Here is a 109432-nt window from a genome sequence, read left to right as displayed (position 1 = left end):
GAGACACATTAAATAAATATGTAAATTACCCAAGACAGAATGGCTCAGCAGAAACGGAGGCTCCTTTAGTTGAACAGTTTTAGGGAAGGTATGTGTGCAAAGGTATCATGTCTGCTTAGAATAAATTTTGAGAAGAAATCAACTACAGGAAAGTCTAGAACAAAGGGTCTCTGGTGAGGTAGAGGAAAAAAAAGTGCAAAGGCCCGAGGAAAGAAATACTGTAGTTTCGGCTGCGAGTTAGTAAAGGAGAAGTTGTATTCTGACAATAACAGGAGACTGCTGGGGAGAATTGTGGAGGGGATAATAACTTGCATTTTAAAAGTCTCTGTGATCTGACGGGGAAAGGAGAACATTAGGAGGTAAGAGTTAAGCAAGGACATCAGCTGGGAAACCTTTCCTAGTGCAAGAGATGCTTGTGGCTTTTCCTCTGGGAAGTAAGGGAAAAGGAAAGCAAAACTATTCTTTGAAATAATCAATTACGGAATTGCCATATACTAAAGAAAAAACATTGTTTCATTTCTGATCCTTCAGGAAAGTTTTACAACAGAGGAGATCAGAGGGGCCATAGACAAGATTACTGCCAGTTTGTGGATTCATTTTTAGATGGCCGCACAGGACAACAGCCCGCCTCTGACCCACCAAAGAAGGTATGCTTTCCGACCATCCCAAGTAAAGGGTTTTGCAGATTAGCAAGGAAAGCAATCAGTTGACAAATGGCTACGGAACTGCTACTCTGTCACTAGGGGAAGAAGAAACTTGACTCTCAATTCAAGCTCATCTCTAGAAAAATTAGATATATAAATGTATTCTGAGAAAACTAAAATCTTTTCCAAGTTTCCAGCCCTCCTGTTATCCCAGTCAGTGTCCCTCACAGCTCCAGTCATTTGGGACATGCCTGAACATCTTCTTTGCTCCCCTAACAATTGTTTCTACCATACAAGGAAAAGATAGTAGTTTCCTTAAAATGATCTATATAAAAACAATTATAATAAGTCTGAGAAGTGAATATACTCAGCAAATTGCTAAAATACATATTAGCAGCAGGCTGTGTAAGTAGGACTGAAAATTTAACTCTTGTCTCAGCAGACCAGAATGGTGTACATTGTCCAGATCACTCAGGAAACACCTAATTATTTGAGGTTTTTAGTAACACGTTTTTTCCACGAACGCAAAAATACCAAGCCTCTTAAAAGATGCCTGTACAAGACACTTGGACATCAAGAGGCTGCTGAAACCACTCTTACAGTACTGACTTGCTAAGACAAATGCCAAGCTTTTAAGTCCTAGGGTCATTGTGTTTCTGGGTCAGTGTCAGATCCTCTATAATTACTAGTTTTCTCAATTGCTTTGCTTCATTCGGAGTCATCTTTACACTGAACAGCCTTATATCTGTGAATAGTGGGGGCAAAGATATGAAAGATCTAGTAAACTAAATAAACTCTTTTTTCCCTTAGGCTACTTCAGAGCCGTTTGTCAAGAACCTGTCCGATTTGGATAGGCGGTCATACCCAAATCAATTAAGTCCAGTGGTATGAATGTGGGACCACAATTCCTGGGAAATGGTAGCTGCAGCACAACTGTTTCCAAAGTGCTTCTGGTTCATTTTCACAAAAGGAAACAAAGAAACAAAGAACCGGTTGGAAATCCTATGGTGTTTGTCACTCTCACTCCAAGCTATTTGTTTACTGTGTATGAAAGTCTGCAGACTAACTGAGGGCAGCACTAGATGGTCATTGTTAGAAAAGATTTCTGAGACTATTTATCAGGTTTACAAAGCTATTTTAAGAAAGCAAGATATTATTAACATTAATAGTATAACATTTTTAGGGAAGCGGGCTCCCTATTCATATTTTAAGAGAACATTTGTATATTATTTATCACAACGTTGTTTTCAGATACTTTTATAACAAAATTAATGTCAAAAATCTTTAATATGCTTTATAGAAAGTATTTACTTTATTAATGTGTACATGTTGTTGGTGAGTTAATCCCATAAATCTCTACTTGGTTTAACTTACTGGATCAAATAATCTTCAGCATATATATGTGAGAGAAAGTGGTTCCAATATTTAAAATTATGTAAACTTCAATTTGTTAGCATCAGATGAACAGATTTTTTTAGTTTAAATAGTTACATATTCATGCTAACTTCTCCATAACCTACCAGCAAATTACTGAAAAGAAAAATCTATGTAATTTTATCTCAACCAAACAGCTGATAATCTGACATGTCAAATGATAAAATTTTTTTTATTCTGCACCCATAATATTACATCTAAAAATACTTTCTCAAACTCTTCCTTTTAACATTCTTTGAACGGTTCTATAGTTCTTTTCAAACTGTATGTAGATGTAACAAGAGAAGGCTGGGCCTGCTTGTTGGGGTTCTTGTGTGTGCAGTCAGCATGAAAAGACAATGCATGTGAGATGCAATTGTTCTAGAAGATATTATATATTTATACATTAAGGTCATGAATGAATGTATCAGAGGTTGCTTTGTGACACTGTTTACTCAACTTGTAACGAAACTCACTCATTTTCATGAAAAGGAGGGTACATATTTTTGGGAGGGAGCAAGAATATTATTGCCTGCCCTGAAAAGACTTTTCTCGAGGTGTATTTTCTATACACTTCAGTTTTATCAATGCTACATTTTGTACTTTCCAAGCAAATATATACTCTGCAATAAAAAGATGTAGGTTTTTAAAGTGATTTTTAAAATGTTCTGAATAGTTTGCCAATATGTAAATATACCTTTATCTGCATAAGGAAAATCAGAACATTAAGAGCTACCAAACCCCTACTGTGTTTACATTCTAAGTCAATCTAATATGTCATATACATTTTTTCCTGAATGGAAATCAATTTTATAAATTTTATTTGAAGACCATATACCAATAAGATGACTAGTTTCCTTATGTCTGAAATAATTAAAATACAAGACCATTATTGGATTCAATCACCTTTATTAGCCTGTCAATGTTACATTTATACATAATGTCTAGTCGTCTTCTCAAAGGGCTCTACTTTTAGTACATCATGTTAATAGTAAATAGCCAAGTGTGATGGCTAAACCTTAGCCTAGCTTTTTAATCTCCTCTGGGAACTAGAAAGCCAATCATTTTACACGCAATAGTGTTCCAAAATAACTAGGAAGCTGCTACAATTTTAAGCAGGGGAGGAAACAATGTTCATTTTGGTCTTTTTGTGTTTGTATTCCAGCAAATTAAATTTTCAATTAACAGCAACAGCGATATCATAAAAATTGTTCTGCTTTTTAAATTTTTGAACTTCAATACAGTACAAATTGAAACAAAATAGTATTGTAGTCTTTTGGGAGGCAATTAGCCATCAATAGTGTAGCTGAACCTCCTTATCGATAACCGGGTCCAGGTTGGGTATAGCCCTGACCAAAAGGAGGACGGTTACGTGCATAAGGGTTAGGCCCACTAGAAGGAGGGGTCATGGTACCTGCAGGAGATGGTGTAAAACCTGGTCTGGGTTGGTAAGCACCAGGTTGGCTTGGAGCCATTCCAGGCTGAGCACCAGGGGGCACAGTATAATTAGCAGGTTGAGATGTTTGGGTAGTGTACGTTTGTGCAGGATAAGTGCTCGTCTGGTACTGTTGTGGTTGAGCAGGCAGTTGTTGTGGTTGACCAGAAAAGGCAGGAGCCGGTGCCTGGGAAGTTGGTTGTTGGCTATATCCCTGGAACTGCTGAGGTTGTTGGGGTCCAGTCTGCTGGCTGTAACTAGCTGAAAAAGCAAAATAAATAACATATATGTCTTGGTTCTTTAGGTGAAAGTTTTCCAGAGAATTAGTCTTACTGCTATGGACCAAAAATGATTAAAAATTTAATAAATGTATTCACAAGCATTTACGTAGTGAGTCCAGCACAAAATATCAAGGCCAAGTAGTTATAAAAATTTTCCAGATAACTTTTAATCCTATATTCTAAAATTCAAGTTACTGTACACATCTTTTACAAGTGCTTTGAAACTAAATAACCCTTAAGCAAATTCCCATTTGCACATAATTCTTACAATAGATTCTCAAATAATAAGTGAAAGAATTATGCTTTCTAGGAAGACAAAAATCATAAAAGCAAAGTTCTAACTAATCAGGGCTGGAGGGAAGTCCTATTTAACAGTATTATATAAAAACATTAGAGACAGGGGCTTTAGAAATGAAACTGCTACAAATACGCCACATAAATGAAGTGTTTTGAAGTGTATTCACTATAATACCTATGAATAACCTAATTACTAAGTACCATTTTTACAGTTCTTAAAAATCTTTTATTTTGGCATCTGATACTTTGCCTTTACAACTCAAATTTTGACTTAGTATGGCATAACAAACAAAAAAACATATCACATTGCCCACAAAATCAACATCTATATTCATTATTTACTAGGATACAATTAAAAATAAAATCTGCTTCACTGAAAAACTTTTATTCTCTACCATGAAACACACCTGCAGCTACTTGCAATGAAACCTCTCCATTGACTGGAATCCTGTCAGCATTAAATACCAGATACATAAGACAATTATTAAAATATGTACAACCCTGCATTTAAGAAAAAAAAAAAGGATTGAATGAATTTGAGTATATTCTGAACTCACCTTGAACCTGGGCTCAAAATTTACTTATGAAAGAAACCTTTATGATATAGTCCATGAACATAACTGGAAAAGGTCAGAGGGAAAACTGGCAAACCAAAAGTGTCAGTGTCACTACCACCAGCACTAACAGGTCTCCATGCAGAGAAATTAGCTGGTTATTTCCATAGTTCTCAAAGTCAAGGGAACAGGACTAGTGGATCAGAAATAACAGTATATTTGAAAAGCACTAAATTTAACTCAGTGAAGACTCTGACTAAAACTTCTAAGAGAAAGCTTAGGAATCAAGTTTCTAAAACATCTTACTCATGATAACACCTGAATACTGAATTAAAATAATACTGAATTAAAATAATTTATGGAAGCATCTTAAATATCATGTAACTTCTCCTTTCTTCTATGCAAAGCTTTTAGAATTGTGTGTGTGTGACCCACCCAGAGGCCAGAAGAGGGCACAGGACTTGCTGTGATTTCGGTGGTCATAAGCTGCCATCACCGTGGACGCCAGAAAGCAAGCTCTGTTATTCTGGAAGACGGTGAGTGCTCCCAACTCGAGCCAACTCGTCAGCGCCCATAAAAATTTTCAAGTGTAGCTTTTTACTGTAAAATTTTGGGGAAGAAGTTTATACTGAAAATGACTAACCCATTTGAAGGGGAAACAACAAAACAACTGTCTTTTCACTCTGCAACTGGAATCTAAACTTTTTCTTTAAATTGAATCAGGAAGCACCTGGAGTCTTCTTTATTGCTCAGGAGAGGAAACAGTAGTAAGCGCTAACAAGGCCATTTCAGTAGCAGTCTACTGAGTCAATCATAACAGCAGTGCTTCTCTAGTACATCTACTTGTCTCCACTGCTGCACCCCCAAAACTCCCCAAAATGAATGTCAGGTGAATACTATCACAAATTGCAAGATAGTTTTTTTTAAAAAATTAATAAAACAAACAGCTACAGCTACAATCACCCCTAAAATATTGATCACTCTGCTCTACATTGGAGAATATAAAATGTTCTAAGTCAAGAGAACAAGGTTCTGTTCCAGTTCCCTCAATCAGTATCAGCATGTCTTGAGTGAGGAGGACAGGATCAGTGGTCTTCATCCTGGCTATACAATGACCTGTCATGCTTTTAAAATAACAAAGCCCAAGTCCCATCTCCAAGCGAGCCAAAGTCAAAAGGGTTCTCGGGTTAAGTCCTGAAGCACAACAAGGGACGAAAGGATCTCCTATATCAGATGATGACACCGTTTCTTCAGCTCTGGCAGCCTATTACTTCTATACTAATATAATTTGTGCCACAGACTTTATTTTTAATTTAAAAGAACAACACTAAAAAAAATGACATTTTGCTTCTGCATGTGTTGTTATATTGTTAATATATCCACAAATACTTAAGAGTACCCTAGAATTATTGAGTGATACAGATAAAGAAGAAAATCTTTTTGTCAATTTGAAGTTCTCTAATAGATTAGATTATTAATGGAAAACATTTTTATATTACTGATTATTACAGAATCACCTACATCACTTTTGCTCACTGAAAAAATTAAATGCTAATTTGATGAAACACAACAATTTAAATGTAAATAAGTACTGCGTCCCCTAATAAGTACTTATCACCTATTATGACAATGTAAGTATTATAAATCAAGTATTAATAAGAAAGAACTTAAAATTTAGTGAATATAGGAACAGATCAAAAGCTGCAAATTAACTCCCTTTAGCACCTGCTCACCTGAATACTGAATACCGTACTGTTGAGGAGGAGCCTGAGGCTGCTGTGCACCGTAGCCAGCCTGCTGCTGGTATTGTTGGTACATCTGACCTATGAAAGAAAATACAGACAGAAAACGAAGATTTAACTTGGAAGAGAAATATTTGTAGGGCACCTTTACATTTCCTCACAATTATAATATGTAAGCACACTGAGTAAGAATATACAATATATACGTTATACTTTAAATGTCTATGAAGACAAGAATGAGTAATTTAAGAAAAGTGACTGCTTATTCTGCAGTAGGTAAACTGCTAAGAATGTTACCTGGGAGCAAGGTTTTTTCTGATGTTACTCTAGTGACTACCACTTCATAAACTCCACAAAACACATTTTTAAAACTATATGCCATCAGGTAAGTAATCAGAGAAAAGGAACCAATACATTGCCATGTAATTTCACATTTCCTTATGTTAGCCATACCTATCTGAAGATTCATAGCACTTTTCTCATTACAAGTCATTTAATTTTTTAGCAGCTATCAAATTATTCAGAGGAAGAAAAGCACTGACTTTTGAGTAACATTGTTCTTTTATTTTCTTAAATTATTTTCAACATGGTCACTCACTGTGTAATATACTATACTGTATCATCTAGTGATGTTGGTGCCACCTTAGTTTGTATAAAGATGCTCTAAGGCAGTGTTTCTCAACTTGCAACCCCCAAAGACAGTAGGAAAACATGGATATTTACATTACAATTCATAACAGTAACAAAATTACAGTTATGAAGTAGGAACAAAATAATTTTATCACTGGAGGTCACTAAAACATGAGGAACTGTGTTAAAGGGTCAAAGCATTAGGAAGGTTGAGAACCACCACTCCATGGTGTTTACACAGGTCAAAGTTATCTAATGACACATTTCTCAGTAAGGAATGTTCTGCAGAATTCTGTGTTTTTCAGTGAGGCTCCTCATTTGCTGATCTGAGATCCTTCATACCAATCAGGCCATTTAAATACTAGGTTTTCAATTTCATGATTAATAAGCTATTTTGAAACTATTAGTTTAGTCCAATTTTCACTTTTTTGGGGGGGGATCGGTGAAAAGAAAAAAAAATCACAACCCGGAGATTAAATTACTTATTGAAGACACATAACTTGGAGAGAAAGAAAATTAACCTAAAATGCACTGCTAACCAAATAAGCAATCTAAAATTAAATTAATTTAAACTAAAATTATCCCTCATCATCTCTATTTAAAATCTTTCTAAGTGACAGAAAATATAGTTTTTGGAAGGCAGAGTATAAAGTCATTTCACCCCACCCATCTTTCACTTTGTGTTTATATTACCTAAATATTTTCATCCTTTTTTTCTAATTTTCAATAGTCAGAACCATATCCAATATATTATTTGGTTCTATGACACCAAATCACACCACGTCAATAGAACTATTTTACATTTCTGTAGACAACAGGGTTACCTATGTATATGGATTGTAGACAACGGGGTTACCTATGTACAGGGATTGCCATTACCAATAATGCCTCAATAAATACATCTGAACATGGCCCTTCCCACACACGGGCTCTGAAGGCTATTTTACCTTCAATCTGACCTGCTTGTGTCTGAGCTCCTGTATATGGAGGCTGCTGTGGTTGAACTGCCGGCGGGTGCGCTGCTGAGGAGGAAGAAGCAATACTGTCAGGAGTTCCAGAGCGGTCTTCTGCTGGAGCACTGGGTGGCCCTGGACGGTCATGAAAAGTCAGTTAATTATCCTGTTCAAGGCCTTTCACTAACAAGCACAGCTAAAAGTACAGGTTAATAATATTAAAAATAAAATCACTACACAACAATCACATCACCAAAAACACTAAATTTATGTGCTCTATATTTTTACTTTGTTTCAGTCTTTACGATCCAAAGCCAAAATAGAAAATCATTCTCTACAATGTGTGAAATGCAAAATTCCTGAGTCCTAACCACCCATGTCAAAATCAAAAACTCCCATCTACAGTAAGCTGAAAACAGTGCTTCTTTCTTAAGCAGGCCTCTGCTGTCTATAAAGTCAATGTAATCATCCTGTTTATATTCAGGAATCCAAACATTTACTTCTCACATGTTCCTATTTTACTTAAAATAACCCACCTCATAGTTTCATAAGATATCTAATGTTTTGGCCTCTACTTAGCACTATTCCTCCACTCTTTATGATTAATTACAATAGTCACATACTTAAAAGACATTCTTTAAAATCTAGTAACAAGCCTATTGTCTTACACTTTATTCCCTAGTCAATTTCTCTATGGCTTTTATTATGAGCCACACTGATTTCTACTTTGTTTTTCTATACAGGCTCCAGTTTCCTGAAGATTTTAAGAACTTTGGTCATGCTCTGGTTCTTTCTGCTTCCAAATGTCTCGGACTCTACTAACACGTGTTATCAAATTCTGCTAGAATAAGGAACACAGAAGCAAATACAGAAAATCTAGATTCTCTGTACAGCCCGAATACTATGACAGTCAAAGAGCATATTATTCTGAAGATAACTACAGATGGTTTACTCCTTTAAGCCATTTTAGCAATACAGAGGAGTGACTTAGAGTTTTTGGAGTTCAATTACTTAAATTGCAGTAACCTGCCCAAACCAGCAGTCACTATTAGTTCTGGCAATGCAACTTAAGTAATTGAACTCCTTACTTACTGATTTAAATCCTCACTATCATTTCCTGAAAGCAGTCTCTAACTGCTCTAGTGTTATGTCCTCAGAATTTATAATGGTTTAAATCCAGAAAGTCACCAAAGACCAAGTACTAAGGCTGATGAACTTTTGAGAAGTGTCTGAAACAAAAGTGCTTGGATCTCATACCTGGATTACCCCCACTGATAAACTGACAGTTGGGTGGGCTATTAGAAGGGAAAAAGGGAGAGGGTTCTTGAGAACAGGTACTTTAAGAATCTATCTTGTCTCTAGCCCCCCTTTATATGTTCATTTGTTTCTTGACCACCAAAAAGTAAACAGCCTTCTCTTATACACACTCAGCCCCTGTGGTGCTTTGCCTTGTTTCAGGAGCAAGCTAATGGAGCCAATGGATCATGAACTGGGATTTCTGGGACAAGAAAACCAAAATATATTCCTTTCCCCTAAGTCAGTGGTTTTCTACCTTCCTAATGCTGTGACCCTTTAAAATAGTTCCTCATGTTATGGTGACCTCCAATCATAAAGTTATTTTGTTGCTACTTCAGAAATGTAATTTTGCTACTATTAAGAATTGTAATGTAAATACTGATATACAGGGTATCTGCTATGCAACCCCAAAAGGGGTTGTAACCCACAGGTTGAGAACCACCGCCCCAAGTTATTTTCTCAGGTATTTTGCCACTCAAGACAAAGCTAATATACCACCATTTTAGGCATATGGTTTGTTGTTGTGGGACAGCGGTCTCTTATCCTGTCACTGTATTATTATTATTTTTTTTAAAAAATGCTGATTGACCAGTAGCCAGGCAGGAAGTATGGACAGGGAGACCAGGCAGGAAGTAAAGGCAGGGCAATGAGAACAGGAGAATCTGGGAAGAGGAAATCTCGGTCTGCAGTAGTGACCCAGTCATAGAGGAAGCAAGATATCGAGATGTGACTGCCTCACCGAAAAAGGTACCAAGCCACGTGGCTAACACAGGCAAGAATAATGGGCTAATACAAGCTATAAGAGTTAATAAGAAGCCTCAGATACTAGGACAATCAGTTTATAATTAATGTAGACCTCTGTGTGATTTCTTTGGGACTTAAAGACTAAGGGAACTGGGCAGGACAGAAACCTCAGTCAACAACTTGTCCCTTAACAATCATGTACTAATGAGATTACTCTAGGTTTTATAGTAATGGGAAAGCTGATTACCAGGTTAAAAATGTATGACTGACTGGTTTACCACCACTTTACTTGTTTATATGTGCGCATACACATACATACACACACACACACTTTCCCTTAGAAGATATTATGCTATTAATCCTAAAAAGACTCAGTGCTTGGCTCTTCTTTTCTCTTTTGTATGTAGCTTCCGACTGTCGTTCATGCTGTTTCTCTAACACGTCTCTTCAATTCTACATTACCGTGGTAGCCGTTTCCTCCCTAACCATATCACACATGAAAAATTAAAAAAGTACTCTGGTTGCTGTCCATGTGAAGACAACGAAGTGCACAAATCCACATGAAAATGGTCTTTAATTTAATAGAAATCACAACCATGATATTCTGGTCTGACCTATGACATCCATTTCCAGTTTCAAGGCTGCTCTTACACAGCACTGTCTGACATCTGAAGTAGCTGGAACTGCAGTTCTTATTTCAATCCTCTACGTGTTTTTCCGATGTATCATTTGTTTATCTTTTGTCAAGAACAGGTAACATATTCAACTTTCTCCTTAAAATCTAACACAATTATCTTCAATGAATAATCTCACAAAAGTTCCCAAGAAAATTAAAATGAACAGACCAAATAAATTCTCTATCTCCAACTGCTAAAAATGGCAAAGTAAATAGTCAGGTAAACCCTGCGCCAGGTAGCAAAAACTTTAATAAAACCAAAGAAAAGTTATTTAAAATAACTACTAGTCAATCAAATCTCACAGAAACCAGAAAAGAGTTTACCCCAGGAAAAACACAGTGAATTAAGAATTAAGACTTGACCTCTGTAGCTTCAATGGCAGAAAACCATCATGTTAACAACTTCATGGTTGGACAAGGAACTGGAAATGAAGGTGAAACTCCCTGTCACTGAAGAGGTAATTACTTGCAACAAAATAATTAATTATAAACTCTGCTCAAATCTTTAGCCACTCATCTGTTTCAGGAATGGAGGTAACTCCAAGGGAGCAAAGAAAGAAAAATAAAAGGTTAAAAATAATAATAATAAAAAAAAGTTACTATCCCCCAGTAGTTTAAGTCTGGAAGGGCAATCACAAAGTTCTCAAAAAAGACAATAAAAACATCAGAAAAGCACAAAAAGATACACTAATGAAAATGCCCGCTTTACAACTAAAAACTGCAAGATAGACAGAAACAAGAAAATCTGACGTATTTTATAAAACAGGAAAGCAGCTAATAAAAACATGAAGTGTTCTAACAATAAATGTGTGAGAAAGATCCCCAAAGAAAAACAGAAATAATGCTGACGAAATGATAACCAGAAACTAAAAGGAAAAATAAATCACAATATAAGTACTGCTTTAATACTAAAACCTTATTTGCATAAAGAAATTAGCCAGAAATCTGTTTAATTTTAATTTCCTAATTTCAGGAGACAGCAAAACCTATCAAATGCAACTTAAATCCTATTAAAAAACTGAGTTGTTGTTGTTTTTTTTTTTTAAAGAATCTGAAAATACTGCTGTTAATAAAATTTAGCTAAAACAAACAGTGGTTATTCATTAAGGTGGAAAAAGAGTGCTACAGACTGGAAAGGGTGAAAGAATTCTCTTAGGGGGTGCTGAAATCATGTATTTCCCCATTTTCTAGGAACTTAAATACGCTTAAAAATATAACTGGCTTAACCCTTAAGATGTAGTATTTCGCCGTATCCACAAAAGAAGGGAGATAAGGATACATAGGAAAAAGAATTGACCTACCTGAAACCTGGTCATCTGTTAATCCAAATGCTGACATGACATTTTTGTTGATTTCATCTTGGTTTTTCAAAGGATCAAAAGCTGACATACTTGCTGCCATAACCTGAGTAGACTGTTTTCCAGAAGAATCAGAAGCAGCAGGCTTCTCTTCCCTGCCATCCACAGCATCTGTAAGAATAAAGGAGTAAGCAAGTTTATCTCAAATACAATCAAAAAGGCATAAAATTGCATGTGTATAAATACTGTCAGTAATATCAGAGTGAGAATCTGTGAATACAGAACTATAGAATGTTTTCTTTCTTTATATGTATGTGTATGCTTCAGGAAAACTGGGTAAAAGGAAATACAAGATAAAGAACAGTTTTTCAAAAAGAATTGTCTCTCCCCACTCCCCCTCTTACAATTACTAGATTAAGGAGGATCAAGAGTTCTAAGCCAGCCTGAGCTGCACAGCAAGACTGTTTCAAAAACAAAAGAAAAGAAAAAAAAGAAAAGGAGAAAGAAAACTTATCATTATTATTAATTTTAAAGCTCCTTAACAAACACTATCATTTTTCATTTTACTTTTTTTGGAGTCAAGCTGGCTAATTTTTATATCAACTTGAGAAAAGGGAGCCTCAACTGAAAAACTGCCTCCCTAAGATTGGCCTGTAGGAAAGTCTGGTAGTCCTGGGTTCTAAAACAAAGTAGGCTGAGCAAGCTATAAGCAACAAGTCAGTAAGCAGCACTCCTCCATGGCCTCTGCACCTGCTCCTGCTTCTAGATTCCTGTTTGGTTTGAGTATCCTGCCTAGAAGTTCATCAATGGGCTATGATTTAGGATATGTAAGCCCAATAAATTCTTTCCTCCTCAAATTACTTTTGGTTACGGTGTTTCATCACAACGTTATAACACCAACTTGTGTGTGTGTGTGTGCGTGTGTGTGCGTGTGTGTGCGCATATTCACGAACATGCATGTGGCAGTCAGAAGACAATCTCCAGTGACATTTCCAGCTTGCTTTTTGAGATAGAATCTCTTACGGCCTGAACTCACCAATTGGCTATCTGTATATCCTGGCTAGTCAGTGATCCCTAGAACTGCCTGTTTCCTCCGCAACAGTCAGTGCTGGGTTAGGAACACATAGCATCGTATCAGGAAGTTTTCTGATTTTTTTTTGTAACACGGATTCTGGGGACTGAACACAGACACTACGTCAAATACTTTACCAACTGAGCTATTTACACAGCCCATATCCCAATGACTGCAAACATATGGAAGATACCCAGCAAACAGAGTTAACAAATGTCTTATTTTGTAAATCTTGCCTAAATTTAGGATCTCAACTCTTATGTTTTGTCTACTGCTCTACTATTAAAATAGAAACCAAGCCATTTAAAATTCCTTATCATCTATAAAACAACACAATTTTGCTATGTATCTTATTTATTAAAATACTCACATAAAAATGTGTTTAGAATGTTTTTCAAAATAATACACAAGGTGTCAAAGTTTAAATGACATGATTCTAACTTAAGGTAATTCTTCACAGTGAATTTGGATTCATTAGTGTTAGGTCTAGTTTGATAGATGCATTTGTACTATGCTCTTGTGTCTTTTATTCTATTGCTGTGAAGACAGACATCATGACCAAAGCAATTCTTAAAAAAGAAACTGTTTAGCTGGGGGCTTTTTTTTACAGTTTCAGAGGATTAGTGCATGATCTTCAACAGCAGGAGGCAGAGAGGCATGGCACTAGAGCAGTAGCTGAGAGCTTTTGAAACCTCGAGGCCCACTTACAGTGACACACTAACAAGGCCACACTTTCTAATCCTTACCAAACAGTTCTACTAACTGGTGACCGAGCATTCAAGTATGTGAGCCTATGGGGGCCATTCTCATTCGAACCTCCATACCTTGTGAACAGAAACACTTGAGAATAACCTGAATATTCATTAATAATAACCTGGGATTTAAGTAACATGACACCAAAAGCAAAGCTGATGTGGGATGTCCTTATGTACACTGAAAATATGTTACTTTTATTGGTTCATAAATAAAGCTTCTTTGGCCTTTGGGAGCGCAGAATATAGCTACGAGAGAAAAAAAAACAAGCTAAATACAGGGAGAAAGAAGGCAGGGTTGAGAGAGGCAGCAGCAGCAGTTGAGGGGAAAGATGTCAGAGCACTTATGGTAAGCCACAGGTCACATGGTGATACACAGATTAATAGAAATGGGTTAATTAAAATGTAAGAGCTAATTAATAATAAGCCTGAGCTAATAGGCCAAACAGTTTGTAACTAATATTAAGCCTCTGGGTGGTTATTTTAAAAGTGACTGGGGGACCAGGTGGCACAAAAAGCTTCAAAAGAGTAATCATTTCTAACCATTTACTTAATTAACAAAAAATTATTATTTCTTGCTATTAAGAAAACAATTTGAAAATATTGTAAATGGATACAAAGCTTACCTAAAGTTAAGATCTTTTAAACTGCATGTGTTCCTCAAACCCCAAGGCATTACATCCCAAGAGCAGCATTCCACACTAACCTTGCAAATAATCCCCTTCATGCTACTACTACTTCTTCTAATCTACTTCTCAAATAAGCCAAGTCCACCAGGAAATATAATATAGCAAAGTTCTATTTCTTAGACAGGAATGTAGGACACTTAGGCAACTGCTACATGATAATGGCTATACTGATTGAATCTTGTCTGTCCTTTATAATCTTTGACATGGTTATATAAATGCTATGTAAACTGATGCATGAATTCTTCTGGGAGAATGGTCTAAAAAGTTTTTATTCGATCCTTGATTTAAAATTGGGACTTTTAGTTTAGAAAGGCAAAGTTCATGGCTGGGGAGATAGCTCTGGAAATAGTACTTGCTTTATATATGGAAGAGGACCTGAGTTGGAAACCCCAGCATTCAAGTAACAAGCTGGCCAGGTCCTGTAAGCCCACTGTTCGCAAGACAGAAGGCCAAAACAAGCAGACTCCTGGAAGTTCACTGACCAGCTAGACTAGCCTAATTGGTGAAGTTCCAGACCAACTAGAGACTGTCATAAAGCAACAGGTGGAAGGTACCCAAAGAATGACACCCAAGGTTACTTCTGACCTCCATATGCACATGCACACACATGCTGCACCTGCATGCACATCCATCCATACATAAATATGTACACAAAAACAAACAAAAAAGAACAAAGTTCAGAATAAGCAAACTGATTTACTCTGAAACATATAAGCCTTCATCACAAGTGTGCAAGATCATAAAGTATTTTAGTAAGTTTCATCATAGTCTGAAAGAGGTAAGATTAGAAATTACTAACCATCAGCAAATATGAGCATTTACCGTTAATGTATATGGCTAGAACAAGACAAGAAGGAAATTATAGAAAATGGCTTATTTAAAACCTAATCAAATTATACAAAGTCAATCAAGGGGATAGGTCTCTAACTCAGTAGTACATGTAAGACCCTGGGTCTACTCCTCAAAGGAAGAAGGGACAAGGACCTAGAGAATCATGAAGAAATTAAGGGTATTCTGTCAATCATATTTTAATAAAACGCTGATTGGCCAGGCAGGCAGTATAGGCGGGAAAGCCAGACAGGAAGTAGGGGTGGAGCAAAGAGACTGGGAGTATTCTGGAAGCAGAAGCTCTCTCTCAGCCATTCCTGTACAGACCACCGAAGAGGCAGCATGTAACTTGCCCAGCAGAGAAAGGTACGGAGCCATTATGGCTAACATAGATGAGAATAATGGGTTAATATAAGTTATAAGAGTTAACAAGAAGCCTGACCTAATGAGCCAATCAGTTTATAACCTTATGGAGTCTTGTGTGTGATTTTCTTTGTTGCTTGCTGGCTGTTGGGGGTACTGGGAGGGACAGAAACCCCAACAAGCCAGCTCTCATACTACATTCCAAAATTATTGAATTCCCAAGTCTAAGACTTTTGAGAGAGTATAACATGCCACTTTTCCATAAATTCTCTTTATGACCCTTACAAATAGCTAGCCTGGCTTCATAAGAAGTTGCCACTTTGTATTTTAAAATTTTAAAATTATGAGTAATCATTTACAAAAACATTTTTAGTGAAATAGTTAAGAAACAAAAGTTGAAGAAAATAGTTGATTTTTTTAAAAAAAATCTTTAAATCTATGAAATAGTTTTAATTTCAAGCCATATCATAAAATACATTTTGGTGCATAAACTACATCAGCTCCAAATATGTCAATAAGCCTTAAATTATCTTTACTACTTATACATAGTACATGCCACCAGTAAATATAAGTTTTTCCTTTGCATATTTTTCAAAATTGTATTTAAAATAAACTCTAATTACTATTTTAAAGTACTAATCTAAAATTATTTTGTACTTGAAACTTAGGTTTTATGACATAAAAATCATAATAAAATCATTTCAATTCCCAAGATTCATTAGTTATCACACTACCAACAATTATTGTATGAACGCAAGTTTGAGACGAGTTGTAAAGGAGTCATCACAGCAGCACTACTGGCCGATGCCCCCACCTGTGCGCCTGTTCATTCTTATTCAGCACTAGGGACTGAATCCGGAGCACTGCACATGTCAGGCAAGTGCTCTGCCACCCAGTGACTTCCCCAGCCCCAGAGAGTGCTGTAAAAATGGGGTCCAGACCCTGTCCTGCTGTGGAATAATTCTGTACACTGTGAACATGTATTACTCCCATTGGCTAATAAAGTACTGACTGGCCAGCAGCGAAGCAGGAAACATTGTTGGGGAATATTATTTTAAGGTGTGTTGCTTTTGTTTAACTCTACAAAGCTGTGATTCTTTGCCTGTCTAAAACACCTAATGGTCTAATAAAGACAGCCAATAGCAAGGCAGGAGCAAGGATAGGCAGGGCTAGCAGGTAGAGAGTAGAAACAGAAGGAGAAACGAGGAAGAAGAGGAACAAGCAACAAGAGATCAGGGGAGGAGGACATCAGGGGCCAGAAACGCAGTCACCCAGCCAGTCACAGGATAGGAAGGAATGTAAGATATACAGAAGTGAAAAAAAGGAAAAAGCCCAGAGGCAAAAGGTAGTCGTGATAATTTAAGAAAAGCTGACAAGAAACAAGCCACGCTAAAGCTGGGCATTCATAAGTAAGAATAAATCTTCATATGTGATTTATTTGGGAGCTTGGCGATGGGCATCTCCAAAAGCCTAAAAAATAAAACATCTCACAACAACAACAACAACAACAACAACAACAAAAATAGGTGGGACAACCAAACTAAGGATGCTGGGAGGAAGAAAGGCAAAGTCAGAGAGTGATCAGGAGACGCAGGGAGAAGACGAGCATGCTGTACTGAGAAAAAGTATCAAACCACATGGCAGTGAGTAGACATGAAACACAGGTTAATTTAAATGTAAGAGTTAGCTAACAACAAGCCTGACTCATTGGCCAAGCATTTATAATTAATATTAAGACTGAGGGGTTATTTGAGAATGGCTGCTGGCACAAGAAAACTCCACCAACATCCTCCCATAGCTCTATGATCCAATCCAAGAAGTAGTATAATGCAGCTTCACAGTAATCCTAACAGTTGTGGGATGCTGAAATGTACAGAAGCAAGAGCAAGAATAAAATAAATTGAGCTTACCGTTTTCAGGAATACTGGTAGAGGGGCCTGGTTCTCCAGGTGGCTCTAAGCAATCCAATAAGCGATTCACTTTATTTCGAAGCTCTATCAGTTCTCGACGAAGGTATTTCACCTGACTTGATTCAAGGGGTCTTGGTTGGCCATTAACTAAAACAGAATCATTAATTTGCTTAAATTTTGGAGATAAAATTAGAATACATATGTCATTAAAGTAACACACACTAAAGAAAAACAAGCAGCAGAAACGAGAAGCAGTTCTACTTTCCTTCATTTATTCTAACTTGTCTGTGCATGTAGAATTTGCATGCTGGTGAGTGTTCCCATAGAGGCCAGAAGTTGGTGCTGAGTATTTTCCTCTATGGCTTTTTAACATGACTTCTGGAGACAGGTCTCTCTCTAAACAAACCACTCCTCACCAGCTGACAAGATTGGCTGGCCAGCAAGGCCCTGGGATCTACCTGTAACTTCCAAATTATATTTTGTAATATGTTATATTCTTGGAATAATACAAAAACACAGTACCCTATACATAAGTATTAGGACAAAATATGACTAACAAATGTTATCCAGCTTGCCTATATATGACTTAAGAAACAAACAGTTGCACTCAAAAGTAAGTTAGGTATGGTGACGCATTTGTTTAATCCTAACACTTGGAGGAAGCGACAGATGGAATCTTTGAGCTCAAGACCAGCATGGTTAACACAGGAATCTCAGGCCAGTCAAGCCTACATACAGAGACTTTGTCTCAAAAACAACAGTAATCCACTAACAAATTATGCAGAGCTTATGAATCAACATAATCCCTCAAACCCTCTGCTTACACAGGTACTAGGCAGAGCCACAAGTTAATTACTTAATAATCATCAGGATTCTTTTTTAAGGAAGGCAACATTATTACATTTAATTACCCATTCTCTCAAAATAGTGTCACAACTTGGAAAACATAAATTTAATTGTATTGCTTCCTCATTTCTAGATGTTCAAGATCCAGCCTCTTACCAGATGTTTTCAGATTTTGTCTACAACCAAATTGATCCTATTTGAACTATCACTTTCTGAGAAAATAGAGTTCTCCCATACTGATTCTCTGTAGCACAGGTTTCCCTGAGGCTCAAGGATAATTCCCCTGCCCCAGACTCCAAAGTTTTCTGATTGACAACTTATGTTGGAGAGGATGTGGGGTAAAGGGAACACTCCTCCATTGCTGGTGGGAGTGCAAACTGGTACAATCCCTTTGGATATCAGTATGGCAATTTCTCAGAAAATTAGGAAACAACTTTCCTCAAGACCCAGCAATACTACTTTTGGGTATATATACCCAAAGGATGCTCAATCATACCACAAGGACATGTGTTCAGCTATGTTCATAGCAACATTGTTTGTCATAGCCAGAACCTGGAAATAACCTAAATGCTCCTCAACCCAAATAATAGATAAGGAAAATGTAGTACATTTATACAATAGAGTACTACACAGCAAAAAAATAAATAAATAAATAAAAATGACATCTTGATATTTGCAGAAAAATGGGTGTATCTAAAAAATATTATATTGAGTGAGGTAACCCAGACCCAGAGAGACAACTATCATATGTACTCACTCATAAGAAGTGGTTTTTAGACATAAAGCAAAGAAAACCAATCAACAATTCGCAATCCCAGAGAACCTAGACAACAATGAGGCCCCTAAGAGAGATATGCATGGATGTAATCTATATGGGAAGCAGAAAAAGACAAGATCTCCTGAGTAAATTGGGCGTATGGGGACTGTGGGAGAGGGTTGAAGGGGAGAAGTGAGGAAGGGAGGGGAATAGAGAAAAATGTATAGTTCAATAAGACCAGTTATATACATATAATGATTGTTAATAAAGTTTCTGTATAGTATATTCTTTTAAGAACTGACTGTGTTTTGTCTAGTATGTATGAGCATGTGTGAGTACACGCATGTGCTTGTGCATACACACACACTTTTTAACCTCTTATCTGTCAAACTTCATGTAGGACAGACATTTAGTTAATTATATTTTAAAATTTTTTATTTCTAGCTCCCGTAAGAAACTACTTTTGTGTATGTGTGCATGGAAGCCAGAGTTTGATTATGCTGTCATCTACCACTTACTCTTAGCTGTAGTTTTGGAACAGGGTCTCTTACTAAAATTGGGGTTCACACTTTGGGTTATGCTTGCTGGCTTCAGAGTCCCTAAGTTGCCTTTCTCCACCCACTTAATGTTGGGATTACAGGAACATACCACATCTGGCTTTTTTGTGGGTGCTGGGGTTCCAAATTGGGGTCCCCATGCTTCTAGGGAAAGCACTTTACCCACTGAGCCATCTCTGCAGCCCCGACACTGCTTCTAACTGGTACATTGATCAGTTTATACATATTTTGTATTATTTACTTCTCTGTATCCTTCTTTATTCTCCTCACCTTCCAGCATGCTCACTTTATTACCTTTTGTCCCATTTACGAAGCATTTCAAAACTTTCAATAATCATTCTTAAAATATATACATACTTCAGTAAAACATTCTAAAGTTCACAATAAATTTCTTTCCAAACCAGTCCTTAAAATTTTTTATTCCTATCACACATTTCTTTACATAAAAGTATTGCTTATTATTTCTGCCGTACTTGTTTTCCTACTTCTAGATCTATTACTTTTTTGAAATTAATGTTTGATCTGTGCGTTTCACCCACTTGCTGAAGACAACATTAAAAATTCTAACAAGTTCTAAAAATTCTACTGGTTTAGCAATCTCTTTGAAAATGTTTTCACTTCTACTTTTGCTGGAGTTTAGCAGACTATAATTTTTTTCTTAATCATAGGACACATGTGATTTCTATTACCAGATTTAATTACTAAATAACACATCTAGTAAGGATTTTTATTTTTTCTTCCTCAAGACTTAATATGTCTCCTGAATCTAAAGCTTCATTTATCTTATATAATCTTGAATTTTTCTTTAGCAATGTTTTAATATATTTATACTCCATTTGACCCTTTAAATTCTTAATATAAAGTGTATGTTTCATTCTCATCATCTCCCATTCTCTAAGTCTGTAGGGTTATTATGTATGTACACTTCACTCTTTTAATTTTATTTTTCATTTCTAAAAAATTATCAAGCTATGTTTTTAAAACTAAATTATTTTTTCATACTTTCTTTTCCTTATACAATTATCCTTCTTTTAAGTTCTTAATAACTTTTGACACACATCAATTCTACTGACTGAAGTTTCCATCTTGCTTCGAGGTGTGTTCACTGCTTCTGGCTTACATGGACTACATTGTGTATCTTATGGATCGGAACACCAGTATACTCTGGTCATCTATGACTTAGGTTGAGATTAAAAAAATTTTGCTTTTCTTGTACTTTTTCCTTTTTTGGGTAATATGCAGGCTCTAAAGACTCAAAACTACACAGATAAATTAGATTTAAACAAAGTCCACCTAAGGACCGTGGTAATAAATTCTTAATGGATGATTCCCAAACCACCAACACCCCAGTGTATCCTTGATTTTTCCCGTATCAAGACAAGAGTTGTTTTCTACAATATTCTTTTTTTGAAAGTAGGGCCTACTGAAAGATCTAGAATCCTGGACCTACACTGCCACAAAGACATGAAATGGTAGTTCTTATATAATGCAAAGTAAAAACTTCACCATAGCTACCAAGAATACTCCAAGTTCAGGTTTTAATATTCAAGTATCTCCCATTCTGTCTCTCTCTCAGCCTCTCTCTTTCTGTTTGTCTGCCTCCCTCTGCCCCCAAATTTCACCTATTTTCTTTTAAATATTTATTTTATGTATGTGTGTCTGTATGCTATCTGTATGCCTCCTGGTATGGTACCCATGCAGACCAAAAAACGGTGTCAGATCCCCAGAGCTAGAATTACAGGTGACTGAGCTGCCCAACACAAATGCTAGGAATAGACATCAGGTCTTCTGGAAGAACAGCAAGCTCCCTTAACTGCTGAGTCATCAATCCAGACCCTTAGAAATCTCTACGTTACATCTTATTTCAAAAACAAAATAATCTTGTTGAATTAAACTTTTACCACTTTAATACATAGTTTCAAGTAATTCAATGTCTCCCAAGAATGTAAATATTTTTATTATGTAACTCTGAGTCATTAAAAGTAAAAAGCCAAAGCAAATAAAAATACATCAGGAAATAAATTCATTGTAAAGTTTGCCACTCACCAAACAATGTCAGTTTCAGTATTCTACTACACTGAATTGCAAAGGAAAGGTCAGAACTATCAAAAATTGTTATAAGATCTCCATCTGAAATTAAAAAGAAAAATAAATTCAGATTTGCAACAGTAGTTAACTAGATCATACAAAAAACTTATAAGCAAAAATTGAAACTACAGAGCACAATTAGAATCTCTCATAAGAATCAAGTATCATGTAAGAAAGATATTTTTAAAAAAATACTAAATCAACTTTGCCTACAAATTCTATAAATATTTATCATATAATCATGAGAAAACGTAGAAAAAGTTATGAAGGGTGTGGTGGTACACACCTTTAATCCCATCACTAGGGATTTGGGAGACAGAGTCAGGCAAATCTCTTAGTTGAGGATAGCCTGGTCTACACAGAGAAACTCTGTCTTGAAAATGAATCGAACATATCATTTCTTTGCTTAAGAGGTATAACAATATTACAAATTACTAGATTAGACTGAAAAATCTTTCCATTCTAAAACACTTAAATAGATTTACCAAATATGAAAACAAGATTCTCAAGGTTCAAATCCTTACTTTTAATAAAATGCACTACCACAAAACGAGGGGGATTATATAAATCAGTCACAGAGAGCTGCAAAACGGTTAACAGGGACCACTTCAGTAAACCAGAGTGAAATCTTCTAGATCACTTAAGATGATTTTCTACAGAAAAATATGTTCCTATGTAAATATATATAAAATAATGCATGCTGAAGAGTGAGATCATCTAGGGTACAAACAGTACACCTACTCTATCAACTGAAAGTTCTAAAAGCATTCACAAAGCTAAGGGAAGGATGAAGTGAGGTAGGGGAACCAGCTACAAGAGTTAATCAAGGGTGTCTTCAAAATACTGGCGATGAATTCTGTCCTGAAGCACTCTACTATACCAATTTTAAAGCTTGTTATGCATATTTATTTAGAACAAATACGCCAAAATCCAGGCATAAACTAGGTACTTTGTAATTGTTTTTAGATCTTTATAAGCAGATCCTTGTACATACATAAATATATACAGTACTCAATTCTCAGGGATTTTGATCATAAATACATCTTAAAGAAAATAATCTACAGATGGATGCAAAAAGAGCGAAACTTTCAATACCCAGTCTTATTCTTTTTTTTTTTTTTTAAATAGCAGTAACAGAATGAGTATTTCTGTTGGAATGCTATCTACGTTGATATCTTATGTAGTGGCCAATATGGACTATGAAACAACAATATGAGTAAATTAAATGATTTTTTAAAACACCACAAAAAAAAGGGAAGGATAGAGGAAGGCAAATAAATGTGGTAACTGCATATGGGGGACAGATTTCAATAAGGAAGATATCCCAAAGTGGGAACCAGAAACTACAACCAACACAACCACTCCTATTTTTACAGGATAATGAACTATGAATGTCTTTTACATATTTTAAACTGTCAAAAATGACATGAGTATGACAGAGGTGTTCTATGATCTGCAAAGCTACAGTATTTATTATCTGATCCTCCACAGTTTGCTGACTTTTCACCAACATGAGAGGGAGACAAGAGAAAGCCAGTCAATCGTAAGGTCAATTTACAATGTGCTAAGTGTTAGGCAAGAGTAGAGGTCTCAGGTTAAAATGATTACTAAAATACTGAGTTGTGCATGGTATTGGGTGAGGGTCATTGGTAAAGTGCTTGCCTAGAAGTCCCAGATTTGGTTCCCAGGTCAGTAAAAAAAAAAAAGATACAATTTAAAAAACAAATTGAGCTATAAATTCAAGAAAGAGAAGGAATTCACTCAATGAAGGAATATATCTGAATGGTATAGAGGTGAAACTATGTATTTATAAACGGAGGCAATTGTTCAAGAAAGTAGAAAGGCCAAAGGTGATTCTCAAACATTGGTTTGGGTACTCTCGGATCATACATACATCAAAAAGAATTTACACATGACCAGCGTTGCTGATCACCAGTTGATTTATAGTATGTAAGTTGCACAAAATAGGTGCCAAGAGAAGAATAATTTCCATTTGTAGTCTAGCAAAGCCATGTGACCCGGTTCTGATCCACACTTTGCATACAAATGGACAGCATCTCAAACTCTAGCAAGTAAAATCTCTTCCTACTCTGTTATCTGTATGCCGGAGGCTAATGCTCAGGGTAAGCCACAGGATGTGAGATAATACTTCTTGATTTCTTGAATGTTGAACCACTGAGAACATAAGGTCTCTAAAACAATAACCATCATGACTTAAAGCCAGTCGTCATAGAAATGCAGCTATGAGTGATGAAAAGACAATCCGGAAAAGCAGTGTTAGAGGTAAAAGGGTGATGCTGTTTCAGCAAGGACAGTACAAGCAGCAATGCTAAATGCTAAGCCCAAGATGAAACAGACTGAAGATAATGGTAACAGGTACAACTGACACTGGTAACCATCTAATAGGAAAATTTCAATAGTAATGCTAACAAAGAAGCCTGATTAAATAGTTAAATAGTCTGGCAAAAATTATCTCTGTAAAAAACATCCATGGTCAAATGAGTCTAAGAGCACTGCACACAACGAACTGACAATGCACATCAGCATAATGCACTAATGCACACTGAGAACTCCTGCAACAAAGAAACTCATCTAGACAGGCGTAGACAGCCTCGAGGCCATGTCAGTCTTGGACTACATAGTTAAGACCTTGCCAAAAGAAAAGAAAAAGAATAAAGAGACACAACTGCCTCTGTTTAAGCCAGCTTTCCCATATTTAGTTAGTAAAGAAATCCTCTCAAAAAACAAAACAAAACAAAAAAAGAAATCCTTTTCCGTCCAATACAGTGTGAGAATCCTTTCAACTTTGAATATACATGTGGAAATCTGAGCAGGAGGTGAAAGAAAATATTTGTAAAAATGTCATGTGAATATGTCAGACACGACCTTCCAATAATAAATTACATTTTTAATGAACAAAAGAATTGTATAAACTATGCAAACAGTAAATAAAAGTGGTCACTTATGGTGAATAGTTCACTGAAAATAATGGTAAAAGAACTTAATAGAACTATAATACTTAGACCTAAATCTAGCCTTAAATATGTTCTTACCTTCATCCTTATACTTTATTGTAACTTCATCATTACTCAGAAGTTTTCCTCTGAATACTCGCTGCATCATTAACACTAACTCATCATAAGTAATATCTTCATTATGAATGGGAATTCGGCGGATATCTTCTCCAAGTTGAGCTTTGATAATTAGCTTCCCACTTAGGTCCAACTGTCCATTCATGGTGGACTCCAGGATGCTCTATATACACACAACTCTAGGAAAAAAAAACTGAAAAAATAGTTTTGATGATTAAACAATGAAACAAGTTAAAAATACAAAGCATTAGAATGTTATCCCCTAAAAGTGCATAACAGCCGGGCAATAGTGGCACTAGCGGGAGGCAGAGGCAGGAAGGAATCAGAGTTGGAGGCCACCCTGGTCTACAAAGCTAGTTCCAGGACAGCCAGAGCTGTCACACAGAGAAACCCTGTTTTGCAGGAGGAGAGTGTGTGTGTGTGTGTGTGCTAATCTTGTTGTTAATATATGTTCTAAATGGTCTGGAAGTGTTTTATTACTAATGTAATTTCTATTATTATGTATAGTATTTTTTTTTTTACTCATATACTCAACTACTTAACAAACAATACCAATACCATCTATCTAAAAATAAATTCCTGATTTTCTACCCCAAGCTGCCTCTCCTAAAGCTTTCACATCTGTTAGTGGCAACTCCTTTCTTCTAGTAACACAACATAAAAAAGGCCTTGTGGTTTCCTTTATCTCACAACTTACATCTAAAGTGGCAGCAAAGCTGGTTGCTACCACCACCTTTAAAATGTTTTGGGAATCCAATCAATTCAGTATCTTCACTATCATCAACATAATCCAATTCAACATCTGTCTGACTTATTTTAGAATGCCTCCAACAGTCTGCTTACTTACCTCCATCCACGTTCACTGTATTTTCAACAAATAAATTTGTTCTGTAAAAAAAAAAAAAATCTAATGCCATTCTACTTGGAACCTTCCAATGAATTCCCACAGAAAAAGGAAAACTTGGTGTTCCCAGCCTCTGGCCTAGTATTTAGCCACATTTCTGACTTCTTTCTCTTACTTACATCTGCTACACCAGTGTTTAAGACTCCCCTCCCAACTCAAGGTTTTGTGCTTACTCTGCCCTTTGCCCTGAACTCTTTCACACCCCTCACTGAACCAGACTGCTCATTCCATGTCACCTGTTGGAGTTTTCACCTAACAATCTAAACAAAATGCCTCCTCACCACTGTCTTCTCACTTGTTTTATTTTCCTCACTGCACTAAACACTATGAAACATTATTTTTTATTATATAAAAGTTACTATTTTGTCTGCTACCTTCCTAGAGTCTAAAAGAGACCTTGTACACAATAGTTATTCAGACAGACAATGGCTACAAAATTGTAACTCTAACCTGGTAGAGGAGGCATGTATGAACATGGAATTACAATCTCCTATTTTTTCTAAATAGGATCTCTAGAGTACTTTTTCTAATTTCCTATTTTGGAAACTCAATGCGAAAGGACAAATGAGTAACATTCTCCTGAGCTTTCTAACAAAACTATCCACGATCAAGCTACACAACTCCATTAACCTGCCAACCTACATTCCCACCAATCAGAGTAGGTGTGTATAAGATTTGTTTTATTTTTAATTGTGTGCTGATGCTTCAGAAAGTCAGATTGTTGGGGATTGCCAGGACCTGAACCATAAGTGGTGTGAGCCCCCTGGTATGGGTACTGGAAACTGAACTCAGGTCCTCTGCAAGAGTCGTACATGCTCCTAACAGCTGAGACATCTCCCCAGCTATGCATTCTTTACTTTAAAAAGAAGAAAGAGAACTAGGTGCAGGGTGGGCAAGATCAGGATCTCAAGGCTGCCTCAACTGCAAAGTTATTCAAGATCAGTCCAAGCTACTGGTGATTGTCTCAAAAGACAGAAAAAGGGATACAGATCACTGGCAAAGTGCTTGCCTAGCACACATAAGGCTTTGGGTTCAATAAATACCGGGTACCACATAATTAAAAAACTTAAAAGTGACCGAATTAGCTACTTAATACTAGTTTGCTACAGAATTTTCCTTTCTTGGGTTTTATTTTCCTCTTACTACCTAACTTCAGGTATTCAGTATGTCTTCTGTCTTTATAAACTTAAACTCTAAACGCTAAGACCTTTAATAACTCAAATCACTACTGTAGAAGTGCATATTTAGGATCATATAATGGGTTAACATCCCTTTTTCTCAAGGCCCAGTAGTCCCTGAACATGCTTATCTATCCACACAGAACGTTCTTCCCATCAGCTCTTTCATCTGTTCCAAGTCAATGACCACTGAGAGCCATTTAAGCTGTCCTAAACCTCCTGCTGGCCATTTTGCTTTCAATCTTGAACTTTCACTACTGGCAGCTTTCTGTTTCCTTCTCTACAACTTACGGAATCTCCAACATCACACTTCTCTTGCAATTATTTTTGCCCTGTCCCTTTAATGTGGAAAAGCCCTCACTCACCAAATCACCAAACTATTCAACTTGGGAAGTTTTTAATCAATCCTAACTTACGTCATGACTATTAAATATAAATTTCCCAATATTCCTCACATAAATACTCCAGTTTTTTCATCTAACCATCCCTTAAGTGAATAACTCCCCTTCACTATCCTGTGAGAAGATTACATTTTTACTAGTAACTCTTTAATGAAATGGGGCAGTAACCTAAACACAACACTACAAGGTCAAGGTAGAACAGTGTGAACTGCACACCACAATCTAGATGCCATGCTTATCTTAATACAAAGAGCACACACAGTTTTTTAGTGGAGTTCTCATAAGAAGTGTAATGACCTGAAACCTCTATAGAATTAACTCTTCACTTGTTGGCCAAATTGGTTCTCTGCCTTTAAGAAATATTTACAGAACATCTACTATAGCCCAGGTATAGTTAACTTTAACAAGATGGTAAATACACCATGCTTTCACTGACAGCCTGAAAGGAAAGATCTTTCAATAAATCTGCATTTACTGCCTTCTATCTACAGGCCATATAAACCAGCAATTTCTATAAAGGACCGGTGCTTAGTTTCAGTAAAACACTAGTATATATTCCCAGAAGCACCTAAAATAGTACCTGACATACAAATGCTACTTAAGGATCTTTGTTTCTTGCACAGAGGGGCCAATGAGCAAAGACACTTGGAGAAGAAAGCTGGAACATTCTGTCAGTTCCAGATGTTTTGGCCACCTTCTTTAGGCCAAAGGGGACACCTCATAAGTCCCAGCACAAATATACTTGGTAATATGCCCTCTGATGGGGCTGGAAACACAGCTCCCAGAAACCTAAAATCTAACACTGAATATCCTTAACATCTGCCATGATGGCCTCGACTCACTTCTAGTATTCCCTACTGACTGCAAACTCCCTGTAGTCTTTGAGAAAGCTGTCCCCCACTGGTGTAGTGATCTCAGGTAAATACACAGACATCACAGTTATTTCCTGTCCCAAGAGAAAACCTCATCCACACATCCACAGTGTCAACTGTGGTACTGTTTTTCACTAATAAGGTAGAAATGAACATGAATTCGTTCCTAGAACTGCTGGCGAGATCCCAATGACATTTTTTTTTTTAAAAAAAAATCTATCTTGTTGCCATCTTACTACTTCTGAAGTTCAGAAGTGACTCAAACACTAACGTGCCCCTCCATCCAGTAAATTTTCTGATTACTGGGACAAACTGCTGTGCCCAAGGACATAAAGCCTGCCCCCTACAGTAGCAAGTATAGAACAGTCAAGCCCCAGGCTCCTCTTGCTTATATGCCCCCCCCAGGGTAACGCCTTCTAAAATTCAGAAGCTTCTATGGAACACACCCTCAAAGGAAAGCAGTTTTCTTTAAGGAAAAATAAACAGTCTTGATTATTCTAAAACTGCCTAGAGTCCTCAAAAATCTTTCTGACACGCCTGTGGCAAGAATGGTAACCATTTTCACCGGTAGCTATGCAAGCTCAAGTTCTCTACGTTGTACTTTCTTCACGTGAAAAAGCAGAGAAATGGCTAACTCTGTATCATCTTTGAGATCAGGCATCTACGATTCTTCCTACAGTGCCCAGCGACAAAACTTACAAAAGTTAGGAACTGTCATCCGTAAAACTGGGTAAGGCCTCAAGGGGACACTAAGCACGACAGTGTAGGACTGACCGGGGTTTCTTTTTGTGACCACGGTCTTGGCATTCCCTCGGGATCCACGCCAAACCACTCTAGGGGTTAGGTGCCAAATGCCCCGGGCCTCCTCGAACCCCTTTTTCTCTGCCTTGAACGACTCACTCAACTCTCCACCGCTCTGGAGGTGGAGGGACCAAACGCCTCAGACCTCCTCAACCCCCTTTCCTCTAATCGGGTAATTTGACCCTCTGCGGCCCCGAGAGACCAGGAACGGGTTATCAAGGGGCCCAAACGCCCGCCAGGCCGGGCCGGGCCAGGCCGGGTGCCCTCCCCTCCCCCTCCCAGCCGCCCCTCCCCCGCGCAGGGCCGCTCGCCGGCCTCCCCCGGCCTCACTCCCATCCTCTTCCCACGGTCCCCGGCCCCACCCTCCGGGCGCTGGGAGGTTCCAGAAGCCCACCAGCCGTGCCGGGTCCCCCGGCCTCCTCGGGGAGCGGCCGTACCCGCTTGCCGAGGCCGCTGTCACCGCCGACCCGGCCGCTGCGTGGCCGCCGCGGGCTCCTCACTGTCACTGGGAGGCTTCGGACCCCACTCGCCAGGCCGCCCTCCGCCAAGCCTCGCTGAGCTGAGCTGCGCGGGCCTGGCCAATCGCACACACCCAAGAAGCCTAGCGAGAGCCGCGCTCCCGTACGTGGCAGGTGGGAAGAGCAGGGGCGGGAGCAGAGGAAAAAAACCCAAAAACCCTGTCCCGTCGCCCCGCCTCGAAGCGGCCGGGCCAGCCCAGAACGCATGCGCGGCAGGGTGAGGCGCCCGGCCGGCGAGGACCCGGCTGTGTCGGGTGCGCGGCCCCACGTTCTCACTGGATGACCGGGTGTAGGAAGTGCGAGCCGGGGCGGGCACGCATGCGCGGGGGGGGGGGAATCACCAGCGCTTCCGGTTTTCCAGCCAGACAGTACTTCCTAACTCTCTCCGGTGGGCGGGGCGGGGCCGCTGTGCTGCGCTGGTTCCGAGGGAGCCTGGTTGGCAGTGGGCAGCTGCCCAAGGACGCTTTGGGTCTTTTTGTTAGTTTGTGGCTGTCGTAGTCAGCGAGCCAGCCGCATCTCGAGAAAGCGAACCCCTTTCCCGCCTTCTTCCTACAAATCCATTCATTCATTCACGGTCGGGCGCCTACGCTTGGCCCAGAGTGCGAGGAATTCTGATGAGTCAGTTCGCGAGCTAGGAGGTACCCGAACGTTTAGGAAGGCCACAGCGTGCCGAGGACACCCCTACGGGGGGGAAAGGACAAAATGTGGAATTAACACCAAGGGTTCAGGAAGGTTTGGGGAGGATAAAGGTTTGAGCATACCCTACAATTGCTTAAGTTCATTTTTTACCTAGGGCGTTTGCTTTAGGTGGATCAACCTCAGACTGATCCCTGAAGTTTGTAGAGTTTCCTTCAGAGTGTTTTTGCCACTATAACTGTTGTTTTTCACAGTTTCATATAATGTTGTTTCAGCAGTTGCCTTCAGGGATTGGGAAGCAGGGCACTGCTGAAGGGATAAAAGATTTCCCTATTTTCTCTAGGAACTGTTACTCAATGCTTCCTATTTAAAACCAAATAATACGGATTCAGAGAAGTGTGCTGCTGCAGGTAATAGCATTCTGCTGTCTTTCTGATGGCTTAGCGTTATTAAAGCCACATTTCTATGCATAGAGGTAAAATTCCTTCTGCCACTATCCTAGATTTAAGTCAGACTCTAGGACAAAAGGAGTGTCGCAGAGAAACCTGGCACATGAGAGCATGCATACCCACTAATGTTTTATTTTCAAGAGAAAAGCTGTAGAAGATTGAAAAGAAACATACATATGTAGTTAAACCTCAAAAACATTTTGAGTGCACAAAGAAAGTCTCAAAAAGTTATCCAGGCATGCCGAAAAGAGTTACCATAGTAGCAAAAGAGTTCAGGTTTTAGAAAAGACTGTTTACAAGATTGGCCCCTAGCTCGTGTCTGAACAATTAGAATTCAAGGAGACTTTCACTATTCTTTATTAAGAGCAGTGCATTGTGTCTAAAGTGTTTGAATAAAAGTGTTTCACGCTGAACACATCTGCTTGCATTCTGGGTGCCCGGGATTTCAGTACATGGCAACTAGTGGATGCCCACTGCCATCCAATAATCTCTTTAAACAACATGGCAAAGTACAGCAAAGTGGAGTGGAATAATCCAACACTGCTGTCTCTTACAAGATACTTCCATCAGATGATTTTTCACAGGTTTTGGGGATTTGTTGCTCAAATAATTAAGTGTGTCCAGAAAGAAAACTTAGATTCACACTCTGGTTTCATTCACACTTTTCCCCTACATGATTTGTTCCTTTGCTACCTTTCCTTCTTATCCTTTCTATAATGCCACATTTGTGGAACTTCAGAGTGGTCCTAGACATGTCATGGTTCCCTATACATCTATGTTAAAAACATACCATGATTATTGGTATATAATTTGAGTATACCCTTTTTTTAAATCTAAATGAAACACCGAGATCTCATTATCAGAATAAACTGGAGAGAAGAGGGCTGTAAATTTAACAGCTGACTCAGAGAGGACTTAGTTCTGCCTTTAGCACCGTGGTTTATGTGTTTTAAGGACAATATACAATCTATTACTTAACTGGGGGCAACATTTTGTTAAGAATAATTTCAGCCTACTTTATGGTCACAAATTTTAGTGGTGGTAGGAAATTCAGGTCTGGCTTGGCTTTCTTATTCCTTTACAGCGTCTTGTGCTCTTATCTCAAATCACATGACCTGTAACTGAGGTCCAGATTCTAGTCTGGGAGAACAGTTCCCTTCTTTGTTGCTGCCTAGTGAATGCTTGGTGGTGGTGGTGGGGCATCTTCGTTTATTATCACCAAGGTCCAGAAAGTCTCAATTGTGATGTTACAGCATCATGGTAACTTGTATCAAAGTCCAACAAATTGTAAAGATCCTGCTTCTGCTTCCACACGTAGCAAAGTGCCACTGGAGCACCAATGCAGACAGGAGCTGTACCATAGGTCTCTGAGAGTCTTGTAAGAGATAGCAGCATTGGGTCATACCACCCCGCTGTACACCACACACACACACACCGCATCTCCACCTAAGAGCTGATATTCAGAAACATGATCAATGGGCTAAAAACGAATTATAACTATGTACACTTCCTGGAATAATTAAAAAACCAGAACCTTAAAAGTTAATGCTAAATTTCTACATTGCCGTTGGCTTTGTAAAATAGGTCAACCATATTAGGAAACAGCTCAGCTGTTGTTGTTTGTTTTAATAAAGTGTTTTTAAATAAAGTTTAAAAATAAAGTTTCAATTACTCTGTGACCCGACAACACCATGCAATATTTTAAAAGAAAATAAAATGTTAGTTCAAAGACTTGTACAAAAATGACCTAAAATTTTGATTCATGATAGTCAAAACTAGATGAAATGTTTTTATCTTACATGAAGGAACAAGCACAAAAATTCTTAAGTAGATGAGAACTTCGGTGGATGAAGCTGATAGGAAAAATGTATTTGGATGGAAAGAAGGCTGATAAACAGAGCTGCTGCGGGCCTGCTATGTCCGCAAGGGGCACGGGTCTCCAGATGTTCACTGCAAGTTTACCTGGCAGTGCGGCAGTGTGTGTGAGGAGGTGGGCATCAGGACGTTGAAGAGGCAAGGCCTCATGATGGGCTCTTGGGTTCTGAGGGAAGCTAACCTCAGAAGGGATTCAAGTCTTCTTCTTCTGGAGACCTTTGAACTCTGCAAAGACTGGGTTGTTTAAGAACAAGCCCGTCCCCAGAATTGCTAAAGACATGTTAATAGCTTTCAACACATTTATCCAAGTTCTGAGAATTTATCTTAAGGAAATCATTTAAATGAAGGAAAAATTGTATCTGTGCCCATTTATTCATAGCTTTTCCTACAATGCTAAATATTGAAATCAACTAAATAGACAATAGGGAAACAAATTAGTGATTCAAGTTATATGCAATTATTATTATTATAAGGACTACATTAGTATGTAATGATAAGTAAAATCATATACAATTTCATTTACTGTTAAAGTTACAAGGGCTGTAAGGAAAATGGAAATGTAGATAATAGTTTTAAATTAAGACATTTCATATTTTGTTTTTATAAAAATATTTGTAAAGATGATTATTCAATACTTTAATAAGGTATAAAATACAAATTACATATCTAAGGTATAAAATATGACATTGACCTAGGCAAGCAACTACCACAATCTTGTTAACTTAGCCATCTCCTCACACCATATATGTGTGCAAAATCAACTGCTTGAACATTTGGGGAAAGCACTCCGTGATGTCATGAAGTCCACTACTATTAGCTATAGTGGCACTGCTGCAGTCCAGTAGAAAACCAAACTTACCCCGCCTGTGGCTGAAAGTTTGCGGTACACAACCCACCTTTCGTTCTACCACCCAATCCATGGTAGTAGTCTACTTTCACCCTGTGTGTGGCTGTAGTTTAGAGTCCACACAGACCTGAAAGTACATACAGTATTTCTGCAGCTGGGTTCTGTGGAGTAATCCATGGTGCTGCAAACAGCAATGCAGAGTCTCCCTTTCTTTCCAAAGGCTGAGCAATAATATCACACTGTATAAGCAATATATAAAATTTCAATTTATGATGTCATTCAACTTAAAAGTTTTTGCTTGTACTGGTGCAAAAAAATATGAATTTAATAGAAATGGAACTTCAAATTTGATCGTTTCTTGGGTAAGTGATATGTGGTATGACAGTTTCAAAATGTTGGGCATCACCTTATAAGCCACAGCTCCCAGTCAGCCACACAGTCATGACAGTAAGCAAATGGAACTGTCCAGTTTACCCTACAGTATTCAATAAACTATATCTTTATGTATAAAACCTTTATTATAAAACCAGCTCTGTGCTGATGTGTAACATGAGGGGCCTTGCTTGTTTGTTGGGGTTTTCTGTTCTGCCCGGCCCCCCAGCTATTTAGTCCCAAAGAAAATAACACAGAGATTTCTTTAGGTTATAATGCTGATTGGCCCATTAGGTCAGGCTTCTTACTGGCTAGCTCTCACATCTTGATTAACCCATTTTTCTGATCTATGTTAGCCATGTGGCTCAGTACCTTTTTCAGTGGGGCAGCTCACATCCTGCTGCTTCGGTGATCTGGGCAGGAGTGGGAGGAATCAACATCCTCCTCCACAGAATTCTCCTGCTCTCCTTGCATCATTTCCACTTCCTGTCTGGTTTTCCCACCTACATCTCCTGCCTGGCCAATCAGCGTTTATTTAAAACATGATTGACAGATTACAGACAATTCTCCCACACCACTGATGATTTTGTCCAAGTGTCCGTGAATGTACATGGTCTGGACATGTTCCTGTAGGCTGAGCTATAATACTTGCTATTCATTTTATTATGGTATTTTTAATTTACAATGAATTTACCTTGATTCAAACTCATAAGGTAAAGAACATCCTTTATCCAATCCAAAAAAAAAAAAGATTGTTAGGTAGTTTCATTAGCTTTACTGTCGTGAATAACACTCCATAAATATGGAAGTAGACATCTATCTATCTATCTATCTATCTATCTATCTATCTATCTATCTATCATCTATCTATCATCTATCTATCTATCATCTATCTATCTATCTATCTATCTATCTATCTATCTATCTATCTATCTATCTATCTATGCAGGTTTTGATTTGATTTTCTTAGGGTATATACCAAGGAGAGGGACTACTAGATCTTATAGTATTCTGTTTTTAATTTTTGAGGGATATTCCTGCCATTTTCAATCATGGCTGAACTAGTTTACATTCCCAACAATAGTGGTATAGATTCTCTGTCCACATCCTGCCAACCCTAGTTATCTCTCAGAACCCTTTTTAGAATTGCCAGTTTAGCTGGTGTGCATTCATATTCCACTGTGTCCTGATTTTCATTTCATTAATATTTCCACATGTTAGCTCTTAGGGAAAGATCTATCTAGGTCCTTTGTTGACTTGTTAATCAGTTTGTTTGGGGTGCTTTAAGCAAGTGTTTGATTTTACAATTCATGTGTTTATCAATGCCTTTTAAAATGGATACTGTTGAATTGGGTTGATTGTAACCCAGCTACCAGCAACTTTTTCATCATATTAGAACTCATCTCTGGAGACAGGAATGGGAATATGTCTTATGCATTACATTACATTGGTGAGCCTCCACAGACATTCCTAGTAGTTGACAAGCTGATGTATCAGCTGCTACTTTTTGATACCAACTTTTCAAGTGTTAAGTATGCCCAGTTCTTCTAAATGAAGCAATGAGTTTGAGAGGGATTACAATTTGCTACTGACAAGATCAAAAAAAAAAAAAAGCAAGATAGAAGAGGTAAGAGAAAAAACAAGATAGACTGACAACTGAACAGTGAACTTTGAACTGTCAGTTAAGATGCAGGCAAGAAAACACAAAGGTCAATCAATGATCTGTTTATCTTGACACTGAAAAAAAAAAAGCAACCAGGAACTGTTACCACACAAATGTAACCAGGAAACAGAAATTAGGAACTGTTCATACACAACAGCAACAGCATCTTTCTTATTACACATTTTATTTCCTTTAAATTCACACTTCACAGTTCCGTATTTACTCATACCCAACTCCCCCTATGGATTCTACTGATGGTCCGTCCAAACCCAGTTCAGACAGAGATGACTGATCAGACTTCGACTGGCTTATTTGGCAGCAGATATTTATGTCCTATCAGATGTAGTAGATTTTTAAATTGCTGTCAGCATCTCTTCTAAGATGTAACTGTCCGTTATGCATGGTGTTCAACAAGCTTCTGTCACCCAAATCATCCCCAATCTCTCCATTGGGTACTGGACAGATGCTACACCAGCATTCCTAACAAACGTACATGTCCTGGGTAGGACATGCCAGCTCTGGGCCTGCTGGTCTTTGATTCCCCTTGCCCACTATACTCTTCCAGAGGGCATCCTGCGCTCCACAGATCCTGTCTTTGCTGACTTTTTGCCGATTGCATCCAGTGTGAGATGTGCTGGGAAGCTGTGGGGTGGGAGGAGGTGACAGTCAAGGTTCTTCTCTGCCGTTTTGCTACAGAAAGCTGGCTGATCATCCCGAGCACACAGCACCGGGAAGAGGTGTTTACAGCTCCAGCTCACAGCTTCAGGTCTCTGGCTTAAAAGAAGAATCGTCTTCTCTCCTTACTTCTTTGCGGCTGTCTGCTGCAGGTCTCATTTTGTCTGTGCTTTCTAAGTGCCGTAAAATAAGTGGTCTGTCCTTGAGTCCCTCTATTTTAAGCCATTCTGCTTCCCACTGAAACAGTAAGTATAATTAAAGCCCAGTAGGATTTGGCTTGTGGTTTGCCACGAGGAATAAAATCCCTCTTCTTGTTAGATCTTAAGCTGTAGGGTTGGGAGTGCCATATTTGAGAATAGTGGTAAAGAAACACATGGAAACAGGAAGAGAGGAAAGAATCCTGAAACATTGTTATCATCCTTCCTTCTAACTAGACCTGGAGTTACTGTTACCATGCAGGACCTTGAGAGTTAAAATAGCTGTTTTTAATGTATAAGCCAGGACAATGAACAAAACCTGTGATTGCACCAGGCAAATGGAACATAGAAAAGTTATCTGAAGCCAACGTGGCCCTTGAACTTTACATTTATTAAGCCAGTAAATTCCCTTTAACCTTTAATCTAAATTTGAGTTTTATTTGTGTCACCAGACTTTAAGATTGCTGACTAGCACCCAAGGTAAAGGTTCAAACCAAAGGTTTCCTGACGGCAGGATTTCAGGGTTTCGTGTGAATTAGTCTCCACCATTGTATGTGGACCTTGCACATTTGAAGGAAATTATATGAATTATTTTTCCTGGAATTATACTCCCAAGATACTGAAAAAAACTCACAAAGAAACAACTGTAGCCATCAAGGAAAAGTGAAATCCTATCCTCAAGCTGAATATAGTTTTTGGTAATTTTTTCTCACATTTATAGACCTTAAGGGTTATTTTTATCTGATCAAATTTTGATCTGATCTTATTTATCTGATAAATAAGAAGGGTCAGTCATCTTATTGTGACTGACCCAGCTCCCTGTCCAGCCCATATCTAGGTGTAGCAGTATAATACCACTGAGAGTCCTGCCCTTCAGAACTGCCCTTCTAATGTACTTTCTTCTCTTTACTTTGTCTGCTCTCCCATAAAAGTCTCATTAATGCTACAGATCAAATAAGCTTGGCTTGGTTTGCCTAGGAGCCCAATTGGCATTTGCAACCGTTTCTGCAGAGAATACACATTCTTTGAGGAATGGTAAGAAAGATTTACACTTAAGAGCTCTGCCTGCTATTCCAGAGGACACAGGTTCAAATCCCAGCACCAGTGTGTCTGCTCACAGCTGTCTGTAACTCCACTCCCAGGGGGACCTGAGCCCTCTTCTGACTTCCACAAGCAATGCATGCACATGGTGAATAGGCAGGCATGCAGGCTAAAAAAAGTAGATATTTAAAAGTTAAATAAAATTAGAGAATGTAATCTTTAAGGAATGGCGAGAAGGCTTTGACAAGCTCACGTGAAATTTGTTAGTCTCTTAGTTCATACGCTCACACCAGCTGCCTGGTTTACAGCAAAGCAAAAAGCAACCATTCAGAGATGATATCTCCTAAGTCCAGTGGGGGTATTCCCACTCCAATGGAAGCTGTTCACAATTCAGTTGAAGTTCTAGGAATATCTAGAGCTTCTAAAAGCCATACATGTGATTGTCACTACATTTCTTTTTCATTTTCTGAGTCCCAGTACCACTACATCAATTACACACACACACACACACACACACACACACACACACACACACACACACCACACCACTTATTTATAAAGGGGTTTGTGTATGTAGTAAATAGTGAGAGACTTAGCAGTCTACTAAGACATAATGTTGCCTATTTATTACAGAACTAATTATTCTGGTCACAAAACTTTTATTTTTTAATTTTTTTCATTTATTTTACATCCCATCATAGCTTACCCTCCCCCCCCCCCATTTCCTTCCTCCACCTCCCCTATATCCCCAACCCAACCTCCTCCACATTTGATCAGAAAAGGGCAGGCCTCCCATGGGTGCCAACAATGCATGGCATATCAAGTTGAGGTAGGACTAAGCTCCTTTCCTTGTATTAAGATTGAGCAAGGCAACCCAACATTAGAAACAGGTTCCCAAAAGCCAGCCCGAGTGTTAGAAACATGCCCTACTCCCACTGCCTAGGAATTCCACATATGCAGAGAGCCTAGGCCAGTTACATGCAAACTGGCCACTGGTCCATAATCTGTGAGCTCCCATTAGCAGGCCAGTTGCTTCTGTGGGTTCCCTTGTGATGACCCTGACCCTCCTGGCTGATACAATCCTTCCTCCCTCTCCTCGACAGGATTCCCCAGGCTTAGCCCAGTGCTTGGCTGTGGATCTCTGTATCTGTTTCTATTAGTTACTGGATGAAAGCTCTGTGGTGACAATTAGGGTAGTCACCAATCTGTAACTACAGATCTGTAGTTACAGGAGACGGCCAGTTTAGGCTACCTATCAACTATTGCTTGGAGTCTTAGCTGGGGTCGTCCTTGTAGATTTGTGGGAGTTTCCCTTGCATTAGGTTTCTACCTGACCCTAAAATGTACCCCTTCAAGTCATTTCTTTTATTACTCTCCCCCCTCCATCCACACCTCAACCTGATTCCTGAGACCTCTTCTATTTCTCTTTCCCAGGGAAATCCACGTGTCCCCCTTGGGCCCTCCTTGTTACTTAGCCTCTCTGTGTCTGGATTGTAATATGGTTATCCTCTACTTTACAGCTAATATCCACTTAGGAGTGAGTATACACCACATTTATCTTTCTGGGTCTGGGTTTCCTCACTCAAGATGATTTTTTTTTCAAGTTCCATTCATTTGCTTTCAATTTGCTGATGTCATTGTTTTTAATAGTTGAGTAATATTTCATTGTGTTAATATACCACACTTTATCTATTCTTTGGTCGAAGATCATCTAGGTTGTTTCCAGGTTCTGGTTATTACAAATAATGCTACGAACAGAGTTGAGCAAGTGTCCTTGTGGTGTGGTTGAGCATCCTTTGGGTATGTGTTGAAGAGTGGAATAGCTGGGTCTTGAGGTAGAAGCTGCATTTTCATGGAGTCCCATTTTTCAATTGTTGATCTCACTCTCTGTGCTACTGTGTTCGACATCTTTTCATCTTCTCAATCCCAGTGTCTCTTCATCCATTGTGTGTGTGTGTGCTTATGTGTGTGCAGTTTATACAAGTGCTTGTGCAATATGTACAAGTTTGCTCTCCCACCAGCAGTGGAAGAGCATTCCACTTGCTCCACATCCTCTCCAGCATAAGCTGTCATTAGTGGTTTTGATCTTAGCTATTCTGACTGGTGTAAGATGGATCTCAGAGCAGTTTTGATTTGCATTCCCCTGATGGCTAAGGGTGTTGAACAATTCTTTGTTCCTCTGCCATTTCAGATTCTTCTATTGAGAATTCTCTGTTTAGATCTATATCCCATTTTTTTTTAACTTAAATTATTTGCCGATTTGATGTCTAGTTTCTTGAGTTCTTTATTTATTTTGAATATCAGTCCTCTGTCAGATGTGGGGTAGGTGAAGATCTTTTCCCATTCTATAGACTGCCATTTTGTCAAATTGACAGTGTCCTTTGCCTTACAGAAACTTCATTTTCAGGAGGTCCCACTTATTAATTGTTGATCTCAGTATCTATGCTAATGTTGTTCTACGTTTTTCCATTTCTCAGTCCCAAAGTCACTTCATCAATAATATATTTACCATATATACTGAACATATATTATATATGTGATATATTTGTATAACACATATAAATGATATATATGGTAAATATGGTATGTATATATGTATCAATTAAAAGGGTGTGTGTGTGTGTGTGTGTGTGTGTGTGTGTAGTAAATAACTAGAGGCTGAGGCTTAGCAGTCTCCTGAACAGTACCTCTAACCATTTCTTACAGAACTGATTACTCTGATCACAAAACAATTTTTAAAACAACAAAAAAATATTTTCCTAGAGGTAAAACTGGTTGCGAAATTCTTCATCTGCAAAAGTATAATGTACGCAAACAACTCCCTGTATTTATCAGTAGTCATTTTGTTCTAGAAGGTAATTTTTCTTCATGTCTTTTTTAATAAGTTGGGAAGGAATTTGTTGTAAGTTCTACATTACTGTCAAAGTATGTCAATGCAGACCTAATGACATAACAATGGCCATCTTGAATACTGTGTAGGATTCTTGATTTGATTCACGTAATAGGCTAGTGAAAACCACACAAAAAAAACACCCTACCAAATACACTATTCCTGTGGTAAGAAACAGCAAGTTTTAACGTGTCTTTAGGAAGACATTCTAGGAGAAGTAGAGAATGACATAAACAGACACAATTCTTAGGAGTTGGACAGAAAGACCATCATAGGGAACAGTCTTATTAGGCACTTGACTTTATTTGTCACTCTCAAGATAATGATGTTTCCTCGGACACTCCAGATGGCTCCAGTAGCCTAAATCGTTCATTCAGAGATGGTATGGACCTGAGCATATTGTACATCCTTACACGCAGTCTCAGCGGGATCCATGAAGCCGATGGCTTCACTCTGTCAAAGGATGATGACAGTGACTTCAACACCTTGGACGCTTCACTCTGAAATGCTTTGGTTCGAACAGTGTAGAGGATGAAGATTTGCAGTCCCTGAAGAGAGAAGAAAAGTTTAATACTGGACAGTACAGAACAGTAGACAGTACTGTACAGACTTCTGCATCACAGAATGGAGATGTTACTTCACTCTCCCAGCATGAGGAGGAATAGCTGCCCCACAACTGACGTCCACATTGCTGGTCATGTGCATGTCCTTCTCACATATACAGTAATGCATATTCAGAACGCCAGAGTTTCTGCCCTGGCTTGCCATTTCTGCTGTACATGTCTGCTCTTTCCCTAATCTTTGCAGCCTTCAGTTTCTAAAAGTGTAACGGTTGCCGGGGGATACCCATGTGTTCTTCAGTTCTAACATTCTGGGACTCCATTTCCTGGGTATTTAGTAACAGCTGGAATTTCATCGACTTAGTAATCCCTTGACAGCACAAATTTAAAACCCTCTACTCATTGCTTTCCTGTACTTTACATAAGGAGATGAGACAGTCATAAGAAATTAAGCCACAAAGGGCTGGGTAGTGTTTTCTACATGTCTTTAATTTGTCATTTACCAAATTGACTTCAGATACTTCTCATTTATTTCTCATAATTTGATTCTTCTCATTTAATTTTCATACCAGCACTATAAACTAAGGCACACAATCCCCAATTTATGGATATGAAAACTAAAATTCAGATTAAATAAACAATTTGCCCAAGATTATCCATCCACTCATAGTAGAGCTTGGAACTGAATTACTACAGCTTTCATTTCAATCTTCCTTCCTTATCCAGTGTATGATGATGTCTCTCACTTGTAACTGTAACAGAAAAGTACTACCTAGAATATTATAGCCTCTAGACAGCCTTTCTAATGCTATTTGTAACCTAGCTGATAATATTGCACCAATGCCCATTCCTTGATTTTGACAATGTACTGTATTAGAGAGGATATTGCCACTGGGAAGCACTGAATAAAGAATGTATGAAAACTGTGTGTTTTTCCTAGGTTTAATTGTGCATTAAGCTTACAGAAAATATTACTTTTGGATTACAAAGATGGGTCAGCAGTTAACAGAATTCACTGCTTTCCAGAGGATCTGGGTTTGGTTCCCAACACGCACATCATGGATCATAACCATCTATAATTCCAGTTCCAGGAGATTCAATACCCTTTTCTGGCCTCCATGGACACCAGGCATATATTTTGCGCACAGATATATGTCAGGTGAAACACTCACAAAATAATTTTTTTAAAAATCCTTAAGATGTTATTATTAGTACTAAAGGTTGGTGATGGGTACTTGGGCACTTTGCAGTATTTTGAAACTTCAAATAGTCTAAAATATATTCAAAATTGTTGTTTAAAGGAAGAAGAATAACAATGATGAAAGTTAATTAATTTTGCATCAGCTCAGACTTTTTTTCTATAAGCATGAAATTTATTAACTATGGAATTCCAAAGGGGGGAAGATCATCAATAATTAGATTTCAAACAAATTTGTGTAGTTCATGTGCCATATCTAAAGAGAAATTACCACCTAGAAAACTCTTCAATAATCCTTATTCACAATCTACTAAAATGACTAATCAAAGAAATACTATCACTGATGTCATTAATTAAAACAAAGAAGTCCAATAAGACAATCTCATAAGATACCATGGAAATATTTAAAATGGAGCGTTATGTATAATAAAATTCAGTTAACACAAATATCATATATAATTTAAGTATTTAAAATTTATTAGGAGAAAGTATTGCTGACGATGTGAATTGCATGGTAAATTTTAAAGTGTGCCAATAAAATTAGGAGTCAATAAACAATTACCCTATGCTAACAGTATTCTTTTCCTCAGGTCAGCTTAGCTTCACTGTGTTTGCCTAGCAAGTGAGAGGCCCTGAGTCAGATTCCCAGCATTGCAAAAAGAATTTGCTCTTGCACACATTACTTTGAAAGGGATGCAGGGATCAGCACACACTGTTTTACTCTGAAAAAGTTGAATCTTCTAGTCATCATTAACAAACAAGGATTGTATTAATAAACTTCAGAAATATAATTAAAGCTGGGTGGTGGTGGCGCATGCCTTAAACCCCAGCACTGGGGAGGCAGAGGCAGGTGGATCTCTGTAAGTTCGAGACCAGCCTGGGCTACAAGAGCTAGTTCCAGGACAGGCTCCAAAGCTACAGAGAAACCCTATCTCGAAAAACCAAACCAAATCAAACCAAACCAAACCAAAACAAAACAAAAACAAAAAAACCCTATAATTAAAATGGTCAAAATAATTAGAGAAAGGTATATGTAAAAGTGATAGTACATGTGACACAATATATAAAAACAAGGAGACTATGGTGATGTATGTAACAAAAGATGACAGAATAGGACGAATATCTTAGTCTCTTTCATGCAGACAAATCTTGATTTATTTATTGTGAATGTGTGGGTGCACGCACACCACATTGCATGTGTGGAGGCCAGAGGACAACCTTCTGGGAGTCAGTTCTGTCCACCATGTGGTTCCAGGGATTGCACTCAGGTCATTCAGCTTGGGCAGGCACATTTTACTTGCTGAACTATCCAATCAGCCTCTTTGTTTCTATAACAAGGTCTCATTATGTAGCCCAGGCTGTCCTCAACATCCAAGGTGTTAAGACTATGGGCCTATGCTACGACAGCTAATTAGTTTTCTCAACTATTTTTTTCTTTTTTTCCTTTTTTATTATTATTTTTATTGAGCTCTACATTTTTCTCTGCTTCTCTCCCTATCTCTCCCCTCGCCTTCAACCTTCTCCCATGGTCCCCATGCTCCCAATTTACTCAGGAGACCTTGTGTTTTTCTACTTCCCATGGAGATTAGATTTATGTATGTCTCTCTTATCGTCCTCATTGTTGTCTAGGTTCTCTAAGATTGTGATTTGTGGGTGGTTTTCTTTGCTTTATGTTTAAAAAAACCACTCATGAGTGAGTACATGTGATAATTGTCTTTCTGGGTTTGGGTTACTTCACTCAAAATGATGTTTTCTGGATCCAGCTATTTGCTCGAAAAATTCAAGATGTCATCAAATAGTTAAAAGTTATTTTTAACAAAATGAAAAGCCACGAGAAAACTATCCAGACCATCAAAATATGTGGGCGCAAAGTGTTAAGAAATGAGCTTAAACATAAAACTAAGTGTTGGGGAGACGGTCAGGGGGTATGGGTGCTGCTGTTCAAGTATGAGAACCTGAGTGTGGGCCACAGCACCAACATAAAAGCTAGGCATGGCCACACGTATGCCAGTAACCCCAGATGGGAGGGAGAGAAAGTGATCCCGAGACATGCTGGTTACCAGCCCAGCTCCAAATTCAGTGAGAGCCCCGAAATAAGAGGAATAAGGTGGAGCATGGTAGCACATGACATCCAAGGTTCTCTTATATCCTCAGCACACAGGTGCACATGCACACATTCATACACACTCACACATAAACTAAGGGAAAATGGCATTGATACACTTAGATAAATGAGATGAAACCTGTAAGAAAGATATTTTAGTTTCAGTTCAAGTTTATTATTTGCTGAGCCTGCTCTTGATAGGAATATAACAAAATGTGGATTTGCCCTACTACACTGCTTGTAATATGCAAGAAGCAATCAAAATACTACAAAGAAACAGTAAAACATGACCTGCCCTAAGGAAAACCAACAAGGAGTAGAGAGTGGCCGAAGCGACCAACACAGGCATTGGATTTAGCAGCTGATCTTTGGGTACTATTCCTGTAGAATGCGTCAGAAATGTGGTTATAACGGGGGAAAGCAGAGAATAAATCAGAGCAAAGCTTTTAAACTGAGTAAGTGTAACATCTGCAACCAAACATACTGACAGGGTAGCGACAGCCACAGAAAACTGAGCGAGTTTTAAAATAATCTAAAGTCTTCTAGTGTAACTATCAGCAGAGAGAGAGAGAGAGAGAGAGAGAGAGAGAGAGAGGAACAGTTTGCTGTGACCTGTGGGACAGCATCCAGTGACCTAATATCAAGGTAACTGGATTATCAGAAGGAGGAGAAGGAAGCAGAGCAGGAAAAAATAATGGTGAAAACCATAAAAGATTCTAATAGTTCAGCAATCCCGAGAAAAGTACGTGCAAAGAAAGTTAAGAACCATTTTCATACCACAGTTAAACTACCGAACATTAAAACAGAGAGAAAGCCCTGACCCAAGCAGAGAAAAATAACCCATTTGTATGCAGTAGAACAGTACAAATGGTTGAGGACATCCCATTAGGAAATGTATCGGTGTGTGAAATTGCTTCTCTAAAAAGGAACAAGAAAAGAAAAAAGAAAAAAGGGCCTCTGTCAACCTATTTTCATAAATAAAAAAAATATCCTTCAACAATGATAGCAAAATTGATGTTTTCAGTTCAAAGAAAATACTTTGCAATTGCATTAAATACATTTTGGTCACCAAAAGCCAAAAATTACAAGAAATATTAAGAAGTATCTTTAGGCTGAAGAGAAATGATAGCATATGATATTTAGATCTTCAGAAAGGAAGGAAGTGTTCTAGAAATGGTTGATATATGGCCAAATATAAGTTTTTACCCCTAATTACTTAAGATGTGTATGTCTATTTAAGGGAAAAATATTTCTTTTGGGGGTTTATTATGTATATACATGTGGGACATAAGGAAATTGCCATGTGTCCCCTCTACACAAGGATTAGAGAGGGCAGCAAACAGACTTCTATTGTTATAAGACTCTTAGATTTTATTGGGTGTTCCTTATGAAAGCTGTGAATGTATACTGCATCTGTGAACTTGTCTCCAATTGCAAAATCACATTACTGGAATGGGAATTAAAGTGGAGTCATAACAATAATAACTCATACTTAAAAGTGAGGAGGGAAAGAGGACCAGGGGGATAAAAACAAATGACCACAGAAGACAAATAGTAAAATGGCAACCTATATCAATTAGTATATTAGATCCAAATTAGCTACCCTCTCTGGTAAAGTGATGGATCTTGTCACAATAGACAAGAAGGTAAAGCTTATGTATTTGATGCCTGCATAATAGAGACTTAAAATTTAGAGATACAGAGGTTCATAGCAAACATGCTCACACATGCCACACGCACATATATGCATGCACACACACGTGATCATATAACCAGTTTATGTAACAAGACTAGGTAATAGATAAAGGGTACATTATGGCAAAAGATATTATCAGAAATAAAAGGATATCTTAGTGTAAGTGATAAAAGGGCTAGTTCCTCTAGAAAATAAAATAATCATGAATGTATATCATGAGGATGACTGTTAAGTCTTCACTTAACATGAATGAAGCAAAAACTGACAAAATGGAAAACAAGGGAACACACAGACTCAAAGTCCTTGGTGGGGATTTTTAGTACTCTTCACTAAACAGGGAAAGGAGCCAGATGACAATGCTGGTAAGGAAAGAGCCCCATTGAGCCTGCGCTCTTTAACTTTAATGGCATTTTAAATCTTCATACCCAGCAACTACGGAATAAGAAGGATTTTCTTTCCAAGGTGAATATTTTTCTTCTGGGCCTGTGAAATGACTCAGAGGGCAGGGTACCTGCCAACACGTGTGAGGCTCTAAGCTCGAGTCACAGGACCCACAAGGTAGAAGGGGAGAACCGACTTGCAAGCTGCCCTCTGACTTCTACACACATATATTCAACGGCATGCATGCCCCCATAGTACTTCTAATAAATGCAATTTAAAATTTGCAGAAAAGATAGCTCAAATCCTGGGCCTAAATCTAATCTTAACACACTTTTTTTAAAAAATATTTTATTTATTTATTATGTACACATTATTCTGTGTGTGTGTCTGCCTGCAGGCCAGAAGATCTCATTGCAGATGGTCGTGAGCCACCATGTGGTTGCTGGGAATTGAACTCAGGACCTTTGGAAGAGCAGGCAATGCTCTTAATCACTGAGCCATCTCTCCAGCTCCCCACATTTTTTTTTAAAGAAAACTTCGGTAAACCCACGGAGTTCCAAGTTCAAGGAATGACGACCATTGCCCATTCCAACCAAAGTAAACTCGTCGCGTGGAAGAAAGGAAAGGGCCTGTTCTGCCTCATGTAGTATCTTTTCTTTCACTCAGAGAAGAGGAATTGTGCACCAACCCTGTGGAGAGCTTACTCTGTGACTTCCAGGCCAGAAAAGAATACAGAAAGCTTTTGTTCCTCTCATGAGGTCAATGAATAATCGATCCCCCTAAAGGTAACTAAGCAATGGTCTTCAGAGAGGTTTACAGGAAGGAAACAGGGGTCCAGGATGATACTATGTATCATGTGCCGCGAGTTCTGCTACTTTCAGACCATCTATACCATACCTGAGTGGTGTTGAAAAGGCAGAAAATGTAGCTGAAAACAATCCTGATGTTATCATCATTGATTAGCATAGCATATGCCAAAATCCAGGTAACTCCAAAAACAACAGCAATAGATAATGTGCTAAGAATCTTCTTTAGGGACGAAACTTTTTTTGTGCTACATGAAAGAAAATGAGAAAGAGAACACGACTGATTAGGCTTTTGCTGGCTAATGTCCTCACTGCCAGTGTTTAGCGCTACCTATGTACCTTGTTCACTTAACAATGTTCTGTCATACCTTATGTCACCCTGACAAAGTGTGACTCGACTGTCTGTCTTAAAATACTTCAATGCCCACTTCAAAGCTCAGACAAATCATTCCTTTTGTACTGCACAGGAAATTTCATGAGGAAGCAACCGTGTTTTTTTTTTTTTTTTTTAAGAATGGGGCTCTGGCTGATTATTACTAAAAGGTCAGCTAGTGAAGAAATCCTTTCTGTTAGGGAGGCTGGGATGCCCAGAAACTTCTTGTGCCTTGGATTATATGGAAATAAGGTATTTAGAAGCAGCCTGATTCCCCCCTCTCATGGGAAGCCTGTCCCAGAATCTGGTCTTAACTATGTGACTTATTATGGCCAGGAGAGCAAGCCAGAGACTAGAAAGCAATCAATCACTCATGGAGTTTGCCGTCTTTTGCTGCTCTTGAGACCCCTGACGGTGTTGGTGACTGAGCAAGGAGCAGGCCTCTTCAGGACCAGACTCCCATGTTAGCATATTCTCACAAACATCCTTTTCTTCATGTTCAGTAAAAACTTTGTAGTACAAAAATACAAATTTATTTCTGTGTAGATCTATTATGTACAGATCTATTTCTGTCCATTCTTTTAATCTTCTACATATGTGCTCTGAGACATTGGGCTAACTATAGCCCAAATATGTGTCTGCTATCTTTTCAAATTATGACCCTAAATTGGGCCTCCTTGTGAATTGGCACCACCCCATGTAAATGTGTATAGGCCCTTGGATAAAATCCCCATGTTTAATTTGTTCAGGGAAATTGGAACTTATTCTCTTTCTCTCCTTGCTGATCATACTTCCTCCCATTCTCTCCCCCACCCCATTTCCATTGGGCTTTTTTTGGGTGGGGGTGTTCAAGAAAGGGTTTCTCCGTGAAACAGTGCTGGCTGTCCTGGAACTCACTCTGTAGACCAGGCTGGCCTCTTATTGTGTAGCAAGAGATATTCGAGATAACAATAAGAGCACTTACTGGGGCTAGAAAACTAACAGTAAGGGTGGGCCCTGGTAAGCCATGGAATGTGGTCTCTATGTCACTAAATGTACCATATTTTTAAAAGGCAGAATACATTTGTAAGTGAAATCTCCAAATTTCATATCCGTGCAATGAATTTTGAAGGGTTGGAAGCTACCATGTATGTAATTCAAGCACTGTCAGCAGTGATTCTTACATTGAAAACTCGGATGCCAGCATTTCCCTCCTTACAACCTTCTCATTTCTTCAAGTATTCAAATTTTTGCTTCCTGAATTTGGGGGATTTTCTTGACATTGTAGGGTTTAGTTTACGCTTGGGCCCACATGACACAGAAGTGTGGTCTATAATTCTGTATGGCACACTGGACTGCTGAGGTTAGCAGAGAAGCTGAGCAGATCCTGTTTCTCTGTCAAAGTTCATTGGGATATCACTCCTGAATACCACATGCCCATGCCTTGTGCAGACTTTGAAAACCTTTGCAGGGCTTTGGGATGTAGTGAGATGCTGTGTTACACCTACATTGGTCTCTGCTGGGATGCAGTGAGGTGCTGTGTTGTTACACCTACTTTAGTCTCTGCTGGGATGCAGTGAGGTGCTGGTTACACCTACATTAGTCTCTGCTGGGATGCAGTGAGGTGCTGGTTACACCTACATTAGTCTCTGCTGGGATGCAGTGAGGTGCTGGTTACACCTACATTAGTCTCTGCTGGGATGCAGTGAGGTGCTAGTTACACCTACATTAGTCTCTGCTGGGATGCAGTGAGGTGCTGTGTTACACCTACACTAGTCTTTGCTCACAACTTCCCACGCCAGGGACTCACCTCGTCAGGTTCTGGTTGTTCTTCCACAGCACTTTGACTGTGATTATGATGAATATAACAATATTAGTGATGAGGATAATGGTTACAGGGATGATGAATGACCACAAAAATGGACTTTTTACAAAATTATCACTCTCGGGAATGGCCAGCCAGCAGCTGTAGAGGAAAACAAATTATTTCAGCAGACCAAGAAAAGAGCCAATACCAATTCCTTTTGTTATTTAACATTATTGTCATTCACGGAACGGATGTCCCTGATAATAATATTCCTTGGTGTCTTACACATCTGAGGTCATTTACAATAATTCAGCCCATTAGAAAAGTTGTCTCTGTCACAATTTCCTATGAGTCAATATGCACCAGGTAAGTCACTGAGTCAGGCAGAACTGAACTATTTACTAGTGTTCTTGATGCTGCTTTCGTTATGGAGAGATGAAACCCCAGTCTTGGGGCATGCTAGGTAATAGCTCTTCTACTGAATTGTGATTTGAATCAGAAATGTTGCCAGAAGCTCAGGTATTGACCTCTTGGCTCCCAGTCTGTGGCACTGTTTAGGGAGGTTGTGGAACTTTAGAAGACAGTCTTGCAGGAGGAAGCAAATCAGTGGAGGTGGGCTTTAAGGTTTTATAGCCTGGCTTTACTTCCTGTTCTTTCTCTACTTCCTGTGTGTAGATGAAATGCCATGTGTGGCCCTGTTCTGTGACTTTCAGAGCGGCCTCTTGCTGTTGCTGCCATCCATGCCTTCTCAGCCAGAATGAACTGTTTCCCCGTGCAACATAAAGCAAAATAAACCTTTCTTCCCTAAGCAGAATTTTGTAAAGGCATTCTATCACAGTCACAGAAAAGGACGTAATACCTGTCCTCCTAAACCCACAGTCTTGCATTTAGATGCTGCTCCTGTCACATATGAGGGACCTAACTTTAGGCAAGCTATTACTATTGTTACAGCTTTGGATACGTAGCTTATCCTGGCTCCCAATATGAAAGGTACAAATGGCTGTACCATATTTCCAGTTCCAATATCCACCAGTGTTTTGGGAGTATCCTTACTGATTTAGGCTACACAAACACTAGCAAATACACAGTTTCTTTCATGTTTATTAAAACAAGTGACAACATTCAACTAATGCTTCTGGAGCTCACTTAGCATATCTTGGAGATCATTGGAGAATATAAAAAGAAACTTCGTTAATTTGGCATTGTATGTATTACTCTATTACTTTGATATTCCGTAACTTAAACAGTTTCCTATTGCTAGTGATTGGGGCATGTGTGTGAGTGTGTGAGTGTGTGTGTGTGTGTGTGTGTGTGTGTACTTGTATGTATAGGTACATGCCTATGGAGGCCAGAGGATAACCATATGACTGAATCAGTTAGGCTGACCCATGAGCCTTAGGGATCTACCTGCTCCAGCTTTCCAGGCATGGGGATTGCAAGTACCTGACACCACATCTGCCTTTTCTCCAGGAGCCTGGGACCAGCACTCGGCGCCTCATGTTTACACAGCAAACTGAAATGCTTTCCAACTGAAATGCTTCCCCAGTCCCTTGATAGATATTTAAAAATCTTAATACTCAAAAAGAGTTTTCAAAAGTTAACCCCATTGTGCTGTTTTGTTTTTATAGATTGTCTATCACGATCTTTGTTTTGATGAAGGAAGTTTGGATGGGTTTTGTTCTTTTCCTTTCTTATCTATGTTGAAAATTATGTGGCCACCTCATAATATTGTTGAAATAATTTATTCACTTAAAAACCTTTGGAGAAAACATACTATGACCAGGTGGTCTTTTAGATAGCAAGGACTTAACAGTAGAAAGGACTCCATAATTTAGTGAGTAAATATTTTAGTTTAGAGATGCAGATAAAACAAAAAATAAGACTGATAATAATATGTCAGGTAGTGATGAGCATTGAAGATAAAATATAATTGAAGATAAAATATAATATATATTATATATATTTCTAGACTCGTTGCTCACTATATATGTGTGTGTGTGTGTGTGTGTATGTGTGTGTATGTGTGTGTGTGTGTACAGGGGGAGGGTTTTAATTTAATAGAGTGGTTGGGGGAATCTCACAGAAAAGTACTACTTGAGCAAAGACCTGAAGCTGATGAGGAGGGAGAGTATTCTAAGCAGAGATGGCATCATGTCCTAAGGCCCTGAGGTATCTGCTTTAGAAACAGAGGTTAGTGTGGCTGGTAACACTTGAGTAAGTGAATGAGGTTTACGGAAAGATACAAACTATACTGCGGCTTATCGGGCACTTGCTTGCATTCTTGATGAGGTGGTGAGACATGAAATGATGCGCTTTAAGTTTAAAAAGTGTTACTCCAGATGCAGTGATGAGAGCATGACTTGAGCAAAAGTAGGGAATCCTCTGGAGCTTATTGTATTGTGACGGGCGTGCAATAAAAGAAATGTGCAAGGAACAGTCTGACTGAAGATTGTTTAAAAGTAAGGAGAAAGACCAGGATGATGGCACACACTCGAATTCTTAATCCTTGGAAGACAGGATTCTAGAGCATCCTTGGCTCTATTGGAACTTCAAGGCCTGTGGACCCTATCTCGATAAAGTAAAAAGAAATAGCTGAATGACAGTTTGACTGCTGAGTGGAGGAGGATTCGGGGTGGTATCATTATTCTGAGCAGTTTTTAGAGGAAAGACAAGGAGGCATTAGCAGACAGAACAGCAGACCATTTACAAAAATCACCAAGGACTGAAGAGATGGCTCAGGAGTTGAGGGCTAGTCTTACAGATGTCTGGGGTTTGATTCTCAACCACTACACTATACAGCCTCTATAACTCCAGCTCCAACAAATCCAAAGTATTATTCCAGCCTCTACATGTATCTATATACACAATAATGACTTGGTGTCCAAAAGACTGACTGGCATATACACAGACACACACATAGACTCTTTTTCTTAATTAAGCATTACAAATTAACCAGCAATCCCTGGCTTGAACCTGTGCAGGCTTCGTGCATGCTGCCACTAAGTCAGTTTTCTCTAGCGGAATCTCATGGATATATCAGCTGCACTCCCCAGGCAGGCCCCATGCCCGGGGTCAACAAATTCAGTGGGATTTTTTGAGAGCTTTGGTTTTGATTTTTTTTGTTTATTTTTCTTATTGGCCATTTGCTTTTTCTGCTTGATTTTCAGTTTCTGTAGTGTTTTTATGTGTGTTTCTTGTTTATTTTGTTTTGATTTCTTGTTGAGAGAAGGAGAGAGAATGAGAACACTATGTTGGATGGGTCGGCAGGAATGTTCTGGAAGGAGTTCGAAGAGGGAAAAGCATAATCAAAATATATTGTGGACATTTCTTTTTGGAAAAATATAACCAGAAGCCTAGTACATATTTGGTTTTCAATTTCTATTCCTTTCCTTACCTCTGGAGGCACAACGTTATGGTATATGACAAAGAAATTTTAAATTTAAGGTCCCTCTTGCACTAAAGCTATAAAAATAGAATTTTCCTTCCTGGTACATATTTTCCAGTACATGCCGGCATCTCAGTATGTGTCTCTTCCACGTCTTCCCATCCTTGGTTCACTAGAGATGCTTACAGTCATTTGGGTCAGTGCACACACAGCAAATGGTGCTTCTCCTAACTTGTATCTGTGAGCACTGCGGTGGGAGCTTTGTATTTAAACTGTAACTGTGATCCTCTGTAGTTGGTTGGTTTTTACTCTTTCTCAGCAGGGGGAGCTCGCCATCCAGTTCCCAGATACACCACACACAGGCTTATTCTTACTTGTAAATACCCAGCCTTAGATTGGCTTGTTGCTAGCTTTTCTTAAATTATCCCATCTATATGTTGCCTATGGGCTTTTCTTACTTCAGTATATCTTACTTTTACTTTTACTGCGTGGCTGGCTGTGTGGCTGGGTGACTGGCCTCTGGAGTCCTCCTCCTCCTCTCATTCCTTTATCCTTTATTCCTGAATCTCTCCTTCTATGTATTCTCTTTGCCTGCCAGCCCCACCTATCCTTTCTCCTGCCTAGCTATTGGCCATACAGCTCTTTATTAGACCAATCAGGTGTTTTAGACAGGCACAGTAACGCAGCTTTATGGAGTTAAACAAATGCAAGATAAAAGATTGCAACATATCTTTGCATCATTAAATAAATGTTCCACAGCGTAAACAAAAGTAACACATCTTAAATAAACATTCCACAATCTAATCCTCCATTCGCAGATGAAAGGAAAGGGATGATAGGCATCTTTAGGATAAACTTTGCACATCCTCAGCATTTTATTTAGAGACGGGCCCATTCTGTTAAAGGTGGACATGCCTGCTCGTTTATTAGTGCATTGCAGACTTGAACATCATCTCAGTTTTTATCACAGGCCATTCAGATTAGCAACATCATTTTCAACAGTTTAAAATGAATCTTCCAGTTCCCATGATTAATTTCAAGTCTCTCCCCATCAGAGAGTGGAATACAGCCCATCGGATGACGGTATAGAGAACTGGGGTAGTGCTTTAAGAAGAATGTGGCCTGCCCTACACCTGTTCCTTCACTAGACTTACACAGAGAAGCAACAGGTCAGGGCCTCGGGCCAGATAAATAGAACTGGGGTCAGTGAAGTAACACGTGAGACATCGAGGAGATGCTAGTGGAAGAATAACTCGGGGAGAGCACAGCAGCCCCTCTCCTTTCTCAGGAGATGAAGAAATGTGATGCTGACAGCACGTGTGTATGGCAGAGGCAGTAGGATGACCAGGATGATCTCATTACTAATCCTTTCCTCTCCTCCAACCGCCAATCAGCAGTGGCCTAGAGCCGTCCTCAGCATCTAACCCTGTGCTCAGCGAAGGCTCTGCTGTAAATTATTGATAGCCCAGTGCTAATATACTCAAGCAAACTGGCTTCTCTCCCAGCTTTCATAGAAATGGATCTAGCCGTTTGCCTGGGTTACAATAAGAAATTAATAATGGGCTGCAAGTAAGGTACCTCTCCTGTGATGTATTTGTGCCTCTTACTTCTAATAGTGAGATTTAAACTTTAAAACTCAAAATGATAATGAAATCTAATTAAACAGAAAGTCTAGGTTGAAAAATCTAGCCAGGCAGTCAGCCCTTCAGTCAGTCCTACAGCTGCCACACCAGGTAAATCTCCTGACACCATAGTCTTCCCTGGGGTCATCAAGTGCCCTTAGGACAATCTGGTTTCCAGGTGAGTTGGGGATAGGAATGGCAGGGTGTCACAAGAGAAGGATGGATGAACTACAGGGCAGCTGCTGTCTGGTGGGAGAAACACAAGGACAGTGTGGAGCCTCTGTTCAGCTCAACTCAACTTTCCTCTCCTTCCCACATAAAAAACCAAAACGGTTTCAATAAGAACAGTTAATTATCCATGCTGGTGGCCTAGCAAGAATCTGTGGTCCAGGAAACATCACCATGAAATAGTCATCACAGTTATGTTTAACATGAGGAGTTCATCTGCATGAGACATGGAGAGTGATTTGTGAGTTATTAAACGATTTCAGGGTTGATTGACATCCTGCAGAGCAACCCCTGAGCAAAATCACTCTAACTGCTAACCCCATACTAGAGGAAGGAACCAAGACACAGGGCTACTAAGGATCATAACTATTATTCTATATGATTTTCTCACTAAGAGAATTTTAATATGAGAAACGTCAGATTTATAAGATCAAATAGTGAATATTTCTTTTTCAGGAATTATCACAGTAAATTTCTGTGTCATCCTATCTAAAATATGGTGTATTCTTTGAGAACATAAAATACCCATTACAAAACAGGACATTTATAAAGTGAAACTTGGAGGCACTTGGAATTAATATCAACGAATTCATATTTTGTGTCAAAGAAGTTTAAAGAGATAAAACTTACATTTCCTCTTGCCGATAATCTAACTCCCAGTGTAAGTTGTCCCCACTCTGGGCATAAATAATCCCCACCGTTACACCCACGATTATAGCTGGGACTCCTAAGGGACAAAGACAGGCAAGGAGTTAATAGGGTGGAAATTAATTATAAAAGACTTCAGGTAAATTATACATCTACCTCTTAAGTTGCATGCTTTCTCCTCTTTGGACAATCTACTGACCAATGAGCAGAAGACGATTAAAAGTTGACAGATTTTTTTTTTAATCTGTTCTCTCTCTCTTTTTTTAAAGCGTTGTTTCTGTATACCAATCCTATCTGATTGTTCATTTCTTTCCTGTATCTCTGATCACAATGTTCATCACCAAATGTCTGAAGTCCTCTTTTACTTGAACAATTTAGAGTTTCATTGAGACAATTCTTCCTTTTGTCTTTGCTGGGACACAATATAGCTATCAAGAATTCTTTATTAACAAGACATTCTGATTACTTTCTGGGAAACACTCCCATTGCAGTATCTAGGAGATTAATTTCATATGTTCTAAATCTAGTATAACTTAATAAAAAGGATGTTTTTAAAAATTAACTTCTTTAATTTAGCTTACACTATGACTGGTACAGCAGTCTTGATCCCTCACTGGAGAATAAGCTACTAGACAGAAATAGTGTTTAGTGATTACTCCATTTTTCCCCTACCTTGAATTATTAGCCCTCCAATGGGTGTTTGTTTACATTAAACAATTGCAACAGTGTAACAAAGTGAAATGACTGAACTGGTGTTGATGCAAACACTTACCCCATCCAACTAATGAGATGATCGCAATGAAATGGGGAGGCAGGGGCTTCATGGTTCTGATCAGAAGGAAGTAGAGCTGCGTGGCGCTGAGTCCGTTCCAGGTGAACGTCACCAACAGAAAATAGTGGAGGAATGCAGCCACGGCTGTGCAGGAGGGGTTCGGGGTGTCGACCGTGTCTCGTGCAGGTATTTCATTGTCATTATCATTAGGGATGTTAGTATCACTTTTCACTAAGTTCTTATTGGAGTTTTCAATTCCAAACACAAAGAGGAGGTTAAAAATCAACATTGATGTACACAAACTGACCAACACCCAGGTTACTGAGGTTTTTCTGATTTTCCTAAAAGTAAAGAAAATAAAAAATTATGCGGAACTACGTGATAGGTGAAAGCAAATCAACTGAAAAAAAAAACCCATCAGGACTGCAAAGATGTCTCCACTGCTGAGGACCCAGTCAGTTCCCAGCAGTCAATGCTGTTTCCCCAGCTACTCCAGTTCCAGGGGAAATCTGATGCCCTCTTATGGCCTCTGTGGGTACTGCTTGCATGTAGTGCCTTTAAATATATGTAGGCAAAGCACTCACACATACCAAAAGATAGAAAATAAACCAAAAAATTCACAATCCTCAGAGAAACTATGAAGGAAAAGGTAAATGTGTTGCTCAATGTAAGTCCAGTTCAAGACCTGGTGGGCCTGCTGGTAAACCTTCCTTCTCTCACATCAGGAAAGAATTTCTACGAAGCAGAGAATTCGGCAGACACATTGAGGAACCGCTGCGTACCGATTAAGAAGAAAAGATTGCTAATCTCTGAAGTCAGTGGGCGGTGATCCCAAACTCCTAGTGTTTGTGCCCTTTAGTGTCCTTTTCCAGGGCTGTCCTTGCCTTGATTTAACTAACGGAATGTAACTAAAGTCCGGTGGCCAAGGCTGGCTTATCTGTTGAGTACCATGATGCTCGAGTCCTCCTTCCATACTTTTAGGACCCTGAACAAAGTTCAACTCAAAGAAAAAAAAAATGGAAGTCTAAGTCTGAAGATGCTAATATACTTATTTTATATCAATAAAGTCATTAAGTTTTTTAATTTTTAAAGTTTCTTTTAATTTTATTTGTTTGTTTACTTATTTTTAGGAAAGTTCCACAGAGTTCAGGTTGCTTTGAGTCCCAGCACAGACTCCTTGTCAGTTTTTTTGCTGTGCTCCTTGGAGTTCTTGCCCACCATGGGGGAAAACGCCACTATCCTGCTAAAGAACCCACCCAGACACGCCCTGGGTCTACATACATAGCGAAAGATCCTGCTGTTCTGATACCCTAGAGCAGTGGTTCTCAACCTGTGGGTTGTGACCCCTCAGAGATCACAAATCAGACATATCCTGCAAGTCAGATAGTTACATTACAATTAATAACAGTATCAAAATTACAGTTACGAAGTAATAATGAAATAGTTTTGTGGTTGGGAGTCACCACAGCTTGAGAAAGTGTATAAAAGGGTCGCAGCATTGGGAAGGTTGAGAACCAGTGTTCTAGAGGAATCTCCAGGGCATTCACCCCAGCTACTGTCTGGCGACCATCTCCTCCAGGAGCTTAGCTAGACCACACGGGCCCTAGTAAGTCCCAGACTCATGAGAGGTAATACATGGCTTGACATCCCTGAGCTTGGACAGCTGCAAACATACACAAAGGCTATGGGGAGAAGGGCCTTTACACAGCATTTTCTCCCTCAAAATAGGACATTACAAAAAAATGAATCCATGTAGTGACATTTCAAATGTAATAAATAAAGGCTGCCTGAAGGTCCGAGAGTAAAGCACTCCCCCTGGTTAGCCTTACAGACCAGATTATGGTATCACACACCTATAATCCCAGTAGCCACACTAGTTGCCATAGAAACTGGGCGGTACAGGCCTTTAATGATGGTGGTTCACGCCTTTCATCCCAGCCCTAGAGGGAAATACAAACTGGGGGAAGACAGCTCTCAGACACAGTCTCCTGAGATTCCAGGAGGCAGGATCGCCATTTCAGACTGAGGTCGAGGTAAGAGCCAGTGGCTGGCTGCTTTGCTTTTCAGATCTTCAGGTTGTACCTCAATTTCTGACCCTGAGTTTTTGTTAATCATGCTTCAAACCCATGTTTGAATGTAGAGAAAAGTCTCATGTTTGTAGCCAACATTTGTTTTTAAAATCACCTGTAAATTTTACATTAATGCCAAACATACTCTTAAAAGCTAAAAATACAATAGTTGTTTTTTTTTAAAACACTTTTTTTTTAAAAAAGAAACTGTTAAGCTATTTTGCTTATATTTTATTTAAAGAGCAAATCTCCAACAGTTTCGTAGCCCGTTTGTGGGACCCCTGGCAGTGGGACCAGGATCTATCCCTAGCGTATGATCTGGCTTTTTGAAGCCCATTCCATATAGTGGGATGCCTTGCTCGGCCTTGATGCTGCAGGGAGGAGTGTGTGTCTGACCTCAGCAGAATGTGCCAGGCTTTGTTGACACCCCATGGGAGGCTTTACCCTTTCTGAGGAGTGGATGAGGATGGGTTGGAGGGAGAGAAGGTAGCGGGAGGAGGGAAGGGAGGGAGAAGTGATTGGTATGTAAAATGAATAAAATAAAATAAAAATGAGTTAATTGCCCATAAACCCATAAAATTAGGCAAAAATGTTTTAAATTTGTTTCATATTGCTACTGGTGCTATTTTCTTTTTGAGTAGACTGGTGATTATTGCCTGTGACATCTACAGAACAGAGTCACATGTCTTTCCCCCAAGTTAGAATTCTCTTTCCACATAGCGCCTCGGAAGGACAAGAGTTCCAGGGTCATCCTTCGGGAAATTCGTGCTGATTGCATTTGAAGATGGAAATTCTGGGTGCAGAAGCTGCTCTGCAGAAGCCACCCCTTTCCTGTTCACCCAGTGTGCTTGCTCTGGAAGAAAAAGATTTTGCTCTGGTGTTATCTACAGACTGGCCATGCTTACCAGCAACTTTTAGAAGGTGATATGATCATGTTTGCCTTCCTGTCTGGGTGTGCAAGTGCGTGATGTGCAATGTGGCGTGGAAGAGGTATGTAGTGTATGCATGTGATATGTTGTGCTGAGGGCATGCATGCTCTGGCACATGGGTGTGTCCTGTATGAGCCAACACATGCACCTTCAGGCTGGCAAAGGAGGAATGATGGAAGACCTGATATTCTATCATATGTGCACTGTTTTCCTTCTTCTTTAATCATAGTTATAGCCTTGTGCCCTCTCCAGTGGCATTTGGCAGTCCTGTGGATCCTATGGCATATAGTTCTGTGCCAATGAAGACTATCCAGTGCCCTCTCATTCTTTCTAGGCTTTCTAGACTTATAGATTTCTTTAATGGTTGTCTCTCTAAATTTATCCTAGATTTTACAGTTCTACTATCTAGACATACTTTATTATCCTTACCCTGTAATTTAATGATCAAACCAACCCATTTTCTAGCCTGTATGGTTTCCTAATACTCCACATAACCACTGAGTCGTTAGATTTCTCCACTGACAGAACTCAGCCCATTAGATGTGTTAGTTGAGACTTTCTTGATCATGAATCTTTTTACATATTTTGAGATGTTTAGTAATAAAAACTGCAAAATGTCTTCAGAGAAATCATCATATATAAAAGTAACATGAGGGGCTAGTGCAAGGGCTCCGTGGCTACAAGCTCTTCCACCAAACCTCATAATCCGAGTTATACGCACCATAGAAGGGGAGCATGACTCCCATAAATTGTCCTCTGACCTCCACATACACGCAGTGGAATGCTCCCTCCAAAACTATATTTTTAAAATACAACAAAAGCTTACAATAGTTACTCTCTAATTTTGAACATAAAATATGACCTACATGTAGAACAATAAGTTTTCAAATAGCCTTATCCTTTGCTTAGAATATTGCTATATTCTTCATGTTATTATCATATGGGGATTTATCCAAGAACAAAGAAAAGTATTTCATTCAATATTTAAAATATCTACAAAATGTTTTTTATTATTTTGTAAGAATATGTATTCTCATGAATTTTAGTAGCAAGTATGATGACCAAATTGGGGTAGGAAATGTTATCAAAAGAAAATATATCTAATAACAAATGGAAGGGTAATGTTTTAGGTGGAAAAAAGCTAGTTGTACAGTAATTACAGATCATCCATAGTGAGCTGAGCAATTATCTGTCTAACTGTAGTGCTGGAAGGAATGCAAATGAATGGACAGATATGAGAGCTGTTGAATTTCCCCCATCAAACTGGGAGGTACACAGCACATACTTTCACTCCAACACGCTTATCACAGTCTACAACTATACATTTCACTTTGTACATACTTGTATAGTGTCTTGTTTACCCCTGAAAATTTAAGACAGGAACTTAACCTTGCTTATCGCTTGCTATTTAGCTTCTGACATGGTGTTTGGCAGGAGTAATAAATCGATTAATATCAAGAGATATTAATGAACCAATAAAAAACTCATTTAGTGTGAAGGGTGAAGGAAAAAGCAATTCTTCTCTTAAGAATGACAACTGAAGGGATGGAGCGGAGACACTGAAAGATGAGCCCAGTCGTTTTGCTGTCGTCAAAATGAGACAGACTTAAAGTGTGGTAGAAACACGGCAAAATGGGCTAAAGAGTTCGCTATGGCTTTTTATTACTGCATCGTCAGGTAACACAGGAAGCATTAAAGAGTATGAAGTCATCAATTCGATCTCACTCTAATAAGGATCCCTGTGGATCTCACCAGGATCACTGTGAGAGATAGTTGGAAAGCAGTTGGGCATTGAATATTCTCAAATTCACACTGTAAGAATAACCTGTTATTTACACACCGAGAAAGTGAACGGCGAAGATATAGAAATCTCTCAGTTACCCATTAAACAGCACTGAAACTTACAACCAATAACAGCAGGACCGCTACCACATACGCCTTGTGATGTCACCCTGAGAAAGAGCCAATGACATGGGATTTACTCTAAAAATCCTTAACCTCAGTCAAGCAGTGAGGAAAATGTCAAACAGATCCTAAATCAAAGAGCAGTCTTCAAAATAACTGTCCTGGACACTTCAAAGACTTTAGTGTTATAAATGACCAAAACAAACAAAAAAGAAAAAGGAATTGTTATAGGCTAAAGGTGAATAAAGTATCATGGTAGAAAATTAATTTAGAGAAATATACCCAGCTGTGATAGACTTCTGGGTGAACAGAGATGGTTGATTGCGGATTAGGTAATTTTAAATTTCATAGATTACATTTTCGGAGTGAGGATAGTGATACAATGCTCTGTAAGAGAATATAGAGTGTTGCTCTCTGGAGATGCACAACTGAAGAATTTAAAGATGATTGTCTCATGTGCAGTCTACTTACAAAATTTCTGGGGAAAAGTTAAAAAAAAACATAAAATGTTAAGAATTGACAACTGTCATTGAGGTTTACAAGGACATTCAGTTTCCTGTTTCTGCTTTGTTATACACTTTATTTGTTAAGTAAAACAATCTGGATTATAATAATTATAAATAACAATATCTATATAGTTAAATTGGCCACACATTTAAGATATAATTGAGAAGGAATTTAGTGCAGAAAATTGATTCTAGAGAAGTAGTGAATTCACCTTGGTGCAACTTGGGTGAGGGAGGAGAAGCAGACTAGCACGTTTGATAGATCAATTTATTTTATAGTTTTATAAAGTTTTCTAAAGGCCCAGTATGGCGCTTAGTCCTGGGGAGCCAGGATGAAAGACAAAGCAAAACATAGTGACAAAGGAGCCAAATGAGGCCCTTGACTTGGTAAACTGTCCTGCAGGCTCTAACCACAATGATAAAACCCCTCGGAGGATGCAAAATTAGATGTTCAGTGGAAAAATAAAGTGAAAAGAACTATGTTTATAAGTACTTATTTAAAATTTAAAATAAGGTTTTTAAAAAGCAAGCAGCTGAGAAACTCAATAACTTTAAATGTTTCACCATTCGAAAGCTTTATTTTAAAAATTACTTTCAAGATATTGTTCAGCAATGGTTTGTTCCTTTGCAATCCAATTTGTCAGACGTGTTCCTTTTCACATTAGTTTCGGGACCTATGCACTATGTGCTCATATTGGTTTTGCTGTCAAAACAGTTGTCTTACTTGAAATGTATGTTTACTGTGACTTTATCTCAGCCTCTTTGAGATTGTGCCTTCTAGTTTAGAGAAACTAAGTTCTGAGATGAGTGTACCCAGTAAATTACAGGATAGCAGTTTCTCCTGGGAAAAGCGCCCTTCCCCTCCCCTCTTACCTGGTGACAATCTGGAATATGATAGTTAGAGCCAGGCCAGCAATGGACAGGGCACAACCAATGTTGGACAATATGTCTAAGGATTTCGGGTACTGATAATCCTTTTTGAAAGTCTGAAAAAATAATGTGAACATAGATTTTTAAATAAACTGGCCTAAGCCCTTAAAATATTAATATAAGTCAGTATTGTAGAATTACACTGGCTAAAATAACAAACTAGATGCCAAATATACCTTCTTTTATATAAAGCCCCCTGTACAGGGAAACTTGACCATTGGCAGGCTTAAGGAAGGGAGAATGGGCCTATAGAAAAACATAAAGGAAAAAAAAAAACAACCAAAAAAAAAAAAAAGAAAAACATAAAGGACTGAAGAGCAATCTCTTTCCCACTTATCAGCAAGAACAGCAACTTGGACAGCTCCAGTGGAAAACATTCTCAGAAATCAAAGTGGCCTACATATGGCCAGGTATGTATTAAACGGTTCCTCTCCATATGAACCTCACTCTTAGTTCATCCCATGGGATGCACCCATTTCTCTTTCATACGTATGCACCCTTTCCATGCGTAAAAACACGGTGCTAACCTAAATTTGTCTATTTCTATCCCAAGACCACATTGCAAACAACAACAAACTGTAACTTATTTATTTATTTATTTATTTATTTATTTATTTATTTATTTACTGTGTAGCTTTGGAGCCTGTCCTGGAACTCTCTCTGTAGACCGTGCTGGCCTTGAACTCACAGAGGTCCGCTTGTCTCTCCCTCCAAGAGCTGCGATTAAAGGTGTGCATTTCTTTCTAACATGTTCCTTTTTACACCTACCACTTCATTCATTCCCTGCATTTCCCAATTTTATCTGAATTTATGATCTACATAAATTATATCTCCTATATAAATTGCACATTCTTACCATCAATACTGCGAAATTGGTTGTGTGGTTGCAGCGGCAACCAAGGAACCCTTCAGGGCTCTCAGTTTTTTGGCAGCCATGTGTGTCCCAGTCATTTGTAGAAACATTCCAGTAGACACAGGCATAAGAGTGAAGCTGGAATTCTCTTTTGTCATACTGTGAATTGATGACATATTCAATGCTTAATTGGACAGAAAAAAATCTAATAGGATAAGATAGTCCTAAGAGAAATAAGTGCATATTAAATAGCATTAATGTCTTCTCTGTAGACTGAAGGAAGAGCCAGGGCATAAGAAGTCAGGTGTGGTAGCATACAGCTAGAATCCAAGTACATATGAAGATGAGGCTGCAGGACTGCTCCAAATTCATGACCACCTAGAGCTATATAGTGATAGTTTGTTTCAAAAACAAACAAAACAACCAGCCAATCAAAGAAAGTGTATAACGATATAAATCAAATTAATTTACTTTCTACTTAGATTGTCAGAAATTTGGATAAGATTTAAATAATTTCTTTAAAAGGCTTTTCAGAGACTTTCTGTAGAGTTTTTCTTACTTTATACCATAGCTATTTTTTTAACTTATTAATTTTACATTAATATTTTACATCCTGACTGCAGCTTCCCCTCCCTCTTTTCCCACTCCCCCCCCCCCCCGCAGCACTCCTCCAACCCCCCATCTACCCCTCCTTACTATTACTTCAGATAAGGGCCCCCCCCCCCCCCCCCCCCACCACCAGGGGCTTAAGCAAAGCATGGCATATCAAGATGCCCTAAGACAATCACCTCCCCCTGTATTCAGGCTGGGAAAAGCAATCCAGCAAGAGGAATAGGCTCCCAAGAGGCAGCCAAAGCTTCTATTCCCATTGCCTCGAGTCCCACAAATAGACCAAGTTACACAACTGTCACATATATACAGAGGGCCTAGGTTAAAAACAAGGACATCAGGAAATTTGAAGGCAAATGGGTAGAACTAGAAAAAAAAATCACCCTGAGTGAGGTAACCTAGACCCAGAAAGACAAACATGGTATGTACACACTTGTAAGTGGATATTAGCTGTAAAGAATAACAGGTCACAATCCACAGACACAGAGAGGTTTCAAGGGGGGACACATGGATCTCCCAGGGATGGGGCAATACGAGATCTCATGGTTGGGGCAGGTAGGCATGGGAACTTGAGGAATCAAATCGGGGAGTGGGCAGAGAGGGGGAGGGCAGAGAGTGATGACTGGAAAAGGGGCTTGGGTCAGGTAAAAGGCTGATGAAAGGGAAACTCCCATGAGTCTACAGGGATGGCCCCAGCTAAGACTCCTGGTGGCAGTGGATACGTAGCATGAACTGGCCATCTCCTATGATAAGATTTGCGACCACGCTGAGTGACTGATGGAAACCGATTCAGAGACCCACGGCCAAACACTGGGCTGCACTCAGGAGTGCTGCTGAAGAGATGGAAGAGGGACTGTGGGACCAGAGACCTTAGGGACGTCAGAGGAAAACCAACAGAAAGGGGTAGTCTGGCTCATGGTAACTCTCACAGACTGAACCAACAACCAGGGAGCCTGCATGGAACCATAGAACTCTTTTATCTAAAATATCTCCAGTTTTGTAATTATCTCCAGATTTTTTTTAAAATTCCATTAAGGGGGAAACTTACCGCAGGATTAAATACCATTTCCACAGAAACATCTGGGACTTGATCACTTGAATTGATTTTGCCTGAGATAATTTTTTGACTAAAATCTGATGTAGCAGTGAAAGTTTTTGATTGGAAAAGTTTGTGGTTTTGGTACACTACAAAACCACATGAATTTTTATCTGTGGAGAAAAATACACATTAATATTCAACAAATGTACCTGGTAGTTATCAAAAATAAAATTTTCAAGTCATTGTGGAACTGCATGGTTGCTTCATCTTTGAGTAAGGTACAACAAAAAATAGTTCAGCAGCTGAACTTTTATTTGATTGCAATATAGTATGGTAATATTACAGTAGGGGTTGATTATAGTTGGTATAGGGTTGGGGGTTGGGGGAAATTTTATAGGCTCAGTGATATCTTTAAAAAAAGGCAAAATTGGATGGAATAATAAAAGCGAGTAATAGAGTGATTACTTGTGAGTTATTATTTATAGGCAATTACATTGGTATAGATTCTTGTATATTGATACAAAGTTAAATTATATTGAATATTATATCCATGCATGCTTCTACCTCTGCTTAAAACATTTTTATATATTGATATATATTTATCATATTGCAATGTACATTTCTACCTCTGATCAGGATACTTGCACATTGTTTACATTTTGAGGTCATTGTCCTCATTTGTTGCATAGTTTTTTATTGTATAATATTCTAATATGAAGTCTTAGTCTTTAAGTTAAATAGGTATTAAGGAGTATAGATCAATAGTCATCTATGTTTGTCATATTTATAGTTAGACTAATCAGGTTCTTTAGATACACAGAGATTATATTCTGCATAGATAGGTAATCTTCAACCACTTCAAAGAGCTGTAGAATATGGCATTTAAATAACTTAGGATTCTGTTGAAGTGAGACACAACTGCTCCTGGCAGCACCAATCTATTCCTGAGAAAATGTTGATAACCGAAAACACTCCACTTGGAGCTTGTTTTCTTCTTGGCAAAACTGGCCTTTGGGCAAAGAAATGCCCATGCCTCAATCACTGACAAAATACATGATATTTGGAAATGGATAAGCAGTACTGTGAAATCTTGCCAAGACAGGATAAGATGGCTTTGAAAAATTTCCTGTCTCTGAAAATGGTATGTCAATAATTCTAGGCCTTAGCCAAAGTTGGTTGCTTCAATGTTGCAAATGAGACTTTGGGTGATTGCTCAGGTAGCCAGTGGTCTCTGTCATTTGTTTCACATTTTGGAAGTTGCTTGATTGCATTTCCTGCTTACTCAAGTAATATTATTTCCCTTCTCAGATCTTTGGTGGAGTTGAAGACTAGATAGTTATAGTAACTTTCCTCTCATGACTTGGCCAAGTTATTTATTATAGAAGACTTAAACTAGTTAGGATAGGATAATTATTGAATATATTTATTCTTATTGTAGATAATTTTGTATTAGGCTTAGAACTCTCTTATTTAAACAAAACGGGGAGGTGCTATAGGAAGTCTTACAGCTGGTGGTTATCCGCCCACTGAGGCGTGGCCTCTTATTCTATATATGCCGATGTAGAGTATGCATCCGGCCTCTTTTCTGGCCTCTTTGTTCCGGTTGTGGGATTTGCTTTCTGATCTTTGTTCAAACAGAGGATTCTGATTTGTAAGTCTACCCCTAAATAAATAACCATCTATTTCTAAAAAAAAAAAGAATTTAGAAAAAAATTACTTTTCTTCATATCTATTTTTCTATCATCCCTTTCATTGAACATATATGTCTGTATATGTCTATATAAATAAAGTTTAAGTTTCCCACAATGAACAATGAATTTTCCTACAGTAATCTTTGAATTTTCCCACAACAACAACTCCACCTGGTTGCTATGACATCATGATGCTGATAGCACTACTACAAGACCTGTTTTGGGTACCAGCTGCTCAAGATGGTTCCGACTTGGTTAGCTGAAATGGTGCACTTTTTTTTTTTACAACATTCTAGCCAGAACTCCAAATAGAAACCCCAGAAAAACCCTACCAAATACTCAGAGACTATCTGCAATTATACCAGATAGTAATCTTGGAACTTAACCATCATTTTACTTTAACAGGATCCCATAAAAAGAACATCACCCTCATGGCAGCTGGAAATAATTTTAGAAGATGATGATCCCTCTCCCAACAAAGTTTGTCCTCAGGGTTAGGGATATCATATATATATATATATATATAATTATATTATATATATTATATAATATATATATCTCATTACTGTACACAGCCATTGTTTCATAACTACCTGCACAAGTCAAGCCATGAGAACTGTGTGTCTCTTTTGGGTTGGTCATCAGGACAGTCTCTAGGCCTTCTGATCTAGTAAATTTTAGGATCCCATCTAAATAAATACCTTAACCCATGTCCAAGAGGCAGGGATGCTTCACAGAGTTGAAGAGGAGTGTCAATAGACAGGCTTGTTGAATTTCCCTATTCTATTTATGAGCATTAGATCATATTCTTTGTCCAATCACATTTCCACATGTACATCTATGCTTCAATTATAGACAAATATGCAATTAAGGCTCCATGAAAACTCAAAGGATGGAGTTCAGAGAGCTTTGGAAGAGTAGAGCATGTGGAGGTTCCCAAGTGTGATACACTCCCAGAGAGGGTATAGAAACTCTGCACCCCTTCACTCAGACCTCATCCTGTTCTTATTTCAATATGTATCCTTTGTAATAAGCTAATCGATGTGTCTACCTGAGTTATATGAGTTGCTAAAGCAAATTAAACCCAAGAAGAAGATTATGAAAATCCTAGTTTATAACTGGTCAATCATAAGTGAAGACTAAATTCTCTGGAGCTTGTGATTGGCAGTGTGTGGGTGGGTGGGGGAGGGAGAAAGAGAATCTTGGCATACAGACCTATGTTGCAAGCCTGTGGTAGATATAATTAATATATGTAACCCATGGTTGACTAATTGCTAATTTTCCTTTGATAAATTTCTTCTTGAAGTTTACTTTTCTTATCTCCTATGTGGGGAGACAAATTTCTACCTATTCTTCCTCATTTATAAACATGTCACATTTTTGCAGTAAGATATGGGTAGACCTAGCCTTTGGTGTTTCCTCCATAAGCACAACACTGAACAAGAAATAGCAAAAGGTTACTGTCTGTCAAGATGGCTGTGCCTCCAAAAGCTTCCATGAGGTCTGCCTGACATTTGATGACAGCAGGGCATGTGTCTTAGGTCACGAGACAAATTTGAAGGAAGCTTTGTGGGAGGACTTGGCAAGGGCACCCCTCACCATCTCTGCTCCAACAATCATCAGCTATCTGAGAGGCTGGAGCGCTACTGTGAAAACTTGTTGTAGGAGGCTACTTGTTTGTTTCCTGGCTGCCCAGACTCCCAAAATAACCATACAGAAACTATATTATTTAAATCATTGCTTGGCCTATTAGCACTAACTTCTTATTGGCTAGCTTTTAAATCTTAATTTAACCCATTTCCATTATTTTATATTTTACCACAAGTCTCGTGGCCTACTGGCAAGGTTCCAGCATGTGTTTCGGTCATGGCTCCATGGTTTCTCTCTGCCTCTGCCTCCTTTCTCCCAGCATTCAGTTTAGTTTTCCCTGCCTAGCTATACTCTATCCTATCACAGGCCTAAGACAGTTTCTTTTTTAACCAAAGATATTCACAGAATACAGAGGGGGAAATCCCACACCAGAACATCAGAGAATAAAGCCGGCTGTTCATGAGGGCCCTGTAGTGTTGTAATCACGAAAGTTGTGCCTACCTGGCCATGGCACTGGTCAAACAGAACTAGCTGAGGAACAGTTCTTAACGTTTACACAGTTGCTAGGCACAGGAAGCATAGCAGAAGAAATAATAGAAAGTATACATCTTTTGGTGTGTGTGTGTGTGTGTGTGTGTGTGTGTGTGTAGAATACTCACACATCTGTATGTGAGTGCACACACCTGTGCAAACATGCAGGCCCGAAAAGGATACTAGGTGTCCTGCTCTATCTCTCTCTGCATTACTTCTTGAGACACGGTCTCCTAGTGAAACTGGAGCTGGTCTAATGGTTAACAAGTTCCAGAATTCCTCTTGTCCCCTCATCTCCTGGCTTTTTACATGGGTATTGGGGATCCAAACTCAGGTCCTCATGCACACAAAGAAAATGCTCTTACCCATTGATCCAGATCCCCAGCTCCCCAAAGTATATTTTAGCAGAAGAATTGCAAAGATTGTACTCTTTCTTTCTTAAGTGATTTGACAAAAATGACAGCCATGAAATGTGCCTATCCCACCATGTGACTTGAGAAGACAGGCAAGGCTCTGATGGCCTCTTGGTCACTGCTTCGTCAATTATTCTTCTCTACCTCTCCCAGGGAGGAAATGTATGGCTTTCTCACATCCTTCACAGCAAACTGTCCTCACCAATTTTTCCCCTCCCGGATACTGGATGACAAAATTAGTCCCATTTTTATTTTATTTTGTAGGAATAGCTATTTTAATCCTTCAAAACAAATTTATATTTATGATTTCTAAAAGTAAGACTAGACTTTTCCAACCCTTAGCACTTACATGTATTATAGTCTTCTAAGCCAAACACAGATGCTGGGGAAGAGAGTTAAGTTTTCTCAGGGATGCACTTCCTGACATGCTACCCAGTCACAAGTACTCAGCTGTAAACACACCTACATACAAGCAATACTAAATGGACTTTGTAGTTTGTGTATGCGTGCATGTGTGTGTGTGTGTGTGTGTACACACCATTACACACAAGTTAATAATTTGACAGAAAGCAGGGAGGGGACACAGGAGGAGTTGAAGGGAGATAAGAAAGGGTTGGAAGCCAATCATTTAAATACAGTACTAAAACATGAAAGTCTCAAAAAAACTTTTTAAATGTAAATAAAAATTAAAAAAGCAAAATACAGAGTTCCTGCTCACTCCTCCCCTCAGTGCTATATTATTTTGAGCATGTTACAAATCATAAGTTTTTACAAATACTTAGATTTATTAGAATAACGTGTTCACATCTTGTGTATTTTCAAGTCTCCACATGTTCAGCTATTCCTTTCCATGCCTCCTCCTTCTTCTATCCACTTTGGTAGATGCTTGTTTCATTGTCTTTCATGCAATTAATTTTCCACTTTGTTGACCAAACCTAGCATTTGTTAATTTATAATTTTATTCACTTATAACCTCATGCTTACTCATCCTTACTCCTACCTTTCTTTATTTTACTTTTATGCTTCTTCAGATGAGTGTAAGGGTCTTATAGAAACACAGGTTTGTATGCCTAGTGCTAATATTTCAATCTGTTACTCTCCAATGTGTTTTTAGAATGAAGAGAGATTCTCTCTCACATAAAATAGTGGAATTGATATTACTGTAATATATTTGAACCTAAAAACACTCAAACAAAATTATTAGGTATAAATCTAAGCAAGGATTAATCTCCCTTCATGGATTTCAAGTAAGTAATCCCTTGAATTTAAGTGTGTTTACAAAACAATGCAGAAAAAGGTTCGAGACATACTTTTCCCGGTTTTAAGCAAGATCTGAAGTTCAGTCTGTTCGTTTGGATTGAGTCTGTCTGCAGTTTTATCAATGGATGTTCCACCAGAAACTAGAGAACCACTCGATCCTACAAGAAAGGGGAAAGTAGACTTTTAAATACCCGCATTTTGGTGACCCAGGAACTGCTTGTGATTGACAATGGACTCTTCTTTACTGTTACAAGTGCAGGAGACCAACAGCTTACCTTTCTGTACGGAGAAAAGAACACTTGACCCTGCATCATCGCCTCGTGTAACTGACTGGATTGCTATGTTAGGTTCCACTATTGTTTCATCACCCAGAGAAAAGGAGTAAGACTCCATTTGCTCAATAAGCCTGCACAGAATGAAACATAACAACTCAACATTTTGTCATAAACTCAGAGATGTGTTGTTTTCCTCATTACTTTAGAAAAGGCGTGAGCACTAAACATGCAGTCATGGTGACATGCCAATTAACTATACACGTGTGCATTTGTGTGTGTGTTTATCTAATTATGTACCTGCTTTTCTTCATCAGAGTCTTATTTTATCTCAAGTACTTTTTAAAATGTTATGATGATTACCCCACAAGTTTTGTGCCACCATTGTATTAGCATGTTTTTGCAGGCAGGACAGCATTGTAGATCAGAGAGTTTGCGGCTGGTTTGATATTTAGGTTTCTCCTTTGGTAGTATGCAGACTAACTTCCTGGACCAAAGATGTTAGCACGTAGGTGTGAAGGCTCTATGTAGACACAAGCTCAACTTCTCCATGGTCAGTGAGTTTTGTAGATACTGTCTTCAGCAATGGAGCTTTGCCTTCAGTTTGTGGAGAGCAACCTATAGTATTGGCAATAGCCTGGATTGTTTAGGAATTCCCATAGTACCCCATTTGGGCAACAACTTAACTAGACATAACCTATTCCTGATAAAGGATGCTTCATTTGATGGTAAGAATTTGTAGGAGTAACCAACCATGACCTAATTTGACTTAAGGCCCACTCCACAAGATAGAACTCATATCCGACACTGCTTAGATGAGCAAGAACCTGAGACAAGATAGCTTAGGTTCCTAGGGTAAAATCAAATACTATAGCTTTAAAAGCAAACAGAAAGATATAACAATATTGTAACTCCTAATGACATTCTTCTGTAGTCATAGATCAGAACCTTTCTCAGCCATCATCAGAGAAGCTTTCCCCTACAGCAGATGAGAAGAAATGCAGAGACTCATAGCCAGACATGATGCAAAGGGAGAGACCTTGGAACACTCACTCAGCCCTAAGTGGGATGTCTCTGTCAAATCCCTCCTCTCAGGGTTCAGGGAATCCCACAGAAGATGAGGCAGGAAGAATGCCCTTTGAGTACACATTTTGGCTTTCAGTCAGTATGAGGCAGCCAATCTGAGGAGGCAGTCAGAGGACAGGATGCCCCTTTGGTCTGAGCATTGGTCGAGGTAAGAACTCTAGCGGCTGGCTGCTCTGCTTCTCTGATCCTTCAGCTTTCACCCTCTGATAGCTGATTCCGAGTTTTTATTATTAAGAATTTGTACTACAAGACAGTTTTACATCTCAAATTAGCCAACTAAGGTTATATTAACCTTCAATATAACAACAAGGATCCAGAGTTATAGATCAGCCTTTGCAACCAGTGTTCAAAAGGAGAGATGAAAACCTAATCCCGTTGGCTGCACCATATTACAGTCGCCAGCACAAACCCTAGCCAGAGCCTCAGAGCTCTGGCTACTTGGGCATTCTGCTCCTCCCAGTTTAGAAGAGGAGAGTGCACATTCTACGATGACGATGTGATGGGGTTGAAGCTGGGCTGGACGCAGTCTTTCTTCCCCACCGTTCTTCCCCCATTTACTTTCATCTTTTCTCATTTTCACTTTTCCCTCAAATGAACAGATTAGATGGGGAATTCAGAAGTGGAGGGACATACAAGGAAAGCTAGGAGTAACCGAAGAGAGAAGCAGAACTGAGATGGGTGCCTGAGCCCTGGCTCAGGAAGAGACCCTTGCTCCAAGGCCTAGCTCAAGACATGGGAGTTTGTTCACCCAGGCTTGCCCTGAGCAAATTTAATTTCCTTCCCTTGAAAGAGGGAGAAGAAAGGGAGATCATCATTGGAAGTTTAGGGGCACAGCTTCCCCTCAGTTTCTACGGGGGGTTGGTTTCAGCGCCTGTGGTTTACATGGTAGAAGGCAAACTGATAGAGCCCACTCAGAAAATGATGGGCTGGAAACAGAGAGTGAGGTGAGGGGATGTGGAGACTGGTTGCACAGCTTTGGGAAGATAATGAGTGAAATCTATGCCCTGGCAAAGCTGAAGCATGCATGGATAGCCTATATATGGTGGTTTTGTGGAACTCGTCCACACTGGGTTTCATGGTCTAAGTTGATGAGGACGACTTACCAGGTGTCATCCTCAAGATGACACCAGATCTCATTACAGGTGGTTGTGAGCCACCATGTGGTTGCTGGGAATTGAATTCGGGACCTTTGGTAGAGCAGGCAAAGCTCTTAGCCGCTAAGCCATAGTTCAGTGTAATCTATATTTTGAGGTTTATTTCTCCTCTAACCACCTTTGTTTGAAGCCATTAGGATGTTATACATAAATTATACAAGATTATCTTTTTATCCATATATGAGCCAGTAAATGCATAATTGTTTCTTAGCAAGGTATTGCCACCTATGTCATAACCTATAAAATTATCAGATAAATCCTACATTTTTTTCTTCTTTCTTACTAAGCACATCCACCCCCCCATCCCCACCCCTTCCTCTAGCAATAATCTGCTACCACAGATCCTTCTCTGACTGGTGGGGGAAAACTTTCTCTGTCTTTCATTTCTATTTTCACTGAACATAGACTTTGGAGCTCATGGATACCTCCTTCCGCACTTTAGAAAAAAAGAGGTACCCTCAGCCCCAGGAGAAGGATCCATCTTCCTCTGAAGTCATGAACTATACCAGTCCAACCATTGACATGACTTCTGCCCCATTTCTCAGAACTGTGATCTTTCGAGTTCACAGTCTCACCTGTACCCTTTCTACTCTGAGGGTGCAACCCCAAGTAGACGTTGGCTGTGCTCAGTTAGGAACTGAGAGTTACGTGGAAGAATTTCCCTTAGGGACATGTGGTCAGACAAATAATGTTTCTGTACAGAATGCTGATTGTCCACAATACCAAAAGACTTGATATAACCTAAAATCTACCAGAGGCTTGGTTAGGTAAAAGTTTACTTACCACTGTAATGGTCAAGTGTTAAAAAGTGTTTATGTATGTGGGCATGTATGTACACATGTGTGGAAAGTACAGGGGCATGTCATGAATGTGGAGGACCTGTGAGGGCACTTCCAGGAAGAATTAACCAAAGGGGGAAAGACTCTCTGTTAGAGTGGGCAGCCCCTCCCCCGAGGCAGCCCAGGTATGAAGAGGTTGGTGGCGAAGGGAGCGCTGCTTGCTTGTCTCCACCTTGCTGGCGAAGGCATCTGCTTTGCTGTAGCTGCCACCATTCTGTGTTGACATCAGAGCACAGCTTCTTAAGCCTTTCAGGTGAACCGAAGGCCAGCAGTTCTCCACGAATCCTCCAGGCCTTCAGGACTACCAAGGTACCAACCTCGCAAACTGAGCAGCTACTGGCTTCTCAGCCTCTGTAGTGTCTTATGTAAGTCAGTCCAATAAATACATGTCTGTAACACATATTCATTCTGTCAGCTCTGCTCCTCCAGTGAGCCCTAGTATACTCGTACGATGCAGTAATCTGAAATTATGGTGTACATGTATAGATACTCATATTTTTAAAATGTTCTAAGCTATCAAAGAATAGGTTAATATATTATGCAATTACTTGAGTGCATGAGAAAATATTTGGAGCATGTGCTAATGAATTAATAAAGGCTTCAAAAGAATTTATTCAAAAAATTAATAAAAGTTTTAAAGAATTACCCATTGTGTATTTTCTTATTTTTCTGAAAGAAGCACATGTAAATGTAAAGGGGGGGTTAAAAGTATATTTTAGTGAGGGCCTCTGTGAATAAAGAAGATTTTTAATATAAATATCGAATAAAAAGTAATCAGGAACATAGTCTTAATAAGAGGAAACAAAGGAGGGGAGTTAGATTCCTTTCTTTCTTTCTTTCTTTCTTTCTTTCTTCCTTCCTTCCTTCCTTCCTTCCTTCCTTCCTTCCTTCCTTTCTTTCTTCCTTTCTTTCTTTTTTTTTTTTTTGAAGTAGTTGTAGAAAAACTGGAAAGAGCTTATCAGACAGCTGAGGTGTGGGTTGGAGGCTGACAGTAGGCTGCATCTTATGCTCGGCTGCTTCCTGCAGCACTGTGCATTGAGAAGGGAATGGGAGGGGCACCTTTGTGCGAAGCAGCTGCTTTGACCACACCAGACCCAGGTGAAGGGAATAAGCTGCAATCTGAATTTTTTCTCCTAGGCCGTGACCCCCTGGAACCAAGAGGTAACACACATCACTCTATGTAGGAACAAGATAGCATGGGAAGTCCAAGATTTTCTCTTAATGCCCAAAGTGTCAGGCAGTTACTGCACCCAAGAGATGTAGACCCTCCATTTGTGTTTTAACCTGAAAAAGGTAAGTGATACTCCCCAAACTTTGTTCCAAACGGTTGCTTACGTGGAAAAGGACTTGTCTTCATCAATCATGGCGGCTTTTTGGAAAACTTCTTCACTGGCATCCAGAAGCTGACTCACTGTGGTTATAGCGATTCTTTTTGCCTGCGAGGGAGAAGGCACGTCACAGAAGACATGTGTCATGCATAACCATCACTATGATCATGAGGACTTATCGTGGTAGCAAAGAGCATGACTAGCATGATAATCCAAAGGAAAACACTATTAAATCGAAGTTCCAATTTATTTAACCTATGTAAAATAAAAGAAAGAGCCAAGATAAGAAATAAAAGCATAAATGAAGGTGGTGAAGCAGAGGTTTAGGATTTTGAATTTGAATTCATGATAAGATCATTTACAAAGCCCCTTTCAGCCATAAGAACAAAAGAAAAAGCGCTTGGGAAAAGTAGACTCAAATACCACTGCAGGCCTGCCTGTCCAGACATCAGAGCTCACAATACATAGCTCACATAGCATAACTTATCAGTTGTGCTTAACGTAACTATCAGTAAAGTTTTCTTTAGTTTCTTATAATTGAAAACTCTGGAGTGCATCAGAGAGATAGTGTCTTGGCATTTCATTTCTGTCTTTACTGACTAATTTTTCTATAAACTTTACAGTTGGAAGTACATATCTTTTGAATTATGTCTTCCATTACTTTATTACTTAAAATCTACTTCTCAAAGGACCTTTGGTAGTTAAAACAACTTTCAAAAGAAGATATATATATATATATGTATATATATATATATATATATATACATATATATATATATATTGAGTATACTTCTGGCTTTTATGTTTCAGAATTTAGCAGGTCATGACATTAGACATGTAAACTCGGTTTAAGATTCCTTAGGAAGCCAAATGTAGGGAGCAGCCAGGATGTCGCCTTGGCGAGATAGTGCCAGCAGTCCTACAGCCTTTGATGCTGCCATCCAGGTCAGTGTGCTTGGAGCCTTGTTTGCATTTCAGAGACTTGGTTTCCTGACCTGTCCTGTGGCCTTGGGCCCTAGCAGAATGGCATCAACCAATCAGCATTCAAGCCTCTCCACTGTTTAAAAGCAGCTGCCTCTGGGCTCTGCTTCCTCTCTGGCCTTTTCTTCCTCTCTGGCCTTTTCTCTCTCTCTGGCTTCCTCTCTCTAGGTTCTCTAGGTTCTCTCTGGCTTCCTCTCTCTAGGTTCTCTAGGTTCTCTCTGGCTTCCTCTCTCTCTAAGCTCTCTCTAATCTTTCTCTCGTAAGCTCTCTCTAAGCTCTCTCTCTAAGCTCTCTCTAAGCTCTCTCTCTGGCTTCCTGCTCTCTCTGTCCTTTCTCTCTCTTCCCTTCCCCCAATTTTCCTCAATCGAGTGCTCCGAATAAAGACGTGATAGGGAAGGAATTCTCGTTTTCGTGGCGTTCATTCCTGCTGGTCAGGAAGCGCGCCGCAGCCAAAGACCAACCTGCGAGTATGCTTGGCACAAAGAGCAAGCAGAGCTTAAGGTGCAATTCATAGCAAGGGTCTAGGAAAGCTATCTCTTTGGGAAAGAACATGTATATCAGAGTCTAACACAACTGTCAAACTGTATACAATAAAGCTAGAGACTTGTTCATTCCAGAATTTTCTGGGATATTTAACATAATAACAATCATGTCAGTTCCAGAGAATGATTAGAAAGGAGCCCTTGTTCAATTTCTTTGAGCATCTTCCAGAAGGTGTACTCTACCCAATGGTCTTAACTTAAATGCCATCCACATCATAGGCTAAGGAGGAGAATTTTGGATGTCCCTCCCCATTCTAAAACGTTTGGAGTCAAGCCCAAGGCCCTGCACGGACTAATGAAACACCATCAACAGACCACCACCCCAGCTTTCTCTTAAACTTTAAAATCTTGAGTTTTACCTGCTGCTCAGCCCTTCTGCTTTCATTGAAGATTTGTCCAACCACTCTAGTAGCAGACGTGATGTTCGCAGGAGTTAATATACTGGCATTAGCTGTTAAAATCTGGGCTTCTGAAGAAATGGTCTTAGATTCTGTGGTGATGTTGTCTATCTGTTTAAAAATGTTTTTTTTCAGAGTCTAATTTATACAAGTATTCTTAAACATTTTTCAAATGACTGCAGTTGAATGAGCTGAAATTTGGCTGAGTCTCAACCTCCTGAGCATCACACCCTCCCACTTTTTCTTGTTTACTTCTTTATTTGAATAAACAACACAGTTCACAAAGAGCAGGGATTTCATTTTCCACTACCGGCTTGGATTCTATCGAGCCTAACAAACTGCTATAGTCATGTTGTGTAGCTGGGGTCAACATGGATGGGTGGAATGAACTTAGTTTTACACTAGATGGCACCATCACTTCACAAATCAAGCCAGCACTCACTTGTAAGGAGTCAAGACAAATTCTATCAGCAGACAGAAAACAAAACAAAACAAACAACAAAGCAAAGACGGTTGACTTCACAGCTAAGTCTCTGTCACGTGCTTTCACTGTGCTCGGTGATTAAAGGTGTGATCATATACAACGCATAATGGGAAAGGGCTCTGTAAACTGTGCTCCCTCATAACAAAGACTAGGAGACGCTTAACCCAAGTTCACACAGCATGGAAGTTGCGGAGATGAGAGTCAAACACTGGTTTCTCAGATTCCAGAATCTGACCTCTTTCTTTCAGGGTGTGTGATAAACAGCTACCTGCACATCCTATTTCCCTTCCCCAACCCACCCACAATCTGCCCATCTGTGATTAGGGAGTTGGTGTGATTGGCTCCCTGTGGATTTTAAATCCAACAGTAGTAGCTTTGTCACAGCTTGGTAGTGGTCCCTGGCCAAAGCATTTCATCCCTCATAGCTGCACTATTTCTCACTTATATTTGTCTGTGGTGTTTATAGATTAAACATGAGTTAGAAAACTTGGCAGTATTCATTAAATGTTTTAAATGATAGGCAACTACCCAATTAACCAAAGGGTTTTTTTTTTGTTTGTTTGTTTTTTTTTTTTACTTTTTTCAGGGTGTTACAATTATACATAAGTGATTTACTCAGCACTAAAACACATTGAATTTTTATTTTGGTCTTTTCCCTTATGCTAAAGATTTGCAAATGTGCTGTAGCTCCTTGGTTCTGACAGACAGCAAATCACAGATTCTAGTCTTCCAAAAGATGGTGAGGATGAACAACTGACAACTTTAGAGTGTGTTACATTGGTCAATCATGGTGTCGAGTAGATTGGGTGAATTAAATACATCTTAAACTCACAGTGGGCGTATAGGTCTTAGCCCTATCTTCTATCCAGGATCGTCTGTATTTGATAGCAATAATGCTCACCAATTAGTGGTAGCAGCTATAATTACCTTTAGCATGGGAATGGTACTCAATTTGATAAAGAAGATGTAACATCCTGCACACAGAAGTACCTCCATCAAAGTTTACAGTGTCTTCCTCTTCTGTATGATCAATCGAGTTAGCACTTCCAAGCATGCTCGCTTGCCTAGATCGTCAGTCAATATAATTTAATATGAATGGTAACTCATCGAGCCATAAATTCTTCTTACTTTATTAGCTCATTGTACAGTCCAAAGACCAGTATCAATCTGGAGTTTGTCTGTGTCTAAGGTTCATTGGTCACATGGTTTTTCCATTCATTTTGATGGAGTAGACTACCTTTGGTTTCTGAAACTGGGGATCTACATTCACTCAAAACTTGAACAATCTACAAATATAAGGCCGTTTAAAATATTCTCTAGGTTACCATTTGTTGAAATGTTATGAAATAAAATGTCAACATTAAATGCATGTTGACTTTAAACAAATAAGAATGTTTTAACTTAATGGGTTTTCTTAGTTTCTAATTTGAGAGTTTGAAAAGCGTTGATTTGACCATCAGGCTTCTGAAGACGAAACAGAGTGGCCTAGACCCAGAGCGTCCCCTAATTGTCTGTCAGATGGGCTAGAAGACATACCTGCATTTCTAGTGTCTCCAGATTTTCTTCGCAGTTTCCTACCAATGCATCTCCCAATTTTATCTCTCCATACTCAGAAACATTGCACAGCCGAGTTGCTCTAGGAGTCCCCGCTTTAATAAAAGGGAAAAATGGAAAAAAAGTATGTAAAGACAGACACAGCAATCACTGCGCGCTTTCTCCGTGCCAGCGTGACTCCGCTGCTTCTCCCAGGATGAGCATCTGTTCACTCTTGATTATGGGTTTAGGTCAAGAATACAAGGCTGTTCTAATACCCAGAAATAGAAAAGTGAAGCAATCCCTGCAGCATTCTAGGCGGTTGTCTTGATTTTTGAAACTGGACTTTGTACAGAGACCGGTTACTATTCGCTTCCTTCTCTGCCTTCAAGAAAGATTTACATTCTAAATCGTAGGAATGAAAGGACTTTAATCGGACACAATGAAAATCTACTAGGCTGAGACTGGAGGCAATGTGAAAAATTCCTACAAACTATGAAATATATCAATCTTCTATCTCTATGTAAACCTGGACAGCTCCTCCAAGACCAAGAATTCCAGGGTATTGCAGCAGCTTCTAGATGTTTTATTGGCTCTCAATGAAGTAGTTCTTTGGGCAGTTTTATTTTTACAGGCTGTCACCTGAACGTTCCACCCCATGTCCCACCAGTAACTGATCATTATGTAATATCTAAAGACAAAATCATAATCAGTAGGGAAGCTTATCACAGGTGAATTTTTCCCTCAGGATTAGTACTGAAGCAGCTGCTTTTTGAGGAATGATAAGAAATATTGATATCAGAATTGCTTTACTAACACTTAAAATAGAAGGTTGGAGTTTTCATTAATTTACACGATGACTCCACCTCTACTGCCAGACAGAATGCAAAGTTTTAACACATACAGGATTTATATCTCTTCGGCAGCCACATGTCAAGTGTGTCTCTTCCATTATTCATAGAAATATGAATGTTTCTACTCAAACATCACTGAAGTGCATTGTAATCACTTGTTATATAAAATAAAACAAAAAGAGTTCTTAACATAAAATTAAGTGCATTTGTTAATAGTTGAAATATATATCTTTAAAATGATATGGAGTCGGTCTGAAATTCAAAGATAGGTATAATAAATATTTCATAACAGTTGCTCAAAAATCAAATAAATGTCAACTAAAAGATGATAATGTGACTCTTATTTATCCCTTGGTATTATATCAAACAGCTGTGATGACCTTCATGAATATATTACAGACACTTTTCCCAATTCATAGTACACAGTTATGCTTTGTAAGTTGTACCTGGTTTATAGAACATAAACAATGTAAGGTACCTATGACATAGAAAATGAAGACAACAGTCATTTATAGGCACCCTATATAGCGTGGTCTATAAAATATGCACAGTAAGAACAAATCTGCAGAAGCTCCCCTTTGGGTCTCTGAAATTTAAAGAAAAGGCTTGTGCTATCTTATTTTATGTCAACTTTACACAAGCTATGGTTATCTGAGAGAAGGGAACCTCATTTAAGAAAATGCTCCCATAAGATCTGGCTTAGGCAGGCTTGTATGATATTTTCTTAATTAGTAATTGATCAGGGAGGGCCCAGGCTGTAGTCGGAAGTGCCACCCTTGGGCTAAAGCCCTGAGTTCTATAAGAAAGCAAGCTGAGCAAACCACGAGGAACAAGCCAGCAAGCAGCAGTCCCCCATGGCCTCTGAGTCCATCCCTGTGCCTCGAAGTTCCTGCCCTCCCTGCTTTTGATAATGAACTGTTATATGGTACTGTGAGTGACATAGACTCTTTTCTTCCCAAGATGATTTTGATTATGGTGTTTTATCACAGCAATGGTAACCACAAGTGAGAAGGCTGGGAAGGGAAGGACATGTATTATATAGAGTAGTATGATCATGGATATGTGAGCAATCACTTAGATAAGGAAGGAAGGAAGGAATACAGGAAAGAGCAATTCCTATAGCATATTTAGAATTTCAGTGTAGTCTGGATATGCACAAAAGTGAGTATCAAAATAATGTGAAATTCTCATTGTTACTGCTCTATCAAAAAAATTTTTTTATAAATAATTTAAAAGTAACTGCATTCTTAGCACGAGGATTTATCTCTACTGCTTATTCTGGCTTTGAGGGAATGCATTCTCTTTGGATAGATACCTTGCTCAGCCTAAATAGAGTAGGGAGGGCTTTGAACCTTCCCCAAAACAATGTGTCTTACCCTCTCTGAGAAGTGAATGGGGGGCACAGTGGGGGTAAGTGAAGGGAGTGGGGGAAGCGAGGGAGTGGGAACTTGGATTGGTATTATAATAAAAAAGATAGTTTGTTTTCTTTTTTAAAAAAAGGAAAAAACGTGACTGCATTCTTGAGACATCCAGTTATGTAAGAAATGGGGGCACTGGCAACATTAATAGATGCAAATTAATGCAATCAAAGAATAGGTAAGATGTAGAAGGAGCAACGGTCTGCGTTCTCGCCTGGATCCTGGCCAGCTTACCCCCAAAATAATAACACGGAATCTGTATTCATTTAAACACTGTCTGGCCCATTGTCTCCGGCCCCTTATTGGCTAACTCTCACATATTAATTAACAAATTTCTAGTAATCTGTGTGTCACCACAAAGTGGTGGCTTACTGGGAAGATTCTAACCTACATCTATCTTGGGCCGGAGCTTCATGGCAACTGCTTCACTTCCCTTCTTCCCAGCATTCTGTTCTGTCTACTCCACTCACCTATGTTCTGACCTATCAGGTCAAACAGTTTCTTTATTAATTAACCAATGAAAGCAACACATAGAAAGAAGATCCACCTACATCAGTAAGATATTTAGATAAAATTACATGACTAGTAGACTTTAACTATTAGGAAGGAGCTCTATGGATGAATAAAGTCTACACTCAGAACATATTAGCCAATGTGGTGCTCATATAAGTCATCAATATTCTGGATCTCATCTGCAAACAATTAGAAACAGAATTCGTTGATTCTAGGAATGCCTCAATGCATAGAGGACTGTCGTAACCATGAGAATAGAAATGTGCCAAGATAAGGAACCAAGATGACCAAAGAAATAAAGGACTGCTGACAACAGACCCACTTGGAAATACATCATCTGAAAGAAGGCACAGAAGGAGTCTGGGATATGTATTGTCTCGAAAATAATGTAGAGAACCGATACCACTCCAGGTTTACAACAAGGAAGAAGTATTCACTTGAACAAATGCTATGGGACAGAGAAAGCTTGAGAAAATTTTCCAATTAAATAAGGATAAGGAAGAGTTCACAAACAACTGATCCATACTAAGGGGGAGAGATATGGGAGGGGGGTATGAGTCTATGCAGCTATATACTGAACTTCACACACTGACATTAAAGTGAGCCAAGCTTTCCTGGCTGTCTTGTCCAGAGACCTAACAGTAGCTAGGAGAATAATAGGTATGGCGGTCTAACAGTTCCTCTGCTTAAACAGAGATCCCGGGGGAAACACATACCGTTTGCAGTGCCCACACCACATGTTTCCAGAGAAGGTCCATATCTGCCCACTGCAATTCTGGCAAAGGTAAAATTCAGAGCAGTACTGTTTTCACAGAAATTAGCTGTAAAGAAAACAAATTTCTCTCATTACAGACTATGTATTTTAATTTTGAAATTTCAAACTAGGATGAAAGGTGAAGTTTAGAACCTTGGCAGTGTACTTTACAGAAGAATCATAGAGTCAACGGGCTGGTTTAGGAGTTTCCAGGCATTCTAGCTGATTAAATGTTTTCTGTTATAGTCAATACACTAGATAACAGGTTTAGCCGCAATGTACACCACACAGACTTGAGTTAGAGGGAAGGTATGAACTCTAACACACTAACAAGAGCTATGTATTGATTAGTTAGAATTTAAAGAATTGAAAAACTGCAATCTATGGTGACAAAGGACTTTATGAGGATTTAAATCAAAGTAAAAAACCCAAATCATGGGTGGGTTGGTTGCTTAGCTGCAAGGAATAGAGACAGTTAATGAGAGTGGCTGGAGGAACGCTGTGCTCCAAGCCGGAAGCATGAGATTGAAAAATGTTGGGAAATACACCTTGATCCAGAAACTCCTGAACTCGGATTCTTACATACTATTTAGTGAAGTCAAACCATAAATTTAATAACTCAATAGAAAGAAAGGCACCTAATTAATTAAACATATACTTAATATAAGCATGTGCTTAGATGGGAAGATTCATCCTGATTCAAAAAAATTATGTTAAGGAGCTGGAAAGATGGTTTAGCAGTTAAGAGCACTGGCTGCTTTCTTCCAGAGCTCCTGAGTTCAACTCCCAGTAACCACATGATGGCTCACAACCATCTATAATGAGATCTGGCGCCCTCTTCTGGCCTTCAGGCATACTTGCAGATGAAACACTGCATACATAATAAACAAGTAAATCTTTAAAAAAACATTAAAATAATTATGTTAAAACTCTGCCATTTGAAAGAGAGTCAAATGACATATAACCCCTGGAAAGTTCTGAAAAAACCATATTGCTAGTTGCCCTGGATTAAAGGCTGGAGTCTAAAAAAAAATTATACCTGTGAATTATAGAAAAAAATGACATTTGGAAAATGAATAAAATTGTCTTGACCATATAGAGCCTAAGAGGAAAACAGGACTTTGGTTGTTGAAAAGAAAAAAGTCCTCACACTTTTCATTTACAACATTCTTCATGTATTTATGTATATGTGCTTCTGTTTTTGACAGTTTTATACAATTACGTACTAACCTTTAGAATATTTTTCATCCCCACTTCCGTCTTGTATCCTCCATCCTCTAATATCCTTTTCTCCAACAAGTCCTCCTTCTATTTGCAAACCTTTGCGTTGTGTTTGAACCACTGACTTTAATTAGCATTTCTTGCACAGGGGTGTTGAGTGGGAGGCAACTTACTGGAGAAGGAGCAAACCACGCCTCCTCTCCCCCTTGACAGTAGTCCCTTAGGGAGGGGGTAGGACCTCATAAGAGCCTCCTCCATCCCTGATGAAATGTGGGCTGACCAATCCTACGCAGGTCTTATGAAGATACCCCTAGCTATAGAGGGTTCTTGAGTACACATCCTAGTGCTACTGTCTTTATGCTAACTGTGTCTATAGTCTTTAACCAAAGCTTCCAGAATGCTTGCCGTTGTCATTATTAACAAAGGTTCACCTATACATCATCATAGTATCAGCTGAGTACCTTACCAATTGTACACCTCAGCCCTGTCCACTCTTCAGTACAAATGCACCTGCTGTTCTGCCAGGTTCCACCATTCCTGCAGAACTGTACAGAGGTGCTCGGCACAGAAACAGATAGGTCTAAAAAAAAAACACACACACAGTAAACCACATCAGAATAGCATGGTAATTTGTCTATTAGTTTTCCTTTTAAAATCTGCAGTCACCCAATTTTTATATGCAGAACCAGATTGTCATTGCTGGAGCTATCCTTTATGATATCCTCAATAGTATGTGGCACTATGGAAACCAAAAAGATAAGATTTAAAAAGCAGACTTTCCAATGATACTTCTCTAAGAAAAAGGAAGTTATGCTAGCTTGCTAGTTAGATAGATGGTAGGTAGGTAGGTAGGTAGGTAGATAGATAGATAGATAGATAGACAGATAGACAGACAGACAGACAAGTTAGCAGCATGCAGATTTCCAAATATGATTTGAATAGTATTCTGGCTAATTTTATATCAACTTGACATAAACTAGAGTCATCTGACATGAAGGAACCCCAGTTAAGAAAATGCCTTCATAAGATTGGGGGTGTTGGCAACCCTGTAGTACTTCTTCCTAATTGATAGAGAAGGGCCCAGATCCTGTTGGTGGTGCTATCCCTTGGATGGTGGTCCTGGGTTCTACAAGAAAGGAAGTTTAGTAAGTCGTGAGTTGCAAGGCAGCAAGCAGCCCTCTGCCACAGCCTCTTCATCAGCCCCTGCCTCCAGGTTCCTGTCCTCACTTCTTTTGATGATGAACTGTTACATGGACCTGTGAGTGAAACAGACCCTTTCCTCCTCAAACTGCTTTTGGTCATGGTGTTTCATCGCAACTATAGAAACCACCAAGACAAATACAAAGGCAATAAGGAGGACAGAGGTCATATCACCAAGGAAGACTTTCCTAAACAGTCAATATTTGAGTTAGACTGTGTAATTAATTCAGATAAACATGGATAAAACTGGTGACCAATTTTGGAGGCATAGAAACAGCAACAGGAACAGGGGTGGGGTGCCCAGTAGGTAAAGTGCTTTCTATGCAAGCCTGAGTTCAGCCCCCAGAACCTGTGTGGAAAAGGTAGACAAGATAGTGCAGCATTCCAGTGCTGTAAAGGTAGAGTCCTGGGCCTCACTGCCCAGAAAGATGAGTTAAATCAAGGAGTTCCTGGCAAATGTGATACCCTGTCCCAAACATGGTGGATAGTAGTGAAGGAATGACGACACTAGAAGCTGACCTCTGACCTCTACAAGCATTCGTACATGTACTGAACTCACATGCATCTGCACACAGACACATAACCATGTATGCATACTCCAAAACAAAGTGCAGCATCACAAAGCATGGACAGTTCCCATGTGTCCCAGCAAAAGAGTAGAACTTAACACAACAGCAGTAGTCCTGTGAGGGGTATCAGCAGGACACAGACTAGATTGTGAAGAATATTATATGTGAAACTGAGGAGACTAAATTTGGAGGGAACACAGAGGGGTCTTAAAACAAAGGACAAAATGGTAGCCTACAGAGTGGGAAGAGATCTTCACCAACCCCACATTGGACAGAGGTCTGATCTCTGAAATATACAAAGAACTCAAGAAATTGGTCATCAAAAGAACAAATAATTCTATAAAAAATGGAGTACAGACCTAAACAGAGAACTCTCAACAGAGGAACTTAAAAAGGCTGAAAGAGACCTAAGGGAATGCTCAATATCCTTTGTCATCAGAGAAATGCAAATCAAAACAACTCTGAGATTCCATCTTACGCCTGTAAGAATGGCCAAGATCAAAAACACTGATGACAACTTATGCTGGAGAGGTTGTGGGATAAGGGAACACTCCTGCATTGCTGGTGGGAATGCAAGCTGGTACAGCCCCTTTGGATATCAGTATGGTGATTTCTAAGAAAATTAGGAAACAACCAACCTCAAGACACAGCAATACCACTTTTGGGTGTATTCCCAAAGGATGCTCAATCATATCACAAGGACATGTGCTCAACTATGTTCATATTAGCATTGTTTACCATAGCCAGAACCTGGGAACAAGCTAAATGCTCCTCAACCAAAGAATAGATAAGGAAAATGTAGTACATTTACACAATGGAGTACTACACAGCAGAAAAAATGACATCTTGAAATTTGCAGGCAAATGGATGGATCTAGAAAACATCATATTGAGTGAGGTAACGCAGATGCAGAGAGACAAATATAATATGTACTCACTCATAAGCGGCTTTTAGACATAAAGCAAAGAAAACCAGCCTACAATTCACAATCCCAGAGAACCTAGACAACAATGAGGACCCTAAGAGAGACATACATGGATCTAATGTACATGGGAAGTAGAAAAGGACAAGATTTTCTGAATAAATTGGGACCATGGGAGAGGGCAAAAGGGGAGAGGAGAAGGAGAGAAGGGAATGGAGAAAAATATACAGCTCAATAAAAACAATAAAAAATTTAAAACATATGAACAACTTTTAAAAGGCTCATAAGGGGCCATTATCTAATTCTAATTTTGTTACATTTGAAATGCTCTTTAATATAAACAACAATAAACACCATGTAAATATAAAACTTTAAAAACTATGTAAACATCACAGTGAAACAAACAGACAAAATAAGCAAAAAAAGGAGATGCATTATTAGGAAGTTTTCTAGTGTGATTCATCCAGTAATATGGGAAGTGGTTGGAGCTGACAGGCAGCAATGACAGCAAAACAGGAATCCAGCCCTCAGCAGTGGTACTAAGATGTCAGCATTCAGCACATTCAGGAAGCGGCAGAACTAATATGGTAGCCCTTGGCACATTCTGGAGGCAGTAGAGCTAAGATGGTAGCAGTCAGTACGTCTAGGAAGCACTCCTGAAATAGGAAACCTTGAGAAAACCTAATTTTCAGTTGGGGACGCTAGTGTCTCTAAGTTTGAAGAGTAGGCGGTGAAAAGTTACCAGTTCCAACAATGAGAGAGTGGGTTGAATCATGTTGAGCCTCCCACAGATGACAACTGTACAGTCTCAGCAAAATCTACAAATGCAGTACCACCAGCATTGTCGACAAAACCTGCTCGGGAGTACTGGAAAGCAGAGAGAAATATTCAGAAGTGAAAGGGAATTCTGTTTCTATAGTTTTCCCATGACAGGCATAACTGAGTCTAAGTGACAATAGTGGATGAAAACTCCAACCAAAAGCTGTAGTCTTAATAGGTTAAGGTGTGAGATGGCACCCACTGATGAAGGCAGAGCAATTGGAATCTAAGTGGGGTATCTAGCAACAGAGAGAGACAAGGAAAGACAGCTCCACATCTGTATATAAAGTCCCATTAAATATGGAGAAAGAAAATTTTTGAAAAAAAATAAAGAGACTTATAAGACCCTATGGATCTAATATGTATGTGTGAGTGTGTGTATGCATACGTGCATGTACGTGTGTGTATGTGTGAAACTGGAGTCACAAAACAGGAAAACAGGGCTGGAGAGATGGCTCAGAGTTTAAGAGCACTGGCTGTTCTTCCAGAGATCCTGAGTTCAATTCCCAACAACCACATGGTGGCTCACAACCATCTATAATGAGATCTGATGCCCTCATTAGGCCTGCAGGCAGAACTCTGTATACACAATAAATACATAAATCTTAAAAAAAGGAAAATAAAAAACCTTGAAACTTTTCAAATTTAGCTAAAATTTTTTAGTTTAAGAGATGCAAGAAACTCAGAAAATTACAGAAAAAATGGATATGCATATGACCAATCTGCAGAAATTCAAAAACTAAGAAAAATGCTGAAAGATATCTATTAACAGCTGACAGCTTTACTGATTAATTAGGAAGGCAAAAATATCAATATTACATAAATTCTCTGATAAAACAGAAACGAAACTACCCAAGTCATTTCATAATATAAAAGTAACTCTAAAACCAGGGCACAGTCATAATCAAATCAGAGCAAAACCAAATGCCAACTGGAAAAATAACTCAGTGTCCAATGTCTGGGGTCCAGTCCTGTTCTTCTGAGCTTCCTGAGGGCTTGGATAGCCATTTGCAGCACGAACTTAACTTAGGCTGGCTCCACTCCACAGCTGCCGCTGCTCTTGGGGGTTGTCCCATGGTACCAGTGTCTCCAAGATGTTGCGCTCTCTTGCAGCAACTGAGCTGCACTTCCACCAATAGCCTCTCCCAGGTTCTCTTCATGGTGTCAAGCCTCAACCTCTCCGCATGACCCCTTCAGTCCTGGGCCTTCAACTGCCACTGAGGCTTCACCTTCACCAAAGTCCTCTCCTGGCCTCTGATAGTGCCAAGCCTCAGCTCTTCATGACCCCTTTCATGCCTTTAAAGCCAGTACCACCTGAGGGATTCTTCTACAAGACTAAGTTCGGATACCAGCATGAGGTGCAACCTTGGCCACCTCTGGAACACAATTTCTGTTCGGACTCTCCTGACTATTTCACCTGGGCTCTTCTTACACACCACTAATTTCTCAGGTCCACTGTCCAGACTTGACTATCCCAGCAAAGTTTTCTCTTTAATGCTTCTGGAATCTTGTTAATCACAGCCGATTCTCCAGCCCCAGATAACTAGAACCACAGATTCTTAACTCAGAATATACAACAGCCTCTATAGAGTCTTTAAGGAAGTCCCAGATTTCTCTCTGGCACGTCACAACCTGGGCCTCCATCGCCTGCCTTTCTTTCAACCCTCTTTCCTTCCAAGCTCCCACAGAACAGCTCTCCAAGCTTTGAACACTCAATGGCTTTTCTAGTTTAAATATCCAAAGTCCTCCCACGGTCCCCCCAGAAACAGCATGGCCCGGCCTGTCACAGCAATACCCCACTATCCTGGTACCAATTTCTACCATAGTTAGGGTCGCCATTGCTGTGACAGAACACTATGACAAACTAACTAGGGGAGGAAAGGTTTATTGCACTCACAGCTCCATGAAACAATTTATTATCAAAAGCAGTGAGGGCAGCAACTCAGAGCAGGAACCTGGAGGCGGGAGCTGATGTAGACGCTACAGAGAAGTGCTGCTGTCTGGTCTGCTCCACATGGTTTACTCAACCTGCTTTCTTATAGAACCAGGACCACCTGTCCAGGGCTGTATGCCCCTACCATGGGGTGGGTCCACCTCCATCAATCGCTAATTAAGAAAATGCCCCACAGTGTAATATGAGGGGGCCGACTTGTTGGGGTTTCCCTCCCACCCGGTACCCCACAACCGGCATACCTCAAGGAAAATCACACACAAGACTCCATAAGATTATAAACTGATTGGCCCATTAGGTCAGGCTACTTATTAGTTCTTATAACTTATGTTACCCCATTATCCTTATCTACTTTAGCCAAACGGCTCAGTACCTTTCTCAGCTGGGCAGTTTGCATCTTTCCTCTCCGGTGGTCTGGGCAGAACTGGTGAGGGAGCTTCCTGCTTCCCAGAATATTCCTATTCTGATGGCCCTGCCTCTACTTCCTGTCTGTTTGACCCACCTATACTTCCTGCCTGGCCAATCAGCGTTTTATTAAAATACATGATTGACAGAATACAGACAATTCTCCTGCACCACTACAGGCGTGCCTACAGCCCTATCTTACGGAGGCATTTTTTCTCAGTTCAGGTTCTCACCTCTCAGATGACCACAGTCTATGTTAAGTTGACATCAAACTAGTGAGCATGCGCTTTTAAAGCAGTCACAAATCAAATCGAGCAACAAATAAAACAGATACCACAAGTAAGATTTATTCCAGGAATGAAAGGTTGGTTTAAAAATTAAAAATCAGTTGGCTAATTAATCATCTGACCATATGATAGAATAAACAGACAATTGTCAATACAGGGAGCAAAATATCTCACATACTAAAAGCAAAACCCCTAGCAAATGAATCCTAAGAAAAGAATTTCCTCAAACTCATAAAAACCATCCACAAAGAACCTACTTCTAATATATTACTTTAATACGTAATGTCTTCCTCTGAAGTTTCACAGAAAAAAAGTTCAATGTAATTGTGCTAACCACTACTAATGAAGATTATCTTCAGTGCTTATCAGAGTGGCAGATGGCAAAATGAAGAGGTATAAAGTTTAGAAAGGATATAGTCATATGTAAATCAAATCTGTTGAATCTCCCAAGGTGTATCCAAAACACATTAAAGTGATTAAGTCCATTAAAAAAGATTGTATGATGCAAAAATATTTATTATACATGTTAGCAATAAATAATTAGAAAATACTTTGCATTTAAATTATTATAAAATCATCAAACTATTGGAACTAAGAAGATATTGGTAAGACTTCATTATTAAGAGAAAATTTAAATACCTAAATAAATGAAGATATAAACAAAGAGGTGAAAGCCTCATTAGCCAAGCTGTCCTTTCTTCTCCAAATGACATTTAAAATCTAAATCAAAGGGGCTGGAAAGATGGCTCAGTGGTTTGATTAAAAGCACATACTGCTCTTTTATAGGACCCAAGTTTTCTTCTGAGCACCTATGTCAGACAGCTCACGACTGCCTTTAGCGCTCGGGGATCAAACACCCTATTCTCTTCTCTATGACCGTCTGCATACATGTGGTGGCACAATACAGTTATGTAAATACAAGGAGATATACACACAAGCACATAGATAAAAATATTTAAAACAATTTCTTTTCTGTAGGGATTTATGAACAGGTTTTAATTTTTTGGGAAATGGAAAAGGCAGAAAGAAAACAAGGTTTTAGAGATGAACATGTCTTAATACTTTCACTACCAGTTTTAGGTTGTAACATGGATAATGGTTGGGTAGAATTAATGTAAGGACAGAGGTATCAATAAAATAAAAAGTTCAAAAATAGATAAAACAAAGCCGATGATGTAGTTTGGTAGTAAACATTTGCCTAACGTGCAATGCTGGGACTTGGCCCCAGAATCACAAATAAATTAAAAAGACAAAAAGATAAATTAGAAGAGACCTGTTGATCTTTCACAGATTTGCTAAAACTAAGAACAGAGAAAGTTGTTGATTTTCTTTTTCTTTTTTTACAAGTGGAAATACTCTGGACTAAGTGAATATATCCCTCTTAAAACTCAATTTAATATGGATCACACACTGGAAACAAAGCTAAAACCATAACACTTTTACAGTAAAATGTAGAGGGTTGTATTTGCAACCATGGAGCATGCAACTTCTTTTGAAGGGCAAAATAGTATTAAATGTAAAATGAAGAAATGAATGACTAGGAAGAACTAACTTTCACCACAAGTTGACCTCCACATACACACGCGCACGTGCACACACACACTCAATAAAACTACAATGTGTAATTTAAAATTTTTTATATTGATGAACTTAAACAAATACATTTTTAGAATGACTAATAAAAGAAAAACTAGTAATTTAACAATATGAAAAGAAAGTCCAATGAACAGAAGTGGTATTTAAGCAAATTCATAAGGAAATACCGTAGAAAACGTTACCTTTGAAAATATATACACTGCATTTAATAAAATATTATATATATGATTATATAAATAATATATGAACTGCATTTAATCTAAATTAAAAACATCTGATCATTAAAATGTATTTTCAGAAAATAAAAATGATAGTCACAGACTTGAAGAAAATAATGTGTGTGTGTAAGAGAGAGTATGTGTAAATTAGAATTGCAAGTTAAGCTGGGTGGTGTGGCGTCCACCTTTAATCCTAGCACTTGGGAGGCAGAGGCAGGCGAGTCTTTGTGAGTTCAAAGCCAAACTGGTCTACAAGAGCTAGTTCCTGGACAGGCTCCAAAGCTACAGAGAAACCCTGTCTTGAAAAACCAAAAAAAAAAAAAAAAAAAAAAAAAAAGAATTGCAAGTTAAATGTTAAAATTGTAGTTTATAAAGAGTGCAAACCACACAGTTTTTATTTTTCATGGGCTGGAGCTGTAAAAGAGGTCATATAGACAGTCATTAGCACAAGGAAATGCTCTTTATTTAGTCATTAGAGAAACAAGCTTTCAGGGAACGGCACTTCACATCCCAGTAGCATAAATAAGTGAACCTCTGGAAAGAAATACAATTCATTCACAACCCATCCAAGAATAGCCAGGTGTTGTTTGAGAAAGAAGCATTATGCTCAGTTGAGAAAAGCTAATTTTCCAGCAAATGTTGCAGGACATCCAGAAACAAAGACATAAACAAATGGATCTAGATACAGATTTCCAGTTTTCAAAAGTTATTTGAAAGCAGATCATACACCCAGTGTAATTTGAATAAAACTAATAAAAGAAAATCTTCGTGGCCTGGGGAACAGTAATGAATTTTTAGATATTTTATGAAGATCACAGTTCACTGAAGTGTGTATGTGAGACTTCAAAACAATTCTGTGATGTTCTTTCTTCCTGTCATATTTTACAGTACAACCAGTGACATTTTCATTTTTATACAGGGCTTTTAAAAGCTGCTTATTCAATTATTCAAAAATTTAAATGACACATTATAGTTTTAATGTGTGGATGTGTGTATGTGGAGGTCACACTAAACTTTGTGGGGGAAACTAGTTCTTTCTATTCATTTATTTGTTCATATGGAGACTATTCCATTTGACTCAGCTTATATATTTTCAAAGGTAAAGTTTTCTATGATATTTGCTTATGATTTTGTTTAAATCCCATGTCTGTGTATTGGAGTGCCTTTCTTTCTTTATAATTGTTGAATTATTAGTTTTTCTTTATTAATCATTCTAAAATTTATTTGCTCAAGTTTATCATTGCAAATAATTCATTTGACTATTGTTTGCTTTCATTTCTTTGATTTTAATTCCATTAATTTAAAAAATATTATCACCAAGAATACTTGTTCCAGAATTTGCTGTTTCTTAATTTCTAAAGCATAAACGACTTCTGCCTAAGATGTTGATGTAGAGTCGGTCTCTATGTGAGCTGGTCACAAAGAGTCAGAATAAGTAAAGATGGATTTTTATCCCAAAAAAGAGAATAAAACATAATAAAAGGAATCTTCAGCAAATCTATGGAGGAAAATGAAAGGATCACATCAAATGCAGGTGTGGGGGTAGGGGCAGGTGAGGCAGGTGTTGTAGAGAACTAAGCTGAACGCGGTTTCGGTGCTGGCACAGGAGCAGACACAGAAGCTGTTTCCAGAAGGTAAGCTAGACAGAAGTCTAGAATCCCACCTTCCGCACAAGCCCACAGGAGGATCAGGAGTTCAAGGTCATCCCGGCCTAGGATAACCGAGTCTCAAATCCACCACAGCAGAACGTGTAGGTGATAAGAGTTATCTAATGTTTCTGTGGCATTGAGAACAGATACCGTCTAAACTACTTGTTATGGTTGATGTGACTCCTAAAGGTTTCAAGTGTCACACTCGTGGCTTCGGTCCAACTTCCTCATTACACAGTCTAGCACCTTACCTTCTGTCCCCATGGATACACCAAACCCTTAACCTCTAGAGTTTACAACAGCGCCTACTCATCGTTATGGTATCAACTCTTTGCAGTGTTTCGGTCTCCTGGGATTTCCCTTTAAGTACAGAAGCCTGTTGGTGTGTTTGAACATTTAGTTATGATTTGTATACATTTAATAAGCAAGAAGAAGCATCTATGCATGCCTAGTCATTCTGCCTTTTAATTACAAGTCTTCTAGTTAAGGAGTATACTGAATAAAGGTCATAGCTTGTATCTCTAGATCTTAGAACACTGTTAATGAATAGAAAGTTAATAAGTGTTTGCTGAATGGCTTCTCTGTCACTTGAGTTCTAGTTAAGGACATCTAGCTGAAGCCGGACTACCCGCTATCTGTTAGAATGGTATATTTAACTGTGTGTTCTACCTCATTCAGACTCTTAGCCTTTAAAGTACCTAAATCACACAAAAAGTCACCCAAAGTAGCACCAGCACCTTTCAGGCTCTATCACAGCTATAAAAGATAAACTCAAAAGGATGAAGTTGTTCATATAAATATTTTCACAGTTGTAGTTGCAAAAAGGAGACATTAGGCTGGCCATGTTTAGGAAAACATATTCTGTGGGTCAGAGAAAGAAAGAGAAAGAAGAGAGGAAGGAAGAATAGTGTATGCAAATAAAATAAAGTGGATCTTTTGTTAAGATAAAAGTTGCTCAGTATTAACTATATGGTTAACACTTTCAGTAAATATAATAAATGTTTTAATAAACTGTCTTTTACTAACGACGTAGCATAAACATTGAGAAGCAAATATTCTATGGAAGTTCCTGAAAGACTTTCTGTTTCTCTTTTAGGCTAGCCAATTTAACTTAATGATTAAACCTATTGTAGACTGTTGATGCAATAACTTGAGTCTCAATCCAAAGGTCCAATGTGGGTCAATAGTATCCAGTCAAGGTATAACTCAAGAAGTGGACAAAACTGTGCTTGGTACTAAATGACCCAAAACTTCATAAATTAGAAAATAGTTGCCCAGGTGTTCTGAGGGCTTAGAAGAAAAAAAATAAAGTCTTGAATCTTCAAATGCATTGACTCATTTGATTTTCAAAGTAGCCCCAAGAGGCAGAATTTATCATCATTCTTACAAGAGGGGGAGAAACTGAGGCACAGAAATATTGACGAATCGAATGTGCCCAGTCACTCAGTTACTAAGCAGCCATGTTGAGATTTGAAGTAAGACAGCTTTGCTTTAGGGCTCTCTTCCTACTCACTCACAAAAATAGTCCTAGCCACTGAATTCTGGAAGGATCTTTAACAGCTTATCACTAGAGTCTGACCCAGACTTGTGGTCTTATCCCTAAAAATCTAACACTGGAAAGCCCAGGAATAATCCATTAAGCCAAGAATCCAGCTTCTTAATGACTTTTGAAATGTGATCTGTAAACATCACTGATTTTTTTTTTTTTTTTGAGACAGGGATCCTCTGTGTAGCTTTGGGCCTGTCCTGGAACTAGCTCATGTAGACCAAGCTGGCCTCGAGCTCACAGAGATCCACCTGTCTCTGCCTCCTGAGTGCTGGGATTAAAGGTGTGCGCCACCACCACCTGGCTGCTGATTCTGAAATTCCGATAATCCTTATCATTGTCCCTCTGTCACTTGCACAGTAAAACTTATCCCTAGAGTTTTGTTGTGCAAGTGCAAGTTTATCTCCCTCCCTTTTCAGAGATAATTTTGTATTAAAAATATTTAGTGTGTGGACACGTGCAGAAACAGGAAGGGGGAAGAAGGAGTAGGAGAGGAATTTGTAAGTGAAGAATTGAAACTGGACACCACTCTCATCACCTCAACATACTTTCCTCCATTAACACTAAAATGGCCCTAGTGTTCCAGGATCCGTTGCAGGAGTTCATTTATTACTGTGTAGATGTATTCTGTGGGAAGTACTAAACTGAGTAAAGAATAGAAAGACAAGTGTGTGTGGGCAGGTTAGTTTCTGAGCAGCAATAAACTCACCGTGACTTTTCCTGATAACATACATTTTCTACTGAGTGAGAATTATGAGTGTCATAAAATATGACCTCGGGTTTGTGACTATATAAACCTTCTGAGGCCCTTGATAAGCCGAGGAACAAGTTTGTCCTGTGGTGGGGAAGAAAGGTTACGGCTGGTGTAGGAAAGGAACAGAAAGCAGGGAAATCTTAGAGGCAGAACTGAAAGATACAGTTAAATAAGGTGTCACCATTGTATATTGAGGTTGAGGTGCCTTCTTATTAATACAAATTAAAGAAAGCATCCTCTCACCACTGTGTTGTGAACATCTGGGTATATTTATGTTAGGATTAGCTCAAACTGGTAAATGTCAAAGGAGCAAAATGCAATGAAATCTACATTTCTATTTGACTTTCCTTATCAAGTGTGTTGGGACTCAGAGTCACACTGCTTCTTCCATTGCAAGCCCCTTGCTATTAGAAGCATGAAACCAACAGAGATAGATCTCTTACATCTACATTTATGAAAATACATTAGACATTTTTTTATGAACACACAATGTGCAAGGACTGGGATTCTGGAAGAACACAGATTTCCTCCAATAGAAGTGTACCCTGTGAGATTACTGGTCACATAGCTAAACAGAGGTTACATGTAATCGGAAAGATCTTAATGAAGCCTAGGGTCCAATGACCATATTTCACATGGCTTCAAACAGCAGCAGGAAACAAAAACATCTCTCTTTAAACATCCAAATTTGCATTTCTCTTACTATTTTGAAGGAAAGCATGTGGATTTGGTAGCTTTGTTGTGTGATTTCTGAATACAACTATCTGACAATTCTTCCTCCATGCAGTGGACTGAATGTCTCCTCTCAAATTTCATGTATTGAAATTGAATTTCCAATATAACAACATTAAATGTCAAAGTTTAAAAGGTGTTTCAGCAAGAAGACTCTTCAGAACCGAGAGACAGACCTGCACTAGACACCAAAGCTGGAGCTCACGTTTCTCCAGTCTCTCTGGTGCCCATATCTGTAGAAAAGAGATTTCTGCAGTGTATAAAATACCTGGTTGCAGTATTTTGTTATGGTCTCCCTAGAAGACTGAGTCTACCTTTTAGTTTTTGTAAGATTTATTTATCCCTCTCAGTAACTCAAATCTAGTTGCAGAAAATATGGTAGGTTTCTTATAAGGCCCCTCTCCTCTTCAACAAAATAAGCAAAGATGAAGAAATTGTCAGTTATGAGAACTGTGAAAAAAGTGTGTGTGAAAAGGGGGGAATGGGTAAGAACTTGTATTGGGTAGGTAGAGAAATTCCCATGGATTAAGCTGAAAGCCTACACCATCAAACGAGATGTTCTTGTGAAATGGGGGAAAGGCAACTGTAGGGAAACTGCCACTATAGGTGAGGACCCAAGTCTAGAACTCCTCTTGGGAATTGAAGAAGCTATTGATATTATTGGAAGTTTCATTTGTCCAAAGAAATGTTAAATGGATAAGAGTCGTGCATTAGGAAGTATAGAACACATGACAATAGAAAAAAACATCATTCTTCGTCAAGAATTCCATCGATGTCATGACAGACTACTCCAACCAAGCTGAAAGAAGCCTCAGTCACTCCTAAGCAGCACCATCCAATTGCCAAAACCAGGACCTTAATTGGTAGTGACCTTTGAACAAGAGGCACAGTTCAGAAACAGGAGTGGGACTTTGAAAAGCTCCATTTACTCATAGAAGGTCACTGGAATTCTATAGACCACGTCTTAAACCAATGGTTCACATTTTTTTTTTTAAAAAAACTTAACTCTTTGAATAATTAGAGTTGATTTGATTTGTGATGTTGGCAATTTTGAATTTGTCTTTCCATTGAGATTAGGCAGTGGCCTGGATAAAAACTGTAAGAAAATGGAGTTTCTTTTGCTGCTCCGTGCTAGAAGATCAAAACAGACAGACTATGATGCTGCAAAACCCAGTCTCCCAGATGATAGCAGAAGCATGGCAGGTACTGCACCAGCAGGGATGAGCCTCTGCATGCCTAGAGAGGACCGCGGAAGCATGGCAGGTACTGCACCAGCAGGGATGAGCCTCTGCATGCCTAGAGAGGACCGCGGAAGCATGGCAGGTACTGCACCAGCAGGGATGAGCCTCTGCATGCTTAGCATGGAGGTTTTTGGTTTTGTCTTCTGTTATTCACAAAGAAATTAACATTTTTGTTGTGAAAAATATATTATGTTTATATACAATGAATTTCTAATGTAGTAAATTAATTTAGACACAACTTGATGTATATGTGCATATACGTTTTTTTCTAAATAAGGTATTTATGGTTAGTCGGATGTGGGATCTTGCCTGTAAACCTAGCACTTGGGAGGCTGCAGCAGGAGGAGCACCACGAGTTGATGTCATCCTGGGATGAATATTGTGAGCTCCAGGACAGCTGGAACTATAAAGCGAGCTCTCAAAAATGAACAAAAGAAGGCATTCGCACTTACATTGGTTTCTCTGAGATATGCATGAACTCTGTCTCTAAAAATAAATTAATTAAGAACAATTTATAATTAAGTAAGGGACTAGAGAGGAAATCCTCCATAATGACATTAAATGAGATGGGTAGAAGGAAGTGAGCTGGCGGGGGGGAGGGGAGATGAAACACCCAGAAGTTAATGGGAAAGAATGGGATGAAATAGAACAGAATTAAGCAAAAATAGACATAACTAAAGCGCATTCCAAATAAAACTGACAAGGCAAGCAGCAACAGCAAACAGGCTTAGTCTTCAGCCTTTAAACAAGAAATAATAGTGATAACCCTCCGATTTTCCATTGATTTTTACCCCAAAACTGAAAGATAGCTCTTAAATGGAAAACCAACTGAAAAACAAACACCCAGGGCAAACCTAATCTTTCTGAGGCACTGGCACAATAGTCCTTTGAGAAACAGAGCTTTTATTGCCTTTTCTATTTCCTTCAGAGGCCTTAGACCTCCAGCAGTTAGGAAGTGTGCCCACACGGCTGAAGCTCTCCCTAAGCCTCTGACGATCACTCAGTTTCTGTCCTCTGCTCTGAGTTGTTCCTCGTGCTGGTTTTGTACTTTGTCCCTGCGATGGTTTGATTTAACTATGCCACTTAGAAGCCACAAGTTTTCCTTTAAAAATAGATGTTTTTCTGACTACAGCAAGAAGGAAGAAATTTCTCAAATACACATCCTTTAAATGAGAGATTACACATTTAATAAGTCTAACACTGAGAAAGACTCCTTATGGTTTTCTTCAAACGGAATTTAACTGTTTTACCAACCTTACAATTTTAATCGTATTCTTTTGTCACCCCCACTTTCTTACTATAGTTCTTTGAATGCTGCCGACACTGTGTTCTCTGAATCCGAGTCTTTCTGGGTGAACTAGAGACGGCTGCATTCCAGGCTACCTCTCCACCTGCACCCGGTATCGACTGTTTGCTATCAGCACAGGACTCTGCAGCCTGGCACCGTTGGGCAGCGGTTCCTGCCTTCTGTGCCAGCACACTGTCCCCCCTTACTAACTTGAGTCACATCCATCTCTTCAGTTTCACGTGTTCCACGCGCCAAGTTTCCATCCCTTTAGAGCAGTGAGTCTCAACCCTCCTGATGCTCCGACCCTTTAATCCAGTTCCTCATGTCGTGGCGACCGCAATCACAAAATTAAATTTCTTTATTGCAACTTCATAACTGATTTTGCTACTTTTATGAATTGTAATGTACATATCTGTGTTTTTCAGTGGTCTTAGGTGACCCCTGTGAAAATGTCGTTCAACTTACAAAGATGTTGCGACCCCCAGGTTGAGAACCACGGCTTTATCGTGCCTCTCCAGGGTCCAAGAGAGGCAGCATCAGAATCATTGACAGAGCACTTTTTAATTCCCAAGGGCTTTCTTTTACACCATCATTTTACACCCAAACACTCTAACATCTCTAAAGTTCCTTCTGGAGATGAATTTCTACATGGTTGTAGAGAGTTGCTACATAGTTATACACGGTTGCTTGGGAGTTTGTGCTCGTAACTATTTATTTACTTTTCTAGGATTTAGCTAAGTAAACCCAAATACAAATGGTAATAATTTCTATTATCACTCATTTTGTCAACTCAGGAATTAAAATAGCACAAAAAAAAACTATTCAAAACTCATTCTTCACCCTGCTTATTTGCCCACATACATAGTTTTATACATAGAGCTACCCACTAGCCATCAGCCAGCTGCTGTCTTACGCTTCAGAAGAGGCATTGTAGAAAGCCCCATTGCCTGGACAAGGTCCTCTCTAGCAGTGGTACATCAGATGACAGAGTCATAAGTTCAAGTCCCCTACCCACCCAGCATACATAACAGGATAACATTACCTCTGTTGATCCTTACTGCCAATCTCCAGATGCCCAGGCCCAAAACGACGCCCGTCAGCAGCCCACACACAATAGCCACCAGCACCCGGACATTGCAGGAATGACAGGAACTCATGTTGAACCCAACCACTGCACCACTCTGGATAAGTCAGCTGGTTTCTCCTTTTGTGAAGAAATTTAATCAGAGATGGTTATAAAACATGAAAAGAATTCTTCCTTTCAATGATCTGTTTGGCAGGTCTTCTCATGTTTGGAGAGTTTTGAAGTTAATTCAGCACAGTGTAGTTGGAATCACCGAATAGAAGGTGTGTTTTTGCTTGCAGTGTGCTCATTCTTCAACGAGAGAGATCAAGTGACCAGGGTTCTCAGAAAAGGAAACCAACTCAGGCAATAAAGAAAGGGAGGGATTAGCCTAGCGGGTCAAAGGGTGACTCTCCAGACAAGAAGGACCATGAAGGAAGGAGGCCAGCAAAGAGAAACCAAAGAGGAAGTCAGGAAGACAATGGACCCCTTTGGTTGTCTATAGCTCAGCCAGGTGCTTCAGGATATTTACAATCCTCCTGGAGTAATGAAGTATGTTATCAAATGGGACAATAAACCATAGTAGCCACATGTGATCTCACTGCTTGCATTTCCTTAAGGAGCCTACATGCTAACAGCTGCAAGTGGGGAGCATGCCGGCACAAGGAGGATTATGAAAAGCACTAAAACCTGGAATTACAACCCCTCTATTAAGGATTAATTTATGTGTTGGAGTCTTAACTCAAAGCCAATGCGGCCTTTGTTGAAGATAAGTTTGATGGGGAAGTAATTGGTTTAAATCGAGGTCAATAGAGTGGGCCTTTTTCTAACACAGTTATTGTCTTTAAACGAGAAGATTTGGATGGAGATGTGCACAGAAGGACAATGTATAAAGAGATACATGGATAAGACAACCAACTGCAAAGAAAGGCTACAGAGAAAGGGTTGGAGCAGAGCCTCCCTTCAGAGTCCTAGGAAAGAATCAACTACAATGACATCTTCATTTCAACAGTGGATTATGACCCCTATAGGGATCAAATGACCCTTTCACAGAGGGTCACATACCAGATACCCTACATATCAGATATTTACAGTATGATTCATAACAGTGACAAAATTAAAGTTTGGAGTAGCAATGAAAACAATTTTATGGTGGGGGGAGTCACCACAACACGGGGAACAATACATTTCCTTTAATTAAGCCACATAGTTTATAGTACTTTTTTATAACAATCTCAAGAAAGAAATCTTCTATTGGAACTATGAGCAAGCTTCTACCTCTATGCAGCTGCATCTGTGACTCTTGGGATTCGGTATTCCTCTCCCTGGCTCTCTCTAGTGCCAAATGAGGTCACTAATGAGTACTCATGTCATTGAAGCTCTGCTTCTGGTGGGTGAATCAATGCTCCAATGGGCCCTCCATTAATTTAGACCCAAGATGACTAAGTGCTGTCAACATGTCAGTACTGTCACAGGCAGGGGACAAGTCCTTAAAGCAATCATATTCTCTTGGGGTTTGATGTGGGATTCCCCTCTGTATGCTGTGATTTCCATTAATAAATAATAAAAAACTGCTTTGGGCCTATAGCAGAGATGTAGGAGAACAGAGCTAGGCAGGGGAAACTAAACTGAATGCTGGGAGAAAGGAGGTGGAGTAAGAGAGAAACCATATAGTCTTGCTGGAGACAGATGCTGGAACTTTGCCGGTAAGCCACTGCCACGTGGCAATACACAGATTAATAGAAATGGGTTAAATTACTATGTAAGAGTTAGCCAATCAGAAGATAGAGCTAATAGGCCAAGCAGTGTTTCAAATAATACAGTTTCAGTGTGGTTATTTTGGTTCTGGGCGTACTAGATGAATAAGTGGCCTCCTCCTACAGCGGTGAGAAACAAGGGAGTCATTTCTGACAAGACAGACCACAACTTTTAAAGATGACAAATGTAATTTCCACAGAATACTCTTCTGAGAGTATTAAATACAGATTTACAAAATAAATTTTACATCTAAACTGATTATCTGTTTACACATCAAAATTATGTATTATCTCCTAATTCTCAATAATACTTTCTAAAGTACAACTCTGGGGGAATATTAATATAAAGTCCTAATTTTACTGCATCCTAGAACTTCATGAAAACACATTAATATGTCACAAAATGTGTGGGAGCCCATGTGTGACTCAGTTTCTATTTGGAATCAATTCTGATTTAAAGAAGTCATGAGGTCAAGCTTGCCCACTCTGCCTTTTTCAATAACCTCGAGGACTGTGAGAGACTTCTGATTCAGCCCATGGAAAAGAGCATTTTGCCCATGAGAAAATACTCTTTATCTAGTAGAAAGAATACTGCTGACGCCAAACTTCAGGAACTTCAAGATAGATGGTGAGGCTACTTCTGAGCAGCAAGCAGATGTTATGGAGGAGGCTGCTCATTCAAGGACAGGAATGGTCTTGTGGTTGGATACTGACTGACTGTGTTATGCTTTGTTCTGCGTTTGTATATAAGCAATTTCTAAAATAAACTCTGGGCTGTCTGTTTTTGACATGACCAAACAGACCTCCCAATTCTATCCCGTGTCTTCTGTCTCAGTTTCTTTCATCTGACATTCCTTTGGCTTTAATGACCCTCATTCCAGGTAACCTAGCTGACTTTGTAGGAGTGGGCACCTACAAAAATGAAAGAATTTAGAGACTGCTACAGAAGAAAAAAAAATAAACGAATCCATGTTCATTATCTGCTTGTTGTGAATATGTTATAATACTTATTCTTACATGTCTATACTATCTACCAAAATGGCTAGAGTAAGGTACATAAAAAATTCTTCATTGCAATCCAAGAGATCTAAGACACAAGAAATTTAAAAATTCTTTATGCCCTTTTTGTGGTACACATAGTATGTTTGTATTTTCAATTGATATAACTTATATATTACCTTTTCAGTATTAAAAATAACAATGTTCCATAAGTAATTAACTAAGAAGATGAATTATCACCTATTAAAAGGAGGATACACTGAGCATATCACTAAGAAGATGAATTATCAACTATTAAATAGAGAATATGTTGAGTACAGCACTATACACATTTTGTGTCTTAGCCTCACTAGCCTCATAACACAGCGCTTTTTCCAGGGCATAAGCAAGGTGAGAGACGACTGCAAGATGAGCTCTGTGACTATGGAATATTGAGCAACACCAGCTCACACAAGGCTATATGGTGTTCTACATGGAATGTCTTGCAGTCTCCAGTGTGTGCAAATGCATTGTATAGTGCCAAGTTCCCAGTATTTCTTAACTACAGAACTCCCTTCTCAGGAAGGCCTTCTCAGAGATTCCATTCTTCAGAACATGCTATAGAAACCTTGCTTTGTGTGGAAAAGGGTGACAATTGCTGAAGAGGCTGACTACAGAAATGTATTGTGGAGCCCATGGTTACCCTACCAGGATGACAGGTTTTTTTTTCCTTGCATGGTTACACACACATTTTGAAGGGCAGGGAGCCCAAAGGCTGGAAAATTGATTTTGGTGGAGCATAGACACTTTTTTCTCCCAATTGGTGGATGCACAGGAACCCTGGGATGCTGCAATGATCATAGCTTCATATGGTCACCCTTATTTGCTAAGAACACCAGAAATTTGTGGGATGGAAAAAACCGTAGGCATACAAACTCAGACATTTGCATTCATATAAAAACATGAATAATTGTCATTAAATACACCAAAATGTATGAACAGTCACTCTTATGTTTTGGATATGAAGTATTTCTTCAACAAAGTTCATTTATTGTAAGGTTGGTCACCAGGTCTGTAGGTTCCAAAACTGTTAGGAGATAGAGGCTAGCCAGAAGAAGTAGGTCACAGGAACATATCTCGAGGATCTATAAAACAAGCAACAACAACAACAACAAAACTCCCAAGGACTCCTTCAGAAGTTGAGCCAAATCATATCTTTCCTCCTTTAATTTGTTTGCCAAAGATTCCCTCACACAGTCTCAAAAGTCACCAACACAATCACTATTTTATATGCACACAAGAAAGAAGACAAAGAAGACAAAAGATAAATGGAAAATGACTTATTGATTAACTTATCCTACTCAAAGCATACATTGTGGTGAATGTGTGGATAATAGTGAGACAGAGGGACAAGGTCTCTGTTGTTACACAGCCGCCACTTAGGGAGTTTTGGGTTGTGTTTATGCTGTTACTAATTTGTTTCATGGCCTCAAATAAATCACACAAAATCCAGGCCTCCACGTCTTCATATTTTAAATAGACATTAGACCTCTCATTCCTATGCATTTTAGTCATAAAGACTTGATCTGAATAAGAGAAAGGAAGGTGTTTATCATGTGTCAGAGGCCCTGTGACTCAGAGTGGGTGTCAACGATAAGTGGAGTAGTGTGAACATCTATAAAAGAGAAACTAGCTTAAACTGCCATGCCTGAACCAGGGTGAAGAGTCATTCATGTGCTGAGGACGAGTAAGCTAATACGGAAGGTCAGTGTCAATTAGCGGAGACAATCTCAAGAGGCTGGATTATACGGGTCATATTCCTACATGGTACGGCAGTCAAAATTCTGAGTGACCTAGCAAGGCACAATTTGCACCTTCCACACAGAAGGTGGTCACCGAGGCTTTGATAGTGAGATGAACTGACATCATCCAAAGGAACTGGTCAGGATATGCTAACGTCGTTCTGCTCCTTCTGTTGTAATTTAGGAGGTCACCTGGGGAAGAGGTGCTTTCTCAGTCTACGTGACAGAGCAGGCATAGGTGTGGATGTGACCAAAGTCACTCTCCCCGTTTCCTAGGAAACAGAATGTTAATGAACAACTTCCCCCTCAGTTTAAGTTTTGATATAAAAGCTGTTTGGAGGATAAATGCAGGTGATTTTCAGGATGTGAACTCAGGATTTTATGAAGGATCATTAAAAACTTTATCTCCTGATAAAGTCATGAGAGTTGTGTTTTCATTCCCACACCTCTACTCTGGTACAAGAAATAATTTAGGTCTGGGCTGGTCCCCTCCACCCCCGACAACAATTGCTGTGGGCCACTAAGCTTGGCAAGTCAGAGGTAGAAAAGGAAGAATAATAGGACACCGTTTGTAGACCAAGGCTCCCTTCACAGGTGATGACTCAGCAGGCAAGTTGGAGGCTGAATGAGAAAGACGTCTGCAGTGTGGAGGATTTGGCGAGGGCATGTGTAAGGAGCAAGGGCACCCACACACGGATGTGGGCGGCAGAAACAAGAGTAGTTGCATGTAGAATAATAGGTCAAACAGGCAAGCATATAAACAATGAAGCCAACTACTCCTTAGGGTTGTGTAGGTTTTATTAACTTCCTGAGTTGTGGAGGTTTTGTTGTCTTCCTGGGTTGCATAGGTTTTGTTAACCTCCTGAGTTTTGTGTCTCTCCTGACTTCAGGAGGTAACGTTGAGATAAAATAACTGTAAAGCACCGTCTATCCTATTGTTTGTAGCTCTCTGGAGAACTAATACCAGGAATACTTTGCAATAAATATCAAGCATTTGGAAAGACAAGAGGCCCATGAACCCAGAAAGCTTAAAAAGCGTATGGAAATCAAAGACACTGGAGGAATCTATGATTTAGACAGAGAGCAACTGTGTTAGTTTGCTTTCTGTTGCGGTGATAAGACAGAACATGACCATGACCAAGACTTAGCACTGGAGAAATGAGCTTTATTTTGACTTACAGTTTCAGAGGGATGAGAATCCATTGTGGTGGAGCAGAGGCATGGCAGCAAGCCACAGGCTCAGACGCAGAGCAGTTATAGGAAGCTGAGAGCACACATCTTCAAATGTCAGCCCAAAGCAAACAGCCAACAGATACTGGGGCAAGACTATACATGCCCACAGTCTGGCCCCAATGTATTTCTCCCAGCAAGGCTCTCTCAAAGGCTTCACAACTTCCTCACGACCAGCTGGGTACCATGCTTTCAATTATGGGAGCCTACAAAGGGCATCTCTCATTTAAACCACCACCGCTGCTATATTAAAGGCACCAAAAAGCATGCAGACATCACTGATCAACAGATGATTTTCACTACAAGTGTGAACACTACCTCTCTGGGGGCTGTTTTAATAAGAGCAGGACAGAGTGAGGAAACACATCAACTTGCTGGAACCGTAAGGCAGTATAAATGTATAACCAAACCAAGCTTCCATAAAGTTTTGCATGAAAGATGATGCATTTCATGGTTGGTGATAAATCTGGGGGATGATATCTTTATTCTTGATATTTACTGAATGCCCTCAATATATTATTTCTCAGATCAAATGTACACTTGTCTTTTGACATCTAAATCATTAAGTTCAAAACTAATGTTAAAGCAATGAGAATCTATCAGCTTTCTAAGCATGCTTTAATGAAATACCACAAGTTGAGTATCTTAAAGGACAGAGATTATTGTCTCAAAGCACTTGAGACAAGAAACTGAAGATCTTGGTGCTGGACAAATCACATTCCTTTGGAAGATGCTAGGCAGAGATCTATCTGGTCCTTGTCTGTCTCCAAGTTTCTGGTGTTTGCTGTCAATTGTTGCTGGTTTTTTTTTTTTACTTTTGACTTGCAGGTACATTATACTGAAATTGATTTTTATGATCACATGATCTTCTCAATCTCCCTTAATTTTCCCTTTCTATAAGGACCTTTGTCATATTGAGCTAAAGGTTACTTTCTCCAGTGACTGTAAGTTCCACCATATCTAAAATAAAGTGACACTCTGAGGTATGTGGGTGGAGGCTAGGTCTTCAAAATAGGAAGTAGAGGAAGTTGGGAGACAATTGGATCTATAACAGTGGATTTCTGTATTAAAAATTAATATATAAGAGTTTTAAAATTAGTCTAGATCTTACCTCTATATTTAAGCAATATTTTTATTTAACCCTTGAGAACTTCATATAAGTATTTTAATCATGTCATTCTCTAGTCCCCTTCTCCAGCTCCTCCTAGAATCCCCAGCTTGTCTCCCACCAACTCCATGCCCCTTTCTAAACCAAACGTGGCAGATTAGTGCTGTGCATATGCTCATGGGTATGGGGCCATTCAATGGAGCATGGGCAACCTACCCTGGGCCATACTTGAAGAAAAGGTACTGTCTTTGCTCCTTGAAGCCACTGACTGTCAACAGCTATTCAGCTAGGAGTGGGGCCTGGTGTGCCCATCTCCAAAATCCATACTGGAATGTTTCTCTGATTTGACGTATGCTGGTCTTAGGTAGGCAGTCACAGGACTGTGAGCTCAAGAGTGTAATGGTCCTGCCTCATCTAAAGTGACCATAGTCTTCCTTGGCCTCCGATTCCTTCACGCTATCTCACAGCGCTTCTGCCACATACTCTAGGGGATGAGGAGGGGGGCACAGTGAGGTGATACAGATGTCCGTTTAGGACTGAGTATTCTGTAGTCACCTTTTCTTGAGACTTTGTATTAACTGCCTCTCCCCGCAAAAAGAAGGCTTTCGGATGAAGGCCAAGAGCTGCATTAATCCATGGGCATTTAAATAGGATGGGGTTTATACTGTCACTTAGAAAAATGATAGCAGTAGGACCTTGCTGCGGGAGCTCCGTCCGCTTCTTCAGCCAATCGCCGCTGAGTTACCAGCCCATTGGGGCATGGTCTCTCTCTCTTTAAAAAAAGCAGCAGGTCCTCCACTCCCTCTCTGGCTTCCGGCTCCGCTTCCTGCTCCTAGACTCCTTTCCTGTTCGCGCGGAGGGGCTGTTGTCTGCGACGGTAATCTGTAAGTTTTTCCCCCTTTGAATAAATAACCATTCTATTAACCATAATTCCAAACTGGTGTGGGATTGTCTGTGACTTACACCTTCAGGACCTCCCTTAGGTTGTAGGACCTCCCGACTACAGGCTCTTGGTCTGGTTTATAGTATAACACATGAATTATGTCATGCTTGAAATGGGCCCATAATTCAATCATAAAAGCAGTTAACCCCATAACATTAATGCTGCCATCGCACTAATGGCATATTCCATCAGGCTGGCTGTTAGTGTAGTTTACAGGAGCAGACTTGGGTCAGATTCTTAAGGACTTTTCTCCCTCATCAGCTTGCTAGCACCTTCTGGTGCCATGAAAGCTAGCCAGCATGGAGGAAACTTCCAGTTCATTACTAGCTTGAAACGTCCGTGTCCTGTCACAAAAACATCTTCAGCAACAGACCTGTGGGCCACCAAGAGTAACAGCAACAGCGGGTGTTGTTTCAGTGAACTGGCTTATTTGGGTTTAGGGAGGATCTTCCGTTTATAAGCGTTTTCCCACATTCCACCACTAGAGGGGAGCATCATTACTTTTGTCTTTTCCTCTGGTAATCCTATTCTGTAGCACCTTTCAGGCCTCATCCGTTTACCCGTTATGTAAACCCATCAGAACATCAGATGTGCAATAAATTAAAGTAATTTCTTGCACTTGAGTGTAAATTGATTTTTATAATTCTTTCATAAATCCCTGACTTTGAAGGGGTGGGAAGTGGAAAAGCGTGCGGTGGAAAGACGGATGTTTCCCAAGCACCGCTGTCCTTACCATCTCTCTCCCGAACCTCTGGTTCAAACGCCAGAGAAGTCAAAGCTAGCTGGTGGCCTTCCTTTTGAATAGGATTCAGTGGAACAAGTTCCCCTAAGAAGTAGCAGGTCTTTGAGCCTATTATTCGTGATCCTAGAGAAGCTAAATAAGAAGGTGAACCTGTTGAAAATCATGTAGCTATCTGCCTGGAGATTGGAAATAGACAAGAGTTCCAGGTAACCTCGGGTGCATGGGGGGGGGTGGGAGGGTTGTTGGAAGGGGAGAGGGTTAGAGAGAAGGGAGTAGTGGAGGAATGGGGAAAGCTAGGTGGACTGGGATGGGGGGAGGGAGGAAGGATGGATATGAGATTAGGGAAGAATATATCTCAACTAAGGGAGTCATTTTAGGGTTTACAGGAGACTTGATTATAAATGGGATCCCAGGTCCAAGGAGAGATCCCCAGACTGTTCTCTAGACAGAGGAGAAGGTGCCTGAACTGGCCTTGGCCTATAACCATACTGATGAAGATTTTGCTTATCACCATAGATCCTTCATCTGACGATGGATGGCGATACAGATGGAGACCCACATTGGAGCACCGGACTGAGCCCCCCATGGTCCAAATGAGGGGCAGAAAAAGGAAGAACATGAAAAAAACTCAGGACCGCGAGGGGTGCGATCACCCACTGATACAAGGGGACTGATCTAATGAGAGTTCACCAAGGCCAGTTGGACTGGGACTGAACGAGCATGTGATCCAACCAGATTTTCTGAATGTGGCCAGATCTCTGAATGTGGCTGGTCCGGAGCCTTCCTGAAAAGCCACTGACAATGACACTGGGACTTGTTTCCTCTGCATATGCTGGATTTTTGGGATCCAGTCTGTTCGGATACTCACCTTCAGGGACCTGGAAGGAGTGGGGAGGAACTTGAACGTCCCACAGGGCTGGAAGCCCTGACTGCTCTTAGGGATGAAGAGGGAGGAGGAGGGGGAGGAGGGAGTGGGAAGGTGTTGGGAGGAGGGGCGGAAATGAAAACTTTCATAATTTAATAAACTTTTAAAAAAAAAGAAAAAAAAGAGAAAAAAAGAAGTAGCAGCCATCATAATTCACTAGGATCCTTGGAAGTGGAAGAGCGCCCCCTTCTGATGTCAGAAGATGTTTCC

General features: G+C 39.3%; 2 protein-coding genes and 1 long non-coding RNA gene across 4 annotated transcripts; 1 reads left to right on the top strand and 2 right to left on the bottom strand.

The window, feature by feature from the left end:
- Positions 1-2946: 2946 nt before the first annotated feature.
- On the bottom strand, positions 2947-29719 carry Tfg (trafficking from ER to golgi regulator). Of its 2 annotated transcripts, none has more exons than XM_087899926.1 (8): positions 29511-29719; positions 24879-25110; positions 21784-21867; positions 17578-17724; positions 11967-12134; positions 7956-8084; positions 6358-6447; positions 2947-3753 (listed from the first exon to the last, which is right to left on the bottom strand). In XM_087899926.1, the coding sequence occupies exons 2-8, from the start codon at positions 25060-25062 to the stop codon at positions 3374-3376; spliced, it is 1182 nt and encodes a 393-aa protein (XP_087756052.1). In that variant the 5' UTR covers positions 25063-25110; positions 29511-29719; the 3' UTR covers positions 2947-3373. The 2 variants fall into 2 exon arrangements, with proteins under 2 accessions (XP_087756052.1, XP_087756050.1); XM_087899924.1 differs by having other exon boundaries at positions 7944-8084; positions 29511-29718.
- A 10801-nt stretch (positions 29720-40520) lies between these two features.
- Positions 40521-100088, bottom strand: Adgrg7 (adhesion G protein-coupled receptor G7). The gene is made up of 16 exons (XM_048422952.3): positions 99717-100088; positions 83964-84077; positions 82239-82343; positions 78741-78853; positions 76682-76831; positions 74807-74907; positions 70396-70526; positions 70171-70278; positions 64645-64805; positions 62991-63146; positions 62078-62190; positions 55796-56136; positions 55006-55102; positions 49144-49299; positions 47073-47229; positions 40521-40784 (listed from the first exon to the last, which is right to left on the bottom strand). The coding sequence occupies exons 1-16, from the start codon at positions 99829-99831 to the stop codon at positions 40551-40553; spliced, it is 2352 nt and encodes a 783-aa protein (XP_048278909.1). The 5' UTR covers positions 99832-100088; the 3' UTR covers positions 40521-40550.
- Positions 100089-107427: 7339 nt separating this feature from the next.
- LOC148122951 (uncharacterized) lies at positions 107428-109230 on the top strand. The gene is made up of 3 exons (XR_015735120.1): positions 107428-107496; positions 108361-108503; positions 108814-109230. It is a non-coding gene; the product is annotated as an uncharacterized LOC148122951 (long non-coding RNA).
- The last annotated feature ends 202 nt before the right edge of the window (positions 109231-109432 follow it).

Source organism: Myodes glareolus, chromosome 2 (assembly GCF_982192425.1).
Source record: "Myodes glareolus chromosome 2, mMyoGla1.1, whole genome shotgun sequence".
In the NCBI taxonomy this organism is placed as follows: Eukaryota; Metazoa; Chordata; class Mammalia; order Rodentia; family Cricetidae; genus Myodes; species Myodes glareolus.
Note: the sequence above shows the minus strand (reverse complement) of the source record. Positions and strands in the feature narration are given on the sequence as shown.

Excerpts from the sequence above, each read along its gene's own strand:
- Tfg (XM_087899924.1), bottom strand. The coding sequence starts at position 25,062 with ATGAATGGACAGTTGGACCTAAGTGGGAAGCTAATTATCAAAGCTCAA. Across the intron at positions 17,725-21,783 it reads ACTGAAACTGACATTGTTTG|TTAATGGCCAACCAAGACCC; the intron begins GTGAGTGGCAAA and ends ATTCTGTTTTAG. Across the intron at positions 8,085-11,966 it reads AACAGATGACCAGGTTTCAG|GGCCACCCAGTGCTCCAGCA; the intron begins GTAGGTCAATTC and ends ATGACCGTCCAG.
- Adgrg7 (XM_048422952.3), bottom strand. The coding sequence starts at position 99,831 with ATGAGTTCCTGTCATTCCTGCAATGTCCGGGTGCTGGTGGCTATTGTG. Across the intron at positions 70,279-70,395 it reads TCTTTTCTCCGTACAGAAAG|GATCGAGTGGTTCTCTAGTT; the intron begins GTAAGCTGTTGG and ends CCTTTCTTGTAG. Across the intron at positions 64,806-70,170 it reads CTTGCTTAAAACCGGGAAAA|ATAAAAATTCATGTGGTTTT; the intron begins GTATGTCTCGAA and ends TTTTCTCCACAG.